The sequence below is a fragment of the Vombatus ursinus genome, unplaced genomic scaffold (genome assembly GCF_900497805.2).
Source record: "Vombatus ursinus unplaced genomic scaffold, bare-nosed wombat genome assembly UNPS02014832.1, whole genome shotgun sequence".
Taxonomy (NCBI): domain Eukaryota; kingdom Metazoa; phylum Chordata; class Mammalia; order Diprotodontia; family Vombatidae; genus Vombatus; species Vombatus ursinus.
The window spans coordinates 21,668,460-21,812,638 of NW_020954610.1; the positions used below are offsets into that span (position 1 = coordinate 21,668,460).

Here is a 144,179-nt window from a genome sequence, read left to right on the forward strand (position 1 = left end):
GCTTGTACTGGTGTGATCAGTCACAGTTGGACACACTGTATCTTAACTTTGACATAACAATGTCATTTTGGCCATCTTCGAGAATGAAGGACAATAACCAGAAATCACCCAAGCTCAATCTCTGATCATATCCTGTATATATTTCAATAGTCTTTTAATTGGTCCTGCCTCCCTCCAGTTTCTCACCACTTCACTTCATTCTCCACAGAGCTAAAATGTGATTTTTCCTAAGCATGTGTCTGACCATATTACTCTTTTATTCAACAAACTTCAGTGAGTTCCTATCACCTCTAGGGTCAAATCTGAGGTCCTAAACTCTTAAAAACCTTCACAATCTTATCCTAACATAAATTTCAAGCCTTATTATATATAATTTCCCTTCAATCATTCTACAATTCACTTAAACCAATCCTTGCTATTCCTCACATATGACACTTCATCCATACTCTCTGCATAAGCTGCTCCCTCAGACTGACATGCAGCCATTCAAAGCTCAGTTCAAATGCTGCTTGCTATATATGTCCTTCTCGATTTTTCCCAGCTGCTATTGCCTTTGCAACTTTTGCCCCTACATTACCTTGCAAACATGTTAAACTTTTAAAGCTTAAACCGGCAATAAGACTTTTGAAGAAATATGTGTGTATGTTTGTGCATGTGTGTGTGTCTATCTTGTATATATACTCTCTATAAAATGTAAACTCCTTGAGGATAGGAAATATTTTATTTTTGTCTTTGACTTCCCAGCATTTATCACAATGCCTGCTTCCCTTGGAGTTAATGATTAATTAATTCTTGGTTAATGATTAAGTCATTTATTTTATGTTTCTATATTTATTTATAAGATTCTGTGGTGGATGATATAAAGGATGAAACTTACAGGGCAGCTGGGTGGCGCAGTGGATAGAGCACAGGCCCTGAAGTCAGGAGGACCTGAGTTCAAATCCGGCCTCAGACCAAACACTTGACACTTACTAGCTGTGTGACCTTGAGCAAGTCACTTAACCCCAATTGCCTAAAAAAAAAAAAAAGAAAGTTACCTGATTACTCTATTATTCATTGAGCACTTATATAAGATTTGAGAACCCTGCTACTCACATTTGGGGACACCTAGACATGAGTTGCATCTTTTTTTTTTCAGGTTTTCTTAAAGTTTTATTACAAAGTAATATCAATCATTCAAAGAGATAATGATTATGACAACAACATTGAACTCAAAAATGTGTGATACCACAGAATGAGGGGTGGAGCTAAACTATGTGATACAATAATGTAAATTCTGTTTGTAAACATGGAGGAAAGTAGTGACAATTTTCTTCAGAATAAAAGCTCATGGAATATGTATACACATACACACACACACATATATATGTGTGTGTGTATATATATATATACATATATATGTATATATAAACATTGAATCTTTCTCCCCTTTTCCTTGTTGCATTGTTTATACTTAAAATTTAAATAAAACTTAGAAATTCAGAAAATTTACATTTAGAAAAACAAAGAAAATTATAGTACAGAAACTTGGTTAAGTGTATATTATGCTGTCACAAAGTTTCTTTTTTTGTTTTTATTTTTTGCACTTAATAGTATTTCATATTTTCCAATCAAATGTAAAGATCATTTTCAACTTCCATTTTTGTAAGATTTTGAATTCCAAATTTTTCTCCCTCCCTCTACTCCCTTCAACCTATCCAAGACATCAAGCAACCTGATGCAGGTTATACATGTACAATAATGTTAAACTTATTTCCAAATTAGTCATGGTATGAAAAAAGAATCAAAAGAAAAAAGAAAAACAGGAAAGAAAAAAAGAGCAACTATTTGCTTTATGCTTCAATTTGCATTCAGACTCCATATTCTTTCTCTGGAGGTCGAGAGCATATTCCATCACAAGTATTGAAATTGTCTTGGATTATTGAATTGCTGAAAAGAGCTAAGTCCATAGTTGATTTTAGCACAATGTTGCTGTACTGTGTAAAATATTCTCCTGTTTCTGCTCACTTCACTCAGCATCAGTTCTTGTAAGTCTTTCCTGAAATCTGCCTGCTCATCATTTTTTATAGAAAAATAGTATTACATTACATTCAAATACCACAACTTGTTCAGCCATTCCCCAATTGATGGGAATTCTCTCAATTTCCAATTCTTTGCCACCAAAAAAGAGCTGCTATAAATAATTTTTTTTTACATGTGGGTCCTTTCCCCTTTTTTATGATCTCTTTGGTATACAGACATAGTAGTGGTATTGCTGGATCAAAGGATATGCACAGTTTTATAGCCCTTTGGGCATAGTTTCAAATGGCTCCCCAACATGGTTAGTTCTCCAACAATGCATTAGTGTCCCAATTTTCCCATATGATCTCCAACATTTATCATTTTCCTTTCCTGTCATATTTGCCAATCTGACATGTGTGAGGTGGTAGCTCAGAGCTGTTTAAATTTGCATTCCTCTAACCAAAAGTGATTCAAAACATTTTTATATGACAAAGGTTCAATTTCTTCTTCTGAAAAGTGCTATTCATGTCCTTTGACCATTTACAATCATGGAATGACTTGTATTCTTATAAATTTGATTCAGTTTTCTATGTATTTTGGAAATGAGAATTTTATCAGAGACACTTGCTGTAAAGATTGCTCCCCAGCTTTTTGCTTCTCTTCTAATCTTGGGTTCATTGGTTTTGTTTGTGCAAAACCTTTTTTAATTTAATAAAATCAAAATTATCCATTTGGCATTTCATCATATTCTCTATCTCTTCTTTTGTCATAAATTCTTCCTTTCTTAATGAATCTCACAGAATGTTTTTGCTCTCCTAATTCACTTATGATATCTCCCTTTATTTATAAATCATGGACCCATTTTTACCTTATCTTGGTATGGAGTGTGAGATGTTGGTCCATGCCTATTTTTTGCCATGCTATTTTTTAATTTTCCCAGCAGTTTTTCTCAAATAATGAGTTTTTATCCCAGAAGCTAGAGTCTTTGGGTTTATCAAACAGTAGGTTTATTAACCTACTAGTTATTAACCTAGTAGCGATTTATTGAATCTTGTTTACCTAACCTAATCCATTGATCCACCACTCTATTTCTTAGTCAGTACCAAACAGTTTTGATGATTGCCACTTTAAAATATAGTTTTAGATCTAGTACAGCTAGGTGACCTTTCTTTGCTTTTTTTCCCCCATTTATTCCCTTGATACTCCTTACCCTTTGTTCTTCCAAATGAATTTTGTTATCATTTTTGCTAGCTCTATAAAATGTTTTTGGTAGTTTGATATGGTACTGAATAAGTAAATTAATTTAGGTAGAATTTTAATTTTTATTGTATTAGCTCAGCCTATCCATGAGCAATTGATGTTTTTTCTATTTTTTGGATATGACTTTATTTGTTTGAAAAGTGTTTAGTAATTATGTTCATATCGTTCCTGGGTTTGTTTTGGCAGGTGGACTCACAAATAGTTTATATTGTCTACATTTATTTTAAATGAAATTTCTTTTTCTATCTCTTGCTGCTGAGCTTTGTTGGTGATACGTAGAAATGCTGATGATTCTTGTGGTTTTATTTTACATCCTGCGACTTTGCTAAGGTTAATTGTTTAAGTAGTTTTTTAGTTGATTCTCTGGTATTCTCTAAATATACTATCATATCTTCTGAAAATAGTGATAGGTTTGAGACCCAGCATCTTAAGGAAGAAAACAACTCCTTGAAAATTAAAATTGAGGAAGGAGAAGCCAGAGAAGTTTGTGAGACCAAAAAATAATGAAACAAAATGTAAGGAATAAAAACAGAAGAGAATGTGAAACATCTCATAAGAAAAACAAATTATCTGGAGAACAGTTAAAGGAGAGAAAACGTAAGAATAGTGCCAGCTAGGTGGTGCAGCAGATAGAGCACCAGCCGTGAAGTCAAGAGGACCTGAGCTCAAACCCGGCCTCAGATCAAACACTTGACACTTACTAGCTGTGTGACCCTGGGCAAGTCACTTAACCCCAATTGCCTAAAAACAAAACAAAACAAAAAAAAAATAAGAATAATCAGACTACCTGAAAGCTATGATCAATAAAGAATCTTGAAACAATAATACAAGAAATAATTAAATTGTCCTGAAGTGTAAGAACAAAAGGGGAAAGTAGAAATAGAAAAAAATTCAACAATCACCACCTGAAAGAGATCCTATGAGGAAAACCTACAGAAATATCATAGCTAAATTCCAAAACCCCTAGCTGAAGGAGAAAGTATTATGAGAAACAAGAAAAGGAAAAAAAAAAAAACAACAAAACAATTCAATGGCGGCTCCATGATGAGAATCACACAAAACCTAGCAGTGGTTACACTAAAAGACCTCAGGTCTTGGAACATCATATATTGAAGAGCAAAAGAACTATGCTTATGATTGAAAACCAGAAAAGTTAACCATAATCCTGAATGAAAAATAAATGAAGCATTCAATGAATTGCCAGACTTTCTGGATTTTATTGCAAAAAGACCTCAACTTAATAGAAAATTTGACATACAAGATCCAAGAGAAATATAAGGTATACATCAAATACTAATTACAAGGGACTCAGTAAGAACAGACCATTTAACTTTTATATGAGGAAATATGTACTTTCTCTCCAAGATTGTAATTAAAAATTGAGTAGTTCAAAAGATAAACTGGGGTAGAACTGAGTGTGATGTGATTTTAAAGAGTAAAACCATCTAGGAAATGGTAAAAAAAAGTTTTTATCTTATATAAAGGAGATGCAAAAGGAAGAACTGATACAGAGGAATTAGATGGGGGAGGAGGGCTGGTAATTCCCGAACTCTACTCTCATTAGGAATGGGTTAAAGAGGGAACAGTATATCTATATCTATATCTATATCTATATCTATATCTATATCTATATCTATATATAATATAGATACACACACACACACACAGAGAAAGAGAGAGAGAGAGAGTTAGTTCTGTGAGGGGGAGGTTCATGCCCCCAATAGTATAGTTTTCTGTCTATTTCTTCCTGCAACTCCCTTAACTTCTCCTCTAAGAATTTGGATGCTATACTACTTGGTGCATATGTGTTTAGTATTGATGTTACTTCATTGTCTATGGTACCTTTTAGCAAGATATACTTCTTCCTTAACTCTTATGATTAGATCTTTCTTTGATTTTGTTTTGTCTGAGATAAGGATTGCTCTCCTGCTTTTTTATTTTTTTTTAACTTTAGCTGAAGCATAATATATTCTGCTCCGCCTTTTACCTTTACTCTGTGTGTATTTCTCTGATTCAAATGTGTTTCTTGTAAACAACATATTGCGGGATTCTGGTTTTTCTTCCACTTTGCTCTGCTTCTATTTTCTGATAGAGTTCCTCCCATTTACATTCAGTTATTATTACTATGTATTTATCTCCATCCTATTTCACCCCCACCCCATTTATACTTTTCTCTCTCCTTTCAAACTGTCCCTCTTCACTAGTGTTTTCCTTCTGACCATGACTTTTCTCAATCTTCTTTTAGCACTCTACTTTTTTCTTTCCCCTTTCCCCTCCTAGTTTCCTACAGGGTAATTTAAATTTCTATACCCAACTGAGTATGTATGTTATTCCCTCTTTGAGCCAAATCAGATGAGAGGAAAGTTTAAACAATGTTCACACTCTCCCTTCTTTCCCTCTACTCTAAAAGGTTTTTTGTGCCTCTTCACATGATACAATTTACCTTATTCTGCCCCTCTTCCTCTTCTCCCAGTACAAACTCTTTCACCTCATTTTTTATATCATCACATGAAATTCAATTTATTCCCACCTTCTCTGTCTATGTATACCCTTTCAAACTCTCCCAATATAAATATGGTTCTCAAGAGTTATAAATATCATTTTCCCATATAGGCCTATAAAGTTTATTTTTTTTGAATGATGTTTTTTTTTTCTTTTCCTGTTTTACTTTTTTATGTTTCTATTGAGCCTTATATTTGAAGATTGAATTTTCTGTTCACCTTTGGTCTTTTCATCAGGAAAGTTTGAAAGTCCCCTATTTAATTGAATGTTCATCTTTTACCCTGAAAGATTTTTCTCAATTTTTCTGGGTAGATAATTCTTGGTTTTAATCCAAGTTCTGTTGCCTTCCAGAATATCATATTCCAAACCCTCAGACCCTTTAACGTAAAAGTTGTTAAGCCCTGTGTAATCCTGCCTGTGGCTCCTTGATATTTGATTTTTTTTTCTTTCTGGCTGTTTGTAATATTTTCTCTTTGACCCAATAATTCTCAAATTTGGCCACATATTCCTTGGAGTTTTCATTTTGAAATCTCTTTCAGGAGGTGATTGATAGATTCTTTCAATCACTATTTGTATCTTTTCAATTTTGATGCTTTTCAATGACTAGCTGGTTCTAGGACCTCAGGTCATAATTTCTGGAAAGACTCTGTCCAGGATCTTTTTGTTGTTGTTGTTGCTGTTTTTGTTTTTGTTTTTGTTTTTTTACCATGGCTTTCATATAGTTCAATAACCCTTAAATTATTCCTCCTGGATCTATTTTCCAGGTTGGTTATCTTTCCAATGAGGTATTTTATATTTTCTTCTATTTTTTCATTCTTTTGATTTTGTTTGATTGATTCTTGATGTCTCAGAAAGTAATTAGGTTCCACTGGCCCAATTCCAATTTTAAGGACTTATTTTCTTCAGTTTGCCTTTTGTACCTCTTTTTCCATTTGACCAATTCTTCTTTTTGAAGAGCTGTTCTCTTCAGTGGGTTTTTTTCCTCATTTGGACAATTCTGTTATTTTAAAATTTAAATAAGATTTTATTTTTTCCCCAATTACAGGTCAAGCAAATGTTTAGCATTCATTTTTACAAGATTTTTAATGCTAAATTTTTCTCCCTCCCTCCCCTCTTCTGAAAATGGTAGACAGTTTGATATGGTTTATATACATGCTATCATGTAAAACATATTCCCATAATTGTCACAGTTGCAGAAGAAGGACCAGATCATAGGGAAATTAAACCATGAGAAAGAATAAAGTAAGTTAAGAAAACATACTTCACTCTGCTTTCTGTGTCCATCAGTTCTTCTTCTGGATATGGATACCATTTTCCTTCATGAGTCTTTTTTACTTGTCTTGGATCATTATGTTGCTAAGAAGGGCTGAGTCATTCATAGCTGTTAATCACTGTTTCTGATATTGTGTACAATGTTTTCCTGGTTCTGCTCATTTCGCTTTGCATCAGTTTGCACAAGTCTTTCCAGATTTTTATGAAATCTGCCCATTGATCATTTCTTATTGAACAATAGCATTCCATTCCATCTCTATACCACAGCTTGTTCAGTCATTCTTCAATTAATGGGCAACCCCTCAATTTCCAATGTTTTGTCACCACAAAAAGGTATGCTATAAATATTTTTGCACATGTAGGTCATTTTCCTTTTTTAATAATCTCTTTGGGATACAGAACTTGTAGTGGTATTTCTGGATTGAATGGCAAATACAGTTTGATACCCTTTGGGCATAGCTCCAAGTTGCTCTTCAGAGTGGCTATATCAATTCACACCTCCAAATACAGTGCATTAGTGTTCTTATTTTCACACATCCTCTTCAACATTTATTATTTTCCTTTTTATGTCAAATTTGTGTGAAGTGGTATTTCAGAGTTCTTTTAATTTGCATTTATCTAATTAAAAGTGATTTAGAGTACTTCTTCATATGCCTATAGATATCTTCGATTCATCTGAAATCTGCCTGTTCATATCCTTTGACCATTTATCAGACAATTCTATTTTTTTTAAGGAGTTGTTTTCTTCAGTTAATTTTTCTCTTTCTTTTTCCAAGCTGTTAACTCTCTCTTGCATAACTCTTTTCTTTTCCCAATTGTTCTTCTATGTCTCTTACTTGATTTTAAAATCCTTTTTGAGCTCATCCAAGAGGATTTTTTGTTCTTGAGACCTATTCATATTCCCCTTTGAGGCTTCACATGTAGGCATTTTGACTTTGTTATGTTCTTCTGAGTTTGTGTTTTGATCTTCACTGTCATCACAGTATCTTTCTATGGTCAGGGCAGTTTTCTGTTTTTTGTTCATTTTTAAAAGTTGGACTCTGCTTCTGGGGTGCTGGTGGTACTGTCCCAAGCTTCTTGAACTGGGGGCCATGGACCTGGTCACTGACTTTCCATTCTAGGGCCTCAGCTGCTTTTGGCTTGCCCACTGTCCTGGGGTGGCCAGGGCCTCAGTTTTCCTGTTGTGCCAGGGGTCCAGAACTGGCAATTTGCCCTCTGGCCTGGGACTTGGGGTTTCACAATTTGTCTGCTGTGCCACTAGCCTGCTGAGCCAAGACCAAGGGACCTCAGTTGCTGATTTGAGCTATGGCTAAGAGCTTTCCACTGGCTTGCCCAGATACTGTCTTCCTTGGGCTGCCCTTTTACCCAAGTGAGACAGACCTTTCCTGAAGTCCTTCTAAGTTATCTTAAACTTGAAAATTATTTCACTCTCCGTTTTTGTGTGTTCTGTCACTCCAGAATTTGTTTAGGGGTTTGATTTAACATTATTTTTCAAAGGAAACTGGGGAAAGCTCAGGAAACTTCCTGCCTTCTCTCTGTCATCTTGGCTCTGCCTTATCATAAAATTTCCTAAGTAAGTAAACATAAGTAAACAATTTCTGTTTAAAAATAAATATTCACTTTCCAAAACAATGACTTCCTAGGAGTTTAAAAATGTACTCCAGCAATGATGGGTCATAATATTTTTATAGTTTAATATTTTATAGAATTTGAATGCACTATGGGTTTCATAAATATTAATTCATGTATCAGAAGATCACAAAATCTTCATTTTCCTGAAATGATAGTTTTTTTTTAAATCTCTGCCCATGTGAACTAATTGGTAGTTAATCTCTTTACCTTTTTAGCTTTCAAAGCAAAAAAAAATTGTGACTTCTAAGTTTTATTGGACATCAAAGTTTCAGCATTCAATCAATTCTGAAAGCTAGTATGGATAAATTAGAAAAAAAAATGACATTCTGCCATTAACAGTGTCATAAAATGAAGTTGGAAAGGCTTTTTATATTTTATGTTTGCCTGTGTGTATTTGGTAGGATTTTAAATGATATGTTCCTTATTCTTCCAGGTTTCAAAAGAATCATATCATGTCATGTCCAGAATAACATGCTGTATAAATGTTTAGGATATATTGCCATGAAATTTGAATAAGGAATGATAAAAACTACCATGGAATATGAATGAGAGTCTATCAAATGTGTGTTAGTATTCAGACTGAGAACCATAAGACACTACAATAACCAAAGAATTAATGATCAGTATCATTAACAAGACAAAATAAAATGGTGGCTATTGCAAGGAATATACAACACTCCACAAGCAAGGGACTACAAGGAAAAACCAGACTAAAAGGATATCAGTAGGATGATATGGCAGTAGGAATTTTACTGGTAAATGCTTACCAATTTGCTTTCTTGGGGAAAAATGTACCTATGATACACTTTTATGTATAATTTGTGTTATTAACATTTTATCCATCTCTTTTCTCAAGTCTAACAATGATTAAATTATGCCCTAGTTTATAGTGTTTCTGATTTCTGTGATGTCACATTGAAAATTTAATAATAGGTTTCCTAGTAGGAATCATCTCTAGAACAACCCTGTATGGCATCCAAAAAAGATAGCATTTAAAAAAATCCATTAAAAAAGCTTAAATCTTAAAAGAAGAAATAGCCATGGTCAAGGAAGAGTGAAGTCCTCACTGCATTCTTGTCTGACCAGACCACTTTTAGAGTGGTCTTGGAACTTTCAGACTTAGGTTGATTTAGATTTAGGCCCCACTAATCAGGAAAAATTTGTCAAACTAGAGTGTTTCCAAAGGAGGATAACTTGGGTAGCTTCAAACAAGATTCTTGCCCAATGACTTCGTTCACTATAACCTGCTGGTTCTAAAAGCAATAGACCCATATGAGTCACCTAATACAGAGCAGTGAGTAGGTCCCTAAGGTCCTGGTTTTGGCCTGAAGTAAGAATTTTGGACAAGAACAGGAAATATATCAGGGTAGGAAAGCTAAAGTTTATTTGAAAGCTCTTCTACTCTTCTAAGGAAGATTGAGATTTTGTGGTAGAGCTGGTTGAGCTTTAGCCTGATCTGATACAATGGTAAGAAAACTGGAGAATATTCAATTATCTCTCAGTGTATCTAGAAGGAAGGGAAAGAGAAGGTAGAGGATGTGATTCTTAGAAGCTGAGGTATGGTTCTCTTAGGGGTGGGAAACAAAAACTATTTTAACTCTTAATATTTATTTCTTCAGGGCTGCATTTCTTGGCTCTTAGAGAGATGAATCAGGTCAGGGATCAGCAAACCCCACCCCCATATACACACAGAATGGGCTGGTGGGGGAAGTAGAACTTCACACGAGGCAAGATGAAGGAAGAGAGATAAAAGTTCAGCTTTTACTGGGAGATTGTTCTTTCTTGGACATGCTTATGATTCCTTACCATAAGAATTTCCACTTTTCCTCAAAGTTTTACACTCTCTGGTTCATCAAACTTTTCTTTGTGAGTAGTGCAAGAGGACAGAGGTGAGAAAGTGGTGGTGCAAGGTGAGAGATGGATCTAGGATAGGGAAGTTCCTACTCAAACATTAACTTTGGATCTCTGTTTTCTTCTCTGTAAAATGATTATATTGGACAAGGTAGTTTCAAAGGAACAGTCTGAGTTCAGTAGATATGGACTCCATTTGAGTATATCTTAGCATAGTTGCCATTTCAGCCTTCCTCTGTGACCATGGGTAAGTTATTGCTTTTTTCTGTGGTCTCAGATTCTTTTTCTATAAAGTGGAGTAGGACTAGATGATCTTTAAATTCTCTTCATTTTCATGATATCTTAGGGATACTTGGAGATGGAAAAGGCATATCTTTAAGCTCTCTTTTAGTCCCTTTCCCAAAACCATTTATCTTTATTCTGCAAGGTTTACCACTCCATATCCCACCTTCCATCAATAAGGCTTCTTGGATGACAAGTATAGGAAAATAACAGACTTTACTTATTCAGTAAATCCATTTCATAAGTAACTACCAAATGACCTATTTCCTGTGGGTATCTGCTAACTGAGAATGATTTATATGCTTCTTGCCCTGGGCATCTTGGTAGCAAAAGCATCCTAGGTTCTGACCCATTATTGGCTATGTGGGAGTACTCCTTATTCCCACAACTCATGGGATGAGTTGCCATCTCTGCCAGGTTCAAAGTACCCTGTGGATCTTCATTTCTTTAAAATCACAGTTTTTAAACCCTATAGATGTGTTTACCTTTAATAGTTGGCCATAGGACACAATTCAAAGCAAAGGTACTTAATGAAATGGCGTAATAAGAAAAATAACAAAACATTTCCCTCTGAAACTGAAGGTGCAATCAACCACAAATGCATGCATCATTAGGGAGGACAGAGGACACACATTTGGAATGCATGTGTAGAGAGACACACATAGAGAACACAGGTAGCCAGAACACATGAATGGGGTGGGTTACAAAAGTGGGGAATATGTACGAACATGTCACACAATTTGTAGGAGTGACTACTGTTCCCAGTACTGCAGAGCTGCTGATCTCTTCATATCATCTAACAACTGTAAATGAGAATTATATGTTTTTTAAGGGAAGGAATGTGGGGTGAGGGGTATCTTCTTTGAATATTATTGAAGGGGCAGCTAAGTGGTACAGTGGATAGAGCACCAGCCCTGGAGTCAGGAGGACCTGAGTTCAAATCTGGCCTCAGACAAATAACACTTACTAGCTGTGTGACCCTGGGCAAGTCACTTAACCTCCTTGCCTAACAAATACAAACAAACAAAAATAAATATTATTGAAAATGCCATTATCTCTTTCACTTGTCCTGTCTCAGTGGGAAAGAGTGCTTGGATTCTTTCTCATTCTAAGAAAAAATATATCATGGTATTCTTTTGTCAAGAGACCTAAAGCCTCCATAAAACTCAGAACGCTATTCACATCTGTGTTTTGTGTTCTATTTGTTTTCTATTTATTTCCTAATCCCTGTATCATACTGTGTAGCCACATGACCAGTAAAATAGTCCCTGTATAAACAACCACACTGTTGTTTCAGGTCACATTGCTTGGAGGACAGAATGCTTAAAGGGAACACATTCACATTATTTTTTTGGGAGAGACAAAGGAGGAGAGTCATCATGGATATTAGAAATCATTTCATCCAATACTTAGTCAGATTTTATAATGGAAACTCTAAGAAGAGAACTGGACTTACTAAATTCATTCAGTTAGTGGTATAGCCAGGATTGGAAACCACACTTGATTAATTAAAACCAAGATGAGGGATATTGACTCAATCTACTTCCTTTTCCAGGAAAAAAAATGCCTTTTAACAGATTCCTTTTATCCTTTAACCCAAAGGAGTGGCCACTATTACTCAGATAGATATTATGTCACTAGGGAAACATCTCCTCTACAGAACAAGTTCTCATTGCCCAAGATCCATCAGAGATGTTATATTTTTAAAAACAAAAAGAAAGATGGCATGAGAGACATTCATTAAAAATGGGCTACATTTAAGGACCTTAGGCATGGTAGTGGTATGCCTGTTTTGAAGATTTTTTTAATCTAACCTGAAATAATTTAAAAGACCTCATGAATAGGTCAGGATTTTTCAAAATCTTTTAAATTAGAGCATTCCATTAAGATCATTATAGAATTAAGGAAGGGATCTTAAGGAGCTTGTATTCAAACCAGCCCCCTCATTTTAAAGAAAAGGAAATTGCAGCTTAATGAAGTAAGCCCCACAAGACCAAAAATGCAAAAAGGTAAGGAGGCCAAGACTTGAAACCATATCCTCTAAGCTTTTCACTATTTTTCTACAATACAACATCATATATTCAAAACATGTGAAATTTTTGTCATGAATGAACAAAATATATTTTAAAAAGCAAATGTTTAATTTTCTTGTGAATTTTTTTTTTCAGTATTCCTTACCCTATTTGGCTAGATCCATCACCCAAAAATCAGACTAAAGTTTTCTATTGGTACTCTCATATCACTGTCACTTATTCCTCATTTGCCAAGATATAAGCCATAATATATAAGAAAGTTTTAAGGATTTTTTTTATTAAATACAAAATAAAATCATCAGATACATGTTTTGCAATAAAGCATATACACAATATCCTACATAGAGTTTTACCCCAGTTAACATAGTCCAATATGAGAAACACATTTGTAGGAAGACTACTGTAATGTCCAATGTAGCTGAGTTTTTTTTCTCTTAAAGAGCAATGCATCTTTTCTTAATTAGTACTTTCACATTATAGTAACTATTTTGCCTTTTAGAGCTTGAGATAATGATTTGGTAGGGGGTGAGGGAAAGATAGACTATGACCAATGTGATCTATGCTCTTTAAAGACCTGTTGTTTTTCTAAAGTAGCTTGGAATGAAGTGATATGTCCTTCCTTAAAACACATCAGAAATAGCCTAAAGTGGAATATCAGGCCTTCACATCTGAGCTTCAGTTTAGACTAGTGAGACATGAAATACATTATGCAAATAAATCATGTGAAGGTAGGAAAGAGTCGCCAGAGGTGATCACATGAATCACAAAGTAGTTCTTGAACAAAGGTCAGCTCAATGAATGTTACTCATGCCTGGAATGTACTTCTTTACCTTCACTTTATAGAGCTACTTTTGTCCCCTTTCCAATGCTTAGTGTCCTTCATCCTAAATTAACTTATATATAACTACATTGAATATAATTTGATTTGGTCATTTTATATTTTTACTGTATATAATTATATATGTCTTCCCTATTAAATATTCCACTAGTAGTAGTAATAATAATGATAATGATAATTTGTGTAATGCTTAAAAGTTTTCACAGAGAAAACTCTTTAATGGATATTATTTTGTTTTATCCACACATCAACCCCAGAAGGGAAGTGCCATTATTACACCCATTTTAAAGATACTAAAAAAAAATTGAGTCAGGAAAAAGGTTTAAATGACTTGCCCATGGTTAGACAGCCAAAAACTGAAGCTGTATCTGGACTCTGTTCCTCCTGATCTGATATCAAGCCCTCTCTTCACTGTGCCAGTCAGTCATGAGCTTTATTTATTAACTGTTACCACCTATCATAGTATGCTAACTAATAGGTACTTAATAAATACTTGTTTATTTATTGATTACTTAAGAAGAGAAAAAAATATTATTTAGTAGAAAGTAATTAACATTTCAAAAAATCAGATATTATAGGCAGTATGACACACTCATGATTTCCCATCTCTGCAATTAAAAACAAAAAAGTGTTTCTTATATATTTTTTGAATCCAGACTTGTTTATTATAATTTTCTAAACTTTAATTTCAATTATTTTATTTTTCTCCCATTTTGTTTTAAGTCATACGTATCTTATCTTCTTGCCTCTGTTTACTTGACATTGTATAAGTTCACTTAAATTGTTCCATGCTACTCTGTATTCACATATTCATAATTTCTTATAGTACATTATGTTCATAGATGAAAATGTGTTTAGCTATAGGATTGTACACTATTCATTGGGTATTAATTTCACAAAAAGTTTATTTATGTAAATATTTGTGTGTGTACGTAGATTTTTTTTTTTAGTTATTGATTTCCTTGGGGTATATGCATCTAGAAATGGGATCTCTCTCATTCAAAAAAAAATGGTGATATTTTGCTCACTTTCTTAACATGACTTCAAATGGTTTACCAGAAAAGAATGTCTCTACCAATTCATAGCTTCCCCTACAAGGAACCATTGTATTTACTTTTCCTTAATCCTTCAACATTGACTATTTTCATATTTATAATGTTTTTCAATTTTCTGGGTGTTTTCTGATTGCCAATTTTCAGGGTTCCTTATTTGTATTTCTCTTATTATTTGTGACCTGAAACATTCTTTCATGTAATAGTTAATAGTTTACAATTCATCTTACTGATAATCAATGAAGAACACACTAATGGGGGCTCATAAACCACATTCCTAGAAAACCTCAGAGTTAACTAAAACTAAAATTGGAAAAGTAGTTAACTGTCCTCTGGGGATCCAGCCCACAAATAAAAGTGAATGGTAAGGGAATTAGCTCTGAAAGTGGTATAATATTAAAATACTGTCAAGGCTTTTAAGGGAATACATATATATAGTAAGAAAAAGCAGAAGATACAAATATAGTTAGAAAGTCACAGGAAAGTGTAAACTTTTAGATTTGGCACTGCTCTACTTTCACTTTTAGCACCTAATATAAAAGAATCTGCTACAAAAATTTTTGAAAATCACTTTGCTTTCAAGGAATGGAAAATATTAAATGAAACAATTAAATTAATGAGACATCTGATTTTTCCCCTGTGTATGATGAAAATGTATTGGTACCTGGTTTACCAATATCAATTTGGTGGTTTTGAATTTGAAATAAAAATTATCAGAAAGGGAATAAACCACTCCCTGAATTTTGATTGCAATTCAACGTATTTTATTTTTTAAACATATTTTATTCCATTAAATATTTCCTAGTTACATTTTAAAAATTAGTTCAATGTAATTCTCAGGTCATTGAAAGCTTTAGGAGTTATTGTTACAGTTGGAATAAGAGTGAACTGGTCAAATTTAGTAAAAATAAGATTGCAAAATTTTACAATACTACGTATTTTTAATCTGAGAAGACTTTCAAAAAAACAAGTGAAAATTTTTCTCACTGGTATAGTGAGTCATCATTAGCAAGCTTAGAAAAACTAGGTCTCAGAGGGAGAATTGAGAAAATCAACAATTGCTGTCTGAACATATATATCTTTTTTTTTTCACAAATGATTTTGTACCAATGTTTCCATGATTCCTACTGCCACCATTAAACTGGTTTGAGCTATTTTTACCTTTTACCTAGATTTTTATAGTTACTGATGTCTTCAGTTGCTAAAGGATCTGGAATGAGTGGGATAGGCATGAATAAGAACTGACTCAGTTGAAATAACAGCTCTTTGGGGATAAAAATACAGATCCCCTGTCCTATTATCTTTGAGATAATATTAACCAGTTACTTAACCAGCAATCATTAAACTTAAAAGAAAACATTTTGAAAAAATGTATTTTAATAAAATGTGTTTCTCTTAATACTATATAATTGATTTTGTGCATTTACATTTTTCTGTAGTGTCCACAGACTTTGTCACACTGCCAAAGAGGTTCATGGCAAAACAAACAAACAAAAATTTCGAAACTCTATCTGAAAGGGACTGGAGGAAAAGGATTATAAACTGTACTTCACTGTCTGGATTCCACCAACCCCCAACCCCCAACCCCACCCTGGAAAAAAATCTGATCAAAAGGGACTAGACATTTCCTATAGCTTGATTATTAAAAGGGGTTGGAACACACCCACAGGAAAACTGAATGCATACCCCAGCTGTATTTTTAACTTCCAGACAGACCACGAAAAGCCTCCAAGGATAGTTGAAGGCTGTATCCAAAAGCAAGGTATACTTTATCATGATCTATACTGACCTGGGTCAAGGATGTGGGTGAGAAGAAAAGATTATAGAGCTAGAGATGGAAATATGTTCAGAGAATAGAAAAAAAGTAGTTACACATGGTGACTGTGGCTTTTCTGAAATAGTAGTATGAGAGAGACACCCTCTAGTTAAGAAAAAGGGGCTCCAGGATGGAAGTCTCTCTAGGTCTGCAAATCTTTTGGTGGGGAAGAGATTGGGAATCAGAAGTGAAGTGAAACAGAATGTTTGGAGCATTCCTAAAATAGTGGGAGAATAAAAAAGGCATAAGATACATAGAGAAGCCCAAATTATAAATTAATAAGTTACCATTCTAGTTTAAATTCAGTTTTCCATGAATATGAATGGCCTTAGCATTCATGAGCTGATGAAACTGAGAACTTGTACAAAGGAGGATGAAGACCAGACCTTAGAAATTTAACTATGTCAAAATGAACATCCACCATGAAATTACTCATATTGACTCATATTGATCGTCAACTAATATGCTCTTTGCAAATGTTAAAACCTTATATAATTGTAAGCTGCTATCATTATTATTGTTATTTCTTGTGTGGTTTTGGAAAAATCACCTGAAGTCCCTGGGTTTCACTTTCCTAATCTGTAAAATGAATAGATTGTCCTAGCTTGACTTGGTGATCCCTTTCAGCTCTATATCTATAAATTCATCTATATAAAACAGTGATTTCTTTTGTACTGTGGTTGCAAAAGCTAGGTTTTGGTTTTAAACATACACATTTACACAGCTGCTAGGCAAATGGATCAGTCACCAGATTCTCTGCCACTGAAAGCATTCAGAGCACTGAACTCAATTAAAAATAAACCTCCTGCTGGAGCTATGGAATTGCTGCTAGAATTAGAACTTAAGCAATTTAAACAGCACAGGTGTGTAAGTATAATTATGGTTCTACAGAATTTTTCTTCAATAATTATCTGGTATGAATGGGGAGAAAACAATTTCCACTGGTAAAGAAATTGACTTTTCCTTTGTTTTATAAAGTTTTAAAGTAAAAATGCCTTTCCAAGTTAACGTCCCTTCCCCAGAAGAATTTCTTATTGATGCCAATTTTTACCACGATCTATACTCCACAGAGTGTTATGATTTATGCACTTTGTCATAAATCATAATAAAAGAGCCATTGCATCTCCAATGGATTTATTCCTCTGATAAGGAGTAAAGTCAGCTTTAAATAAGAAAATTATACCCTGAAGATCCGATTAAAATCAATGGAAGCTGTGACTTGGGAAATACTTGTAAAGTTGAAATACATAATGTATTTTAAGTCTATAGCAAAAAATAATTTCCCTACAGATTTTGAGTGTACATCTTCAAAGGGTTATTTTAATTCAGTGTGTGTTGTTGAAATCTATTTTTGCCTTTGTAAAGAACTTTTATCTCCTTTACATTAAAAGTAATATTAAAATAGATTTTATAGATGGTTTTAGCTGAAAGGGACCTCAGAGGTTACCGAACTCACCTTCCTCTCCTTTTACAGATAAATAAACTGTGGTCCATAGGTGATAGAATTTATAGAATATTTGAATTTTACTGCTGATTCTAAATGCAGCCTCACAGAATGAACTAGGGGAAATTACTCAGTCTTTCAGGGACTCTACTTTCCCATATTCTGTTGCAAAGCTATGTTCTGAAAAATACATTAGAGGTCACCATGGCAATATTAAATCTTGTGGAAAACAATTCCTGTTATTATGCATTGAATTGTTTCCTGTGCCTGTTTTTATACTTGAATATACTTCACTGTAGAGAGAATTAAACAGAAATGGAGAGATAGGCAGACAGACTAGACTAGACAGACAGACAGACAGACAGACAGATAGATATATAGATAGATACATAGACATATGGACATAAATTTATATCACAAGCAGGCATAATTCTGTTGTCACAAAAATGATATTTTGTCTCCTTTGATATTTATATTTTAAAGTAAAATTTAGTTGTAAAGTTAAATATTACTTAATTTTCGTTTCCTTAGTTTGATGAATACACATAATTATCTTTTTTGATTAGATAGTCAATAAAAAGTTCATCTTTAAAATAAAAGATATTCCTTGAGTTCTTACCTTAATGAAATTCCCTACTACAAAGATGTAAAGATGTGTCCATTTCACCTTTTTTTGCAATTTTGTTAATTAAAATATTTGAAACCAGAGACTATATTGTAACCTGTATGTGGGGGAATGGTGTAGGATCACTAAGAAAGCAGATTACGGGGAAAAATGAAATTTGATTACTCAGAATAAATATGGCCATAACATCTTGTTTCCCCATATCTCATTTGAATATAGTCAGTATGAGAATTTGTTGAAGTCTGGAAAACTTAGGATTTTTGAAAAAAAAAATGTGTTGTCTAATGTTGGTTTGGGCAGCAGGAACAAGAGTTTGGTTAATCACCGTGAACTAAAAGTGAAATCACTTGCAGTATTGACATTGCTTTGGACCAGGAAAGAGGTCTAAATACAGGCTTCAAAAGGTATAGAAAGAATCTCTTTACTTTTCTCTCTGGATTGCTGACTGTTTCCTGGATGAGCTGACCATCAAAAGGAACAAATAACAAACAAAAACTTTCTTTGCTTCCTGGAAGAGGTGATGGATGAGACAATTTTTGATTTCCCTCTCTATTACCATCTGCTGCTTATGAAATGGAAACTCCTCAGGACTTAGTCAAGGAAGTAAAAGAGAAACATTCTGGAATCCCAAGGTAAGGATCTCTGACCTTACAGAAAGAATGTGGCTTCAGCAGGGAACAGCCCTTCAGTAGAACCACCTCTTCAACATCAATGCCATGTCCATCAATAAATTTATTTACATGGACTTTTCCTAAAAAAAAAAAAAAAATAGACTTTATTAGCCCAGAGTTCTGAGTTCCCCTGGGCACAGGTATTATGCACAAATATACCTCATTACCATGGTACTTTAATTTTGTAGCCATTTCTCCCACCAAGACACTGTTTATTGATGAGAAAGCATTATATTTGGAATATTACTTAAAATTATTCTTGTTTTATTTTATGTTTTGACTAAGAGTAAATGAAATTAGTTTTCTTTTTTGTTAAATGTAAAGTGTGATGCTGAGGTCTTAGTAGCTCCATTATAAAGTAATAGGAGAATATTCATTCATCAATATTGGCTTTAGAACTGTGAGTTAGTTATAGCAGCTGCCACACTGATTGGGAAGTCTGACCTGCTTTTTATTATGATTTCTGATATTGATTTTTTTATGAATAAGAAACTCTCTGAACCACTATTACTGAATACTGAATAACTTTGAAAATTAACTTCTGTTGAATACTTGACAATATTTCTTAATAAATTTATCCTCAAGTTATAAGGCAAAATATGGCCTTTTATATAAAAAAATTATACAGCAGTAAAGTCAATTTGATGCCAACTAATCCACATTTGAAACACAAATAATATCAAACTTCTTTATACACATCCTGTTATGTCAAAAGTTAAAATAGGAAGCAAAATCTCAATTCCCACAAAGAATTGCAATGGACATATTTTCTGAGTTCAAACTTCAGTTCTATTGTCATTTTTTGAATATTGATGCAAATGAAAAAGAAATGTACATATTTCAAAATCCATTTAATTGCATATTTGAGGAGTTTCTACATAACTGTCAATTGGAAGTGATTTATCTGCAATGTGATGTCATCCTAAAAGGCAAATATCAAGAGAAAAATCTAATATAATTCTATAAATGTCCTCCAAATGCTAAATATGTTCAATTAAAATCATATTTAGTAGCATTTTGCCATACCCATATTTATGAAAAGACATTGTCAAAGATCAAACAGACAAAATCTCATTACAGATCAGCCAACTGATAAACATTCACAATATTTTATGATGGAGAATATTTGCTTTGAACCCCAATTAAGGAAAACATACTCCCAAAATGAATTGTGTTCCACTTGTTGTATTACAAAAAAAATAAGTAATTATTATTTTATTTATAATTTCATTAATTAAAAACTGTGTATTTTTTTTCTCTTTTGTTACATAAGTACCTAGAAAATATTATAGATTTTGGCTTTTGGCATACAAAATTTAAAATATTTATTTTAGATGAAAGTAAAACATAGTAAATAGTAAAAGGAAAAGTTTGTCAACCTCTGGCCTATGATTTAGACAAAGGTGTGCTAGGAAAAGTTTGGCAAATGGCTCTCGGGGAGTAGGGGGGAGATGAATGGAGGACACACTTTTAAGTTTACTGTGCTTTATTAACATTTTTATCATTTTATTGTCTAGACAACTTTAAAATACATTAAGCATTAATTTGTAGCATTTGCTAATTTTGAAGGTATAAATGCTCCAAATGAAAATTTAACAATGGACTGTCTAATAAGAACTGGATCTTGTAAGAGCTAGCACACTTCTAGTATACCCAAGGTGTATGCTTGGAGTGGGTATTAGCTGAGGACATTGCACAGCAAGTTTATATTGGTGTTGTAAGAAATAAAAATGAGGAGCACCAATGGGAGTATTTTCCTTAGAACTTTCCCTGGGAAAGAAAGCTGCCTCTTGTACTGTGCTCAGGATACTGCTATAATGACTATAAAGAATCATGTATAATACAGAAAAGCAGAAGGGCAGAATCTCAGTTAGAAGAGAGGCCTAAAGTCATTTATTCCAACCCTTACCCTAGTAAGAATTCTACCAAATCAACTGGTGATCATCTAGGCTTCACTAGAAAATTTCTAGTGAAGGAAAAATTAAACTTATCCTAAGGCAGCTTAACTCACAGTTTACAAGATCTATACAGATAGGCCTTCCTCTCATTTTTGAACATTGTATTTATGGTATAATGGCATACTTAGTAACTAATAGTGGGAACACAGAGTCAAAGAGTATGAATATTTTTTGTTTTATTATGAATTTATTTTGATTTATCAGCAAAGACTTCCGTAAATTCTTGAGTGTAAAATTTTTCTCCCCCTCCCTCTCCCTTCCTTCCCTCCCCAAAATGTCCAGCAAACTGATAGAGGCTATACATATACATTCCTATTAAACATATTTTCACATTAGTGATGTTGTAAGGAAGAATTAGAACAAGTAGGAGGAACCATCAGAAAGAGGAAAAAAAACAAAGCAAAAGAAAAAAAATAGCAAATGGTATGCTTTGATCTGCATTGAAACTCCATAGTTCTTTCTCTGGATGTGGATAGTATTTTTCATCATGAGACCTTTGGAGATGTCTTAGATCTTTGCATTGCTGAGAAGGGATAAGTCTATCAACTTTAGTTATTGCACAATGTGGCTGTTATTGTGTACAATGTTCTCCTTGTTATGCTCACTTCACTCAGCATCAGAGCATACAAGTCTTTCCTGGTTTTTCTGAAGTCTGCCTACTCATCATTTCTTACAGCACAATAGTGCTCCATTACATTCATATACCACAACTTGTTCCAGTCATTCCCCAATTGATGGGCATTCTCTCAATTTCCAATTCTTTGCCACCACACAAAGAGCTACTATAAATATTCTTTGTACATGTGGATCCTATTCCCATTTTTTTGATCTCTTTGGGATATAGCCCTAGAAGTACTATTGCTGTGTAAAAGGGTATGCACATTTTTACAGCCCTTTGGGCATAGTTCCAAATTGCTCTCCAAAATGGTTGAATCATTTCACAACTCCACCAACAATGCATTAGTGTTCCAATTTTTCCACATCTTCTCCAACATGTATCATTTTCCTGTTTTGTCATGTTGGCCAATCTGATAGGTATGATATGGTACCTCAGAGTTATTTTGATTTACATTTCTCTAATCAATAATGATTTAGAACATATTTTTGTATGACTATATATGGCTTAAATTTCTTCATCTGAGAACTGCTTGTTCATATCCTTTGACCATTTGTCAGTTGGAGAATGACTTGTATTCTTATGAATTTGACTTAATTCTCTATATATTTTAGAAATGAGGCCCTTATCAGAGACACTGGTTGTAAAAATTCTTTCCCAATTTTCCACTCTCCTTCTAATCTTGGTTGTATTCATTTTTTTTTGTGCAAAAACTTCTCAATTTAATATAATCAAAATTATCCATTTTGTATTTTGTAATGTTCTCTATCTCCTGCTTGGTCATGAATTCTTCTGTTCTCCATAAATCTGATATGTAAACTATTCCTTGCTCATCCAGTTTGCTTATAGTTTCAACCTTTAGGTCCAAATCATGAACCCATTTCGACTTTGTTTTGGTATATGGTGTGAGATTTTGGTCTATGCCTAATTTCTGCCAAGTATGAATATTTTCATAACTACTATTGAATTCTGCATTTTGTTTCCCAGAAATATGATTTATAATAATGGAGGGTGGGACAAGATGGAAGGAAATATAGTTAGTCTTTCACAACATGATTATTATGGAAATGTTTTGAATGATTGCTTGCCTTCTCAATGAGGGTAGGTAGTGAGGGAGGAACGGAGAGAATTTGGAACTCAAAATTTTAAAAACAAATGTTAAAAAAAATGTTTTTGCATGAAGTTGGGAAATAAGGTACACATGCAATGGGGTATAGAAATACATCTTACCCTATAGGAAAATAGAAGAGGAAGTGGATAAGAGAAAGGTGGGGGGGTGATGGAAGGGCAGATTGGAGACAATGGGAACAAGCTAGAAGCCTTTTTAGTAAGATCAGAGTAAAACAATTATTATTGTTTATAGTATTATATATGTATATATTATTTACATTTTATAATCATATTACATATACACATATTATAACAATTATTATTATCACCATTCATTCAATCTTGCTCTAGAAATGCTAGGATAATAATAAAATAAGAAAAAGAAATTAAAGGGATTAGAATATGCAACGAGGAAACACAATTTTTGCTCTTTGCAGATGATATGATGGTATACTTAGAGAATTCTAGAAAATGAAATACAAAACTAGTTGAAATAATTAACAAACTTTCAGGATATAAAAAACCCACATAAATCATCAGCATTTTCATAAATTATGAACAAAATCCAGCAGTAAGAGATAGAGAAATTCCATTTAAAGTACCTGCAAATGACAATTCTGCTAAACTAATTTATTTATTCAGACCATATCAATCTGGCCATACCAGTCAAACTACCAAAAAATTATTTGATAGAACTAGAAAAAAATAACAACAAAATTCATCTGGAAGAACAAATGGTCAAGAATATCAAGGGAATCAATAAAAAAAATATAAAGGAAGGTGGCCTAGCAAGACCAAATCTGAACTATATTATAAAGCAGTAATCATCAAAACTATTTGGTATTGGCTAAGAAATAGAGTGGTGAATCAGTGGAATAGATTAGTTACATAAGACACAGTAGTCAATGACTAAACTGGTCTTTGATAAACCCATAGACCCCAGACTTTGGGATATAAACTCACTATTTGACAAAAGCTGGGAAAACTGGAAAACAATATGACACAAATTAGATATAGAGCAACATCTCACACCACGTAACAAGATAAGATCAAAATGGGTACATGATTTAGACATGAAAGGTGACACCATAAGCAAATTGGAAGAGCAAGGAATAGTCTCCCCATCAGCTCTTTGGACAAGTGAAGAATTCATGACCAAAAAGAGATAGAATAACAAAATGTAAAACAGGTATCTCTGATATTAAGTTAAAATGCTTTCACACAAATGAAACCAATACAACCAAGATTAGAATGAAAGCAGAAAGCTAGGAAACAATCTTTAAAGCAAGTGTCTGTGATAAAGACCTAATTTCTCAAATATATAGCGAATTGAAAAAAATTTCTAAGAATACAAGCCATTTCTCAATTGATAAATGGTCAAAGGAAGTGAACAGGCAGTTTTCAGATAAAAAAAATCAAAAGTGTCTATAGGTATATAAAGAAGTGCTCTAGATCAATTTTTTTTTAAATTTTTTGTTAGGCAATTGGGGATAAGTGACTTGCCCAGGGTCAAACAGCTAGTAAGTGTCAAGTGTTTGGTCTGAGGCCAGATTTGAGCTCAGGTCCTCCTGAATTCAGGGCCAGTGCTCTATCCATTGCACCACATACCTACCCTGCTAGATTACTTTTGATCTGAGGAATACAAATTAAAAAAAAAACAAAAAAACTTTGAGATACCATTTCACACCAATTAAATAGGCTATGACAAAAAAGGAAAATGATAAATGTTGTACAGTAGTTGGAAAATTAGGACACTAATACACCGTTAGTGCAGTTGTGAAATGATCATTCTGGAGACCAATTTGGAACCATACCCAAAGGGCAACCAAACTATGCATACCCTTTGATCCAAGAATACCACTATTATGTCTGTATCCCAAAGTGATCATAAAAAGGGAAAAGGACCTACATGTGTAAAAAATATTTATATCAGCCCTTGGAAATTGAGGGAATGTCCATCAATTGGGGAATGGCTGAACAACTATGTCACAGGAATGTAATGGAATATTATTGTACAATAACAAAAGAGTTTCTGATTTCAGAAAAACCTGAAAAGACTTGTATGAACTGATACAAAGTGAAATGAGAAGAACCAGAAAAACATTATACACAGTATCAGCAGAATTTTGTGATGACCAACTATGAATGAGTTAGCTCTTCTTAGCAACACAATGATCCAAGAAAAGTACAAAGGGGGACAGCTAGATGGTGCAGTGAATAGACTGGAGTCATGAGGACCTGAGTACAAATCTGTCCTCAGTCCAAACACTTGACACTTACTAGTTATGTGACCCTGGGCAAGTCACTTAACCCTAAATACCAAAAAAAAGAAAAGAAAGAAAGAAAAGTACAAAGGACTCATGAAGGAAAATGCTATCCACTTCCAGGGAAAGAACTGATGGAGTCTGCATGCACATTGAAACATACTCTTTTTAAACTTTATTTTTTTTGTATTTTTTTGTTGTTCAGAATTTTGTTTTGCAACATGGTTAATCTGGAAATGTTTTGCATATGGTTATGCTCCATTGCTTGCATTTTCAAGGAAATTGTAGGAAAATAAGGGAGGTAGGGAGGGAGAGGATTTGGAGCTCAGAATTTTAAAAAAAAGTTAGAAAATTTTGTTTACATGTAATTGAGAAAAAATAAAAATTAAATATAAAAAATTTCCCTTTTACATTTTTATCCATTCATTCCTCCATAGGTATCATAGCCATATTTATGTTGCATTTCATCTAATAATTAATTTGGTTAGTATTTTCATCTTTATTAAATTGGTCAGACTTAGTCATTTCCATGGAATATCTGTAATCAGTTTTTCTGTCTCAATTATTTTATTACTTTTATTTTTTACTGGTCTTAAGTAAGTTTGTCTTAGGAATTAAAATCCATGTATTTGATATGTTTTGTTATTGCTGTAAATAGCTAATTTTATATTAATTTCCCTTGTTTTTTGTTAACTATACTTACAAGTTTTTATATTCTGTCTGACTCTTAAAACAAATATTATATATCATAATGTATTTGTGAGTCATAAATGTTTCAATTTCCTACAGGTTTAATACGTGAAATTTAGTTGTCTAAGAATTAGAGACACATGCTGAAAATGGAAGAATAAGGTTGGTCCAAAATTTAAAAAAATAGAAAAATAGGGCTGGTTAGCATTTAGAGAATTGCAAAATAATTTTCCTGATCCCAATTTTTTCCCTTATACATAAACCCAAAACATATAAAGCAATATTTTTTTTGTTATGCTATGTGGATAGGAATCACATGGGATAAGAAGGGATGCATAGGTTGTAATCTGCGTCACTGGAGGATGAAACAGGTGAAAAAATTGATCTTTTCATTATTTAAATCTTTGTTCACATATGCGTATTGTTGCGAAATATTAAATAAAACTTTGCCAAAGAGAATATGTGTGTGTAATCTACACATATTCTCTTTGGTAACATTTTATTTATTATTTTGTATCAGCATCCAGTAATCCTATTAATGTAGTAACATTTTGGGTTTTTTTATTGTTTATATAACCCTCATATAAGCCAGTATGGGGATCACAACTATACTTTCCAAATTTTAAAAAAAATTAATTTCAGAAATACAACACAAAGAATTATTTGTTCTTTGGATGTTTAATACTACTCACTTCTAAATCCACCTGGTACAGGTGCTTAAGAAAAAGTCCAGATGTATGGTCTAAAACAACAATGAGGGTGAGAGGTAAGTGGATATGTGGGCAGACCAGGTGCAGATTATAGCTGAGATCATATAGAACTAATAGTTGCAGCTATCTGGCCATTGGTTAGAGTAAAAATTCAGTCAACAGTTTTTTTTTATTTGTCCTCCTTTCCTAGAGTACAAAAATGAAGAAATTTTCTTCTCATATTCTTCTTATAGCTTAAATCTCAATACCTTCTTCAGAAACCATCCTACAAGTTGGTTTGGAGTGGAGAACATAAATAGAAGGACCTCACTATGAGCCAAAATGCCCGTCTATGTCTTATTTGAATGTTTATCTGCCTTCATATTACTAATCAATTACATAGTGATAAACAGTATTTTTCCCCTAAAATTATAAAATGTATGATTTGAGACAGAGAAATGAAACTGGTCCAAGGGAAAAGATTTTTCTTTAGTTTCATTCCGGGATGAATAAATTTCTTTATGCTATTTTGGTAATATACTGAGATTTTTCCAAAACACACCCAGTAGACTTCTTTTGAATCTGAATGGAATAAGAAGTTATAAGGAGATAAACCAGTAGCAGAGAGAGATGGGAATTTTATGTGATTTTCTATGAGTGCATCTATATACCAATGCATCATGTATCCACATGCCATAAGAGCTAAGCTATAATAATAAATTAAAGCAAACTATTGATTTAAATGGAAACAATAGGTAAAGTGACAATCTAATCCTGGCAGAATGGTGGAAAAATAGATAGATGTTAGTGGTGTAATTAAAAATTGTGTAACATTTAGGAAAACAATTTGTAAGTATACTGTATGCATTAAAAAACACTTTTTTCTTCAATAATCCAATTATTGAGAATATGTGCAAATTGTATTGTTGAAAAGATTATATAGATATTAAGCTTTTTGTAGCAGTATTATGTACAGTTTAATAAAAACTGAAAATAATTGAAATGTTCAACAACTAGGGAACTGTTAGATAAAATAGAATGCTATAATCCAGTTAGGATAGTTAAATATGAAGGAAAATATCTTGAAAGACTTGTAATGAATGCAAAGCAAAGAAAAAATACAGACCCAGAAGAAAAGAATACTGACCTACCATGATGATATAGGATGTGCCCCAAATCTTAATGAGGTTTTATACAATTTGAATCCTATTTTAATGGGGAAAATATAAATAGATATATAAGGATAAATTGATAAACAAGTTAAATATGACACTGAGTGCAACTGAGAAATTGTTATGGACATTTTATATGTTGAAATATATTTATGCAAATGTGAATAGTTGTGAAGTATGAGTAACTGGTTTGTTGGTTAAAATCAAGCTTACAATATATCATTGACTTAAATAGGATAAAGCAATGCATAATATAATAAGATTTAATAAGGATTAATACAAGTCCACTATGTAGTTTAGAAAACCAATTGTACAAGCATAGTATATGGCACATCTTCAATCAACAATTTCTATGAAACTATTTGTACACTTTAGCAGATTGCTGTCTTGTGGTGCATTATGTTGTCGGAAGTAAGAGAAATGATGTTATATTTGTTACATTGGATGGAATAAATCCATTCTAAATATGTTCAATTCTGAGTGCCACATTTTAAAAACAATATGGATGAAGTTGAACATTTCCAAAGAAGAAAGACTAAGAAAGTAAGGGGCATGAAGACCATGCATGTCTTAAAAATCTCACTTGAGGTAGCTGTTGTCTTTATGTCTGAAGGTATATTTTATGGAGAGATATTAGACTTGTTCTGTTTGGTGCAGAGGTGAAAAGTAAGAGAAATGAGTGAAAGTTGCATAGAAACAGATTTTGGCTAGGTATAAGGATCATAGGATTTATAGCTATATCATTTAGTCCAGCACACTTACTTTTATGAAAATGATGGCTAGAGATGCTAAGTAATTTGCTTATTATCTCATAGTTAGTAAGGTGCATATTCAAGATTTGAACCAAGTTCCCCTAATTCCAAATTGAGTGCTCTAGATCTCTGAATTACAGTCAGAGATTATTCTATCCTGAAATATTGACTGCAGTTGTAGTTAAGATAAAATAAAGTGTCTGATAGATGAAATCAACACAGCCCAAGATTTGAACTGTTATGTTTTTCAACTTTAAGTCCTATAGAGGCAATCTATTCTAGGGGTGAGAAACTACTCAGCAGTATTTCTTCTAGGTACTAATTAGATAATGTTCATTACTGTTAAAATGTATTTTTATTCTCTGTTCACTTGCATAAACTCTATCAATCTGTGCTTTTGCCTATCAAAAAATAATTTGCAATTTACATAGGGAGTATGTATGTATTCTATGTAGTGAAATACGTAGAGGAAAGAGAATAGAAAGAAAAATGATGTTTTTTTGCCAAGTGCTACTTGTTTGAGCATTGGAAAAGGAAATGTGAATGATAATTAGATGTTTTGTGCTGGGGGTTGGAGTGTTTTCTCTTTTTCTCTTCGTGTCAAAGATTGAAATGCAAGTTACATACATACTTCTCATTTTCTGCATACCTATAGTGACTTTTCAAGGAGCAAGTTTATGATGTCAAAGACAGCATGAGTTAATGGTTTTAGGGGATTCAGTAATAAGCCTGAAAAATCTGCACTATCAAAGATTGACTCTGACATCTCTCTGAGACTGTCGTATAGAACTTGGCAAATTTTATTCCTGAAGCTGGCAATCCTTAAAGCAGAGAAACGAAGGATTTTACAGAACCAAGAGAACATTGTACACAGTAACACCAGCATTGTGTGATGACCAGCTTTGATAGACTTAGCTCTTATCAGCTAATGCAATTCCAAAAGTCTCATGATGGAAAATGTTATCCACATCCAGAGAAAGAACTATGGAGTCTGAATGCAGATCGAAACATAATAGTTTCTCTCTCTCTCTCTCTCTTTCTCTTTCTCTCTCTCTCTCTCTCTCTCTCTCTCTCTCTTTCTCTCTCTCTTTCTCTTCTCCCCTTCTCTCTTTCTCTTCTCCCCTTCTCTCTTTCTCTCTCTTTTATTTCTCATGGTCTTTCCCCTTTGTTCTGATTTCTTCCTTCACAACATGACTAATATGGAGATATGTTTTAAAAAAAAGAGAAAGGTCTTTAAATGTGGGTCATTGTCTTCTTTTGTATAATCAGAAAGAAGCAGCAGTAAAGTCTTTATGACACAGGGACCAGGAAAATAAAGCATCCATTGCTGAATACATCCTGTAATAGAAACAGAATAAGTCACCTCATTATCTAAATGTCAGCCTGTGATTAGGAACTTGAAAGATTTGGAGTTTCTACCCTTTATACAAATAACATTGTTATGGAAAACTGAGTTATGTAAGTGTCATCCTTAGATTTGGTTTCTCTATTCATTTTCAGTGGATTAGTAAAGGAGCTACAGAGAGAGAGATAGATAGAGATATAGCAGAACAAGCTAATGGTTGTGTCTGCTTGGATAGAGGAAATTGTGAAAATAACTTTTTCTCTAGTATTTGAGTACTTTCATACACCTCTGGAGCTTACTTTCACAGCCATGAGTGGAGACATAAAGATCTAGATAGAACAGAGGTTCCTTATCTGAGATCTACGAACAATTTGTGAGTATATTTCAGGGATCCAGGATCTTAGAAGAGGAAAAAATATTAACTGAAATTTATATTTCCCTTCAATTATGAAGGCAAGCAACTAATCAAAGTAGTATTAACGGTACCTGTGGCTTTGTTGCCAACAGAATTCACAGATATTTTCATACCACTTTAAAGTTATTGCAGATAATCTTGAAGTATCATTTATGCTCATCATCATTTTGAAATCTCCATAATTATTAGATCTGCCTTTACATTGCTGCTAATCCCAGGCTTCCTGTCTGCAAACTGTATTTCAATATATTTGGTTTCTGTTATAATTATACTATATTTTATCATATACATTTAAAAATACTCTTTTAAAAAAGATTACATTGACTTTGGCAGTCTACTAAAGAGGTTCATGACTTGAAACCAGTTAAGAATCTCTAATCTAGAGTGACTGTAAGAACAACATAATAAGATAAGATTCTAGGTCTAGTACTTTTGCATGTAGCTAGTAGAGAGTATAAGGAAAAAAGAGCAGGGAGAATTGCCTGAGGTGACCTGAGAAGGGTTTTTAACAATCCCAACTTCTTTTTCCCAACAATATTTTTTTTAATAATATGGTATGTTTACTAGTGATATATAAGCACCACTCCAAAGCACATTCTTTTCATCATGCTGAGTTCCTAGAGCTCAAGATTTTGGTGTAATCCTAAGAGTCATTGAGATTTCTGTTACTGTTAATTATGAGCCTTCATCTGTTTTTGTCCCTAACATCAATCAATCAGTTGATGTGATTAGCTTTTATAAAAATGATATTTACTAAGAAATTATAATAAAAATAGTAATGACTTCACCAAACTAGTGGCATACTCTCACATTTTGCACACAAGACTCCTGGTTGTTAGAAGTCCATTGCTTCCTTCATGGTATCCTCATGAGTTCCCTGTAGGTATAATTCCCTGTGGGGTCCTGAGGATTGATGCCCTATTAGAATCCTGAAGCTTCCTTTCCTCTGTATACCTAGTTTTTTTTTTTTTTTCTTGGTGTGTCTCTTTGCTCTAGACACACAAGTTTCCATCAACCACTACCTTTCTGGGACTACTATTGTTGCCAATGGGAACTCTCGCTCTCCTGACCTTTCAGAGTTCATGATTGTGACTTTGACACCTTGGTCAATAGAGTGAGGGGCAGTCAGGGAGACAGAAACTTGTTAATCACAACTTCCCATTCTTAGGGAAATTGTCTCCACCACTAGTGGAATGATCAGACTCTCAAATCATTTTACCATTTTGTTTATAGCTCTTTGATGTACAACTGATTCTCTTCAATAAATCAAACATGTTTCCTGTATATCATCATCTGTTTTCATTAATGATCAAATAACTTTGCTCTTCTCAAACTGACTAAGGCCTTGTCCAAATGGTTTATATTTGCACTGATTTTTTGAGTCATTTATGAAGTTTGGGCATCTGTGTTCACAGTTCGCATTAATTGGAGATGCCATAGGTTATCATAGCAAAATCAAAGATATGAATTGCCCAAAGGCAATAGAGAGGTGTGTGTGTTTGTGTGCATGTATGTGTGTGTAGCGGAAGATGGGGAGAGCACAGTCTGTAGCACATTATTAACCTTGTACTATACAAGAAGAATCATTTCAATGATAATATCAAAAAGGCATTTAACCAGATAAGTGGACTGGTCTTGCCCCTAAATGGAAGAATAAAAATTAATGGGAAACATGTTTTCCATCAATATCTATGAAAATTAAGAGCACTAGAGAAAGGCCACCAGCATTTGAGGTAGATTCCCTTTAGAAGATTTATGGGGAAATGTGGACAAAAATCACAAGAAATAATTAGGCAAGGATGGGTTGTGGTCTGCCTTGATAGGAAGAGTGTTTACCTTTAAGGACATAGTTTATGTGTTCTTAGATGAAAAGTCAGATGATGTTACCAGAATTAGCTCTTGTTAGTGTGCTGGTAGGCTTAGGATAAAGAGGTTAAGGCAGCTGTGCATTGCTGATTCCCAAATAATTGCTTTAAGTAACTTCTAAGAGAAAGCTTCTAAATGGAATATATATTTTGAATAACTATTGAAATGCCAGAAAACATGTCCACATATCCAGATATATTGCTATTTTATAGCAGGAATGGTGCAAGACAAAAATAATACAACATACCCTCCTTATTAACTGTTTTCCATGAATGTAAGGCAGTCAGAAGGAGCAGTGAAAGAGCTAAAGTGAAGAGGGTATAACAGTAATGTTCACCACAAGTTTTTAAAAGTCTACTCTCTTTATTAACCATGTCATGAATGTCTATTCATCTATTTTTAAAAAAGTAAATCAATTTGAAAATTAACCAACATAAAACCATTTTCTTTTGTACAAATCAGGCAAGTCAAATCCCTATGCTTAAGTTCTGTATATCCACATAAGGAATTCTGTGGCAGAATTTAATTTTGCCCTTGGACTGATAAAGGTTTCTAGTTATAACAACTTTGTTAGCAAAGACATTTAATAGTATTACAGGACAAAAGCTTTTCTGAGTTGAGAAGGCTCAGCAGAAAAAAATTTCCTGAGGATTTTCTAATATTGCAAGAACCATGTAAGTGTTGTCCCATTAGATAATTTTCTCTTAATCCTAAAAGTCCTATGAGTAAAGACTGATGGCTACAATTTGAACCCTTAACTGAAGGCAAGAGGAAGTGCTTACAAATTATTATCAATTTATATCTCATTCCAAGAGAAGTACTTCCAGATGCTCCATTCAGCCTGAAAGAACTTGAGCTCTTTTTTTTGTCTTAAATTTCTATTATTTTACTAATAATAGCCAGCATTTATAGGGCACTCTGAGGTATGCAAAGCACTTTATAGTTTTGATCCTTCCAACAACCCTGGGAAGTAGATGCTATTATTATTCTCATGTTAGGAAAAAAAAAAGGAAATGGATGGACAGAGTGTTAAGCGACTTTCCAAAGGTCACACAGCTAATAAGAGAAAGAGATTGAATTTGAACTCATTTTCTTGATTTTAGATGCAGAGCTCTATGTTCTACATCATCTATCTGCCTCACTAAAATATCTGTACCATGTATCTTAAGAGGTAGCTAGGTGGTGCAGTGGATAGAACACTGGGCCTGGAGTCAGGAAAACCTGACTTCAAATCCAATCTCATTTACTTTTTAGCTTTGTAAACCTGGACGAGTCACTTAACCTTGTTTACCCCCTTTTCTTAATCTGTAAAATGAACTAGAGAAGGAAATGGCAAACTACTCCAATATTTTTGCCAAGAAAACCCCAAATGGGGTCACAAAGAATCAGACACTACTGAAACAACTGAACCACATGTATTGTAAGCATATACTCTTTTCTCCACTGAAAACTTCTAATTTTCTTCTTGTTAGTTCTATCCCTACATTAAGGCACCATGGATAAAAGGCTTTGAAGTTAGGAAAAGCTGAGTTTGAGTCCAGCCTCTGATACTATGTCAAGATGGGCTAATCACTTAATCTCTGAGTGTTCCCACACAAATCGATTGTTATGTTATAGATCAGTTGCCTTGCTGATGTGAATTGGTGGAGGGACTTTCCACAATGGGAGTCCACTATGCTGATGACATCACAGATCTTATCTAATAAAAGGTATTCTCTCAGTTTGGAATATGATTGGCCTAGCTGCATGTTGTGTTTCAAATATCCAATTATCTCTTCATAGAATTAACATAGACCCACCTTTTTTATCATCATCATCAAAGAATATTTAACCACTTACTCTTTATTGCTCTCTGCCATAACTTCACTTACACCCTGGGTAACTATAATTTCTGTGAAAAATCTGTGAAAAATGCTTGGCACATAGTGGGCACTTAAAAGATATTGTTTGTTGATTAATCCTGGAAGTGAACTATTAGAAAACAGGAAACAAGTTTCTAGAAACAAATACTTTTAAAAATGAGTTTTTATCCTTCATGTTTTATTTGTTTCAGTTTCTGCCTTTACTGGATTCCACTCCCCCAACCCCAATCATCAGCTGTTTTCCAGCCTGGAATCAAATGAACTTAGAAAAACTAATTGGTCCTTATCTGCTTCATAAATGCAGTTATTTGAATGCCCGTGAAACCACCTAGGTTGCAGCCACTGGAGTCTGTGCCAAACCAACAAAAGTCAAGTACAAATAAGTAGGCCTAGAAAAATTATAGCAATTAAGGAAACCACAGGAAATGCCAGAATCATTTATGAAGACTATTAGCTCAACCTTGTGAAAGGGGAGATGGATTGTGCCAATCTGACCCCTTCGGCTGAGTCATGTGCAGGAATAACAAAAGATGATTTGAATGACATGTGATCTAAAGAATATTCCCAAAATTGTTTTCCTCCACCTCAATGTCTGAAGTTGTCACTACTAAAAACCTATCTCCACATAACCTTTACTAGAATGTGAATTTGTCTTTAGATTTTAGATGTTCACTTTATAGAAGAGGACATAGACCCAGAGAAAATGCATGTCAAGTGCTTTGCAAATCACAGAGCACCATTTAAATGTCATTTTTAAATTATCTGAATTCATTAGGGAATTCTTCTTGAGCAAACTCCCTCAATCAATACATATCAATCTCTGGGATCTGCTTTTGAATATAAAGACTACCTTCTCTAGGATCAAAAATAATTTTTCCTGGAAGGTTTTTCACCCTGTAAGGTCATGCTACTTATGCAACCCTTTGCTCAAATTGGCCAGTTCTTTCTAGAACTTTTATTTTAAGGAAGGTGTCAAGGTCAGCTATGTTTACTCCTTTATTCTTCTTTAAGTTCTGCTTCTGAATCTCCAAAACCTTACTTTCCTCCTCTTTCATACCACCTACATTTTCAGTTTCCTTTTTTTCTATTTTCCTCCTTCTTTAGATTGTAAGCTTCTTGGGGGCAGGGACTGTTTTTGTTTGTTTGTTTGTTTTTATATTCCCTGCACTTAGCACAATAACTGGCATGCCTGATAAGCACTTGATTAATCCTTATAAACTTAACTGATCTGTATCTACAGTACTAGATGCAGGGGTAGGTAATCTGAGTCCTAGAAGCCTCTAGGTCCTCAAGTATGGCCCTTTGACTGAATCCTAACTTTATGGAACAAATCCTCTTGACAAAAGGATTCATTCTGTAAAATTTGGACTTAGTCAAAAGGCTGCACCAGAGAAACTAGAAGGCCACATGTGGCCTCAAGGCTGCAGGTTTCTCTGCCCCTGACAGAGTGATAGAGAATTACCTGTAATTACTTTGAAGTTAAATGAATTGCCCAAATTCATACAACCAGTATATATCAGGTGGGGCTTGATTCCAAGGGTGTTTTTCTATGTATTACACATGCTACTTCTCACATTTATTATTAGCTGTTATTTTCATTGCACAATGTCACACAGGTAATGGCAGAGTCTGAACCCACGTCTTCAGACTACAAACTATTCATTCCAGCACATTACATTGGATTCTTGCTGCATTTGTCAGTGGTACACACTAACTCATTAACACTGATTATCATTTAATGTAGAATGATAGAAAAAATTCATAAGCTCTGTTAAATTCATGAATAACTTATAGAAAGTACGACACTGAAGGAAGTAGACATTTTGTTTAGCATAAATGAGAGGAAAGAAGATATTCAAATAGATTATTATGAATGGAATATCCTGGTCAGCAAGGGGTAAGTTTCAGGACACTGCATTCTTTGCTTGTTGGAGATTTGTAGGAAGTGTTTATAAGGCTATTGTGATATAAGGTGAAGGGAAGAATCCTAATGACAACTTTCCTTTAATAATCTCAAGTTGCCATGGAAACACTTCTGAAAATCTACTAGCCATACTTATCATGGAACTGAGAGTGCTCTGGGATTCTTCACAAGAGATTTAGAGAAGTAGGAGAGAGGAAGCAGACGTAAGAGGATGAGAATTAAGTTTGTTTCCACTTTTAAAAAGATGTGTGTAAATATATGCTGTCTGTATTTGTTGTTCTGGGAGTATAAAAACAAACAAAAAAGACAATGTTTGTCCTCAAGAAGCTTACATTCTAATGGAAGAAGAAAACATATAAAATGAAGCTGAAAATGTAGTGAGTGTGAAAGAGGGGGAAAGTATGTGTCCTGAGGGTCAGAAGTAGAACTCCAAGAGGAATAAAGGAATGAACATGGCAAGCTTTGGCACTTTCCTTAAAATGGAAGTTCTGGGGGGGAACTGACTAATCAGAAAAAAAAGGGGCTGCAGCAATTGAGTGATCTCAGGGTGAAAAGCCTTCTGGGGAGGAATGATTTTTTCTAAAATGAGGAGGCTACTGGGTGATGATAAAGAAGTCTGGATATTCAGAAGCAGAGGCCAGAGATTGAGCTATAATGATAGAGGAACTTTGCTCTACAAATACCCACACACACACACACACACACACACACACACACCCATACCCCAGAGTCTCTCAGTCTCTCTCTCTCTCTCTTTCTCTCTCTCTCCCTGTCTTTCTCCTCTCTCTTCTACAAATATATATGTGCACATGTGTGCTTGTATACACACATGCATACATATACACAAATATAATTTGCTTGAATGTATGTTATATTATACAGTATGTGAATAATAATGTATACCTAATGTATGTATAGTGTTTTTATATTCTGAATTAGACTCCAAAATCCTGATAATTTCCATAAGCAAAAACATAAAAATAATAATCTATATGAAATTGTAAATTTCTACATCATACTACTTACTACATTGGTACATATTATAATAATTTTGACATACAACCTTCCAAACTGTCTTGCTTATCTGTGCTTCCTTATAAACATTCTTCTGCTTTCTTCTGTGCATTTGCCAAAATATTTCAATGGCCTTTTTTTCTTGGAGGGAGAGTGTGCATTCTTATTGCTACCACCACCCCCTACCAACCCTTATGTCAAATTTTTTTTTAAGGGAAACAAAAAATGCTTAACATTTAAGTGTAATCAAGAAAAACAAATTCCCATGTGGCCATGTTCAAAAATGTATGAATCATTTTGGATTTTGGGTCTCCTACCTCTCAGGAAGGAAGGAAGGAAGGAAAGAAGGAAGCACTTAAGTCCCTCCAATGTTTCAGGTACTGTGCTAAGTTCTTTACAAATATTATCTCATTTGATTTCACTTAATTGGTCATTGCATTGATCAGAAGTCTTAAGTCCTTCAAAATTCTTTATTGAGGGATCAAAAGACCTCCAACAACTAACAAATCTCTCATGATTCATCCCCATTCCAATTCCCCCACCCCCATTTTGCTAAATGGATTAGTCATTTGCATGTAGATTAAATGGACATTTTGGCACAATGAAAGTGAAATTAAGAACGTCAGCTTTTAAACTTGAATGAAGTCTGAAATCTCAATCACTTCCCAATCCTTTATGTCAAGCTTCATTGCTCCCACAAAAAGGTGAGAAAGGCTGACACTCACAAAAGCCTTTATGCCAATCATGCCTGGTTTCAGAGCCATGAGATGATGGGGCTAGAGGTTTGAGTGTTGGGATGAAGATTATTTTCTTTCATTGTCCCATTCAACCTGCCTCATTGTAGAGACAATGATAATTATTAGATATAGCATTCACTTCTTGGCTGATTGCTAGTTAAAACCTTAGCATCCAATACTTCAACAAGCTGGTCACTTTCTAAAGTTAGATACTGGTTCATCATCTTTGAGGAGCCAATACCACATCTTCCCCCAGGAATAATTGTCCCTAGTGTAATGCACTGTCATAAATTTTTCTACCTTCTCCCTCTGGCCTTCAGTATTTCTGATGTCATCCCAATTTCATTTCCTTGTAAATCTAAGTAACACCTTCAAAAACATTCCCCATCTTTGTGCATTTTTGGAACAACTTGAGGATTCTATCTTTGTTAACTATCCAAAGGTCCTGGTGATTATTCATAGGGACGCAGTGCAGTGAAGAAGAAAAAATCCTCATTCTGGAGTCAGAGGATCTGGGTTCAAATCTCACCTCTGATGGTTTTAATAATAATAATTCTAGCTAGCTAATATAGTGTTTTAAGATACTCTACGTGTACTATCTCATTTGAGCCTGGCAACAATTGTCTGAGATAGGTGCTGTTAACACCCCTATTTTTACAGAGGAAGAAACTAAAGAAATGGCAAAGACTTAGCTAGGGTCCCCTGGGATTCAGTTTCCTCATCAGATAAAATAAAGAAGTTGGATTTGATGTCCTCAGGTTTCCCTTTTAGGTCTTAATCTCTGATCATATATCCTGATCTTTCTGGGACCTAAAAAAATGAGGAAGGAAGGAAACAGAAATTACTTCAAATATGGGTTGCATTAAGAGAAGTCTAAAACCTGGAAATATTAAATATATCTAATATTATTAGAAACCTAGCTATGATAGATGCTATAAAGACTTGAAATTAAAGTGTGTGCTGTGTATTGACAACTGATGATATATCATCTATCATAAGACATTGATAATTTAAAGTGACATTTATTAATTCAATGGTCTAATTTTATGAATTTTAATATGTTTGTAGCTTCCTATTGCTCCAAATTTCAATTACCTTGATTTGTTTCATCTTGAAACAGTCCAAGAAAAATTAATTAAAAATTAATGAAATTAAAAATATATTAGAAAAAAAAATTCTGCCTTACATCTCAGCTCTATAGGCATCATATAACAAGATTATCTAATTTATTGCTCATAGTACAAAAAAGAGTATGGTCAGTGACCAAGTGTCCCAATATTGTTAATTGGGTTTTTCTCACTAATTTGTCATGTCTTCTCCCTAAGATATCTTTCTTTTGTAACTGTGTCTCAATGAAGAAATAGCCTGCTATATATATACACATAATAGTTGCTTCAAAATTCCCTTTTATTTGTGTGCAACACTATGCAATACATTCTAAAAGTTGAATAAAACAAAAAATAAACACAAAAATGATCTTGAATAAATGTTTTGCAGAACTCAACCCATCAATGATAAAGAAAAAACCAGGTAATCTAATAAATGTATAGGTATTTAAAGAACAAGAGAATAAGGTTGCCTTGGAAACAGAAAACTTGAAAACTGACAATAACCGTTATCTGCTAATTTAAATTTAAAATATTAAAACATTAAGCAGGTCAGGTCAATGAAGAGACCTTGGTTGTACAAAGAGTATAATAAACTGGAAATCAGTCACTCAATGTGCAAGTTAAATAAGATCACTTAGAATGTCCCCAAAAGGATTTGTCTTTGTATTTACGGGTAAATACAACAGCAAAATAGGCGGAACAACAGCAAAATAATACCACCAACAGCAACATGTTATTTACTTTTCATTCAAATTTCATTTTCTAAAGAAATATTTTAATTTCTTTTTTTTTTTAAATGGGAGGCAGTGGGGGCAGGTAGGTGGTGCAGTGGATAGAGCACCGGCCCTGGAGTCAGGAGGACCTGAGTTCAAATCCGGCCTCAGACACTTAACACTCACTAGCTGTGTGACCCTGGATAAGTCACTTAACCCCATTGCCTAGCCAAAAACAAAAACAAAAAACAAAAAACTGAGAAAAAAAAAAAACGGGAGGCAGAGCCAAGATGGCATAGTAAAGACAGGTACTGGCCTTAGCTCTCCCTTAGCCACCTCCAAGTACCTTTAAAGATGACTTTAAACAAATTCTAGAATAGCAGAACCCATGGAAAGATGGAGTAAAACAAATTTATAGCTCAAGAAAACTTGGAGGACTGGCAGGAAAGGTCTGTTGTACCAGGGTGAGAATGGAGCACCATCCAGAGCAGGCTGGGTCACCAGAACCTCAAACCTCGGCCCCAGCAAACCTAGAGCAAGCCTTGGGAGTGACTGAATCAGCAGCAGCAGCAGCAGCAGCAGCAGCAATGGCAGTGGCTGCTTGCAGAGCTCTCATCCCACAGATGGTAAGGGCATCAAACAACTGGTTGGAAGGAGATTACAGGGTCTTTTTGCTAGCATTGACGTAAGATTCTGTTGGTTTGCCCATACTCAGATCTGGGTCACAGTCCTGGATGACAGTTCCAGGGCAAAGAGGAGTATTAGCATTGTAGAGTTTGTGGCCACTGTGGAGAAGGGACCCTCCTCATAGCTCCAGGGCAGAAAAGAGTGCTTGTGTTCACTCATACACCAGAACACAAGGCAGGAGAGTAGTAAATACCACAATAAAACAAAACCAAAAGAATGAAAAAAAATAGAAAACAATGTGAAATATCTTATTGGAAAAACAACTGACCTGGAAAATAGATCTGAGATATTTAAAAAAATTATATTGGACTACCTGAAAGCTATAATAATAATAAAAAAAAAAAGCTTAGACCTCATCTTTCAAGAAATTATCAAGGAAAATTGCTCTGATATTCTAGAACCAGGGGTAAAATAGAAATTGAAAAAACCCACCAATCACCTCCTAAAGAGATTGAAAAAAAAAAAGTTGAACCACTGTTCAGGAGTCAGATAATCTGGGTTCAAATCCCAGTTCTTCTATTTACTATTTGCGTGACCATGAGCAAGGTCATTGAATTTCTCTGATTTGTTTCCTCACCTATAAGATGTGGCTTTAAAATAAGTGACCTTTAATGAACCATCTGTCCTGCTTGAATGATACAGTCCGTGGTAGAAGCATTATAAATTTGAAGTAGTTTATTTAAAAAATATATATTTTTTTAAAAAAGTACATTATTTGAAAGTAGAAAATCATCATTGTGATATATAGCTCTGTTCCAAGTAATGGTAATTTTCTTCAGAGGATCTCAAAAGACGGCACTTCAAAACACATTATAATTAAAATAATTAGAAGAAAATTAAACTAATAATGTTCTTGACTTATCTGAATAAATGTGGATTTAAACAACATTTTCAGTGTCCTGTAATGGATTCTTGTTTAATTACTGACTCACTGTGTAACCTTAACAAAGTTACTTCATCTGTCTAGCCCTCAGTCTCCTCATCTTTAAAAAAGAGAGGTTTTTAGTAAATGGATTTAAAGGTATATTATACCTTTAAATTTTTTCTTGAGTCTGATTGTCAGACTTGCTGGACTTAAAAGTTTCCTCTTATCCAGGAGTGAAGTGAAGTCTTATGCTAGCTGGCTCAATCTATGGTCCCCAAATTAGCCAGACCCGGGCTGGAGGAAATAGGGTAATTCTCTATGAATGTGAGGCTAATTCAAATCTCTTTACATGATAATTTCAAAAGGGAGAGAAAAGGTAATGTTGAAAGCTCCAGAATATCCCCCCCACCTCCAAACAGGTCATTATTTCTACTTCTATTTATTTCATTATTTATAATATATTTATAATATTAACACTTTCTTGTAACACATTGGTAAAAACTTTCAAGGAACTTTTCTGTTGACAGCATTTTTCATGGGATTAAATGTTGTGTGGCATCATGATGAACCCAGTTGAAAGGAGAATAGTCTGCATGGCAATTGGAGAGCTACAAAGATATTAGATAGATAGATAGATAGATAGACAGACAGAGACAGATGGGTGGATGGATGGATGGATGGGTACAGATATAGACATATCACTTAGATTGAAATGACTGGTGACAGATCTGCTGTCAATTTAAATATATTTGGGTTAAGAACACATTTAGTGCAAATAAGAATTTATCTTAACATTTTAGTTGGCCCCCTAAAGGGATGATAGTAAATTCAGATAGGAAATTTTTAACTGTAAATGTCAAAGAAAAAAAAAAATCCTGATAGATGGATTTCAGATTATGGAACATCAGGCATCTGATGAGACAAAGCACTTTCCACTGGTGATTATAAAAATAAAATAAAATAAAACAAAAACAGACTGCAGAAAGCATAGGAAAATAGTTGAGGTCTGCAAAAAACAAGACTTTTTTATTTGTGATTTCCTGGTTCCATCATTAGGATGAAATTAAAAATAAACATATCCCTGATGATTTTTCTGAATATTTTTTAAACAACTATGGGGAGAGCAAAATCTTTCAGCAAGTGATTGTGTTGATACCTGTAGTATAATGAAGAAGAACTACAACATCAGATTGAGAAAAAGAAGTAAGTTTTATCCACAGCTCTACCACTAAGTACTTTTAAACTCTGGGAATGCCATTTAACCTTTTGGAGCCTCAGTTTCCTCATTTCTGGTGCTGTGGATAAAGTACTAGACTTGTATTAAGAAATTCTTGAGTTTGAATGCCCTGCAGATACCTATCAACTGTTTGACCCTGGGAATGTTGCTTAACATCTCTCAGCCTTAGTTATCTCGTCCATAAAGTGATTATAATAATAACATTTAAAACCATAAGATTATTGTGAAGATCAGCCAAGACACCATATATAATGTACTTTGTAAACCTTAAAGTGTTATATAAAAGCTGTAATTCTGATTAGTAGTAATAGTAGTAGAGTACTAAAGGTGATGGTGGTGGTGGTAGTAGTAGTAGTAGTAGTAGTAGTAGTAGTAGCAGTAGTAGTAGTAGTAGTTGTTGTTGTTGTAATAACTATAAAATAGTTGGACTTGGTAAAAGTTCCCCAAATCATTCAAATTCTACAATTCAAAAAATATTCAAAAATTTTGTTGCAGATTTTTAAATATCTGAAAATAAATTGATGAGAGAAGAATAAGCAAATATATAGACTCTGATAATTAATATCTTTTAAAAATCATTTATTAATTTTAATTTATGGACTAAAACAAGCATTTTCATAACATAGTATAATAAAATAGATGATTTCTCATGAAACTCTGTTAAAAATTTAAAATTAAATTTAAAATTAATGTCCATGTAAATAAGTCAGATGGGAGAGAAAGTAGAATACATTGCAATGAATTTGTGGGGTTATAATTTTATTTATACTTAACTACTTTGGTGTTATTGATATTTGGTCAGAAGCTAGATGGGCAACTAGGAACAGGACAACTAACATTAGGAAACAGTCTTTCCTGCTAGAGTGAATAATGAAAGCTTGTTTTTCATGTATACTAATCACTTGGAAAGAGCAATAAGGGAGATCCAATGAGAATCATCACATAGAAAATGCTGAGTTGTCCTTTCTGGTTGTTGTTTACTATATGGGAACTGTGGGGCCTACTTCTGACCATTGAGACTCAACATTGAAAGGCTTGCCTTTTGAGATGACAAAGAGGCCCGTTATTGACAAGTGAGCAGGAAGAGGTGATGTCTCAGTGGAAATTAAAAAATGGAGTATCCTGATAGTCAGGATTCTCTTCCATTCTATCCTTAAATCATGTCAAGACTTCTTAGATGTTGGGGATGGATCAGTTTCCCTGATTTCCATACCAGCAGCTATGTAAGGTTAGAGTAGCCATGAGCATATGTCATCTAAAGCAAACCGCATGTTATCTACAGCATTTCTAAATGCAACTTAAGCAGATTAAAATGTAATTTGGAAATATTTCACAAAATAAATAAAAAATATCATAAAATATGGCTAATGTTAATTTGTTGTTTTCCCAGTCAATGTGAAAACCACAGGGCTCCTTGTGTAGTTCAATGACCCTTCTTTCTTGTTTCTATTTGTTTTTACCCCGCTGATCTAAATCATATGTACTGCCTAGATAAGCTGTGACCTGGGTTTGTGTTGACTCTTTTGAATTTATTCTTTCCTGATTTTAGGCATATGAATATGTATCCTGAGATCCTTATGTCCAAACTCATGGGTGACCTTTTGAGTTTGGGAGACCTGTGGTTCTGGGTCCTTTCATTTGGGGCTGACTGGTGACCTAGGGTGCAGAAAAGAAGCCTAGGCTCTGGTCTCCTTATCTCAATCCCCCAATCTAATTAGAGGTCAAGTTCCTTCAGGAATGAACTTAATCCAGACTAAGCATATGGGTATAGAGCAGAGTGGCCTCTTAAGGAAGAAAGGTGCAATGTCACTTCCTGACTAGCCCCACCAGTGATCTCTTATTGCTACAGAAGTTTTATTAATTCAAGGCAAGTTCAGTCTCAAAGTTTCATGACTTGTGGAAGGTCACATTGAAGGATGCCAAAACAGTCAGGACTCAAGCTCTTGCTGTCTACAGGTAGAGATAAACAGAATTCTTTTGAAGGCTTGTCTAGAAGTAGTCAGGGGTTTTCTTTATCCCCAGAGGATTAAGTTAGTACCTGTAGTTAATCAGAAACAAAAGGGTAGCTTTGCAGATGACCACTGCAACCCCTGGTTACATTCATATTTAGATAGCTGTTATTGATTTTTACTTAAAATGTGTTGCTGGCCTCATTTCACTGGAATTGACAGAAAAGAACAGAAAAAAAGCAGTTCTGGTCTCTGAAACTGATCATCATAGGTAGAGAATAAGGTTAAAAACATCTAAAAGCATGACTACAAACATTGAGGAGTATATACATTTTTAATAAAAAATTATGACTTGAATGCCAAGATATTTAAGGTTTAAAACAAAAATCCCTGGAGGTGTGAAGAAAACATCAGACACTGGTGTTAATGGCTTATGTGGAGTTAAGCTAAAACTCTTTAACAGAAAGCAGAAGGTTCAAATCATGACCTTTGGAAAAGTACAAGAAATAACACCTGTGATTTACTGTCCATAAAATGTCATCATCACTTTGTATGACTACATGGTGGAATTATAAACAACAAAGGCATCTTTGAGGGGAAAGAGTTCATAAGTGAATGTTTTGGGTATTTAATTGACAAATTCCAAGGAACCTCCTGGCTGAATTGTATTTTAGCAGGCAAGAAGGGATGTACTCTCAGTCTATAATGTTGATGCACCTAAGTGGCATATGATGTCAGCTACGTAGTGCTTTGAATAGAAGACTGGGCCTAGAGTCAGAACAGACATGATTTCATATTTGACCTCAGACACTTATTGGGTCATCTTGGCCCAGTAACCTAACCTCGTTCTGCCTCAGTTTCCTCAACTGGGGATAATAATATCACCTGCTTTCCAGGGTTGTTGTGAGCATAAATCACAACATCTGACTCATGATAGACATTAAATAAATGTTGATTCCCTCTCTCCTCTATTATAGTGGAAAAATCAGTAAAGGGAGAAAATTTTGGTTTTGTGCCTTTACTACCATTTAAGTACACCAGTATACCTCTCATTCCTACATTTAAATGCAGGAGAGCATTGAAGAGAAAAAAAAAAACAACAAACGCACTTGAATAAAAGTTTTTTTAAGTAACATCATTTTTTAAAAATGCTGTCATTGTGCTTCTTTAAGTAGTGAATTGTTTTCTTTTTGTTTTTCTCCTAAACGAAAAACTAAGATCATTTATGTGTTTCTCCAAAAGTGGTGGTGAGGGGCTGGCTAGTGGGGAGAGTGGGGAGTATTAAAAATAAAATACAGGAAACTTTTTCTTGATGCCCTTTTATTTACATCACTGTCAATGCCTGCCTCCTGATGAAATCATTCCTTGTGACAAAGAAAAATACTGAAATAAAATAAACCATGTAAAACATTGACCCTAACTGAGATAATTTCTTCTATAGTATTTTTTTTAAATGAGAAATCAGCTTCTTATAACAAACATTCTTCCCACCCCACTCCCATAGATATTTAAATTCCTACATTAAATACATCCATTCACTGTTGGAGACAACTGTCATCAGTTTGTTAAATTCCAATGGGGGAAAAATTCTCTATGTAATCAGGACAGAAGCATTTCTTAGAAAGCTAACGAATGGAAAGAAGGTTGGACCTGGAGTTAAGAGGGGCCAAGTATAATGCTTATTAGCCATGTGGCACGAGTAACAAGTAACCTAGCTTCTTTGAGCCTCAGTTTACTCATTTGTAACATCCAGGTAACAATAATATTTATATAGTTTTAAGATATGCATGGTACTTTACAAATATTATCTCATCTTCACAATAATCCAGGCATAAAGGTGCTATTATTTTCCTCATTTTATAGATGAAGGAACTGAGGCAGGCAGCAAATTAAGTGACTTCCCTAGGGTAACTCATTTAGCAAATGTCTGAGGCATGATTTGAACTCAGGTGTTCCTAACTCCAGGTCTATAGCTCTGATCCAATACACCATCTAGCTCTCTGATCTCTAAAGCTTTTTGTAAATGTACGTGTCATCTACTACCATAATTACCTAGGTTGTCAGTACAGACCTTGGATGGAGGAAATGGTGGCAACATTTTATATAAACTGACTTAAAAAATAAAATGTTCTTTTTTAATTTTATTTTTATTTATATATGTGGAAATAGAGACTTTTTTCTGAATAAGTTACTGTACTTACCACTTACCAATAAGGTCTTTCAATGATGTCTCTCCATTTCTACTGCTACACGGCAAATGATATGGGGAAAGGTTGGTGCAATGAAATCAATTTTATGTCTATTATCTGAATAGGACTAGGAAAGCAATTTACACAGGGTCAACAACATCTTGGAGAAAACAACTTTGAAAGACTTTAGAACTCCGATTAATGCAATCATAATGCATAGTCCAGAGGACTGAAGATGAATTGTTTTCTACCTCCTGCAGAGAAGTGATGGACTCAAAAAATTCATCTGTCCATCCATATCATCCATCCAATGAGACCCATATTTTTGGAGATGGACATTTTGAGATTTTATTTTGCTTAAGTATACATGATTGTTTTCTTTTCTTTTAATTTTAGATGACCAATTGCAATAAAGAGTGGGAGGGAGAAATAATAAAAACTTAACAATAAATGTAATTTTGAAGCTAATTTAAGAACCATGATTATCAGCATTCTGTCATTTTCCTTGAGAATTACAGAATTTTATAAATAGATGGCATTACAGTTGCCAGTGGATCCAAAGCATATTTTAAAAGAATTTACAGAATGGCATATCTAATGAGTGCTTGCCTGGCCTTTGCTCTAATAAGGGGGAACCCACTATCTCCCAAGCAGACCTTTACTGTTATACATATCTAATTCTTAGGAGTACTTCTTGGGGGATAGAGATATACCACTTTGTCTGACACACTTTTCAGAAGAAGCATGGAACTGAGGTAGCCAGGAATTGCCTCCTACTAGGAGCTATAGTTCTGTGTCCACGCAGACCTTGATTTATCCTGAAGACCTAATGCCCAAAAGGGGAATTAGGTTTTTCTATCTACCATCTAGTATTCTAGATACTAGTTACAATACCAGCATCTAGATACAATACTAGTATCTAGTATTCTCCCCTAAGTAAAACTCCAAGTAGACTGTGAAAATAAAATTTAGGTATGGTTTATGTATAGGTGACTCCCCTAGTATCTTGTTGAGACAAGGTTCTCAGTTTACAATACAGATATCCGATGTAAGGCAACAGTTTATTTCCTCTACCACAGACATGTATTAAGACACAAAAGAGTCACAGACATACATTAAGAAATACAAAAGCATCATGGATGACAAATTGTTTAATTTTAATTACATAAAATTATTCTTCTTTTGGACAAGCAAAACCAATGCATCTAAAATTAAAATAAAAACAGGAAATTGGCAAAAATATATAGCAAGTTTATATGATAAAGATCTCATTTCTCAAATATGTAGAGAAATAAAGGAAATTTATAAAAATAGGAACCATCCCCCAAATGATAAATGGTCAAAGATATGATCAGGCAGTTTTCAGAGGAAGAAATCGAAGCTATCAATAGTCATATAAAAATGTTCTAAATCCCTAATAGTTAGAGAAATAAAAATTAGAACAAATCTGAAGTACCACCTCACACCTATCAGATTGGCTAACATGACAGAAAAGGAAAATGATAAATGCTGGAAGGGATTGTGGGTGAAAAAAATTACACTATTGCATTGTTAATGGAGCTGTGATCTAGTCCAACTATTCTGGAGGACAATTTGAAACTCTACCCAAAAGGCTATAAAACTGTAGGGCAAAAGACCTGCTGTTTGATCCAGAAATATAGCTATTAGGTCTATACACCAAGAGGACCAAAGGAAAAAGAAAAGAACTCATATGTGCAAAAATATTTTTAGCAACTTTTTTGAGTGACTTGCAAACTGAGGGGATGCCTATTAATTGGGGAATAGCAGAACAAGTAATGGTATATGAATGTGATGGAATACTGTTTAGCTGTAAGAAATGATGAAGGGTTGTTTTCCAACCTTAAGATCCTTATGAGCTTTCCATCTGCTTTCAACTAAAACTTTCTACATGTGTTGTCTTCTGCAATGTAACGTAAGCTCCTAGAGAGATGTTATCTTGCTTTTCTATATGTGTCACTAGCCCTTACCAGTGTTTTACACATAATCACAACTTTCCCATTCACTCACTCATTCATTCGCACATTCATTCTCTTGTGGCAGAGAGAAAGAGATTTCTAGCAAATGTCTAGATAATTTAAGACCCACAGCTCAACTGGATCATCTTGCTGTGACTGATTTATAATGTATTTTCTTAAATCCTCATTTACTACTCTATTGCTTCCTTCTGTGCAGGGTCTGTAGTATACTCTAAATACAAAATCCTTTATGTTTGTCCCTCCACATTTCTTCACCCAAATACTTCTCTCAAATATTTCTTTCTCTCCCAAACTTTGCTCTTAGATTTCCTTAAATCAAAGTATTTTCTTAATATGTAATGCTACTCTCTTTCTTTACCTTTTGAGCTTCTTTTGAAAAAGTTATACATACATACATATCCCAAAACATTGCAGTCATGAGTTATATACTACTAGGATACTACTAAGTTTCAATAACTATTAAATCAAACTTGCCTTTCTGTGTGAGGATTGATGTACAATGCCAAATTTTGACATAATTTCCCATAAGCCTTCATGACTGACAGTATCAAAGGCCTTGGTCAGATCTACAAACATCATGAACAGACCTTTATTCTGCTCCTGACATTTCTCCTGGAGTTGTTAGGCAGCAAACACCATATTGACCATTCCTTGGTCCTTTATGAAGGCAAACTGGCTCTCAGGTAAATGCCTATCTTCCAGATGAAGGATCAGCTTATTAAGTAGGACTTTAACAAGAATCTTGACAGTAGTGACTAAGAGAGAGAGAGAGACTCCCTCCTTTATAATTGGCACAGGATTTTCTACTTCCTTTACCTTTATAGAGATGGACAAAGGAGGCATCTTTGAATCCCCAGGGGATAACCTCCTCCTGCAATATAACCCGGAAAATTTCAACCAGCTTTTGTATGAGCAATGGATTGCCCACCTTATAAATCTCAGTTGGAATAGAATCAGTACCAGATGATTTGCCACATAATGGCATTCAAAACCTCTTCTTCAATTGGAACTTCAGCTAGGGAAGGATTGACTTCAACCTGAGGTAAATGGTCAATGGCTTCAGCATTGATTGATGATTGCCTATTGAGAACACTATGGAAGTGTTCAGGCCCATCTCTCTAGGATCTTATCCTTATCACTAATCAATATAACTCCATAGGCACTGAGTACTTGAGATGTATCATGGGTCTTTCTCCCATAAATATCCTTCAGGGCATCATAAAAGTGCTTTGAATTGTTACTATCAGCATAACACTGAATTTTATCTGCCTTCTTACTGAGCCAAAAATCCTGCATCTTTCTAAGCTTCTCTTGTATTTTACTTTTGATGGAATTATATGCTGCCTTCTTAGGGACAGATGAACTATCATGCTGGTAAAGCCTCATTTTTCATTTAGTAGGTTCTGAATTTCCCTATCATTTTCGTCAAAACAATCTTGATGTTTGTGAGTGTTCTGACCCAGATGAGCAAATGCAGTGCTGTACACCAAATCTCGGAAAGCTGCCCACTCCTTCTCTGCTCCACTGTTGCTAACTGTATGTTGGCTCTACTTTCCCTCCAAATTAGCAACAAACTGTTCCCTCTCAGAAAAGAGCTCTAATACGTTGACATTAATTCTTCTGGTTGTCATTTTGCCTTGGAGGTCTTTGCTTTTGTTGAACACAAATATTTAGCTTGGAGAGGATAAGTCTGTGATCAGTCCAGCACTGAAGCATACATAGCCATAGTTTCTCTCACATCTTGTTTGTCTTTTTTTTTAATCTTTTTTTGTTGTTTTAGACTTGAACACTAAAACTTAAATACATAATAAGAAAAGAAATAGAAACATTATAAATTTAAATATTAAAATAAATATAAAATAAAAAAAGAAAAAAGGAAACATGTCATGTGCACAGCAAAACATGAGAGAGGATTAAAAATATATAGTAATTGTAGAGGGTCAGCTCTGAGGAGTCCAATTTGGGATGAAGAATCCAGGACAGAGTTTAACTCTTGCCTGTTCTTGCCTTCAAAGGCTCACATTCTCAGGATGTTGGCTCACCATTCTCCCATGCAAGGGGAGGTTATCAAAACATTCTGACAGATCTTTGAACCCTGATAACAGGTAGGAATGAACAATAGCAGTCACGTAAGAGGGCTAGGGTATAGGGAGTGTCCCAAGGGAATGATTCTTTGAAACTATGTCATTTTGCCTGTATATGCTGCGACCCTCAGATGAATAAACGTCTCAGTCTTCACTGACCCACCTGGCCCACGTTTCTTCATTTCGCGCTCTCCTGTAAGGTGCCTTGCTTGTTGCAGGCAACAAGCAATAAATGTACATTTCAAGAAAGCCTATATATTAAATACTGTACATTGTGTTGAAAGTTTTCTAACTTTATCTCCTTGTAGGTTTTCTTCTGTTCTCTGCTGTACACTTTTTACTTTGTTCTTTTTCTCCCTTCCTCCCTCACCACTCCCTCAGGCTACAATTAAATATAGATGTATTTATATATGGATATACATGCATGTATACATATATACACACCCATATAAATATACATACACACATACACATATAAACCTATTCTTTCCCTAACAGATTCTACTATTAATCTTTGTTTTTATGTTTGTATCTCTTATTTCCTATCCTTCCTAAGTTCTCTACTTTACTTCTACCTGCTACCTTGTCCTCCAATTACTTAATCCACTCTCCAGATCCCTCACTTATCCTCCCATTCCTGTAATCTAAAGATCCTTTTATAGGCCTCTTTGACCTATTCCCTCACCCTCCCCTCTAAATATCCCTCCCTTATCCTCCCATTTCCATTGATCTAAACACCTTTCTATATCCCCCTTTAAACTATTCCCTCACCATTCCATCTAAAGAACCCTCCCTTATCCTTTCCCCCTTCCCTATCCCCTAAGTATTTTATTTCTTTCTAAATTTAGAAGACTTTTATACTCTTCTAGATATGTATGTACTGTTCCCTCTTGAGCTCATTCCCAATGAAAGTAGGTTTCCAGAACTACCAGCTTTCTAATTGCCCTGTGTCAATTCTCCCTCTCACACCTCATTTGTATAAGATAATTATCATTTTTAGTTGTTCCTGAATGGTTTTACTTTTAGAAATCATGTCATGCTCAGATCTACCCCAATTTTTCTTATGAACTATACAATTGCTAACAATAATTATAGACATATATTTTACATACATAAAAACAGTCTGTCCTTATTGAGTCTCTTGTAATTAGTTTTTAGTATGTACATTGTATTTCTCTTGGTTCTTACATATCAAATCTTCTATTAGGTTCAGTTTTGGTTTTTTTTTTTTAGCAAATATCTGAAACCCTGACAAGGCATTAAGTGTCCATTTTTTTTTTTAATTCAGGATTATGCTTAGATTTTCTGGGTATGATATTTTTGGCCACAACACTGGTTCTTTCACTCCTCGATATATAGTGTTTTAAGACCTGCTGTCTTTTAGTGTTGCCACAGCTAGGTCTTGTGTGATTCTAATTGCAGCACCTCCACATGCAAATTTTTTTTCTTGTTGCTTGTAATATTTTATCCTTGAGCTGGGGCTTTCAGAATTTGACTATAATATTTCTGTGGATTTTCCTAGTAGAATCTCTTTCAGTTGGTGATCAGTGGATTTTTTCTATTTCTACTTTCACTTCTTGTTCTAATGCTTTCAGGACAATTTTCTTTAATTATTTCTTGTATTATTGTATCAATTTTATTTTTGATCATAGCTTTCTGGTAGTCCAATTATTCTTGTATTTTCTCTTCTTGATCTATTCTCCAAATCAGTGGTTTTTCTTATTAGATGTTTCACATTCTTTTCTATTTTTTATTTTCATTGTGGATATTTTGTTTTATTTCTTGGTCTCTTACGACTTAGCTGGCTTCCCCTTGCCCAATTCTGATTTTCAAGGAGTCATTTTCATCCTTAAGATTCTGGATCTCCTTTTCTAATTGATTGACTTTCTTTTCATAATCTTCTTGTTTTTCTTCTTAGTTTTTTTTTTTTAAGTTTTTCCTCAATCTTTCTCATTTGATTTTTAAAGTCTTTCTTAAGTTCTTCAATGATTTTTTGGGGGGGCTGGTGAGCATTTGACATTACTCTTTGGGATAGAAGTGGGTTGCTTTGCTTCAGTCTCCTTCTCTGAAGATGAACCCTTGTCTTTTCTATTCCTGTAGTAGCTCTCTATGGTTGGTTTCTTTCTCCTTCACCTGTGCTTTTTTTTTTAATCATCACTTCTAGTCCTGAGGAATGGGGTATGGTGCCTCTGGCCTCAGATCCTCCTTCAGTTCTCCTCTCTGACATTGATCTCGATGGGGAGCTTGTGCTTGTACTTGGACCCCAATTTCTCCCTAGCCTCGGAAACACTGTCTCTGACAACCACTCCCCAGTCCAAGGACACTGTGCCTAGCAGTTATTCATGTGTGAGCCCCAGCATGACCCTTATCTCTCTCCCTGGTGCAGCTGCACAAAGCTGAGTGAGAGAGTGCTGGGCTGCTCAGGCCCCAGCCCTCAGATCATGTCTTTGGAAGCCTCCCAATTTCTTAGTAAATTCCTGTCTTGTGAGAAAACTTTCCCTTGTTGTAGAGCATTCTCCCATCAAGACAGAGGGAGAGGGGTGCCTTGCCCAGCCCAAGGAGTTATGTCCTTGGTCAGCCCAAGAACTCTTCCTTCTGCCAGACTCCAAAGATACATACTTCTGTCATCTCCCTCCCTGTCTGGTATATTCCCTGTGCTTTCTCATCCATAGCTTCCAAAGACACCCTGACCTTTATATTACCTCATCAGTGTCCCTGGCATTCCTTTCCCATGCCCTTTTCCATATAAACCCTAGCTCTAACCTCAGTCTCTCGCAGGTTCCTTAAGAATTCTTGCCCTCTGAAAAGCGTAATAATAAACTTTTTGCAACTTGACTTAAAGATTTCTTGAGTTTGTGAATTCATTCCAGACCACCCCATCTTGTACTTCAGTCTTTGAGGAGTCTTAACCTCTCAGACCGCAATAATCCCAAACTAAGACCTCCAGCCTTGTGTAAGCGCCCTCAGTCAGCAGCATTCCCCCTGCCCCACTGCTTCTTTACTCATGGTGTGTGTGCTGGTTCATTCTTACCTGGGCCCATCTCCATAGCTCAGCTGGATTTGGGCTTCCTTTTCAGCAGAGGTGGGCTCAGACACCCAACTCCTCTCACTGCCCAGGGGATAAAAGTTCTATTGCTTAGGCTGAGTCAGCCTCCCAACCTGTATAACTCTAGGCCTTGCTGTTTACTAGTTAAGTATTCTCTAGCCTGGAGGCGTTTACTCTGCACTGGAACCAAAACTCATTCAAGAAATAGCTGTTTGCCCTGAGGCCTGTTTAATTTTGTGGAGGAAAATCTTGAGAGCTTGGAATTTTCTGACTTACTGTGCCATCTTCCCAGAATCCTCTCCTGTCTCTTCTTCTTATAATTGCATAGTCTAATAAATACTAGTGTTTATTGTGAGAGTGCATCCATGAAATTTTATTGCATTTAGGTAAACAGAGTAATAGCGTTGGTGATGAGAAGGTCATGAATGCACAAGTCTTCAAGTAGTAAGTGACCATTGCTGTTGCAATGTTCGAACTCCATTCTTCCCTAGTACTCCTTGCCAAATTTGGTAGTCTGAGCCTACTCTAGCATTAAAGTCACCCAGAATTATAAACTGATAATATGGGTAATACACATTGATAATAAGTGCCTCTGGGTCTTCATAAAATTTTTCTTTAATGAGTCAGGGTTTGTCATGGTGGGAGCATAGGCACTGATGATGGTGTTGTGGCATTTTCCTGCAAGTGGTAATCACATTGTCATGAACCTGTCATTTTCTCTTTTAGGTAGGCACACAATCTTGATGACCAGATTAGTTTTGATTGCAAAACCTACACCATCTTCACTGCAGCCACCCTAGAAAAATACTTATCCAGCTCTGACTTCAGTAAGCTGGCCTCCATTTGCCAGCCTTGTTTCACTCAGGGCAGCAATTTGGATGAAATCCCTGCTGAATTCTCTCTCAACAAGAGCTGTTCATTTTTCAGTCCCACTGGATTTTGTGTTGTCTATAAGCATGTGCACATTCCATGTCCTGATAGTGAATGGAATCATCTTTGCAGAGGTTTTTGTATTTTTTTGTGTGTACTTCAACTGCAGGTAGGATGCAGTAGTGATCAGGCCAGGGTTGGGTAAGCAGACAATTTTTAGGGCACCTTTTCTATCCCCTTCCTCATACCAGAAGGTGAGCAGTGTTATCCTCAGAAGGCTGCTAAGACACCCAGAAAGCTGCTGAATGCCACTGCTGCTTCCAGTGAGAAGATGATCCTGTGGACTGGGCCACCAGTGTGTAGGGTTATTTAGTAGTTCCCAGTGTATCGTCATCTGCTGCTTGGTCACTTGCCTATTGCCACAGGCCTTCGAGATAGGTAAAAATGGTAAAATGGTATAGGTGATGTCTTTTGATTCATCGGTAAATTGGATTTAAGTGAGACAGAGTTGCATGAAGTCGTCGGCCTCGCTCTTTCCTCCAGTGTCATCAGAGTCCAGTGGCAGGATGGAGTCAAGATGACTGGCAATACCTCAAGATGGATGACCTTGGCATCTTTGATGTCTAACCAAGCTCTAAGCACTCCACAGCACCTGCTTCAGCTGCCTTCATGGCTGTTGGAATTTATTGTTCTCATCCACCTATTCCACCAGGGGAAATCTTCACATGTGTGGGGTAGACACCCCCCAACTCACTGATGGGTTTGAGACCCCTCTGTTACCCTCAACCTCGTTTATCCCATCTGCTGAAGTGGTTATTGGATGTGGCCACTGTGCATGCTACAACTTCTTGGAGCCACATATGAGAGTTGGTGAAACAGGGAGACACTAAAGGTGGAAAGTAGCCCTGAAAAGGGCTTAGCAGCCCTCACACCAGAGGTGCTGATCTTGCCTGAACACACCCAACACCCCATGTGTCAGGTACTATGCTAGATGATGGGGTGTAAGTAATTATAATAATAGCTAGCATTTATATAGCATTCTAAAGTTTGCAAAGTGCTTAACAAGTATTATTTCATTGTATACTCACAACAACGTTGAGGTAGGTGTAATTATTATCCCCATTTTACAGATGAGGAGACAGAGTCAGATAGAGGTTAGATGAATTGTGCAGGGTCACACAGCCAATAAGTGTCTGAGGCAGGATTTGAACTCATGTCTTGAAAACTACAAGTTCATCTCTCAAAGAATTCCACCCCATCCCCAATACACACTGCTTTTGGTGTAGTCTATTGAATTCTTTGATGCTTATATATGTTTGTGTGTTATATATAAATGAGAGATAGGAAGATAAAAACACACATATATGTAGTGTTAAAAAAAAATCAACTTGGTCTTTATAGAAAGCCAATCAATAATTTCCTTCGGGAATGCAGAATAAAATCAGTGATTTAGAACAGACTGTCCTTGTAGCAGTTTTGCACTTTACCTATATGAAGAATACTCCTCAGTTATTTAGGTTCAAGTGGACAAAGGAATTTAATATTAAAATAGGCCAAGAATACCAAGAATACTTTCATTAAACGTTTATTAAGTTAAAACAAAACAAACTAATAATGAGAGTAAACACATTGGAGGCTTGAGAGACATCAAAATGCCCTTGAATCTGAATGAGATTCTTCAGAAATCCAGTACAGATTATGCAGCCATTGAAACTGCAATCTTCTCAAAAAGAAAATGCTTGCATTTTTTCTTACACTATTTCTGTAAATGGAATGCATTTTGTACAACTGTCTTAGTATGGAAATACAAGGTAAACATGAAATCCATTTAGCATCTGTTGAGCTGTAAATATATTGTTGTCTACCCTTTTCAGGAGGCCTGAATGGATTTCATAATTGTCTCATTACCTACAATATGTGATACCACGGCGGTCCTTCTTTTAATAATCATAACACGTGTTTCCTTTACTGAAACCTGAACCAAAATGCAAAGAAAGGTGAAATCACCTGGTGAGCATCTGCGTAGTTTTTATATCAAGAAAAATGTAATGAAATGACAATAACCTCAAGTCTTTGTGAGGTTTGACCAATCTAGCTGGTATCATATAGTTATGAGTGTCACTTTCTGAGACTATACTTTCCTGTGTGTCAAATTGCATGCAAATCGAGTTTCATTAGCAAAAGATTGACCCATTGTGTCCTGCATCATGTTCTTTCCTTAAGCTCCTTGACACCTAGGCTTAATTCCATTTGCACGGTGTTAGAAATTATTATATACCTGAGTGGTACTGTATAATTTGAGTCATTTTGATGATCAGTTCCTTTCAGTTTAGCTGTATCCCATACCTTTATCTAAAATTTTCACATGTACATATGCTTGGCATATTTTACTGTTTTTATCATATTATGTTCTATAGAACTAGAAGGAATTTTAATTTCCATTTTGTCAAACCTTTTCTTTTTTTTGCATAGGGTAAGATGCATGCATGTGATCATAGGTGTTATGTAAATTACAAAAGTAATTATAATTACTCAATCTTGTATAGCATATTAGGATTTACAAAGCATTTCCCTCACAACAACTCTATGAGGCAACTATTACAAATAATAGTTCAATTTTACTGAAGAGGAGACTGAGGGTGTAATAGGCAAAATGACTTAGCCAGGGTCTCAAAGTTAAAAAGTCATTGGACTTCACAAAAAGTTCTTTTGTTTTCCTCTACATTCCAAAGATGGCTACAATTTAATTCACTTACATAACTCATTGACAAGCATGTCTTATTTTAATGATTAATGATTAATTTAATTTAATTTAATGATTAACCTCTGAAAGATCAGTAAAACCTTGCTAATGAATCACTGCACAATTTTTCCACCTACTGAGGTAGCTGCTGGGCCTAGGACACTTCAGCTTCAAATATTTTCTTGTTGTATAACCCTGAGCAAGTCACATAGCCTGTTTGCCTCAGTTTCCTCAACTGAAAAATGAAGATAACAATAGCACTTGCCTCACATGATTGTTGTAAGGATCAAATGAGGAAATATTTGTAAAAAAACAAAAACAAAAACTTAGCATGGTGTCTGGCACATAGTAGGTATATAAATGCTTTTCCTTTCCCTATTGCACTATGAGAGTTTGGTTAACACTAAAAGTCACTCTAGATGTCACTGTGATAACATTTACAATTTGAATGAATATACATAATATCTAGTATATGCCTGTATGAATGTTGCTTGCTTGAATACAGGTCTTAAATGATATCTGGCAGCAATATGAAAGAGAGACCCGAGGGAGTAATGAGAGGAGGTTAAAAAAGTCATGAGAAGAGATACTTGAGTCCAGACAAGTGGTGATAAGCACCTATACTGGATTTCTAGTTTTAGGAACAGAGAGGAGGGTATAAGACTTAGTAATTTATTATTATATAAATAATGGAAGATTAATGATGATGATAATAACAACAGCAACAACACTCATAGCATTTATATAGCACTTAAAGGTTTGCAAAGCACTTTACACATGTTATGCCATTCGATCTTTACAACAACACAGTGAAGTAGGCATTATTTTTTCATTTTTACAGATGAGGAAACTGAGAATGAGGAAAGTCAAGTGGTTTGCCCCAGGGACATACAGCTAGTAAATTTCTGAAGCAGGATTCAAATTCAGATCTTTCTAAGTCCAATACTCTATCCACTGCATCACTTAGAATAAAGGGTCCAAAATAACCCCAGGTTTAAGCTTAAGAAACTGGGTAAATTGTAGTACCACTGGTAAAAATAGCAAAGTTGGAAGGAGCAGGAAGATAATAATTTCATCTGTGAACATGTTGAGAGCCTTTAACCTGAGACATGTTGATCAAGATGTCCGCAAATATCCTTTGAGATGAATGAATGATTGAATGAAAGAAAGAATTAATGGGGGGAAAAAACCCATTTATTAAGCACTTACTAAGCAACAAGCACTGTGTTAAATGCTGGGGATACAAACCAAAAATGAAGACAATCCCTGAGCTAAAGCCACTTACATTCTAAATGGAGGAGGCAACACATAGAAGACAGTTGTGGCTGTGGAGGAGTATATTGCTTTGGAAAATTACAGGCATGAGTGGAGCCTTAAGGGTATAGATTGATATTCCCTTTCCAGGTACAAATTAATTGATTTGATTATGGTTCCAGAACTGGAAACTGGGGGTGGAGTTGGAGGACAGTATAACTTTAGATAGTGAAGAAATGTGAAGTAGATTATGACTGGAGGAAGACCTGCATATAGTGGAGGAAGGAGGCAACCACATTAAACAAGACAATGGAGGTTGGGGACGGGGGAAGGGGGAAGGGAGGGAATGAGCTCTGGGCATCAAAGGGTTACATCTTTGAGGCCTTGGTCTCTGGTCCAGGAGGCAGGGAGAGGAAATTTCTGGGGAATGAAGTCTGGACAGAGCTTAGATATAAAGAGATCTATATTGTAGTTATCTGCAGTGGGATGGGAGCTGAGACCATGAGAATGAGATTGCTAAATGTACAATTTTAGAGAGTAAGAAAAATGAGCCAATAACACTTATTTGGGTAACATCCACCTTAAAAGGCTTGAGGAAAGCAATGAGCTATCAGGAAAAGATAGAGAGAAGGAATCAGGAAGACAAGTTGACAATGAAGTGTCTGAAGCAAAAGCAAGAGAGAACATAAAAAAGGAGAAGATAGCCAGTAGTGTCAATCCACAACAAATTTGTCAATTGACAAGTTAGAGGTCACAGATTTTTTTCTTTCTTTCTTTTTCTTTCTTTCTTTCTTCTTTCCTCCCTTCCTTCTGTCTATGCAGTAAGGCAGTCCTAGAAAGTAAAGTCCAAGAGCCGTGTTGACCTGCCTGTTACAAATTCCTATTTTCTAAATTCAGTCAACTAGGCAATCAGCATCACTCAACAATACTATCAATCATGTGTTACTGATTCTCTATCTTGCTCTCCAGGATAGACTTTCCAAATATCCTCTATTCTCAAGACACCACTGTCTACTGGCCTGAAAATTTCCAATCACAGCAGATGACTTTTTTGGGCAGGAAGTCTTTCCTGATCCCCCAGTTTCTAACCTGTTTGTATTTAACTAAATTATATATATATATATTTGTGTTTATTCTCTTTAGAACTATTTCCTATCTGCTTATATAAGTACTTATTGTACCCTAAATTAGAATATATGTTCTTTGGGATTAGGATTGTATTCTTTGTATTTGTAATACTTCCCCCTCTCCCTGGAATACACTAGGTGCTTAATAAATACTTCTTGATTGATTGGTTGATTTAGTGTGTTAATAGGATTTTTACTGAGCCAGTCTCTAACCTGAGAATGCTCAGAGTCTCACAAAGCAGGCTTAGAGACAGTGCCAGTAATCAAGTAGTTTAATTAATAAATTGCAGAGTAAGGAATGTTCTCCTAGGTGAAGTAAAAGCAGAGGTTATATATATACTTAAATCACAATTGGGGAAAGAGGGGGGAAGGTGGATTACAAACGATCATTTAGTGGTTTCCTACAAGAAACCTGTAAGTCCCACAAAACAATAATTCTGGAGTCAACTCTTTGGGGGTTGTGACCATCTCCCTTGAAGTACAGAACCAGAGTTCTATGACAGGAACAGGTTCTATAATGTTTAATTCACTTCACTTAAGGTCCAGTGATTGTGAGCATTGTCAGAGTTTTGATTAATCAGTTTAAGCTGCATTGTGAGATCTGACTCCCAAGCCAGAGAGACAGCTCTTGAGAAAACTAAATTATTGGTGCGTATATTTATTACACGTATCATATCGATTAACATGAAAATTATAAATTTCCTCCTTTTGGCTAAAAAGGTCAGAATAACTCTTGAAGGCCAATGAGTAATATTCATTTGAAACATGATGTTGAAAAATTTCTTGATTATGAAAAATTGCTATAAAGGGGAAAAAAAGAAAAGGGACATAGTTATCATATAATAGGGGGAAAACTCCCTTAACTCTGTTTGATTCCAGGCATGAGTCGCATCTGATAGTCAATCATGTAGTTACAGAGTGTTAAAACAAGGCACAGGATTAACCAGGTGGGAATTTTCCTTTTCCAGAGAGGAAATAACACAATGGGGAAATAAAGTCAGGAGGATCTTATCTAGGCTGTGTCCTAAATTGTCCTCACAACCTTTCCCAAGAGTAGACATCCACCTTAGCAATCCTCAGACTGCCTCACATACCATTTTCTATTATTGGTTTTGTGGCAGTTCAGACAATTGCTGAAATCAAAGCTCAAAACAAATTACAGTCCAAGGAATTTTTTTTTACCTTAAATAGCAAAATTTTCATTAATCACAACTTAAATTACAACTTAAGGAGATAAGTACAACATAAAAGTGAAAGAAAAAAAGTGAAAAAAAAACCTGCTACTTCTATGAACATTAAGAGATTGAGGGAACAGTTGCAAGGAAAAAAAGGCTTAATTCTTAGAGGGAGTAACTGCAAACCTTAGCCCACATCTGTTTTCTTGGTTTGGTGGTCTACATCAGCTGCCCTCTTCTTCTGATCCTGGGGGTCTTGGGAACAGCTGTCCACCTCAGATGTAGGCTGCTTTGGACCCCTTTTAATCTTTAGGGTCAGGTCACCAGTGGGTTCTGAAATCAAAGTGGATGGTACTGCCATTTTGAAATGGGACAGGTGGATCCAGAACTCCAATCCCTGGAGTTTGGTTGCAGTGGGTATGGTGAGCAGGACTTCAAAGAGGCCTTTCCACCTTGGCTCCAAGGAGTGTTTTCAGAGATGGTGTTTCCAATAGACCCAGTCACTGGGTTGGATCAGGGGCTGAGTTTTGGTTGGAGTTTCTAAAGAATGGGACCATGACACAAACTGGTAAGTCTCTGATATCTTCTGAGCCAACATAATGCAATATTGTAGGATGCAGCCTTTGGCTTCTATGCTTCCCACTCACAGGTACAGTGGCATTGGTCATCCTGTTACTATCTCATAGGGATTGAGCTTATGGGAACCAAATGATCTAGATCTAAGGTTTAATAGGACTAAAAGAAGGGTTTTGGGCTAGGGGATACCTAGCTCCTCAGAGAATTTAGCAAGGGAGGTTTTAAGTATCTCATTAACTCTTTCAACCATTCCTAATGACTGGGGGTGATAGGCATAATGGAGGTGCTGAATAATTGGCCAAGATGAAAGTAGTTTAGCTAATGAAGCTCCTGTGAAATGGGTACCTCTATTACTATGTATCTCTTTGGGAACCTTCCTCTCCCATAATGGAATTATTTTTTCTAAAATAATTTTTTGCTGGCCCAGAGGCTATGGCAGTACAACAGGGAATACTTCCATTCACTGGGAAAACATACAGACCATAACCAAAGCATATTTGTTTCCAAGGGCAGGTGGCAATTGAATAAAGTCGATCTGCCAGGTTTTGAAAAGTGCATCTGGGAGAGGAAACTGGCCATGAGTAGACTGCAGGGGCTTGGGTGCCTTGTGCTTGGGGAAGGTGAGACATCTCAAAGGCAGTGACAGTGACTCTGTGAAAGCTCTCCCACCAATATTTTCAAGCTAGTTCAACTACCTTGTCAGGTCCCCAATGATTGAATGAATGAAGGTGTTCAATCATAGGCAAGGGGATAAGTTATTAGGGAGTACTGTAAATCCATTTGGGCTGACCAATAGTCCAGCAGTCTTATCAAATTTATAGCCCTTCTTTGGAAGTTTATCTTGCTTTGTGATAAGCAATCTTTTCTAAGTAGTGGCTATCTCTTCCTTTTGTTAGGCTAGTAGTCATAGGCAGGCCTTCTGAGCAAGATGAATGTGTTAAGGCTGTGCTTATAGGGACTTGTACCTTAGGAATTTGAGGAGTTAAAGCTGTGATTTTAGCTGCTTAGTCAGCCAAGTCATTTCCACAAGCATGAATGCTGTTTTCTGTACTGTGTCCTGGAATTTTAATTACTGTCTCAGCTTGGGGAAGCAGTAAAAAGTCTAATAGATGGGAAACCTGTTTCTGATTTTTAATGGGCTGTCTAGCATTCCAAAGTCATGTGCCACCACAAATGCATACCTGCTATCAATGTAGATATTAATCTTTTTATCTTTTACTAATTCACAAGCCCTGGCTTGTGAAGCTCAGCATGCAGTGCTGAATGGGCATCAGATTGTGATGAAGCTTCAACTACTTCTGTGGTGGTGATAGTGCCATAACCGGCAACCAAGTCTCCTTCCTCATTTCTGAGGCAAGATCTGTCAGTACACCAGTCAAAGTCTGCTCCCTGTAAGGGAATTCCCTCTTGTGTGAGGAAAGCAAGACATCCAAGTCAATTACACAGTCATGGTACAAAGTCTCATCCTCACTTTCCATCTCAAGTACATAGATGGCAGGATTAAGTGTATTTACACGTTTGATGGTCAGATTAGGTTTGGATAACAGAGTCACTTCAGGGTTGGCTAGCCTGCTAGAGAACAAATGCTGAGTAGGGTGTGAATTTAGGAGGCTTTCAACAGCGTGGGGAACATGTACTGTTAAGGGAGAGTCAAGACAAATGTCCTTAGTGCCAGAGACAAGTACAGCTGTGGCCATTACTGCCCAAAACTAGCCTGTGAGGCCTTTAGCAGCATTGTCCAAAGTTTTTACTATAGTATCCCATGGGATGAAAGTTTCTACCATGTTTTTGTGTCAGCACACGAACTGCATCCCCTCCTTTTTCAGAGATGAATAGATCAAATGGGTGGGTAGGCCTAAAGTTGGTGGTTGTTGGAGGGAAGACTTCAAAGAATCAAAGTAGTTTAAAGAGCCAAGGGCTCAGGTACAGAATCTTTCAGGAGGTCATAAAGGGAAAGGCAATACCTGAAAAGTCAGGAATCCAGAGGCAACAATAGACTGCCAAATCAAGGAAGGCATGGAACTGATACTTGGTGTGGGGTACAGGAAACTGAATGATAGCTTTAACATGGGATGAATCTAGGCAAAGGCCAGAGGCCAAGAGGTGATGTCCTAGGAACTTTACAGAGGGGAGAGCAAACTGGAGTTTGTCTCTAGATACCTCATGCCCTCTTGCTGCTAAACCATTAAGAAGATATGCAGAGTCCTGAACAGAAATATAATGGGATGGGGAACAAAGGAAAAGGTCATCAACATATTGGAGGACAGAATCTTTAAAATCTAATGAGGACAAGTCTTGTTTTAATATCTTTGAGAAATAGGACAGTGACTCAGTGAATTCCTGTGGAAATGGCATAGCTCCCAGGTAAATTGGCTTTCAGGGCAACTAGGATGGAAAAGAAGGCACTACAAAAAAGTGGCCCAGGGTGTTAATAGGTTAAATAAAATGTGGTGCTTTAGGTATTATAACATCATTAACTGCTATCATTAACTCTTTATTATCTCTGAGATGAAATGCAGACTCCTCTGTTTAATACTTAAATTCCATCACAATCTGTTTACAGTCTATCTTTGTAGATTGACTTCCCATGATTCCTCTTCACCTTCACTTATCCTACATTTCAGCCGAGCTAGACAACTCAATCTTTTCCTTACTTTTTCCCTTATTCTGTCTCCCACTTCCAAACTTCTGCATAGGATGTTCATCATGTCTGGAATAATTTCTTTCCCTGCCTTTGACTTTTGGAATACATAGCTCCATGTAAGGCTCAACTCAGGTGCCAACTCCTATATAAGCCCATTGCTAACCCCACCCAGTTGTTCTGTAATGCCCTATCCCGCTACCATTAATTTTTATTTACTTTGTGTATAATTTGCCATTAGTTTATATATAATTATTTGCTTATATTTTGTACTTTTTCTCCTCTGCCCTAGTAGAACATAAGCTACTCCAGGCAGGTACTGTTTTGCTTTTGTCATACAGGAGCATAGCACACTGCCTTATACATAGTAGGTGTTGAGTTAAATCATAATACTGAAGGCTCCCATGTTAACAAATGCTGCAGAAACAAGTAAATTGGTTTCTTTTGTTTCTATGGACAGCCATCTATTAACAGCCCTAATATGTTATTAAACAAGGTGGAAAAAATTATAAAAGTGAGAACTACTTGCTTTTTAAGAGTTTCTTTTTTTTTTATGCCAAAGGAATCAACAAAGTATTAGACAACACTATCCTTTACTTATCTGTGACTTTGGCTATTACTTTCTAATCAGTTATGTTGCATAATATTTTTGTATAGGAAACTTGGTAGAAAGAAATTATTAGTTGTATCAAATTTAGTGCCTGTAGAAAATAATCAGTCTGGATCTCCAATGTCTGAAAATTGGAAGCCTAGATATACAATTAACCTGAGCAAATTAAAATAAAATTAAAATACAATTTTAGAAAATAGATGTATTTTTCAGATTTTTTTTTCTTTTTCTTTTTGGTGGAGGTTGGGCATAGTGGAATTGTACTAAGAAGTTTTCTTGCAAAGCAGTGAAAGATTAAAGTGACTAAATTTGCTGATGCAACATAAAATTTTCTATAAAATATTGAAAACAAAATACATATTTCTCTAGAAGTATCTTATGAAGATGTAATGATGTAAGGATTTTGTGAAATCAATCCTATTAATTAAAGTGGCATATGATGCACAGGACAAAAGTTCCTTTTGTAAACAGAATTACCAGTGTCCTTTTGAAAGATGTATGTGTGTGTGTGTGTGTGTGTGTGTGTGTGTGTGTGTGTGTGTTTACAATCAGATGTTCTGAAGAGAAAAATGCAGGAATTACAGTCTACAGATTTTGAAACTGTTTACTCTTCATTTTATTTCGTTGTCCTGATAGAATCGCCACTACCCTATTGCTTTATCCTCTAGAGCTTAAACTGCTCTATCTAGAGCATTTGGGAGTGTATTAACTATACCAGCTTAACCCTCTTCCAATAACATCTAACTTAAATACTTGGATTCAAGAAAACAAGAATTAAAACTCCCATCACCACTGAGGGATTACATGTAAGGTACAGGATAAAACATGGATTGTAACATTAGAGGCTGCAGATCTGAAAGGGACTTCAGAGACCATCAAGTCCAATTCTTTCATTTGTAGTTGTAGAAACTGCAGCTCAGAGAGGTTAAATGATTTGTACAAAGTCACACAGGTAGCAGTAACCAGCAGAACCAGAATCTGAACTTAACTTCTCAGATTCTGAATTGAATATGCATTCTATCAATCAGACTAAAAAAAGGTTTGATAATACTTTCAAAAATAGAGACACACTAATCCTTTAATTATTCAACCTACTTAAAATGTCCTACTGCCTGATAAAGAAAAATATAGTATGAAAGCATGTCAAAGTTGCCTTGAATAAAATGGGAAGTGATTATTTATGAATCATCTGATTTTTATTTCTTTTTTCTGAGTACAAATCTGTGAGTGTATGTGTATATGTTTGTGTGTGTAGTTCATAGTCTAATCAATTAATTAATAAACACTATTAAAGCTCTTAGCATTAGCCACTGTGCTAAATGTTGGGGATTCAAAGGCAAAAATTAAGCAGTCTCAGCCCTCAAGAAGCTTACATTCTATCAGGGGGAACAATATGTACCCTTACATAGGTTCAGGGGTTCATTATCTAGCTTGTACTATGGGAGAGGGAGAGAACAATTGTTTATTAAGCATCGAATATGTGTCAGGCTAAGCATTTTACAAATATTTTCTCATTTGATAATAATCTGATACAAGATACATAATTTGAAAATTCAATAAACAGATTTTCTAAAAAATATTCCTTATAAACTCTTTCCAAATCTGTTTTCCCCAAGGAAAACAAACAAGAAATAGTAAAGAAAACAATAATAGAATTGTAGTTAATGAACAAATATAGTATAGTATACCTAGATAGGTTGTTGTGATGAGGTCTAGGTTAGGGGTCCTGGAATCCCAAAATCACAACATCCAGGTCTCGCCCGAAAGAATTCGACCCAAGCTTTCTTGCAGCCAAAAACAAGGTTTATTGAAGATTAGCCATATTAGTTAGACTCTTAAGGAATCTGAGCATCTATGGGCTATTGGCTAGATTCTAAGAATCAGAACCTTTTAATGGAGACAAGATGGATCTTACATACAGAAAGACTGTGGGAGGGATCTAGGAGTGGCCAAGTAGTCCATGAAGTAATAGATTTACCAAGGGTGGGAAGTGGCCTGGGGCCATAGGGAGGCAATGGAGGGGAGATTGGGTGTAGCCACAGTGAAAGGCCAGTTGAAGGGATTATAGCCTCAGGTGAACACCAGAGATTTGGCCACGTGGGAAAGTCCAGGGTTTTTTCTTTCTGGGACCCAGATCCCAACCCCATCAGTTGAATACACCAAATGTATTATGATGGGAAATAGCTTGTTACCATGTACATAAATGTATGAAAAAAAAAATTCAGGGATTCTTAAATCATTATAAAGTGATAATAAATCAATGCACTAATATAGAATTAATGTAATCTGTAGTCTCTCATTCTTAATATCAGCATTGATCATTTCTTCTAGAAATGTTTCCTTGAAGGTCTTTTATAACATTTATAACATTTCTCCCATGTAAACTATTGTTGATAATGTACAGCAGATTTCTGATACCTAATATTCCTTTTTACTTTTGGGGTTATGTTCATCTGAAATACTCCTAAGATCACACTGTGTTATGATTTTCAAGCACTTAACATTACTGGGAGAACATTGGTGTTTAAGAGATACTTTTCTTTCTTTCCTTTTTTTTTTATGCCAACATTTTGGTAAACCCCATTTCTCAAATGTGATCAAGCCTGTTCTCCTACTCAATTTTGCCTCTAGCTCAGAGAAACTCTAACATAAATAATAAAACATTTCATTATATCAGCAGGAAAAAAAAGTCACTTCATTCTTATGTGATTCACATCATAATCCTTTCAAATGAGGGTTATCCCTTAGTGCTTTAGCTACAGTGAATATTTAGAATTCCAGGTGAAGTATTGCCAGAAAGACTGGCTATATGAGTGGATCAAACCTTTTGATAGCAGATGTAGATAAACATTTAGATATGTGGCTAGACAGCTTAATTGGGCAAAGAGATGTTTAAAGCTGAAGAGCCAGTCATGCTGTTGTGTTCCGGGCTTTTGGTGTTTGCTGAAGAAAATATGAAGTGTTAGTTACAGTAGTCTGAAGAAGTCACATTCAACATTTTTAATTAGGGGAAGAAAGTGACTGAAGTCTGTATTACTATACTTTTCTCTCTAAAGAATGATGTCTATTTATGATGAGGTTTAGAGGTTTAGGGGTGCTGGAACCCCGAGATTGCAACGCGGGCCCTGCCTGAATGACTTCAACCCAAATCTTCTTCCAGCCAGAGAAAAAGTTTATTAGAGATAAATCATATAGGCCAGACTCTTAAGGAATCTGAACATTAGTGATTAGGGAGGAGCAGCCATGAGAGAGTCTCAGCCTCTTGGGCATGAGAAAGTCTCAGCATTTGAATGGGGGCCAGGGTGGATCTTATATACACTTAAGTAACTTTGGTGGCCAGAGGAGGGAGGGGAAAAGGGTCTAGATGAGAATTCTGATTGGAAGGTCTGAGAGATTGAATAGACAATGGGAACAGATAATGAAGGGAACTGGAAGGAATAATTTGAAAGGCATCTGCATAAAATCAAAAGGTGGGGCTAGGGCTTTCAAAGGGAGATAAGGGGAGTCCATAAGGAACCAAAGACCAGAGTAAAAAATATTTAAGAGTTTTCTGGGACCTGTAGACTGGCAAAAGGGGCAAAGGTCTCGGCTTCTGAAACTGAATGATGAGCCCATACCCCATTATTTACATGTGTGTTATCCAAGCAGGGAGCTGCCAAAGGTGAAAATAGAAATAGACACCAGAATAGAATAGAATTATTAGTGCAAGGTATATTAAAACCATTTAAGAGAAATCACCATTTTTCCTTGTTTTGGTCTGAATCTTTTGGGACATCTTTCTAGTGCTTAGACTCCAAACCCCTTAAGCAAAGCCATAGTTTCATTTTTGATTTGAAATCCCTAAAACTGAGTAAAACAAGTACTCAATAAATTTTTACATATTTGTTGAGTCATGGACTGAATATGAAAGCAGGTTCAACATCAAAAGCTCCGGAGATATAAGACTTTTGAGTACTTGGCCCCATGGTGTGGTGAATAGGTCATAGAGCTCAGTGCTGATTTCAATTTTATTGTTGAATGATCATTATGAATCATAGAGATCATTTTTCTTTTATTAAAACTTTAGCTCTCTGTTTAAAAATGTGAGTTTAAAGTTTTTTTTTTACAATGATTAAAGGCAAAAAGAAAGGTGATAGAAGTTGTAAAGGACATCTGTGAGTGTGTGTGCAAATGGGTGTGTGAAAATGTGGTGGAGAGTATTCCATTTCTATTGTTTTGTTTGCAAAATAGAATGATTTTACTAAAAAAAAAAAAAAAGGAATGACTGTCTGTGTATTTGATAAAGTGTTGTCCAAGGTAGCATTGAAGTTAGGTAATAGAAGACAGAAAAGCCCTTCTTCCAAGGCGCCCCTCAAGGCAAGAGTTTTTAATCTCTTGTTTTTGAAGTCTTCACTCAAACTAAGGAACTCATTTTCAATTATCAGAGAAATAACAATGGGAATCCCTAAACCTGTAGCTTTGGGTTAAGGTACTAAGGCATTGCTTTGTAATCCAGATCTCACAGAAAAATTCCTAAGATGCACTGAACCCTACTTCCCTTCCTTACCCCCAAACTATAATGTGTTTGCATGTGATTGGGATGGTGGGTGTAGAAAGTTATTATTTTTAAATAAATGTTGGGAACGTGGAACACAGAAGGCAGACCAGTTTAACTACTTTTTGGAAACTTTGTGAATTTATGTTGGGGAAAAGAGTGGGTAGGAAAGCTAATAATAATATTCTGGCATTGGTTGTTCAATTCTTAAGATTTCAAATGTTTCTTATGAGAGAGAGAGGGAGATTTAATTCAGGCTTCTTGAAATTCTTGGCTTGGGTGGGGGCACCCAGGCCCAGCATGCCACTGGTCCCCTATGTGCCCCTTCCCCTGTCGCTGGAGCCCCCTGCGGGGTCCTCCTCTCCACCTCTTGGCTCTCAGCCCAGTCAGGGCAGTGCCATGAGCAGGGGGCGGAGCTGACAACCCTGCCCAGGCCTGGCCTGCCTAGCCTTCCCTGCTTCCCACCCCTCACCCAGCCTTTCCATACAGATTTCAACACTAAACTCTTATGATGTCCCTGAATCCAAGAATAGTTGATTTTAATGAAACATGGAACAAACTCCTAATGACAATCAAAGTTGCTGTCATTTTGGATCATGTTGAAAGAGCAACTTGGAAAGAAAGTTTTTCAGACCACTATGCTTTATGTGTGGCCTATCCTGAACCTCTTAGTGAAAGACTTTACACAGAGACTAAAATTTTGTTTGGAAAATCACTTATACCATTTAAACAAGAGAGTTCTGGAGTCTGAAGAACAAGTATAGGTTATATATCATAGGTATTGGGAAGAATATAGCAAAGGGGCAAACCATATGTACTGTTTATACCGTTATCTCAACACAATTTATTAAGAAGAATAAATTGAAGGAAGCTGACCTTCAGTATGGTTATGGTGGTATAGATATGAATGAACCACTCATGGAAATAGGAGAGCTAGCCCTGGATATATGGAGAAAATTGATGGTTGAGCTACTTCAGGCAATCCTTATATGAATGCTCCTCCGAGAAATAAAAAACAATCACTGTGGGGAAGACCCAAATCAAAAAGTAATCCATGGGGTTATTAACTCCTTTGTTCATGTTGAACAGCATAAGAAAAAAAAAAACAACTCGCTTTAAAGTTTTATCAGGAAATTTCTGAGTTGTCTTTTCTGACTGAAATAGGGGAATATTATAAACAAGAAACTTCAAATTTGTTACAAGAAGTAAACAGTTCACAATATATGGAAAAGGTCCTAGGTAGATTAAAAGATGAAGAAATGAGGTGTAGAAAATATTTATATCTAAGTTCATATAGTAAAGTGATTCATGAATATCAGCAGCAAATGGTAGCAGACAATTTACAGTTCCTACGTGCAGAATGTCACAATATTATACAACAAAAGAAAAGAAGTGACATGGCAAATATGTACAACTTGCTTCGTGCTGTGTCAAATGGTTAACCTCATATGATTCAAGAATTACAGAACGATATTCGTGATGAGGGTCTTAGAGCAACTGGTAATCTTTCTCAGGAATATATGGCAACTGAATTTGTAGAATCAGTTTTGGAGGTGCATGGCAAATTTGCTCAACTTATCAACACTGTTTTGAATGGTGATCAACATTTCATGAATGCCCTGGATAAGGCTCTGACATCAGTAGTGAGTGGGATGCCCCTGTGAAGACTTCTCAGTGTAATTAAGGTTTGGGATAAGATTATCCTGAATTTGGAGATAAGTTCATGAGGCAGAATAGGGTAAGTACAGATTTCTATAGTTCCCCCAGTGTTGGGTCAGTAGTTAAAGATTGCCAAGCTGAAACTTTGAAACCCCAGTACATTCAGGTCACCGTGACCTTCCCACAGTGGTGTCTAGCTTGAATGCACATTCTAAATGTTTCATTTTGGTAGCAAACTAAGGTGATTGTTTCTTTGTTATATTGTTTCTTTGTTTTCTGGATATGTATATTGTTTCTTTGTTCTCTGTCTCTGGGAATAGATTCTCCAGCTTAGATTGTAAGCCAAATATTTGATGGTTGGTGGGAGGGGGAATTTTCTCCGTTAGGGTTATTTAAGCTGGCTTTTTGCTTCTGTAATTTGTCTTCTTTCATCTGAAGCACGCTGGTGAGAGAAACACCCAACTCTTGAGAATTGAAATAAACTTTCTGTTCCTATCTCTAAGAGGTTTTTTTTTTTTTTAAGTAGCATCCCACACAGTCATAAACTATAAAGAACCCAAAGCTATTTGTAAAGCACCTGAATTGCTGGCCAAGTGCTATAACACTTGCTTAAAAAATCAGCAAAAGGAATGACTGAAAATGAAGTAGAAGACAAGCTTACGAGCTTCATTACTGTTTTCAAATATATTGATGATTAAGATGTTTTTCAAAAGTTTTATGCCAGAATATTGGCCAACGTTTAGTTCATGGCCTATCTATGTCTATGGATTCTGAAGAAGCCATGATTAATAAATTAAAGCAAGTCTATGGATATGAGTTTACAAGCAAACTCATCTAATGTATACAGACATGAATGTCAGTGCTGATCTCAAGAAAAAATTCAACATTTTTATAAAATATCAGGACACTGTAATTGATTTAGGAATTAGTTTTCAAATATATGTCCTACAGGCTGGTGCATGACCTCTTACTCAGTTTCCTTCCTCTACATTTGCCATCCCTCAGGAACCGGAAAAAAAAAGTGTATAGATGTTTGAATTATTTTATAATCAGCATTTCAGTGGAATGAAGCTTAAATGGTTACATTATCTTTGTACAGGTGAAGTTAAAATGAGTTATTTGTCCAAACCCTATGTAGCCATGGTGATGACATACCAAATGGCAGTACTACTTGCTTTTAACAACAGCAAAACCATCCGTTTCAAAGGGCTTCATGACATCACACAGATGAATGAAAAAGTAATTGGCAAAAGCTATCAATTGGAAGGGAAATAGGGTTCAGTGCATTTTAGGAATTTTTCTGTGAGATCTGGATTATGAAGTGTCTAAGGCATCATTGTAACTCAAGTCCTCCTAAGTTCAAGTCCAGCTCACTAAACAATTAGCTGCCTTTACATGATAAATGCTTATCTCTCATTCATTTAAATTACATACATAAATTTCATACCTGAATTTGTAAAGGAATAGTTAGCTGAATTGCAAAAAGATAGATAAAGTAATGTGATAACTGTAGACTTTAATGTTTCTCTGACAGAAGAGGAATAATTTTAATAGAACTATGAACAAAAAGGAAAATATAGAATTGATCAGCCTAATGGAGAATATAGAGCTGAAAAAAGCTCATGGCATCTTCTGAATGGAATAATAAAGTATATGTGTGTATATGTATACATATGTATATATATATATATATATATATATATATTTCTAAGAAATGAGCAGAATATTAGATTATAAAGGAAACTTCCAACTTTCCTATATCTGAGGGAGCTTCACAATAGTAAAGTATGTATCATATTTGAATTTAGGAGGTTTTTATTCTAGTCATGGATCTGCTATTAAATAAACATTTAAACTTGGAGAGGTCACAGATAAATTGTACGGGCCTCAATTTTTTCATTTGTTAAGTGAAGTGTTGTAAAGTGTTGCACTGAAGGATATCTAAGTTTCTTTTGACCATTAGGTGTTTTTAAATTCCTAGACCAAAAGCCAGGTGTACACATGCTAAAGACAGCATAAAAATGATGTTTAGTGGCAATAAATTAATAAATCAATAAACATTTATTAAGCACTTACTATGTACCAGGTACTAAGAGTGGAGATACAAAAATGTTACAAAGGCAAAGACTGTTCCTGTCATCAAGGAGCTTGCAAATTAAGAACACACTGAATATTATGAGTAACCTTGTCATAAATACAAAAGTGTGTAGCACATATTTGATGTTCCCATCTTGCATAACTCATGATCCTTTTTTCATTTAATTGATGCAAACTTTTAAAATTCTTGTTCAATTGTTTTTCAGTTGTGTTGGACTCTCAGGGACCTTATTTTCTTGGCAAAGATACTAAAGTAGTTTGTCATTTCCTTCGCCAGCTCATTTTACAGATGAGGAAACTGAAGCAAACAGGGTTAAGTGACTTGCCAAGAGTTACACAGCTAATAAGTGTTTAAGGATGGAGTTGAACTTATGAAGTCTTTCTGACTCCAGGCCTGGAGTTCTGCCTGTTACGACACTTAGCTGTCCCCATGGTTCAGACAAACAGCTTTTAAATACTCAGATATTCATAGCAGGAATATCTTAAACATAAAAATTGCTTGAAAAAAACTCCTAAAAGTTATAAAGAGCTTAAATTATCACACCTTCTAGTCTACCTAAGCTGAAATCCAAATTAACTAATTTTATGATTGCAGAGTATCTATGCATTCCTCCTTTATAGAATCGCAATAGGTAATTTTCCAACAAACAAAGTTCGTCTTTACATTCACAAAACAAGTGCGATTTAAATCCAATTGATTATTTGTCCTCCGTATTTTACATAGAGTAATGCTGCTTTTTATAAAATGGGGAACTTGCATCTCCTTTAAAAACAGCAACATACCTCTGTTTCAGATATGAATAAGGAACAATCATTTCAATACCTTGTGTTATCAATCAGGAATGCCTTAAAACTATTTTTCTATCTCTGGAGTTTGATGGAGCTTGAAAATGAGAAACTAAAATATCTTTTCTTCTTCAGCAGAAAGAGATTTGATTATAGTGGAATGAACAGAAAAAGGAAAAAGTTGAGGTGAAAAAACTAAAAGGGGCTACATAGATAGCAAATATATTCATGGTAATCCTGAGTCATATATGTGTGTGTGTGTATAAATATATTATTTATATATATATATATAATATAGATCTATGTATATATAAATGTGTGTATGTGTGTGTGTGTGTGTGTGTGTGTGTATAAAGGTAGATAATAAGAAAGAATACTGGATTGTCCAATAAGAGAAAGAGAAAAATGTGGGATAATAATGAGGAATACTTATCTAGAACTTTCAAGGAAGCTGAAATTGGAGGAGAAAAAAAGATATATCTAAACAACAGACCTTAAAGAATAATAAACAGTATGGTTATTGAGATTCCATTTTATTAAATAGCTCAACTAAGAATATTAAGGATTCTAGCCAAAGGAAGGCAACTGCCAAGTTAAAAGAAAGCAAACAATACTCTAAAAATTTACAAGCTTAACTCCAACTAGAAAAACACACGAAAATTTGATGAATAAAAATGCTATTTTCACTCAAGCAAGCTTAATACTTCTTTATTATTATTGCTATAATGTGTTAAATTGAGCTTTGGTTACTCATCACACAAAACAAAAAAAAACATCTGGAGAAAAAGAGGATTGTGGAAACTATGAATCAAAAATGTCCATTGAATCAAAGATTAGCTATGCAAATGGCATGCCATTATCTTATCACTTCAATTTCATGATTTATACTTAAAATACACCTTTGAATAATCTTTTTTAGGTTTCTTATTGGCACACTGAGTAAAGGGACACTGAAGGTATATGAAAGGTTTATGTGGTATACATGACTATTGAAGTGATCCCAAGTGAATTTATAGAAGCAGTGGAAAAGACTGGAAAAGATACCACATGAAAGTGGTAGAAAGTCTAAACTGAAAAACCCACTGTTTTCATCCCTTGTAAGGGACAGGTCATCCCTCTCCGTATTTGCCTACATGACTGCAGGCCTTATGCACATATGTGTATATCTATATCTATCTATCTATCTACCTATCTATCTATCTATCTATCTGTCATCTATCTATTTCTGTCTTCTACTATATATTAATTCATCAATCTGTCCCTCATATATAATCTGTCTTTATGTATAGATATCTATATTTATCTCTGCTTGTATATATTATATACATATACACATATGTACACACAAATATATGCATACATTTACCAATGTGTCTATATAGTCAAACACACCATATGTTTAAAATTGGACTTGTGATTTCATATATGTAGGGAACTCCCTATATCAATGCAGACTGACTAATGCTCTGTGCTTTGTAGTTTATTTATTTATTATCAATATTATATATTATACATGTATTATTTATTTATTTATTACGATTTATTTATTTATGCTTTCCACCCAGGTTTAGCTTTTTGAGCCAAAAACTATTTCTTCCTTTTCTTTTCCCATCTGTGAGTTCTTCTCATAGCTGATGAATGTAATTCACACTCATTTGTCTGCATATGTTTTACAAGACCACTGATTTCCCATGGGAAACTCCCAATGAATGATCTCCTACTATTGATGGTTTCCTACACTACAATTTGTAATCTAAGAATGTTTCTTAGGAACACTAAAAGATAAAGAAATTTTGTAGTGTCACATAGACAATATGTGTCAAAGGCTTGATTAGTATTCTATCTTCCCGACTTTGAGACCAGCTCTCTTTATCATCTATGTAATGCTGTTTTGCTGCTGTTACGTCATCTCACACAATGATGTGAATAATCAATAGAGAAAGTTCACATATAAGAGTTTCATTTTGAAATGGAATGTTCTAATAATCCAGTTGAGCCTTTCGGTATTGGATAAAGCAGGGACATTTTTGAGCAAAGTTTATGTATTCAGACAACTAGGTGGCCTAGTGGAAAGAGTGCTGGATTTAAATTAAGGAAGATCTGAATTCAAATCCTCCCCCATACACTAACTAGCTTTGAGACCCTGGGCAAGTCATTTAACTTATATCTATCTCAGTTTCCTCATCTGTAGGATTGGAAAAATAACAGCACCTACCACAGATGGTTGATTTAAGGATCAGATAAGATAATATTCTTTAAGTGGTAAACTTTAAAATTCTATATTTGTTGTTATTTAGTTATTTCAGTCATGTCCTACTCTCAGTGCTTCCATTTGGAAGGTTTTTCTTTTTTTTTTGTCTAAGATGCTAGAGTGGTTTTCTAATTTCCTTCTTCAGCTCATTTTGTAGATGAAGAATTGAGCAAACAGGATTAAGTGACTTTCCCAGGGAGCTAGTAAGTGTCTGAGGCCAGATTTGAATGCATGAAATGAAGTTGAGTTTTCCTGACTCTAGGCTTGTCACTTTATCCTCTGTACCACCTAGCTGCTCCCCAAATGCTATACAAATGCTAGCTAATATTATTATTATCCAGGTACTGAGTTAAAATTCCTGTTATCAGTTTTGCAGAAATACATCATCTAAGATTTCCTATATGCTGTTCATCTCCCTTTTTTTCTCTGCAAGTAGATGAACAACTAACGGGGCTCAGTTTAACAGAATAATCACTTGGGACAGTGTGTGGGTCACCACAAAGCATGGCAAAAATTTGAAACTATACCTTGTTAATCCATTGATAAAAAGGTCCTCTTATCCTCAATAATTTTTTTTTTAGTTTTCAAGAAGAAATTTTAGTTTTTGTTTTGCATATAAACACTCAAAACACTAAACTGTTTATACAAAAAATTAAAATATTTTCCATTAGTACTTCTAATTATTTCAATAATTGCAGCTTGCTGTTCTACTGAAAAGTCTTTTCAAGGCAGTATCAGACACATTTTATCTTCTCTTAAGGATATATGAATCATAATATGCACAACCTTAATTAATATATAGTGTTATACATACAATAGTTGGTTAATGATCTTAGATTTGGAAATTAATATTCTGATTTTCCAAATATGCAGATGCAGCTTATTTTTTGCTAATTGTTTTCTGGGATTATAGATAAATTTATAGCTTTTTTTTTCACTTGAATAATGTTCTATAGTTTTAAAGCACTTTCACATGTTTTATCTCATTTGATCCTTAAAATGTTGGAAGCAGGCTCCATGCTTCATATATAAGAAGAGTGAGCTTTTGAGAAATCCTCACTTTTCCAGCATTATTCATCCAGAAAATGACTGATTATACAAGAAACCAAGTCTTCTCTGTCCTTCTTCATTCCCCTTTTCTTTTCTTCAATCTCGGAAAATGAGGTATCCCTGGTTTCATGTAGTATATGACAAAATAGAATAAAGGGTTATCCTGTTCCTACATTACTCACACAATAGATTTGTAAAGGTCATTGAAAAAGGAAGAAATGTTCCAAGAGCAAAATTTATCAGGGAAACTTTAATAATTCAATTCCCACTTGAGATATTGATTAGATGTGTGCCATGGGCAAGTTACTTTAACCTCTCAGTCTCAGTTTTCCCATCTATAAAATGAGAATAATAATATTTACTTTATGAAATCATTGAAAAGATCAAATGAGATAATTAATATGTCTAACATTTTTCAAGGGCAACTATATGGCACAGTGGATAGAGAACTTGGCTTGGAGTCAGGAAGACTCATCTTCCTGAGTTTAAACCTGGCCTCACACACTATTAATTGTGTCAATCTGGTCAAATCACTTGTTTACCTCAGTTTCTTCATCTGTAAAATGAGCTGGAGAAGGAAATAGGAAACCACTCCAGTATCTTTGTCGAGAAAACCCCAAATTAGGTCACAAAGCATCAGAAATGACTGAACACAACAATTTTTCAATCATTAAAGTGCTGTATGTATTAGCGATATTTTATATATATGAGCACATATGTATGCTCATGTATCATATGGACACATTCATGCACATATGTATATTTATTCTTCATTTAAATAAATCAGTGGAAAACTGAGCCACAAATCAATAAAACAACCAGATCAGTAAGGAGTCAATTGACTCAAACAATCTCTTAGTCATAATTCTCCTGTCAAAACAGTTGATGCCTAAATGCATGTGAACTACGACCCCACATACCAGGGAGTAATTTCTTAATTTTTAAAATGTGTAGCAGCACAAGAAAACCATAGTTACTTCTTGAAAGTGATTTGCAGGATATGACAATTCTCCAGAGTGTGCTGTAGAAAACACTGTTGTAAATTTCATTTAAGTTGTAACTAACTCCCCTTTAGAGACCATACCCAGCTGAATGATGGGTGACTAGAAGGATACTCCTGTGGTTTAGTACAAGACTTGTATATGGGAGGTTAACTGTGGAGAAAAATAAATGCAAATGCACAGCAATGCCTTCAGTAGTGAGACAGCTTGAGAGATGAATATAGATGCACAAAAATCAGAATTAGAACTAAATATATACAGTCTAGGAAAAAAAAGATTCAAAGGAAGATTCATGCTCAAATACAATCAATACTTTTGTGGTAGATCATCATTCGAAAAGAATAGGACTAGGAGGAATACTTTAATGGTAATAAACAAAAGCCTATTTACAAGCAGAGTAAAGTTGAAAAAATGTCATCTTTGCCTGGAGTCAAGAAAAGATTATACATCTCTTAATAGTGGTTGTAATGAGTAATATAAACTAATCAGACAACTTCATCCTTCTTGTGTGTTTCAGAATTGTACATTCTACCATAATGAGGACCAGATCAATAATTTCACATAGAAGTCAAGGTCTATGGATCTTTTCTTTTCTTTCTTTTTTTTTTTTTTTGAGAGGAAATTGAAGAAGATGACCCAGAACTAAAATTTGAACACTTTACTGAATACCCCATGAGCAAACTCCTGCAACCAATGCAGATCAGCAGCTGTTCTTCCACATAGACTTAGAGAATTGACGGGGCCACTGAGATGTTAATTATTTTTCCAAGGTAGTAGAGTTAGTAGGTTTCAGAGGCTGGACTTGTAACCAAGTCTTTCTGAATCTGAGGCTGGCACTTTAGCTATAAAATCAAACTGTCCCTCATGTATAAGAAATTTCACTTTTTTGTTTATTTTATTAGCTATTCATTTATTTATTTGTTCACTCATTCATTTTTGGAAGTTTCTCTTTTGTATTTATTTATTTTTCAATTACTTTTTCATTTAATAAGGAGACAGGTCAATGAGTGCTCAGTTCTTATGTATGGATTTGACATTCCTGGTAGGTTATACAAAGCATCTACAATATTCCCTGCTTGGTTTCAGTGGAGCCTTGATGATCCTTCTTTTGACCTTGAGTAACTGAGGGGCTAGTTTTGTGGGGACGAAGAGTCATATAATTGTGTGAAGAACTGGAAGTGAGGGTATTTTATTTTGTTTTGAAGGTAAAGAGAGGTGTTAAGAGTCCTGATCTTGTATTTCATTGGTATAGACAATTTTCAGTGTACAAACTTACTTTACCAGTGCAGTTTAGAAATGCCTCTGTAATCTACAATTTATAAAGATCCATAGAAAGTTTCCTGGGAGCAATGAAAGGTCAGTTGACTTGTGTATAGTCACAGCTCCTATGTCTAAGAGATATTACAAGAGCCCAGGTATTCCTAGCTCCAAGCCCTTCTCTCTATGTATTATTCTATCTTTCTCATTTATTTCTTATTTCTCATTTACAAAAAATCTAATTAACACTCTGTAATTCATATTATTCTGTTCTCCATTCATCCAGTTTACCTTTTCTTTTTTTACTTTTGTTTGTGCTGTTAGTCCATCCAAAAATGACCCTTCCCTTCCTCTACTATGATTATTCATGGTTTTCTTTATAGTTTTTTTTTTTTTTTGGTGTTTAAGGGCTTCAAAACCTTTATACTCACAACTCTGTGAGAGAGATATTATTCATAGGATTTTTTCCACCCTGAAAATTAGGAAATTGAAGCCTAGAGAAGTTAAATGAAGTGCCTGGGGATAACACAGCTAGTAGTGCTGGGATTCAAGTTGCAGGGGTGTTATGGTAAATGTTTAACAGGTAGGAGCTAGGGAGGGAACCAACAAAACAAACAGAAATGTACTTACAACTCTATTTTCGTTTAATCTGCATTAACAACATTTTCTCCACTTTCTTAAGTCTGGATAATCAACAAAGCCAAAAATCAAACATTTATTTTTATTTTGCTGGTTCCAGAGGTGTAAATGCTTACATTTAAAATTTAACAATCAGCTCTTCCAAAATGGTTAGAAGTGACTCCAGCACATCCAGCATAAATTCAGGTCTTTTTATTCCAAGACTAGTCCTCTTTCCATTATACCACACTGGCTTTTTTCACACCACCTCCTAAACTTTTTTCTTCAGGGATTAAATAATGATTCACTTTCTCTGACATATTGGTCTTTGTTGGCATTTATGTAAGTATTTATGCATAAATATTGAATAGGAATAGGCACTGGACTTATTTTATTAGTAGAGGGAACTATAGGTGAAGAAATTCCCTTTACAAATGTAGGTCAGCTTTTTATTTAAAATTTATAAACTTATAAAATTACGCCTAGAGCACTGAGAGGTTAAGTAACTTAGCTAGGGTCACACAGCCAATGTGTGACACAGGCAGAAATATTAACCCCTATCTTATTGGGTTCAATGTTATTCTCTAGCTGCTAGACTGTATAGTCTATTCCATTTTTTGGGGGGTGAGGCAATGGGGTGAAGTGGCTTGCCCAGGGTCACACAGCTAGTAAATGTCAAGTGCCTGAGGCCAGATTTGAACTCAGGTCTCCCTCAATCCAGGGCTGGTGCTCTATCCACTGAATCATCTAGCTGCCCCTATCCCATTATTTTTTTAAATTTGTTTTTGATTACTTACTAAATACCATAATATTTAAACTATATGTTACAAAATAGTAGAAGCAAACATAAGGCAAGGCAATCAGTAAATATTCTAGTTTAGGGTCTTGAATGAGCAGTCATTGAAAGGATTTCACTATAAAATAATAATCCAAAGATATTTTATTTTACTTTTTTAAACTATCCCCAAGGGTACATTTTTAAAAGAAGTCTAAATGTAGTTTAAATTTATTATTTAATAATCATCCCTAAATCCCCATTGGTTTCAATTCAATGGGCATTCATTCAATTAAATTCTACAGCCAATTATTATTATTAGTATAATAATAAGCATAATTATTAACATATCAATATTAATTAATAGCATGATAATAGTTAACATCTATAGATTAGGTTTGTAAAATATTTTACATGTATTATCTTATTTGATCCTCAGACAAACCCTGTGAAGTAGATGCTATTATCCCCATTTTACAGATGAGGAAAATGAGACTGAAGGAGATTATGTGACTTCCCAGGGTCACACAGCTAGTGTTTGAGACAGGATTTGAATCTAACATTGTAGTCACTGTGTAACATACTTCCACATTACTTTTTATTAATTTATTAAATATTATTATTAATTAGTTATAAGGGCCTATCTTTAAGCCCCAAGCACTAGTGGCACTGTCAATACAAAGACAAAAATTTAAAAAATAAAAAAAGACTCTGCCATTAGAAGTTGACATAGTTCTGGTTGAGCTCATACTCTGTTTGATGGTAGTGAAAATATGACCAGTTACAATAGGTAATAGGCAGGTAAAAATGATTATTGACACACCCTGGGGCTCTAACAAGTGAATGAAGTCTCTGGGAGATGATGGAATAAGATTGATGAATTTGCTTTGAATGAAAAAAAATGAGTTTCTCAAGCCCTAACAGCAAATGTTTATATGGGTTCTGATATTTCCAAAGAGGCCATTGTTGTGCATAGTGATATGTCTTAAGAATAAAATAATGGGTGAATCTTAGGCATGTCATTGTGGGTGTGAAGAGAACTGATTGCTATAAAGACTTGAAGAGCAGAAAACTATGGATTTTCAAAAGGGGAACATGCTGACAGAATACTCTTTTACTGAAATAGTAAATTCCTCTGCAGAAGTGGAAGGCAGAATATTATAACACACGTAGCACTTATGTTGAAATCAGAGGATCTGGCATTTTGACATTTTGTCTCAGACACTACTTGTATGATCAGCCTCCCTGTTAATTAACTCATTTGTAAAATTCAGAGCTGGAGTAGCTATCCTCTGAAGTCCCCTCCAGTTCTCAATCTATGTTCCAGTGCAAGTGCTTTACCTCCATGATACATGGGAGATGGTCTTGAATAGTAGAAAAAATTGAATCAGTAGTTCCATCTTGTCCAAACCTGTTTGGACTTCAAACACGTCATAACTTTTTGTGGCCTCAGTTGCCTCTTTGATAAAGGGAATTGGATTAAATAATCTCCAATGTTCTTTCCATTCATAAAGATCCTGTGGTTCTATGATGTGAGGTCAGTAGGACAGACACTCTATATATTGTGTGTGTCTGTATGTGTGTATATGTGTGTGCTTATGTATGTTGGGTGGAGAAGAGAGAGGAAACAGAAAGGCTTCTTGAGCAGTTCATTTGTTAGAGAGGAAGAATACTTACTGCATCACTTTTTGATTATTTCACGTAACATAATAGTTAAGAAAACTTTCATCCTTTACAGGCATTATCAGTCTTCTATATAGTCATGACAGACAAGTTATTTCAAAGGCAAATACAACTTATAATTGGTTATTATGGGCAGAATAAGAGTTAAAGGAATGGAGTCTTTTCATAGGGGGTAAAATAATTCAGTTCTCACGTGTTTTCATGATTATGCATCGGTTCTTTGAAATTATTTTTTCCCTTATAGTGTTAGAGTTAGTTATAGTGTAGGAATGATTAAGCATAGAAACAATGTAGAAAACACTGACAAGAATCAGTCTGTTTTGCTTATGCTTGCATTTCCTGGATCCATCAATTGGGCAATCATTCAATAAGTATTTATTAGGGACTTACATGCCCCATGTCTTGATGTAGTTGTATATAGGCTATTAGATAATGCTGGAGTCCTCTATTTTTTTTATTGAGTTTTCAATTTTTTTTTCAAACAAACAAAAGCCACTTTAACCACTAACCAATTTAATTCCTTTTAAAAATTAATTCACTTTGTAAATTTAGTATGGATGAAATTTTAGCTCAAAAACAATTAAAGGGATTAGAATAGTTTTAGTGATTTCGAATACTGCCCTAGGTAAGGAGCTAAAAGAAATTGGTTGAAGTTTGTTCTTCCACATCCATGAAGCCATTTAGTGTCCCTTTTTCAATATGTACATCATTTCCTAGTTCCCAACAATTTTCATTTCCTTCTGCTCTCAACAGGCATTACTACTCACTGATCATCACTATTCTCCATTACTGTTCTCCTCAGCTCTCCTTCCTGAAGCTCTCAGCAGCTGCTGCTCATTTGTCATTCAGTCCCATTCACTATCCTCCTCAGCCTCACTTCCTCACCTTGAGTGGTTGCTGTTTCCAGACTCATTTTTGTCATCTTGAGTTCATATTCTGCCAGCAAGAGTCTGTATTGTCAATCCATTTGTTTTTCAGAGTTTTGCACTTATTTATTTCTTCAAAGGACAAATTTCAAGTATGTTTGCAGCTCAAAAACAGGCCTCCATTATATTTAAGCTTTCTTCTGCACACGTTTCTCAAAGCCTAAGGCTTTATTTTTGAGAATTTTTCAGAATGATTTATAATTGCAAATGCAATCATCATTCAAACATTACATATATTTCTATTTCCCCCCTCTCTCCTCTAACACCTGTGTAGCATATCTTCTGCCTGACTCAACAGTTTCAGTGGATCCAAGAGAACTCCCAACTCTTCCTAATTGCTATTCAAATTTGGAGGCAGCATGAACTAGTGGGAAAGAGTACTGGATATGAGTCAGAGAACCTGAATCCAATCCTACCTTTTTCACTTTTTGCTACCCAGGCTTAGTTTCCTTCTCTGTAAAATGAGGAGTTTCTAATAGATGGTCTTGATAGGTCTTTCTATCTTTAAATCCATGTCCCTAGTCTCCCACAGGGCAATTTCATCAGGCTATTCAAATTACAGGGAATGATTCAGGGAACATGTCAAAATTGAAGGAGGGACAGAGATTGCTCCAGGCAGAAAGGGAAGTCAAGATTTGAAAGCTTGAATCAATTAATCATCATTTATTAAGAACTTGTTCTATGCTGGACACTGTACTAGGTACTTGTGATATAATTACAAAAAAAATGAAAGAATCCCTCAACTACTTCAAGAGTACTATGCTGGGCATTTGGAAGATATAAAGTTCATTTTATACATAATTCCTATCTTTTAAGTTCAATTTTGCCACTAGCTTACTATGTAACCTTTAGAAAGTCCCATCACCCCTTTAAGCAGTAGTTTCTTCATTTGTAAAATTAATGAGTTGAATGGACTAGGTGAGCTATGTCTAAAACAATTTATGATCACATCACACAAGAGTTAGGGAGACAAAACTTTAAAAAAAAAGTTGGACTTCAATATAATTAAGGATTTTGATCTTATAACCTCTGAGGCTTTTATGACTCCCAAGTCTAAATCTAAATAAATTATTTCAGATGCAAACTAAACTTGCATGCATATATTATTGATAGGCTTATATGAACACAAGGAAAAAGACTTTATACTTATTGTCAATCAAAAAGCCAAGAACATAAATTATATTGGTATTGATAAACAAGATCCATTTTAAATTCATCATGGTCTAATTGAAAAGCACAAGGTTGGTTGTCAGGAGTGGTTGAAAGCACAGTGTTGGAGTTTTAACCAAAGCTCTTCTGAGTACCTATGTTACACTGTGTAAGTGACATCACTTCCCTACTTCTTTGTTTCCTTTTCTGCAAAGTGAGATTTAGACTGCCGCATCTCTAAATGCCCCTTAAACTCTAACATTTATGACATTCACTATTTTACTTTATCTGGAATCTACTAGCTAAGTAGTGTGTGATATAGATGGAATGTCAGCTTTTTTTCCCCAAATTTTTTGACATTTTTATTTAAACTTTTGAGTTCCAAATTCCCTCTCTCTTTTCCTCCTTTGTCCCTCCCTGAGACAGTAAGCAGATATAGGTTATACATGTGCAATTATGTAAAACATCTCCATATTAGTCATTCTGTCCAAAAAGACACATAAAAAATGAAAGTGAAAAATAGTATTTTTCAGTCTGTATTCAATCAATATCAGTTCTTTCTCTGGAGGTGGATAGCATGCTTCAACATTAGTCCTTTGGGATTGTCTTTGATCATTGTATTGCTGGGAATAGCTAAGTCACTCACAGTTGATATAACAATATTGCTGTTGCTGTGTACAACATTCTCCCGGTTCTTCTCACTTCACTGTGCATTAGTTCATGTAAATCTTTCCAGGTTTTTGTGAAATCATCCTGCTTGTCATTTCTTATAACACAATAATATTCTATTACAATCATATACCACAGCTTGTTTAGCTATTCCCCAACTGATGGGCATCCCTTTGATTGCCAATACTTCCACTACAAAAAGGACTGCTATAAATATTTTTGTGCAGGTAGGACTTCTCCCTTTTTTTTGAATATTGTTGGTGTATAGAATTAGCAGTGGTATAGTTGGATCAAAGGGTATGCACAGAATCATAGTGCAGTGGGTATTGTTCCAAATTATTCTCCAAAATGTTTGGATGAGTTCACAACTCTACCGACAGTAGATTAATGTCCCAGTTTTCCCACGTCTTCTCCAATATCCCACATTTTCCTTTTTTGTCATATTAGCCACTTTGATATGTGTGAGGTTGTTTTAATTTGCATGTCTCCGATCAATAGTGATTTAGAGCATTTTTTATATGACTGTAGATACTTTGATTTCTTTTTCTGAAAATTGCCTTTTCCTATCTTTGACCATTTATCAATTGGAGAATGTATTGTATTTTTATAAATTTGATTCAGTTCTCTTTATGTTTGAGAAATGAGACTTTGATCAGAGATACTTATTACAAAAATTTTTTTACAAGTTTTATGCTTCCCTCCTAATATTGGTTGCACTGGTTTTGTTTCAGCAAAATACTTCATGGGAAAAAAGAGAACATTCAGTGAACTAGAGGACTTTCAAGAATTCTTGATGAAAAGATCAGAGCTGAATAGGAAATTTGACTTTTAAATACAAGACTCAAGAGAAGCATGAAGAGGTAAACAGGAAAGAAACATCATAAGGGACTTATTAAGGTTGAACTGTTTACATTCCTTCATTGAAAGATTATATTTGTAACTCATGAGACCTTTCTCGATACTAGGGTAGTTGGAGGGGGAAAATTATATGTATATAGAGATAGATAGATAGATGGCACAGGGTGAGCTGAAGATGAAAGGATGATATCTGGAGAATAAAATAAAGGGGTGAGAGGATTATACTGGGAGAAGGAGAAAGTGAGAGATAGAATGGGGTAAATTATCTCACATAAAAAAGAAAAGACTTTTACAATGGAGGGGAAGTGAGAGAAGGTGAGAAGGAATGAGTGAATCTTATTCTCATTAGATTTGGCTTAAGGAGAGAATACATACATATTCAATTGTGTATGGAAATCTATCTTACCCTACAGGAAAATAGGGAGGAAGGAAAAAAAAACAGCAGGGAGATGAAAGAGGGGAGGGCAGATTGGGGGAGGAGGTAATCAGAAACAAACACTTCTGAGAAGGGACGGGGTAAAAAGAAAAAATAGAATAAATGGGGGGTGGGATATGATGAAGGAAAATATTGTTAGTTTTTTACAATATGACTACTACGGAAGTGTTTTGCAAGACTACACATGTATAACCTGTATGGAGTTTCATTGAGAAAATGAAGGTGGGTGGGGAGGGAGGAAGGGAGAAAATTTGGAACCAAAAGATTTAAAAACAAATGTTAAAAATTGTTTTCACATGCAACTGGGAAATAAGATATACAGGCAATGGGGTATAGAAATTTATCCTGCCCTACAGAAAAATAGAAGGGGAAGGGGATAAGAGAAGGGGAGGACAGATAGAAGGGAGGGCAGACTAGGGGAAGGGGTTTCCAGAATGCATGCCATCTTGGGGTGGGAGGAAGGACAAGATGGGGAGAAAATTTAGAACTCAAAATGTGGAAGTGAATGTTGATAACTAAAAATAAATAAATTAATCACAATGTAAAAAAATAAAAAAATATTTTAATTGTTCATAATCAAAATAATCTGTTTTATATTTTGTAATACTCTTTATATCTTCTTTACTCTTAAATTATTCACTTATCCATATATCTGACAGATAAATCATTCTGTGCTCCCTTAATTTGCTTATGATATTACCATTTATGCATAAATCATGTACACATTTCATTCTATTCTTGGTATATAGTGTGAGATGTTGGTCTGTACCCAGTTTCTGCCATACTGTATCCCAATTTTTCTAGCAGTTTTTGCCAAATAATGAGTTTTTGTTCCAAAAACTTGTATTTTTGTGTTTATCCTTTACTGGACCACAACGATCATTTACTATAATGTAATTTGTACCTAATCTATTCTACTGATCCACTAGTCTATCACTTAGCCAGTACTAGATTGTTTTAATAATTATGCTTTATAATAATAAACATTTCTAATAAATGCTTTATAATAAAAGTAAATGAATATAATAAAATAATAAATTTTATTTATTATAAACACTTTATAATAGTTTTAGATCTGTGGCTAAACCACCTTCCTTTGAAATTTTTTACTGATTTCCTTGCTATCTCTGAACTTTTATTCTTCCAGATGAATATTGTTATTATTTTTCCTTGCTCTATAAAATAATTTTTGATATTCTGATTGGCATTGCACTGAATAAATAGTTTAATTTAGGTAGAACAGTCATTTCTCTTATATTGGCTCAACTACCCATGAGCAACTAATATTTTTCCAATTATTTAGATTTGATTTTATTTGTGTAAAGAGTGTTCTATAGTTATGTTCATATAGTTCCTGGGTTTGTATTGGCATCTGGTCTCCCAGGTATTTTCTATTGTCTGCAGTTATTTTAAAATGGAGTATCTCTTTCTATCTCTTGCTTCTGAGCTTTATTGGTAATGTATAGAAATAGTGATAATTTGTGTGGGTTTATTTTGTATCTCCAAAGGTCTCATGATGGAAAATGCTATCCACATCCAAAGAAAGAACTATGGAGTTTTAATGCAGATCAAAGCATACTATTTGCTATTTTTTTTCTTCTGTTGTGTTTTGTTTCCTCTTTCTGATGATTCCTCCCATTGGTTCTAATTCTTACTTACAACATGACTAATGTGAAAATATGTTTAATAGCAATGTATATGTATAGCCTACATCAGATTGCACACTGTCTTGTGGAGGGAGAGGGGAGGTAGGGGAAGAAAAATTCTAGCTGTAGGAATAACAGAAGAAAAAGAAATTAAATGAATTAGAATAGGCAATGAGTGAACAAAATTATCACTCTTTGCAGATGATATGATGTTATTCTTAGAAAATCCTAGAGAATCAAGGAAAAGTACTCAAAATTATTAACTATTTTAGCAAACTTATAGGATACAAAAAATGGACATCCCCTCAATTTCCAATTCTTTGCCACCACAAGAAAAGCTGCTATAAATATTTTTGTACATGTGGGTTTGAGTTCTTCTAAGAAGGCTTTTTGGGCTTGAGACCAGTTCATATTCCCCTCTGAGGTTTCAGATGTTGGTATATTCACAATGTTGTCATCTCCTGAATGTGTTTTGATCTTCCCTGTCACCAAGCTACTTTTCTATGCTCATTGGTTTTATTTTCTTAAATTTACTTAAATATTCATTTTTTCTAGTTTTCAATATTCACTTCCACAAGATTTTGAGTTCTAAATTTTCTCTCCTCGCCCCTCCCATCCCAAGACTGTGTGAATTCTCAATACCACTTCCCCGAATCTGCCTTCCCTTCTATAATCCCCTCTCTCTTATTCCCTTCCCCTTCTATTTTTCTGTAGGGCAAGATAGATTTCTATATGCCATTGCCTGTATATCTTATTTCCCAGTTGCATGTGAAAATGATTTTTAACATTTTTTTTTAAGTTTGGGTTCCAAGTTCTCTCCCTTCCTCCCTCTCTACCCACCTTCATTGAGAAGGCAAGCAACTCGATAGCAGGTTATACATGTGCAGCCATGCAAAACACTTCATAGTAGTCATGTTGTGAGAAACTAACTATATTTCCCTTCATCCTAATGCACCCCATGTTTATTCTATTCTCTCTTTTGACCCTGTTCCTCCTCAGAAATGTTTGCTTCTGATTACCCCCTCCTCCAATCTGCCCTCCCTTCTATCATCCCCCCTGCTCTCTTGTCCCCTTCCCCCCACCTATTTTCCTGTAGGGTAAGACAGAGTTCCATACCCAATTGAATGTGTATGTTATTCCCTCCTAAAGCAAATCTCATGAGAATAAGATTCATTCATTTCCTCTCACCTTCCTCCACTTCCCTTAGGAAACTGACTTAAGCATTTCATTATGGAGAACCACCACATTATTTTTTATGAAAACATGTATAGTTGGAATTTTTCTCAAAAGTATTTTTCTTGGATTTCCACTTCCAGGAGCCACGATGGCAGAGTAAGAAGTAAGTAGTTTTCACCCCCCTCCCCTTCTGGACCTCTGAAAGCCCACAAAACATTACCCCAGGAAAAACCTTGGAGCAGCTGACCTATCAGAAAGATAGGGTGCAAGCAGTCTTGTAGAACAGGAAGCTTGGAGGATTAACAGGAAATGCCCCTCTTGCTCTGGGGAGGAGAAGCAGTACAGGATGGGACATATTCCTCTAAGGCAGCAGCAAGTCCCACCACAGCATACCAGGGAGAGATCCTGAGCACCAGAGTAGTAGAGCAGACAAGTGCCAAGAACAGGAGTGCCCTGAGTGACTCAGTACAGGTTGGGGAAACTGTAGACACCAGCTCAGAAAACCACCATGTATGATGGCGTTCTCCAGCATGCACATCTCAGTGCCTCAGCACAACTCTGGGAAGCACAACTCCAAGAGGCAAAGCTCCAGGCTGACAGACATCCTCAAGCAGTCAAACATTCAAGTACAAGGCCCAGGTGAGCAGAAGTCAAACATTTCAGTGCAAGAACTGGGTGATCAGATGTCCCCCAGAGGCCAGACTCCCCACTCCTGCCCTGAGAGTTCGAGTGTTGATGATCCCAGCCATCACCAGGTAAGCTGACAGAACCCTACAGCCTCCAACTTCCAGCACCTGAGGCCCCAGCACACAAATCCAGTGACCAGGTCACAGGCTCCCAGCACAAGAAGCTTAGGTCAGTGCCACCAAAGCTCCAGCAGCAGAGCTTAACTTTTTTTTTTTTTAAGTCAGGAAATAAGCAAAGGCCATGAGCAAAAAGCAGAAATGGACCATGACCAAAGACTTATTATGGGCACAGGGAAAATCAATGTCAATATACCCACATCTGAAACCTCAAAGGGGAATGTGAACTGGTCTCAAGCTGAAAAAGCCTTCATGGAAGAGCTCAAGAAGGATTTTAACAGTCAAATAAGAGAGGTAGAAGAAAAATTGGGAAAAGAAATGAGAGGTATGCAAGAGAGAGTCAATAGCTTGGAAAAGGAAGGATAAAATTAGTTGTAGAAAACAAGTCCTGAAAAAATACAATTGGACAAATGGAAAAAAGTACACTGAAGAAAACAACTTCATAAAATGTAGAATTGGCCAACTGGAAAAGGAGACAGAAAACTCGCTGAGGAGAAGACCTCTCTAAAAAGTAAACTGGGCCAAATGGAAAAGAAGGTACAAAACCTAATAGAAGAAAACAATTAATTAAAAATTAGAATTGGGCAAATGCCAGCTGATGACACATAAAAATCACTCAAACAGAAACAAAAGAATGACAAAAATAGAAACAAAGGTAAAATACTTCATTGGTTTAAAAAAAAAAAGAAATTAACCTGGAAAATAGATCTAGAAGAGATGATTTAAAAATTATTGGTCTACCTGAAAGCCAAGATGAAAAAAAAAAAAAAGCCTGGACAATCTATTTCAGGAAATCATCAAGAAAAGCTGCCCTGATGTCCTAGATCCAGAGTTTAAAATAGCCATAGGAAAAATCCACTGATCATCTCCTGAAAGAGATTCCAAATTGAAAACACCAATGAACATAGCAGCCGCATTACAAAATTACCAGGTCAAAAAGAATACACTGCAAGCAGCCAGAAAGAAAGAATTTAAATATCATGGAACCACAGTCAGGTTTACCTAGGACCTTGCAGCTTCTACATTAAAAGATCTTAGGGCAGGGAATACAATATTCTGTAAGGCAAAGGAGATTGGATTACAACCAAGGATCAACTACACAGTGAAATTAAGCATAATCTTTCGGGGGAGGAAATAGACATTCAATGAAATAAGGAACTTTGAAACCTTCTGATAAAAAGACCAGAGTGCAACAGAAAATTTGGTCTTCAAATAGAAGACTCAAGAGAGACATTAAAAGGAAAACAGGAAAGAAAAAAATCAACAATATGATGTTAATAAGGCCAAACTGCTTACATCCTTACAAGGTAAGATGACACTTTAAACTCTTGAGAAAAGTATTGCTATTACACTATTTAAAAAGAGACAGAGGGAATGGGTATAAGTTGACTTTGATGTGATGATAAAAAATCTAAGTAAGCAATGAAAAGGTATTGTACTGGGAGAAGAGGAAAGGAGCAGGCAGACAAGGGTAAATTACATCACATGAAGAGGCACAAAAACCTACTACAGTAGGGGAAAGAAGGGAGGGAGATGAACATTATTTAAAACCTACTCTCATCAGATTTGGCACAAAGAGGGAATAACATAATCAGTTAGGTATAGAAATCTAACTCACCATCTAGGAAGTAGAAGTGGAAAGGGAAAAGGGAGTGGTGAATAGAAGGGAGGGAAGAAGTAGTAAGGGGAAAAAGAGAAGAAAAGGGAGGGGGCCGATAGAAAGGAGGGCAGACTGAGGGAGGCTGTGGATGAAAGCAAAACTCTAAGGAGTAGGAAAATGGAGAAAGGAAAATGAAAAGCATAAATAAGGAGGGAAATAGGATGTAGAAGAAAGACACTGATAGTAAACATAACTGAATGTGAATGGATAAACTCTCCTATAAAATGGAAGCAGATAGCAGAGTGGATTAAAAACAATAATCCTACAATATGTTGTTTACAAGAAACACTTCTGAAGCAGAGGGATACATTCTGACTGACTTAGCTCTTCTCAGCAGTGTAAAGATCTAAGACAACTCCAAAAGACTCATGATGCAAAATACTATGTACATCCAGAGAAAGAACTGTGGAGTCTGAATTCAGATTGAAGCATACTATTGACTCTCCTTTTTATTTCTCTTGTTTTCTTTTTTTATTCTTCTTTCTCATGGTTCCTCTCATTCATTCCAATTCCTCTTTATATCATGACTAATGTGAAAATATTCTTAATATAAATGTATATGTAGAGCCTATATCAGGTCATATGCTATCATGGGGCAGAGTGAGGAGATAGAAGGTGAGAAAATTTATAACTCAAAATCTTGCGCAAGTGGATGTTGAAAACTAAAAATAAACAAATAAAGTGTTTAATTAAAAAAAAAATCATTTCTCTTACCAGGCATTGAGACACAGCCTTACACAACCTGCAGCCAGGGCATTATGAGGGAAGAAAGACAGTATTCTAAATCTACCATGGAAATGACAGATTCAAATGAAAATCATATTTTTTACCAGGGTTTTTCCATCCTAATTATAAATTATTAGTGATTATGTTCTCTTGATCTATATTGAATTTCACCTCATATCTTTTTTAAGGATGAATACCTTGGCCATCTTGGAGCCAAGGAAATGGAGTAAGCAGTAGATTGCTGTCCCTCTCCAATTCTCATCCCCAAACACTCATAAAATAGTGCCCCAGAACAGATCCTGGAAACAGTGGAACCAGCAGAAAGATAGGGTGGAAGAGTGTTTTGATCCAGGAAACTTGAAGGATAAGCAATAAAGGTCTCTATCACTCAGGTGAAAAAGAGCACTAGGCAAGACAGGAGGAATCCCAGCAAGCCAGTAGCAAGCTCTACCTCAGAAAACTAGCAGTAGATCCTGAGTCCCAAAATGGTAGAGCAGGCAAATACCAACACCACGACCCTCCACATGCCATAGCACAACCAGGTGAACTGGTAGATTCTAGCTTGGTGAATCACTACATGTGACAGCACAACTCCAGGCAGACAGGTGTCTTCTGGTGGTGGACCCACCCTGTGGTTCAGTGCAGGTATGGGTCCTCCAGCAATAGACTTCCACATGCTTCATGTAACCTAGGAACACACACACACACACACATACAACTCCACCTGGCTTGAGCACATGACAAACACTACCACTAGGAACCTAGCTCAGCAACAAGTAGGCTGCCAGACACTTTCACCATCCAGTGGACAGCACCTGAGGCCCCAGGGCAAAAAGTTAATAACCAGGCCCTGGGCCCCAGCACAGGAAGCTTGGGACAGTGACCTCTGTATTCCATCAGGAAAGCACAACTTTAAAACCTAGAAAATAGGCATGAGAAAAAGCAGAAAGGAACCTTGACAATAGAGAACTTTTATGGTGATAGGAAAGATCAAAATACAAACCCAGAAGAGAACAGCACTATCAATATACATACATCTGAAACCACAAAGTGGAATACGAATTGGTCTCAAGCCCTAAAAGCCTGCATGAAAGAGCTCAAGAAGGATTTTAAAAGTGAAATAAGAGAAGTAGAAGAAAAATTAAGATGGGATATGATAGGTATGCAAGAGAAACAGTCAGTAGTTTAGAAAAGGAAGGACAAAAATTGACTAAAGTAAAGAACTCCTTAAGAAGTAAAATAGGCCAAATGGAGAAAATAATTTCTTAAAAGTTAGAATTGGGCAATTGAAAGCTAAGGACTCAATTAGACATCAAGAATCAGTTGAACAAAACCAAAAGAATGAAAAAATGAAAGGAAATGTAAAATACCTCATTGGCAAAACAACTGACCTAGAAAATACATGCAGGAGAGATAATTTAAGAATTATTGGATAACCTGAAAGCCAAAAAAAAAAATAGAGCTTGGACAGCATCTTTCAAGAAATTACCAAGGAGCTCAGATTCTTACAATGTAGCCACTGCTCAGATTCTTAAAATCAGGCACCCTTACATTAGTGATAGAAATGCTTAGATTCCTTAAGAGTCTGCCCAATATGGCGGATTTTTTTTCTTGAAGTTTTATTGATATCTTTTATTTTCACATCAGCCATTTTGAGATATGTCCTCTCCTCATCCTCCAATCTGTGAAACGTCCCATGTAACAAAGAAAAGCAATAAAGCAAAACCAAAACAGCTACATCTTCTAACATTTTATGCAACATTCATACCCACAGTACCCTAATCCAAGGAAAGAAGAGAAAGGCATTTATGACTTGTCCAATTTTACTTGATAAGCCTGAGTTGTTTAAGCTACCTATTTCTTATTATGTGAGGGTATCTGTTAACCTTTTTTATAGAAGAAGAGAGTTTCACCCTTTGATTTCACCCTCTCCCACCTGGTGAAAGGAAGGAGGGGGAGGGGCAGCATCTATACTGTGGGCTCCACTGGAAATGGCCTTGGGCCCTGGGCAACCTTTGCCTGGAAGTATCACTCAGGTTCAGCCCATCCTGCTCAAGGTAAAGAAGCTAGACTCTAAACTTGGGTAAGCATGCTCTTTTAAAGTTGTAGTTTTAACTGTTAATGATGAGATGTTGCTTCTCTGTGTAAAGTAATTTGGAAACGCATTTAACAAAACTGAAGTCACCTGATTGGTAATGGGGTTATTTTAAGTTTCAAATTGGTGAATGTATTGTATCAATTATGTCAAGCAACTTTTCATAATTTGATTACCACTGAAATCATTTGGCTATTGTCAGTTATTGTTTTAATGTGTAAACTTGCCAAAAACTTGTTTGGGTTTTGGTTTGCTGAGAATTTGAAAGTATATAAAAATACTTTCTAACTGGCTGTAATTGGTTTTTCACACCAGGACAAATTTAAATTTAAAATGTAAATCCTGGAAAAGTTTTTACTAAGCTGTGATTGGTGAAACTTGCAGTTTAAGGTAAAAAAAAAAGCTCATGATTTTATTTTGAGTTGTCCAATGGATCATAACAATCTATCGATAAATCAATAATCCACCATCTGAGTAATGCCACAAGCTACTCAGAGAGCATGTGATACTGGTGGGAAGTCAGCATTGGGAAAAACTGAGAGGACAATTTTAGCCTTAGTCATTGGGACCCCCTCGAGGTAGGGACAGCTCTATGCCCCTTGCCAGCAGGAGGCAGTTTCAGAAGCTGAGACCTTCATCCCTAACCCCAAAAGAATTTGGGTCCCATTTGTTTGAGGGGGGAATGATGAGGATCAGAGCTAAACCCCAAAAAGGAAAAACCCTGGACTTTCCCACACGGCCAAATCTCTGGTGTTATCCAGAGGCTATAATCCTATCAACTGGTCTTTCATTGTGGCTATGCCCAATCTCCCAATTCTTTGTTACCCTTAACCTACTGTAGTCCTCCATTGTCTTACCTCCCTATGGCCTCCTGCCACTTCCCACCCTTAATCCTAGCTGGGTTCCATTCTTCCTTGGACATGTGGTGCATGTCCCTGATGTTCTATTGCCTCATAGTCCCAACAGACTACTTGGCCACTCCTAGATCCCTCCCGTAGTCTTTCTGTATATAAGGTTCATCTTGTCTCCATTAAAGTGCTCAGATTCTTACAAACCAGCCACTGCTCAGATTCTTATAATCTTCCCCCCTTACATTAGTGATGCAAATGCTTACATTCCTTAAGTCTGCCCAATGTGGTGGATGTTCTAATAAACCTTGTCTTTGGCTGAAAAAAAAAAAAGAGATTATCAAGGAAAACTATAGTAAGTTCATAGAACCAGAGGGCGAAACTGTAATTGAAAGAATCCATCTATCACCTCCTGACAGAGATCCCAAAATGACAATTCCAAGTAATATTGCAGCCAAATTCAAGAATTATCAAGTCAAGGAGCAAATACTGCAAGCAGCCAGAAAGTAATAATTTAAATATTGTGAAACACAGTTAGGATTACATAGGCCTTAAATGTCTTTACATTAAAGGATCACAGGGCTTGAAAAATGTTATTCTGGAAGGCAATGGACCTTGGATTACAACCAAGAATCAACTATCCAGTAAAATTTAGTATAATCTTTCAGGGGAAAAGTTAGACATTCAATGAAATAGAGGATTTTAAATCATTCCTGATTTAAAAACAAAAACAAAAACAGCTGAGCAGAAAATTCAGTCGTCAAATACAAGATGCAAGAGAAACATAGAAAGGTAAACAGGAAAGGAAAAAATGTTATTCAATAAGGTTAAACTGTTTACATCATTACATGGGAATATGGTACTCATAACTCTTAAGAATTACATCTTTAGCATAGTATTTAGAAGAGGTATACATAGACAGAGTGGGTGGGTATAAGCAGACTTTAATGTGATGATAAAAGTTAATTAATTAAAGGATAAAAAAAGATTGTACTGGAAGAAGAGGAAAGGAAGAGGCAGAAAAGGGCAAATTGCTGCACAGAAAGAGGCAAAAGAACTATTACAGTAGAGTGAAAGAAAGGAAGGAGGAGAGCATTGTTCAAACCTTAATCTCATTGTATTTGGCACAAAGAATGAATAACATATACACTCTATTGGGTATAGAAATCTATCTTTCCAGATAGGAAGTAGTAGGGGAAAAGGGAAAGAAAAGGGAGGGGGGACTAGTAGAACTGAAGGAAGACTAAGAGAAACAGTGGTCAGAAGTAAAATACTTTTGAGGAGGCAAAGGAAGAAAGGAGAGACAAAAAACAAATGTGGTGGGGGACGGAAGAGGAGGAAAAGGTTTGAGAGAAAGATACAACTCATAGATATCAATATAAATGGGATGAACTGTCACAGAAAATGGAAGCAGATAGCGAGTGAATTAAAAACCAGAATCCTACAATATGTTGTTTAAAAGAAACACATGTGAAGGAGAAAGATAGGAACAGAGTAAAGGTAAAAGGGTGGAGCAAAATATATTGTTTCAGTTGAAGTAAAAAATGCAGGAGGTAGCAATCCCAATCTCAGACAAAGCAAAAGCAAAAAAAAAAAAAAAGATCTAATTAAAAGACATAAGGAAGGAAACTACATCCTGCTAAAAGTTGCCATAGACAATGATGTAATAGCAGTACTAAACATATTTGCACCAAATGTTAAGGCATCTCGATTCTTGGATGAGAAGTTAAGAGAGTTATAGGAAGAAATAGATAGCAAAACTAGACTAGTGGAGAACTTCAACCTCCTCCTCTCAGAACTAGACAAATTGAACCACAAAACAAATAAGAAAGAAGTTAAGGAAGTGAATAGAATTTTAGAAAAGTTAGATATGATGGAAGTCTGGAGAAAATTGAATGAGGATAGAAAGGAATATACCTTTTTCTCTGCAGTACATGGCACCTACACAAAAATTGACTGCATATTATGGCTTAAAACCTCACAATCAAATGCAGAGAGGCAGAAATATTAAATATCATTTCAGATCATAATGCAATAAAAATTACATGCAGTGAAAGGCTATGGAAAGATAGACTAAAAATTAAATGGAAAGCAATGAATCTAATCCTAAAGAATGAGTGGGTCAAACAACAAATCATAGAAAAAAATCAATAACTTCATCCAAGAGAATGACAATAATGAGACAACATACCAGAACCTATGTCATGCAGCAAAGAGGTTATTAGTGGAAAGTTCTTAGGGAAATCCTTATGTAAATAAAATACAGAAAGAGGAGATTAATGAATTGGGTATCCTTAAAAAAGTACCTAGAAAAAGAACAAATTAAAAATTTCTAATTAAATATTAAATTAGAAATTCTGAATGTCAAAGGAGAGATTAATAAAAATGAAATTCAGAAAACTATTGAACTAATAAATAAAACTAAGAGCTAGTTTTATGAAAAAACAAACAAGCAATAAAATAGATAAACCTTTGGTTAATTTGATTAAAAAAAGAAAGAAGAAAACCAAATTACCAGCATCAAAAATTAAAAAGGTGAATTCACCACCAATGATAAGGACATTAAAGCAAAAATTAGAAGCTATTTAGCCCAACTATATGCCAATAAATCTGAAAATCTAAGAGAAAAGGATAATACTTCCAAAAAGTATAAATTGTCTGCATTAACAGAAGAGGAAATAACCCCATTTCATAGAAAAAGAAAAATTAAAAAGAAATTGAACATGCCATTGATGGACTCCCTAAGAAAAAATCTCAAAGATCAGTTGAATTTACAAGTGAATTCTACCACCTAATTGATCCCCACTCCCCTTTTCTTTCCCCTTTTCCTTTCTACTGCCTATAGGGCAAGTTAGATTTGTTATTTTTTTATCATATTTTTTTTTTGTTTTCAAACCACTTCTCCTCATCCTGAACTTTTTTTTTAAAGATTAACTAATTAATTTATCTTTAGTTTTCAACATTCACTTCCATAAGATTTTGAGTTCCAAATTTTCTCCGCATCTCATCCCTTTCCCAATCCCAAGACAGCATGCATTCTGAATACCCTTTCCCCTAATATGCTCTCCCTTTTATCACCCCTCACTTCTCTTATCTGCTTCCTCTTCTATTTTCCTGCAGGACAGGATAGATTTGTATCCCCCCTTACCTGTATATCTTATTTCCCAGTTGCATGTGAAAAAAATTTTTAACATTTGCTTTTACAACTTTGGGTTCCAAATTTTCTCCCTTCCTATCTCCTCACCCACCCTCATTGAGAAGGCAAGCAACTCAATACAGATTATATTTGTGTACTCATGCAAAACATTTCCATCATAGACATACTGTGGAAAACCAACTATATTTCCCTCCATCCTATACCACCTCCTGTTTATTCTATTCTCTCTTTTGACCCTGTCCCTCCTCAGAAGTGTTTGCTTCTGATTATCTCCTCCCCTAATCTGCCCTCCTCTATCATCTCCCTGCTGTCTTTTCCCCTTCCCCCCTATTTTCCTGTAGGATAAGATAGCTTTCCATACCCAATTGAGTGTATATGTTATTCCCTCCTTAAGCCAAATCTGATGAGAATAAGGTTCACTCATTCCCTCTCACCTTCGCCCACTTCCCCTCCACTGTAAAAGCCTTTTCTTGTCTGTTTTATGTGGGATAATTTACCCCATTCTATCTCTCCCTTTCTCCTTCTCCCAGAGTAATCCTCTCTCACCACTTAATTTTATTCTCCAGATATCAACCATTAATCTTAAACTCACCCTGTGCCCTCTATCTATCAGTCTATCTATACATATATTTTTTCCCCTCAAAATACCCAATACTGACAAAGGTCTCATGCATTGCAAATATCATCTTTCCATGTAGTGATGTAAACAGTTAAATCCAATAAGTCCCTTATGGTTTCTCTTTCCTGTTTGCCTCTTCATGCTTCTCTTGAGTCTTATATTTGAAAGTCAAATTTTCTATTCAGCCCTGGTCTTTTCATCAAGAATGCTTGAAAGTTGGGAGCAGCTAGGTGGCACAGTGGATAGAGCACCAACCCTGGAGTCAGGAGGACCACAGTTCAAATTTGGCCTAAGATGCATAATACTTATTCCTAGCTGTGTGACTCTGGTCAAGCCACTTAACCCTAATTGCCACACCAAAAAAAAAATAAAAGTTTGAAAGTCCTCTATTTCACTGAATGTCAATTTTTCTGCTGAAAGATTATGTTCATTTTTGCTGGGTAGGTGATTCTTGGCTATAATTCTATCTCTTTTGCCCTCCAGAATATCATATTCCAAGACCTTTGTTCCCTTGATGTAGAAGCTGCTAAATTCTGTGTTATCCTGATTGTGTTTCCACAATACTTGAATTGTTTCTTTCCAGCTGCTTACAATATTTTCTTCTTAACTTGCAAACTCTGAAATTTAGCTACAATCTTTCTAAGAGTTTTCCTTTGGGGATCTCTTTCAGTAGGTGATCAGTGAATTCTTTCAATTTCTATTTTACCCACTTGTTCTAGAATATCAGGGCAGTTTTCCTTGATATTTTCTTGAAAGATGATGTCTAGGGTCTCTTTTTGTTCATGGCTTTCAGATAGTCCAATAATTTTTAAATTATCTCCCCTGCATCTATTTTCCAGGTTGGTGTTTTTCCAATGAGATATTTCACAATGTCTTCTATTTTTTCATTCTTTTCATTTTATTTTACAATGTCTTGATTTCTCGTAAAGTCACTAGTTTCCAATTGCTCTATTCTAATTTTTTTGTTTTTGTTTTTGGCTAGGCAATGGGGTTAAGTGACTTGCCCAGGGTCACACAGCTAGTAAGTGTTATGTGTCTGAGGACGGATTTGAACTTAGGTCCTCCTAAATCCAGGGCCAGTGCTCTATCCACTGCGCCACCTAGCTGCCCCTCTATTCTAATTTTTAAGGAAATATTTTCTTCAGTGAGCTTTTTGATTTCTTTTTCCATTTAAACAATTCTGTTTTTGAAGGCATTCTTTTCCTCATTGGCTTTTTGGATCACTTTTGCCATTTGGGTTAGGCTATTTTTTTAAGGTGTTATTTTCTTCAGTGTTTTTTGAGTCTCCTTTAGCAAGCTGTTGACTTGTTTTTCATGATTTTTTTTTGCATCATTCTTATTTCTCTTCCCAGTTTTCTCTACTTCTCTTACTTGCATCTCAAAATCCTTTTTTTGAGCTCTTCCATGGCCTGGGACTGAATCATATTTTTCTTGGAGGCAGTCTTCGTTAATGATTTCCTGAAAGATGCTGTCTAGGCTCTTTTTTTCATTGTGGTTTTCAGGTAGACTAATAATTTTTAAATTGTCTCTTCTGTATCTATTTTCAAAGTCAGTTGTTTTACCAATGAGGTATTTTATGTTTTCATCTATTTTTTTCATTCTGTTGTTTCTGTTTGACTCATTCTCACTCTCCCACAGAGTTATTAGCTTGCACTTGCCCAATTCTAATTTTTAACAAATTGTTTTCTTCTATTAGGTTGTGTACCTCCTTCTCCATTTGGCCAATTCTGTTCTTTAAGTAACTGTTTTCTTCAGTGTACTTTTTTCCAGTTGGTCAATTATATTTTTTAAGGACTTGTTTTCTACAGTTTATTTTTGTTCCTACTTTTCCAAGCTATTGACTCTCTCTTACATACTTCTCATTTCTTTTCCCAATTTTTCTTCTACCTCTCTTATTTGACTTTTAAAATCCTTCTTGAGCTTTTCCAAGAAGGCTCTTTGGGCTTCAGACCAGTTCATATTCCCTTTTGAGCTTCCAGATGTGGGTTTGTTGACAGTGTAATCCTCTTCAGAATTTCTGCCTTGATTTTCACTGTTCCAATAATAAGAATCTATAGTATGTTTCCTTTTGCTCATGATGTTTGCTTATTTCCTGAAGTTAAAGAGACTGAGCTCTCTTGCTGGGGAGTAGGGGGCACTGAGCCTGCTACCTGGTCACTGGTTTTGTGTTCTGGGGCCTCAATTTCTGGCATTTGGGGCTGTAGGGTTGTGGCATCTTATGTGGTATTAGGCTGGAATGAGCAAAACTGAAACTCTAGAGGTAGGATTGGGTGATCTGGCCCCTGGAGGATGCTTGCTCACCTAAGATTTTCCTTCTTTTTGCTTTCTTTGGCTCCTTTCAGACAGATGTTTAGCTGCTGCAGGATGCTTCTACACCTGGGGCTTTCCCCCTTGGAGTGCTTCCAGAGTTTTGCTGAGGTACTCCGAGACTTGGTTGCTGTAAAACCCTGAGGCAAGTTGTGGTTTTTTGAGCCACTTTCCACTATTTTCCCTGCCCTTACTGAAACACTTGGGGTCCTGGTGTTGGTGTTTGCCTGCTCCACCAGCTGGGCTTCAGGATCTCCCCGTGGTATGCTGAGATGGGGCTTTCCCCTAGTTTGCTGGGACACCTCCTGTTCTGTACTGCTCCCTTTCCCCCAGGACAAGAGGGGCCTTTCCCTTTAATCCCTGGAGTTAGCTGGTCTACCAGACTGCTGCACCCAGTCTTTTGGCTGGTTCAGCTATTCCAGGGTTTTTCCTGGGGTGATGTTTTCTGGGCTTTTAGAGGTTAGTAAGCAAGGGTGAGAGTGACTTATTTCTTACTCAGCCATCTTGGCTCCCAGGAGTGGAAATCCTCTGGAGTTTTCCTGAAAGTGATAAGTAGCATCTATCCAAAACCATAAGTAAGCATTATATGTAATGGGGATAAACTAGAAACCTTTCTAGCAATATCAGAGGTTAAACAAGGATTTCCATTATCACCAATTTTATTCAATATTGTACCAGGAATGTTAGCTTTGGCTACAAAGGAAGAAAAAGAAATTGAAGTAATTAGAATAGGCAACGATGAAACAAAGTTATCACTCTGAAGATGATATGATGCTATACTTAGAGAATCCTAGAAAATCAACTAAAAAAAGTACTTGAAATAATAAACAACTTTAGCAAAGTTGCAAAATATAAAATAAACCCACATAAATAATTGACACTTCTATATGTCACTAAAAAAATCCAGCAGTAAGAGATAGAAAGAGAAAAAAAATATTTGGGAGTCTATGTCCCAAGACAAATCCAAGAACTATACAAACACAATTACAAAGCACTTTTCATACAAGAAATGGTGAACATACAGATTTTAGAAAAGCCTGGAAAGACTTGCATGAACTGATGCCTAGAGAAGTGAGCAGAGCCAGGAGAACATTGTGTGCAATAACAGCAATTTTGTGTGATGACCAGTCTTGTTAGATTTATCTCTTCTGAGACATGAAATGATCCAAGATATGTGGGGAACCTGTGGCTTTCTAGATCCTTGTGTGTGACCTTTTGGCTGAGTCTAAGTTTTGCCAAAAAATCTTTTTATTAAGGGTATTTGTTACATGAAGTTTAGATTCAGTCAGAGGACTACACTTGAGGACCTACAGGGCTACATCTGGCCTCGAGCCCACAGTTTCCCCAGCCCGATTCCAAAAAATTATTGATAGAAAATGCTATCTCCATTCAGAGAAAAAAGCATGAAATCTGAATGCAGATTGATAAATACTATTTTTCCTCTCCCTTTTTTTCTTCCTCATATTTTTCTTTTGCTCTGATTCTTCTTTTGCAACATGACTAAGGTGCAAATTTGTGTAATATGATCATGCATCTTGGGGAGGGCAATGGCAAGGAGGAGTGGAAAAATTAGAACTCAAAATCTTATAAAAGTGAATGTTGAAAACTAAAAATAAATACATACATAAATTAAAAACAAAGAAAAATGAATACTTTTGTTAGTGACTTAAATTATTGAACCAAGTCTTTGAAATATTTGATTTTGACTTTTTAATCATACCTGACTGGAAAAATCAGAATACATGACAGGGACATATTTAGTATAGTCATTTGAGTGTATACTGTATTTAAGACCCTTGCACAGTTCCAGTGAAGGAGAATCCACTATCTCCAAAGCAGTCCATTTTACTTTTGGGTAGCTTTGATTGCTGGGTTCATCTAGGTGGCACAGTGGATATAGTGCCAGTCCTGGAGTTAGGAAGACTCATCTTCCTCTGTTCAAATCTGGGCTTAGATACTAACTAGCTGTGTGACCTTGAGCAAATTACTGAACCCTGTTTTGCCTCAGTGTCCTCATCTGTAAAATGAGCTGGAGAAGGAAAGGACAAACCACTCCATTATCTTTGCCAAATGTGGTCACAGAGTCAGACATAAATTACCTCTCATTTTAAATATTTAGTGACAACCATCTTGTCCTTTCTAAATATTTTTTTCCTTTGCACTAAATAATCTCCATTTCCTTTAAGTGTGGTGGCACATTCTCTAGTGTTCTCACTATCTTGCTGCCTTTTTTTTTTTTTTTGATACACTTCAACCTTTTGACTCATTCTCAAACTGTAACATTGATCTTACCAGTTTGGTAGTTTTCTCCAAAGATGCAACTCACAACCAATGGCCATCCTGTGTGCTTCTTGTTCACATCTGTATTTTGTTACTTCTTTCTTGTGGTTGCCCCTATTGGCTCTAATTCTTCTCAACAACATGACTAATGTGGAAATATGTTTAATAGGAATGCATATGTAGAGCCTAAATAAGATTGCATGCCATCTTGTGGATGGAAGAGGGTAGGGAAGAGGAGAAAATTTTAAAATCAAAAGTTTATGGAGGCAAATGTTGAAAAGTAAAAATAAATTAATTGACATAAAAATAAAAAGAACCAATAGGAAAAATTGCAAGAATGAAGAAACAAAACAAAAGAAAAATAAGATCAAATGGTATGCTTCAATCTGCATTCAGAATCCATAGTTCTTTCTCTGGATGTGAATAGAATTTTCCATTATGAGATGTTTGGAGATGTCTTAAATCCTTGCATTGCTGAAAGAAGCTAAATCTATCAAAGTTAGTCATCACACAATGTGGCTGTTACTGTGTACAGTGTTCACTGGGTTCTTCTCACTTCACTCAACATCAGTCCATACAAGTATTTCCAGTTTTCTTTCTGAAGTCCACTTGCTCATCATTGTAATAGCACAATAATATTCCATTACATTTATATACCACACCTTGTTCAGCCTTTCCCCAATTGAAGGGCATCTCCACAATTTTAAATTCTTTGCTAACACAGAAAGACCTGCTATAAATATTTTTGTACATTTGTGTCCTTTTCCCATTTTTATGATTTCTTTGGGATGTAGTCCTGGAAGTGGTATTGCTGGGTCAAAGGGTGTACACATTTTTATAGCCCTTTGGGCATAGTTCCAAATTGCTCTCCAAAATGGTTGGATCAGTTCACAGCTCCACCAGCAATGCAATAGTGTTCCAATTTTCCCACATCTTCTCCAACACTTATCATTTTCTTGTTTTGTCATGTTAGCCATTCTGATATTCATTACTGTCATTCTCTTGGATGAAGTTATTGATTGGTTCTATGATTTGCTTTTTGACCCACTAATTCTTTAGAGTTAGATTATTTAGTTTCCAATTAATATTTAGTCTATCCTTTTATTACATTACATATGACTTTTATTGCATCATGATCTGAAAAGGATAGATTTACTATTTTTGCCTTTCTGCATTGGATTGTGAGGTATTTATGCCCTAGTACATTGTCAATTTTTTTATAGGTGCCGTGTACCACTGAGAAAAAGTGTATTCTTTTCTATCCCCATTCAGTTTTCTCCCGAAGTCTACCATTTCTACTTTTTTTCTAAAATTCTATTCAATTCCCTAACTTCTTTCTTCTTTATTTTGTGGTTAGATTTATCTAGTTCAGAGAGGGGGAGGTTGAGGTCCCCCACTAGTATAGTTTTGCTGTCTATTTCTTCCTGTAACTCCCTGAACTTTTTTTTCTAAGAATTTGAATGCTATACCACTTGATACTTTTATGTTTAGCAATGATATTACTTCATTTTCTATGGTGCATTTTTAGCAGGATGTAGTTCCTTTCCTTATTTCTTTTAATAAGATCTATTTTTGCTTTTGCTTTGTCTGAGATCAGGATTCCTACCCTTGCTTTTTTTTTTTTTACTTCAGCTGAAGCATAATATATTCTACTCCAGCCCTTTCCTTTACCCTGTGTGTATCCCTCTGTTTCAGATATGTTTCTTGTAAGCAGTATATTGTAGGTTTATGGTTTTTAATCCATTCTGCTATCAGCTTCTGTTTTATGGGAGAATTCATCCCATTCACATTCACAATTATAAATTACTATCTGTGTCTTTCCCTCTATTCCAACCCCCCTCCTTTGTTTATGCTTTTCTTTTGCCTTGTCTCTCTTTCCTTCCTCATTAGACATTTGCTTTTGACCACTGCCTCCTTCAATCTGCCCTCCCTTCTACCTGCCCCTCCCTTTCCTTTCCCTTTTCCTTTACTACTTCTTCTCTCTCTTCCATCCCCTTCCCTTTTCTTTTCTCTTTCACCTCTTCCTGCCTATATGGTGAATTAGATTTCTATACCTAACTGAGTACATTATTCCATCCTTGAGCCAAATCTGATGAGAGTAAAGTTCAAACAATGCTCATATCCCTCTCTTCTTTCCTTCTACCATAATATGTCTTTGTACCTCTTCATGTGATAAAATTTACCTTTTCTGCTTTCTCCTTTCCTCTTCTCCCATTCCAGTTATTTTTTACCACTTCATTATTTTTTTTATCATCACATCAAAGTCACCTTAAACTCACCCCCTCTATCTATGTATATCCATTCTAAATGTGGTAATAAAGATACAGTTCTCAAAAGTTATAAATATTATCTTCCCATGTAGGGATGCAAACAACTTGCCCTCATTCAATAACATGTTTTTTTCCCTTTCCTGTTTAATTTTTTATGCCTTTTTTGATTATTTTATGTGAAGATCAATTTTTTCATTGAGTTCTGGCCTTTTCATCAAGAAAGTCTGGAAGTCCCCCTATTTCATTGAATGTCCATCTCCTCCCTTGAAGTATTATGCTCAATTTTGCTGAATAATTGATCCTTGGTTGTAATCCAAGCTCTTTTGCCTTATGGAATATCATATTCCAAGCCCTCAGATCTTTTAATGTATAAGCTGTAAGGTACTGCATAATCTTGATTGTGGTTCCATGATGTTTAAATTGTTTCTTTCTGACTACTTGCAGGATTTTCTCCTTGACCTGATAATTCTGGAATTTGGCTGCAATATTCCTTGGCATTTTCAACTTGGGATTTCTTTTAGGATGTGATCAGTGGATTCTTTTGATGACTATTTTACCCTCTGGTTCTAGGGCCTCATGGCAGTTTTCCTTGTGGATCTCCTGAAAGATGCTGTCCAGGCTCTTTCATCATGGCTTTCAGGTAGACCAATAATTCTTAAGTTATCTCTCCTAGAGCTATTATCCAGGTCAGTTGTTTTTCCAATGAGATATTTTACATTTCTTCTATTTTTTTCATTCTTTTGGTTTTGTTTGACTGATTTTTGATGTCTCAGTTTCATTAGCTTCCAATTTTCCAATTCTAAGTTTTAATGAATTGTTTTCTTCAGTTAGCTTTTGTACCTCTTTTTCCACTTGACCCATTTTACTTTTTATGTAGTTTTTTTTTGTGTACTTTTCCCCCCTTTTTCTCAACTGTATCTTTAAAGGAATTGTTTAATTTTCTTCTACCTCCTTCATTTACTTTTAAAATCCTTCTTGAACTCTTCTTAGAAGACTTTTTGGGCTTGAGAGCAGTTCATTTTCCCCTCTCATGTTTCAGATGTAAGTATATTAACAATGTTGTCCTCTCCTGCATTTGTATTTTGTTCTTCTCTGTCTCCAAGATACTTCTCTATGGTCATTATTTTTCTGTGTTGCTTTTGCCTTATGTTATTTGCCTTTTTCTGGCTTTTAGAGATGATCTCTGTTTCTGGGGCACAAGGAGCACTGTCTAAGGTTTCCTATGCTTGAAGCAATGGGACTGGTTACTGTTTTCCTGAGGTGGGGCCTGCCACTGGCTTGCTTGGATGCCTCCCTTCCTGTAGTGGTCCCCTTTAGCCACAGCAAGAGGGACCTTTTCCTTTATTCCCCCTACCCTCTTGAGGTAAAAGACTACTATATCTAGTCTTTCTGTTGACTCTACTATTTCAGGATTTTTCCGAGGGCAGTATTCTCTGTGTTTTTCAAGGTCAATAAGGGAGGTTTAGAGCAACTAACTGCTTACTCTCCCATCTTGGTTCCTGGAAGTTGAAATAGTTCACTTTCAAACATTTGGTCTGTGGGCTAATAGCTCCAAGAGCAGCAGCTACCACTGCAGCTCCTACTGATATTGATTCAGTCACTCCCAAAGGCTGTTCCTAGTTTGCTGGAGCCGGGGCTATATTGTCATGCCCTATAGCCCTGGGCTGGACTGTGATTCTCCCTCACCCAGTTTCAATAGATCCCTCCCACACCTACTAAGTTGTCTCTGGAATGTATAGGCTGAGAGGACTGGAAACTGCCACTGCTGCTGGTGATTCAGTCCTAGACTGGGACTTGCACTAGATGGCCCTCAGGCACTTGCAAAAGACCTTTCCTGTCAACCTTCCAGGTTGTCTTGGGCTGGAAATCTGCCTTACTCTGTCCCTTTGTGCATTCTGCCACTGTAGAATTTGTTCAGAGTCACTTCTTAGAGGTATTTGAAGAGATTTGGGGAAGCTCAGGTGAATATCTGCTTTCACTCTGCCATCTTGGCTCTGCCTCATGGAAGTTTTTTTTTAAAGGAAATGATTTTTCAGTATTTTCTAAGGTAAGAATTTTTTAGTAGAGATAACCAAGAAAGGGAACCATTTCCTTCAACAAATTTATATCTAACTAATTTTACTTTCCCTCTATAAATCCTGTGCATGTCTTTTGTGCCTAAACTTTACTTTGTAGTACTTTAATTTGTATGTTTTTGCCTTAGAATTACATGCATGCAGGGTCATGTAGCGTCTATTTAGAAGTTTGATGTAACTTAGCATGATGGCACACATTTGCAAATTTCCACTGAGGAGACTGAGGCTGGTACATTTTTGCAGTTTAGGAGTTCTCAGGTACAGTAGGACTAATGCTGAGCTGTTCACTCTGTGGGCCACTAATATGGTGAGGCACCATGAATGGAGATCTACTGGATTGTCTGAGAGGCAAACTTGCCCAGTATGGAAATGGAATTGAACAAAGCTTTTATGTTCATCAGCAGTGTGGCCAGGCTCATGATTGGTTATTATATTTCCATCCTGGAAGAGATGGAAGACTTAGTTTGAAAAAATTCAAATATAGGTATTGTGAATCCATTTCAATCAGCTAATAGAAAGGAATGTAAGTTACTTAACAACAGAGTTTATTTTTTGCTTTTCTTTTTATTGCTAGCATTTAGCACAGCACCCAACAAATAATGTGGTCTGAACAACTTATTGATTAATTGATTGAAGGAATAAATGAGTGAATTAAAAATATAACACATTATTAAATGCTTATTCTGTGCCAAGTGTGGTGCTAAATACAAATAAAAAAGTAACGAGGGTCTCTTTAAGAAACAATATACCTAAGGGTTTGGAGGACAGGGAAAGACACTTTGGCGATCCATTCACTAGCAGATAGTGAATGGATCTATAAGGTATGAGGGAGAAGATTAACATACCCCTGACAGGAAAAAAATGTCTAAGCAGATCAGGTAATTCTAAAATTGCGGAGTATATGGGAAGGAGAGAGAGAGAAAGAGAGAGAGAGAGAGCACATGGACTGTATAAGTACAGGTGCAAGGCAGCTGGAAAGGTTGTAGAGAATATGATTGCATCTTAGGGAGTGAAGTAAAGCATAACTAAGTACTGCAGGAAGTAAAGTCAAATGAGAAAGTCATCAATTAGGACAATGGTGTCCTATGCTATAAGTTCCAGGGATGAAAGGGTTAAAAAGGGTTAAAACTTATTGATGCTAGTAATATTGGTGAGAAAATAGTCTAAAATGCATCACTTAATAAATGAAATTGTCAATTTCACAGGTTATCCAGTGTTACCATAAAATCAAGTGGCAATAGAAATAACATTAATATATCATTGTTCAATCAAATTAGGACTAATATGATAATAAAGGAACAACAACAAATCATTATTTTGATCAATTTAAGTGATTTTAGTAGGTTGTGGTCTATGTGAATGTATTTCAATATTTTCTCAGGTGAATGATGTCTTTATAAAAATAGACAGACTGGTGGTATTCATAACAAATAGAGTACTTAATTTAATTTAATTTAGTGGAATGATTATTTAACCAAAGCAACAAATGAATCAGGATTACTTAATGGAACATACTATGCTGCCTGACATATACAGACTGCCCTCTTAAATCAGTGAATATGTCTGTTACATATAAGTCATGACTGCACAATGATAGTGCCTAAAATAAGCATTACACTAATTAGTAGCAATTACCAGTTCCTGCTTTATCTTTGAATTATTTAACTACCACCTTCAAGCCATCTCATTTTTATATCTTCATACTGATATCTTCTATGAGGCTACAACAATAACAACACAATTTTGAAATAAAGAAATTGAATTCTCTAATGAAAACCATCTCTTTTTAAATAAAATCCCAACTGAAACCTTGGACATAGACCAGGAGATTGGCCTGGCACAACTCTGCTATCTTTAAGCATCCTTATCATATATGAGCTCCAACGTTATGCTACAACTGGTCTAAGATCCAAGATCATGTTGTCAAGACCCTATAACCACCGGCTTCAAGAATCATTTAGCCTCTGACACAAGCCTCCTTCAGAGAATAAGGAAGCCTTCATAGATAGACATCAGCTCTTGCTAACCCTATGACAAAAAGTTGTCTCTCCCTAGCCCTTTGGTATATTCTATGACTTAGACATCAATAAGGTTACAATAGAACTCAAGGCACAAGACTTTATTCAGAGAACACAGGCCCAGAAGGGCAGAGAAAGGCATCCAGCTAATTATATTCCCTAGATTTGCACTCCTTTGCCACAGTGAAATCTCAGCTACCTGACTTCTCCCTATAAACATAGTCAAAGTTAAAGATCACCAAGAGTCATAGTTAGCATTTTTATACAGCAATGTGCCCAAGATATGATGGATCTATAGATGTTAACCATTATATATATTCTCGGATTTTTTCAATATATTAATTGGTTTTGCTGATGTTTTTCTCTTCTTTCTTTTTCCTTTTCAAATAAGTTCCTTATTTTATAAGTTAGTTCTCTGGAAGGGGATGGAACATAAGAGATCAATAAAATTTGTTTTTAATATTTTGACTTCCGGCAGTCCTTAGAGTACAAGAGAGATTGGTTTCTTTGAAAGAGAGGGGTGGCTACTGTAGGTAGCAATTATGGTCTTACTGATCTCACACACAGCCTGCCCCATCTCCTTGAATCTGGGAGCACATTACAAACCTGTGAAATACATCTCTTGAAAGTTTAGATGTATGGAGTGTAAGTGACAGCAGATGACTGAGCCTTTTGCCTACATGGAGGCAGAATCTGTTTCCATAGTCATGGGGCAGAGAAATTGATTCCTCCTTCTCCCCCAAACTCCCCATCCTCAGTGGTCTCCACAGACACTGAATACAGTGACATCTCCATTATCCCACTCCAATTCATGTCCTATGCTAGGCATGTACCATGTACAAGCCAGACAGCCTTGCATATATTCCAGGTGAACAAAAACCAAAAGAGGCCTAGCTCAGTTAGAAGGTAAATTTAAATGAATTTCCTCTCTAGAATGTGACCTAGCATCTCACTATTCACCATATCTTTAGCTAGCTTTGAGGCATAGCCTTTTCCTAACCACAATGACATGGGGGAAATGTAAATATGGTCTATCTGAGCACATGAAAAGAAGAATGGAATATTTTCTCTCTATACAACCCTGAGAGAGCACAGGGGTAAACATTTTTTGTGATGTAAAGAAAATTTATGAGTTAGGATAGTGCAGTAGAAAGAACACTGGTTTTAGAATCAGAGGACCTCAATTAAAATCCTCTCCTGTCAGTGTACCAGACTTGGATTCAGGAATACCTGAATTCAAATTTTGCCTCAGATACTTTTGTGACTGTGTGATGCTGGGTAAGAAATTTAGCCTTTATCAGTCTCAGATTTGTCATCTGTCCAATGAGGATAATAATACCCATCTCAGAGAGTTGTTGTGAGAATACTTGGAGGGGAACAAGGTATAAGTAGACTGAGAAAGTAAGAAGGGCTCAGACATTAAAGGATTTTAAAAGTCAAATAGAGGATTTAAATTTGATCTTGGAAGCACTCGGGAATCACTGTAGTTTTCAATAGGGAATGGACATGGTCAAACCTATGAGAGTGAAAAGTGAAAGATAACAACTAAGATTTCCAGCCTGGATGACTGGAAGGATAGTGGTATCTCTGACAGTACCACTATCTGTAAAATGAGTGAAATTGGACTGGATGGTCCCTAAGGCACCTCCCAGCTATAATTTGTCTATAAAATAAAGTCATCAGCTCTAAGAGAATTTTAATCCAAAGCATCATCTTCTAGGGTCAAGTATTTACTTCATCGAAATTTCCTTTATGCATTCTAGTTTACTCATACCACACAACATTAAATTGGATGATTAGATTTTTTTTAATAAAAATATTCTAGTTGTGTAAATGAAATTATCTGTTTTAAGAAAATGAAATTTCATAATTTTAAGCACTTATGAACTTGAATCAAGATGGTGGCGGTGTTTTAACTTGCTTGGCACTTGTTGCCTTTAATTTCTCCATAAGAATGATCTACTGCTTCACCAGGCTGACTTGAGTAAGTCAGTCAACAAGTATTTATTAAGAAGTTACTTTTAAGCATTTATTAAGTATACACTAACTTGATTTGACTTATTATGTGCCAGGTACTGCATCACTATCAGGGTAGCTTACATGTCACAGTTACTGAATCAAAATTTGCTGAATCATTTAATGAATTAGTGATAGAATATTGTGGATGAAGGTGATGGTGATGATAATAAGCATATTACTGATATTGTTATTATTAATGGTCAGATCCAAAAGTTTCTGCTTTTCACCTTCATTGAGAATTAATGCATTTATTCTCTGACTAATATAAATGAAAGAACTAGTAATGCATTTTATAGCTACCACAGCACATTTCCCTCCCAGGCTCAAATTCTACATAAATAAATTGTTTTAAATGCAAAGTAGCTTACATCTATATGACTGCCATGGAAATGAAAAAAATAATCAATAAATCTTTTCTAATGGCCTAACACATAGAAACTGGTAAAAAAAAAAGTAATAGTTTTCACATTCACCCCTGACTACAATGACTTTTAAAAATGACAAACAGGGTGATTGATATTTCCAGCTCTAAGACTCCATAGTATAATGTTATCAGGAAGTTCATAGCTAACTCCTGCTAAACGTGCTTTAAAATATATATATATATATAATATATATATAATTTATATACACACATGCACACATATACATACATATATATGTATGTATGCATAATTTCAAAAATAGTTTTGTGTGTGTAAATCACAAATAGATCAGAAAAGGAACTGAAATATAAAACATATTAATGCATTTTAACTTGATGACATGTTCAGTCAGTATTACAAGCTAAACTTAAAATACTCCAAAATATATCATATGAAAAAGGATCTTTGGAATTGTGGAAGAGAACTGGACTAGATCAGTAGACATGAGTCCTGCTCCTGTCTTTTAAAATCATATAATTATATGATCAATGATTTGGAAGGGACTTTAGAGTCTAATTCAACCTTTTACCATATCATTCATTCTCTCTAAGAACAGCAAGTCAACAAGCACAACTAGGTGCTTTATGAATACCTACTAAGACTCAAACATTATGGTAAGCTTTGGGGATACCAAGAAAGGATGAAATAGAATAATGCCCTCAAGGCATTCATATTCAAGAAGTAATTATCTAGCCTCTGCTAAAATATCTTCCATGGACAGAAAAGTCCTCATCCCCTGAGGCAAACCATTTCTTTTTCTTTCCACAACCTTAGATATTAGGAAAAGTCTTTTTAAGAAGGACCCAAATCACATTTTCTGTCAGTGTAGTCCTCCTCAGCCAAGGAGGACTCTACCCATCTAATCCCAAGAGAATATTTAAAATTTTCAAAACCAGCTATTATATCCTGCCAAGTCTTCCCCCCCCACCCCAATTAAGCTCTCTAGCTTCCTTATCAAACCATTATATATGACATGGTTTCTATTAACCATACAATTTTGTTTACCCTGTCCTGGGCCCTTTGGTCAAGATGATTAAATTAGTGCGGAAAAAGAAGGAATGGCAATCTTGCCATCCCAACTTCTCTTCTCTGAACTAATTTGAAAGAAAATTATTTCCTTTCTACATTTTGTTTAAACTCCCATGAGGCATGTATGTTTCAAAGCCCTTGAAAAGAGGCAAAGTCTAACATTAGCAGGAGTGTTTGAAAAGTAGAAGGAAAAATATAGACTAAAGAGATGGTCAGATTCAATTTTCCAACTTCTTTCTCTGGTAACCTATTCACCATTTTCCTTGTTGTATAAGAAATATTATAAATATATATTAAGAAAATTAAGAAATTATTAAGAAAAGTAATTAATAAAAGAGATTAATGAAAAAACATGGTATAGGTGATAAATGTATTCACTTAAAAATTAGAAAAATACTTCAATTAATTTATTTATTTTTAGTTTTCAACATCTGCTTTCATAAGCTCTTAAGTTTTAAATTTTCTCCCCTTCCCTCCCCCCTCCCCAATACAGTGTATAATCTGATATAGGCTCTACATATACATTCCTATTAAACATTTTTTCGCATTAGTCATGTTGTAAAGAAGAATTAGAACCAATAGGAGGAACCACAAGAAAGAATAAAGAAAAAAAAAACAGAAGAAAAAAAAGAGCAAATAGTATGCTTTCGTTTCCATTCAGACTCCATAGTTCTTCCTCTGGATGTGGACAGCATTTGCCATCATGAGGTTTTTTGAAAAGATTTAGATCATTGCATTGCAAAGAAGACCCAAGTCCATCAAAGTCAGTCATCACACAGTGTGGCTATTACTGTGTACAACATTCTCCTGGTTCTGCTCATTTCACTCACCATCAGTCTATACAAGTCTTCCCAGGTTTTGCTGAAGTCTGCTTGGTCATCATTTCTTTTAGCACAATAGTATTCCATTACATTCATATACCACAACTTGTTCAGCCATTCCCTGATTGATGGGCATCCTCTCAATTTCTAATTCTTTGCGACCACAGAAAAACCTGCTATAAATATTTTTGTACATGTAGGTCCTTTTCCCATTTTTATGATCTCTTTGGAATATAGCCCTAGAAGTGGTATTGTTAGGTCAAAGGGTATGTGCATTTTTATAGCCCTTTGGGCATAGCTCCAAATTACTCTTCATAATGGTTGGATCAGTTCACAACTCCATCAACAATGCATTAGTGTTCCAATTTTCCCACATCTTCTACAACATTTATCATTTTCCTGTTTTGTCATGTGAGCCAATCTGATAGGTGTGATGTGGTACCTCAGAGTTGTTTTGATTTACATTTCTCTAATCAATAGTGATTTAAAGCATTTTTTCATATAACTACAGATAGCTTTAATTTCTTTATCTGAAAATTGCCTATTCACATCCTTTGATGATTTATCAATTGGAGAATGACTTTTATTCTTTTAAATTTGACTTAGTTCTCTATATGTTTTAGAAATGAAGTCTATATCAGAGACACTGGTTGTAATTTTTTCCCCCAAGAATTTAGCTTTCCTCCTAATTTTGGTTGCATTGGCTTTGTTTGTGCAAAACCTTTTCAATTTAATGTAATCAAAATTATTCACTTTGCATTTTGTAATGTTCTCTCTCTCCTGTTTGGTCATGAATTCTTCTGTTCTCCATAAATCTGATAGGTAAACTATTCCTTATTCTCCCAGTTTGCTTGTAGTATTAACCTTCATATCTAAATCATGTACTCATTTTGACTTTATTTTCGTATTTAATGTAAGATGTTGGTCTATGCCTAGTTTTTGCTATACACTTTCCCAGTTTTTCCAGCAGTTTTTGTCAAATAGTGAGTTCTTATCCCATATGTTGGGGTCTTTGGGTTTATCAAATAGAAAATTACTGTAGTCATTGACTACTGTGTCTTGTGTACCTAACTTATTCCACTGATCCACCACTCTATTTCTTAGCCAGTACCAAGCAGTTTTGATGATTGCTGCTTTATAATACCATTTAAGATCTGGAATGTCTAGGCCACTTTCCCCTGCATTTCTTTTCATTAGTTCCCTTGATATACTGGACCTTTTGTTATTCCAATTGAATCTTCTTATTTTTTCTAGTTCTATAAAAATTAAGTTTTGGTAGTTTGATTGTTATGGCACTGAAAAAGCAAATTCATTCAGGCGGCATTGTCATTTTTATTATATCAACTGGTCCTACCCATGAGCAACTAATGTTTTTTTCAATAATTTTGATCTGACTTTATTCGTGTGATAAGTGTTTTGTAATTGTGTTCTTATAGTTCCTGGGTTTGTTTCGGTTGGTAGACTCTTAAATATTTTATGTCTATAGTAACTTTAAATGGAATTTCTCTTTCTATCTCTTGCTGTTGGACTTTGTTAGTAACACATAGAAATGCCAATGATTTATGTTTGTTGAAAAATTTTAAAAATATATGTTTCATAATCAGAAATGATATCTATTTTTCTGCACAGAGAAAACATGAGTAATGCAAAAGTCATTGTGATGGGCATTAACAACACTTTTAACTTACTTAATACCACACACAAATCACTGATGAATCAAGGCAGAGAAAGTGGGAATATTAGAAATTTCTGTTTATGGTTAATCTAAAATTCAGGTAACAAATTTCTGTCAGAATAGTTAAATAGCTACATGCATTTGCCATCCAGTTCACTAGATTGTACAGACTTCATGAGTAAAAATAGAACAAAACATTTGAGCTAACAATAGTTTTAACTGTATTTTAGAAAATTTCCAGAGCTTAAAAACATACTAAAACAAAATAAAACTAAAGATAGTCAGAAACAATTCATTGGATTACAGGATATAGTAGAAAATGAACTGAATTTTTAATCAGACAACTTTGGTTTAAAAACAGGAGTTCTAATCCTAACTATTTGTATGAACTAACTTAAGTTATTGAACCCCTTTTTTTAAGTAGTCAATTTCATCATCTATAAGATAAGGAAGTTTGACAGGAAGCCAACCTGTAAGATTCCTTCAAGCTCTAAAAATACATAATCCCATGAATTAGGATAACAGATCTCCCAAGATGTTGGGGATTTTGTTTTTGTTTAAGAATTTATTTTTTGTGGACGTCATTGATCTCTACAATAAGATTTTCACTTTTAGAATCATCTATCCATGATTTCTTCAATATGACTGAGTGTGATAAATTTGGTTAGCCAGTACTTAACAACCACCTCTTCTTTTTCATTCCTAGCTAATGTTGACTGCACTGACCTAGATTGTTAGGTATGAGTTATATGGAATGAGAGAAAAGGTGTGGATGGAAACAATGACTCTGAATTTCTCTTTAGCATTTGTGCTGATTTATTGAGGATGATAGACCCAGGAATAATCTCAGTATACTCACCTCTAATCACCTTTCTCTTGACTTGCTTCTGTACTGTAAGGTAAAAAAAATATATAAGCTGCATGGTAATTTCACATGTGCCTATAGAAAATAAACCACTATTAAAGGATTAGTATTTTTTAATGGACTTGTCTGAAATTAGAAGCTAAGTGAGAAAAAAAATAGCTGCATCAATTTTGTTTTTAGCTGCTGTGGCCCTTGAAGATATGCCTACATATCTGTACAAGATATGCCTGGTCTCTCAGGTTCATAACCTTGGTAATATACTCTACTACTTACTATCCCTCACCTCAAATATCGTCTCACTTACCTAATATTTCCATTTCTACCTTAACAAAATTTCTTGCATCTCTCTCATTGCTCACACAGCTCCCACCTTAGTTCAAACTTTATTATCTCTCTTTTGAACTACTGTAATAGCTTCCTAATTTGTCTTCTTACCTCAGATCTCACATGAATCCCATTCTCCACACAGCTGCTAAGCTGATTTTCCCTAAATGCAAGTAGGATCGTTTTATTCCCCTCCTCAGTAAATGCCACTACCATTCTTTTGTTTCTATCAACAAATATGGGATTCTGCTTTTTGTCTTTTTACAACTGTTTACAGCCTAACCCCAACCTACCTTTTTTGTCTCATTATGTGTTACCTCCCTTCCTATCCTCCATAGTCTTCTTGATGTTTCTCTCACAAAATACTTCATCTTCCATTGCCATGCCTTTGCTTCATCTTTTCCTCATAGCTAGAAAGCTCTCTCTCCTTACCTCTAACTCTTAAGTCATACTGAATGCCTAATATGCAGAAAAATCCTATTTTTCTTTAAGATTTAGTTCAAGTACTGCCTTTCACAAAATATTTGCTGATCCTTCTCAATGCTAGTGTAATCATTCCCTAAATCACTTCATATGCATTTTGTATTTATTCTTCATATATATATATATATGTATGTATGTACATGTTGTCTCCTTTAGAAGAATATAAGCTGCTTGAGACCAGAGTTTTGTTGTTATTGTCATTGCATTTCCATTGCCTAGAATAGTGCACGTCACATGATAAGTGCTTAGTTGATTCATATTGACCCCTGGAAAAGAGGTTTAAGGCTATTCTTTCTCTATGCATTAGTTATTAAAATTATTTTTATAAACAATAACAACAATATCAACTACCCTTTAAGAAACAAAGTATAATTAGATATTCTGTATACTTTTTAGGCAAGTGTGTGTTGTAAAGATGAGTCATTCTGTAGAAATTTATTTTACTACTTGAAATAAATCATGTAGATGCATAGATGAAGAAAATTGGACAGGAATACAAAACATAAGTTAAAGAAATAATTTAATACTAAAATGTAAGTGCATATTGCACTATGTGACAATGTTTAATTTTATTCCATATGAGTTTGAAGAACTTTTAGATATTAAAATATTTTATTGATGGGTTTTTTATTTTAAGGAGAAGTTTTAGGTTATCAAAACACTTAGCAATTTCATAATATCTGCTTCAGATATATGTAATGATAAACCAGTTCTATAAGTTTTTCATTCAATCTCATTTCATAATTCAAGATATGTTTATAGACTGAGCAATCCTGTAAGTTATCCATTTAATTGCCAGTTATAATTCAAAACAATATCCACTCTTTATCCTCTAGTTTCATTTTGTCTAGATAGATCAAACTCTTCTGAGCTTGTTCCTGAAACAGAAATTCACTTAAAAAAACAAAAGCACAATTTTATTTTTTTTCCTGATGACAATAATTAATTAAAGTTGCAGTTTATCTAAATGGTGAGGGATATGAACATGTTGAACATGTACAGGCTACAATATATAACCTGTTTATTACCTGCTCTTATTGTTGTTATCACTGTTTATCCTTCCTTTTCAAAGAGGACAATGACATTAGGAAGGTGATGCCATGACTTGCAAGTGAATTGGTTTAAGAGAGGCAGGGTTGTGCAAAGTCACCAGCCTCACTTTCTCCTCTGGAGTCATCTGGGTCCACTGGAAAGATATTGATCAGAATGACTGGAAATGGCTCTCAATGCAATGGGAGGCCTTGGCTTCTTTAAGGTAAGATCTTTCAAAGGTCTCAGTATGACTGAGACAATACCCATTATGTGATTAAGGCTAGGTAAAGAATGAGGCCTCTTTTAAGAATGATCTGTTTTACCTACTTAAAACAAAACAATACAAAATAATCTGGGAGGGGAAGATCCTCAGGATTTCTTGCCAATACAGAAACAATTGCTATTTACATTAACCCTGAACCATCAGGGTCCAACCAATGACAAGTGAAGCTTGGGCTGGGACCTACTATTGGCCAACAAATGAGAGCCAGAGTGATTTGGTTCTAAGGCATGGTTTTGAAGAAAGAAATCTACCTGCAAACTCCAACATATCTTGCCATCAAAGATAGCCATCAGCTATCAAAATTTACATTCCTTTGGGCAGAGCACCCACAGGTAAGGGTAAGATGCCCTATGTAGTCAGGAGAGGAGTGAAAGAGAAGAGGGAATAAAAGAAGGAAGGAATTAAAGAAGGAAGGAAAGAAGGAAAGAATTTAAAAAAGAAAGAAGGAAGGAAGAAAAGAAGGAAGGAAGGAAGGAAGGAAGGAAGGAAGGAAAGAAGGAAAGAAGGAAGTAGTTGCATTGTACAACTGGAACTGGCTAGTTGGTTCCCCAGTAGGGCAGCTCCTACTACTCACAGGTTGTTGTTTTTCCTTCATTCTTGAAGAAGATCATGACATCAGGAAGGTGATACCATGACTTTCAAGTAAATTGGATTTAAGTAAGGGAATGGTGTACAAAGTCACCAGCCTCACTTTCTCCTCTGGAATCATCTGGGTCCAGTGGCAAGACATAGATCAGGATGACTGGAGATGGCTCAGCATATTAACAGTAAAGAATTATGCAAGAGAAGCAGGACAAAGGATGTCATCAGAGAGAAGAATGATCAGAAAAATAAAAGAATGATGGACTGGGTATGTAGCACAGCTAAGGGGAACTGATGGATATCCCTCTTGCTTCACTTCTATCTCTGCAATATCTCATTAGACATTTGTTGGGCAATGTGGACAAGAGCTGAACAGGCTAAATAGTCATGGATGAGTTGCAGTCTCTATCAGAAGAGATCACTTTAACAACATTACATCAAAATACTGAAGATGTTAGAGTCCTGTAGTTTGATTTTGATATACAACATCCATTTGAATAGAACAAAGTGTAATGTTTCAAAACTGTTTTTTTATATTGCCCATAATATTAGTTTTGATTTTATAATCCTGAAACATTGACATAGAGCTAAACGACATGTATATGATACCACTTAAGTGAAAAAAATTAGTTTAATTCAACTAAGTTCAAATCAATAACTATTTATTAAATATGCCCTATGTACCAAGTATCATACTAGGTACTATGCATAAAAAGACACTCTTGAGTCTCTGAACTCAAGGAGCTTACATTCTATTGAAGAAAACAAAACATGTGCAGGTAAGTGAATACAAAATATTTACAAAATAATTTCAAGGGAAGGAATACACTAGGAAATAGTATGATGAGGGAAAGCCTTGTGAAATAGATTAAATTTAAGTTGAATATTGAAGGAAGCAAAGGCTCCTAATAGCTTGTGGAAAGGAGGACAGACAAATTGTGAAGGGACACAGAGATAGGTGATTACATTCCAGGTAACAAAAAATAGACAAATTTGTCTGGAATACAGGTTGACTGAAAGTGAAAAAAAAGAACAGTTAGCCTGGAAAAGTATATGGCAGTCATTATAGATTATGAAGGACTTCATATTTCAAACATAGTAATTATCATTGAATTCTGCAGCCATTAGGGAGCAATTGGAGCTCCTTGAGCAGAGGGGTGCTGTGAACAAAACTGTGTTTTAAGAATATAAATTTGGTATCTATGTGGAGGATAGATTGGAGACAGGAAAGCCATGAGACAATGCAGCCAGTTAGGAGGGTATTAGTAGTTCTCTATGGAAAAGAAAATGATAATCTGAAGGAGGGCCAAATTGGCACCTATTAATCCAAAGTCTGCCTAAATACATAGAATTAAAATAGATATTTTCTATATTTATATTTACCATCCAATTGTAGTAATCATTTATGTCACTTATCTCAATATTTACATATAATCTTTTTCCAGATTGTAAAATAGTTACTATGTTAAATCATAAAAAGCTGATTTCTACTCCACTCTGAGATTACACAAACATTTTATATCAATACAAATACCAACATGTGAAATGTAATTTATATTTTATGAACAATTTTTTTCTTTAAACCTTCAAAACTTAGCTTTTGATAACCTATACATTGTAATTCTCCAATTAAGCAATCAAAAATTTTTTAATTGAATTAACTTTCTTTTTTAAAAAATTAATTTATTTTTATTTTTCAGCATTCATGTCCACAAAATTTTGAGTACCAGATTTTCTCCTCATCTCTCCCCTCTGCACACCCCTAGATGACATACATTCTAAGTACTCCTCCCTCCAATCTGCCTACCTTCTATCACCCCCCCTTTCTCTTATTCCCTTCCCCTTCTACTTTCCTGCAGGACAGGATAGATTTCTATACCCTTTGCCTGTATATCTTATTTCTCATTTCCATGAAAAAACAATTTTTAACATATATTTTCAAAATTTTTAGTTCCAAATTCTCTCCCTTCCTCTCACACCCTCAGAAGGTGAGAAGACAAGGAACTTAGTACAGGTTATACTTCCACAGTACTCATTTTGTGAAAAACTAACTATATTTCCATTCATCCTATCCCACCCCCAATTTTTTTCTGTTCTCTTTGACCTTGTTCCTCCTCAAAAGTGTTTGCTTTTGATTACTCCCTCCCCCAATCTGCCCTCCCTTCTATCCTCTCTCCCTCGCCTATCCTGTTTTGCTCTCCCCCTATTTGCCTGTAGGTAAGATAGATTTCCATACCCAATTGAGTGTGTGTGTCATTCCCTCCTTAAGCCAAATCCAATGAGAATAAGATTCATTCATTCATTCATTCACTCCCTCTGACCTCTACCCTCTTACCCTGCACTGTAAAATCTTTTTCCCCTCTTTTATGTGAGATAATTTACCCCATTCTACCTCTCCCTTTCTCCTTCTCCCAGAATAATCCTTGCTCACCCCTTAATTTTATTTTTATATATCATCTCTTCATATTCAATTCAACCCTGTGCCATATATATATATATGTATGTATGTATGTATATAACTTTAATAAGTCCCTTATGAATTCTCTTTCCTGTTTGCCTTTTCATGCTTCTCTTGAGTCTTGTATTTGAAAGTCAAATTTTCTATTCAGCTCTGGTCTTTTCATCAAGAATGCTTGAAAGTCCTCTACTTCACAGAATGTCCATGTAACCTCCAAAGGATTATTATACTCAGTTTTGCTGGGTAGGTGATTCTTGATTTTAATCCTAGCTCCTTTCACCTCTGGAATGTCATATTAGAAGACCTCTGATACATTAATGTAGCAGCTGCTAAATCTTGTGTTATCCTGGTTGTGTTTCCACAATACTTGAATTATTTCTCTCTGGGTGCTTGCAATATTTTCTCCTTGACCCGGAAACTCTGGAATTTGGCTGTAATATTCCTATGAGTTTCCATTTAGGGATCTCTTTCAGGAGGTGATTGGTGGATTCCCTCAATTTCTATTTTACCCTCTGGTTCTAGAATATCAGAACAGTTTTCCTTGATAATTACTTTTTTGTTGGTTTTTTAAAAATTTTTTTATTATTTTATTTATTTTTAGTTTTCAACATTCACATCCACAAGATTTTGAGTTCCAAATTTTCTCCCTATCTTGTCACTCCCCACACCCCAAGATGGCATGCATTCTGAATATCTTTTCCCCCTCTATCTCTCCCCACCTTCTCTTATTCCCTTCCACTTCAATTTTCCTGTAGGGCAGGATAGATTTCTGTACCTCATTTCCTGGACATCTTATTTCTCAGTTTCATGTGAAAATGATTTTTTTAAACATTTGTTTTTAAAATTTTGGGTTCCAAATTTTCTCCCTTTCTCCCTCCCCACCCATCCTCACTGAGAAGACAAGCCAATCTGCCCTCCCCTCTATCATCCACCTGTTCTTTTGTCCCCTTCCTCCCTATTTTCCTGTAGGTAAGATAGATTTCCCTACCCAATTGAGTGGGCTTGTTATTCCCTCCTTAAGCCAAATATGATGAGAATAAAATTCACTCATTCCCTGTCACATTCCCTTGCTTCCCCTCCACTGCAAAAGCTTTTTCTTGTCTGTTTTCTGTGAGATAATTTACCCCATTCTACCACTCACTTTATCCTTCTCTCTATACAATCCTCTCTCTCTCCCCTTAATTTTATTTTCCAGATATCACCCTTTCTACTTCAACTCACCCTGTGCCCTCTATCTATCTATCTATCTATCTATCTATCTATCTATCTATCTATCTATCTATCTATCTACACATACATATATTTTTTCCCTCCCACTACCCTAATACTGACAAAGGACTCATGAGTTACAAATATCATCTTTCCATGCAGGAATGTAAACAGTTCAACCTAAATAAGTTTCTTATAATCTCTCTTTCTTGTTTACCTCTTCCATGTTTCACTTGAATCTTATATTTGAAAGTCAAATTTTATATTCAGCTCTGGTCTTTTCCTTAGGAATACTTTTTCAATGAATGACCATTTTTTTTTTCCCTGAAGGATTATACTCCGTTTTGCTGGGTAGGTGATTCTTGGTTGTAATCCTATCTCCTTTGCCCTGTGGAATAACATACTCCATGCCTTGCAGTCCCTTAATGTAGAAGCTGCTAAATCTTGTGTTTATCCTGATTGTATTTCCACAATATTTGCCTGAAATATTTTCTCCTTGACCTGGGAATTGTGGAATTTGGCTACAATATTCCTAGGAGTTTTCCTTTAGGAATCTCTTTCAGGAGGTGATTGGTGGATTCTTTCAATTTCTATTTTGCCCTCTGGTTCTAAAATATTAGGGCAGTTTTCCTTGAAAATTTCTTGAAAGATGATGTCTAGGCTCTTTTTTTTGATCATGGCTTTCAGATAGTCCAACAATTTTAAAGTTCTCTCTCCTGGATCTATTTTCCAGGTCAGTTGTTTTTCCAATGAGATATTTCACATTCTCTTCTATTTTTTCATTCTTTTGGATTGATTTTACAGTACCTTGATTTCTCTATAGTCACTAGCTTCCAATTGCTCTATTCTAATTTTTAAGGAAGTATTTTCTTCAGTAAGCTTTTAGACTTCCTTTTTCATTTGGTCAATTTTGCTTTTTAGGGCACTCTTCTCTTCATTGACTTTTTAGACCTCTTTTGCCATTTGTGTTAGGCTATTTTTTAAGGTGTTATTTTCTTCAATATTTTTTTGGGGTCTTCTTTAGCATTACTCTCAGTTTTTCCTCTACTTCTCTTATTTGCTTCTCAAAATCCTTTTTGAGCTCTTCCATGACCCGGGACCAATTCATATTTTTCTTGGAAGCTTTGGATGTAGGAGCTTTGGCTTCATTGTCTTCTTCTGGTTGTATGTTTTGATCTTCATTGTCACCAAACTAAGATAATATAGTCTGACTCTTTTTGCTCTGCTTACTCATGATCCCAGCCAATTATTTAAGTTATAAACTCTTTGTTAAGGTAGGGGTCTGTTTCCAGTCTGGAGAATGTACTGTCCCAAGCTTCAGGGGTTTTGTGCAACTGTTTTCAGAGATACTTCTAGGGACCTGTACATTTTCAGTTCTTCCAAGGTGCTATGATCAAAGGCGAGGTGTTTACTCCTTTCTTGTCCTGTGCTCTGCTCTATGAGTGACCATAAGCACTCTTTTCCATCTTGGAACTGTGAGGAGGATTTCCTCTCCATAGCCACTACAAGCTCCACCAAGCCAGCACTCCTCCTTGCCACGTGATTGTCACCCAGAACTGTGACCTAGGTCCAAGCATGGGCAAAGTAAGAGAATCCTGCACCAGCAGAGAGATCCCTGCTATCCTCCTCTGAACCGTCACTCTATTTCCCCTCAGTCTGTGGGCTGGAAGCTCAGGAGGCAGCTGCCACCCAGGGGCTAAGCTATGGGAATGGGGCTGGGACCCCGTACTTCTTTCTCACTGCAGAAACAGATTTTTCCCAAGGATCTTCTAAGTCACCTTTGGCGTTTGTGGTTTGAGAAGTCTGGAAACCACCCCAGCTGCCTGTGATTGAGTCGTCTGAGGCCTGCTCCAGGTTCACTGCAGCCTGCGTGCCCACGCCACACTGCATTCCTCTCCCAGCTTAGCACAATATTCCTTTTTGATCAACCATCTAGATTGTTTGGGGCTGGAAATTTGTTTTACTTTGTCTTTTTGTGGGTTCTGCTGCTTTAGAATTTGTTTAGAGCCACTTTTATAGGTATTTGGAGAGGTTTGGGAGAGAGCTCAAGCAGGTCACTACTTTTACTCTGCCATCTTGGCTCTGTCCCCTAGAGTCCAGTTCTGCTTTTGAAGGCATTCTTCTCCTCATTGGCTTTTTGGACCTCATTTGCTATTTTTGTTAGGCTATTTTTTAAGGTGTTATTTTCTTCAGTATTTTTTGGGGGTCTAACAAGCTGTTGATTTGTTTTTCATGATTTTATTGTATTTTTCTCATTTCTCTCCCCCGTTTTCCTTCTATTTCTCTTACTTGATTTTCAAAATCCTTTTTGAGATCCTCAGTGGCATAAGACCAAATTATATTTTTCTTGGAGACTTTGGAAATAGGATATTTGACTTTGTTGTCTTCTGGTTGTACGTTTTTATCTTTGTCACCAAGAGAAGATTCTATAGTCTGAGTCTTTTACCTCTCTTTGCTCATGTTCCCAACAAAGTACTTAACTTTTCAACTCTTTGTTAAGGTAAGACTTTGCTTCCAGTGTGAAGGGTGTACTCTCCCAAGCTTCAGAGGTATGGTGCAACAGTTTTCAAAGATACTTCTAGGGACCTGTAAATTTTCAGTTCTTTCAAGGTGGTATGATGAAAGGAGAGGTGTTTACTCTTCTCCTGGCCTGTGCTCTGATCTATGAATGACTTTTTTCTTCCTTGGAACTCTGAGAATTCCTTCTCCACCACCACCACAAACTCTACCACACTAGTGCTCCTTCTTGCCCCAGGACTGCCACCCAAGACTGGAACCCAGATCCAAACATGGGCAATGAAAGAGAATCCTGCATCAGCACCAGCAAAGAGATCCTTGCAATCCCCCTCTGATCAGCCACTCAATTCCCCCTCAGTCTGTGGCCTGAGAGCTCAGGAAGCAACCACTGCCCCAGGGCTGGCACAGCCCTGGGCCTAGACCATGCTCCTTACTCATCCAAGTCCAATAGACCTTTCCCACTCATCTTCTAAGTTGTCTTTGGAATTTTTGGGTTGAGAACTTTGGAGACCATAATAGCTTCCTGTGATTTAGTCCCCTGAGGCCTGCTCTTGACTTCCTTTGGCCCAGTCATTGCCTGAGTGGCCCATGCTGAACTGAGCTCCTCTCCCAGCCCAGCACAACTGACCTTTACTATCAACCATCCAGGTTGTCTTTGAATGGAAATTTGTTTCACGCTGTCCTTTTGTGTGTTCTGCTGCTCTAGAATTTGTTTAGAGTCAATTTTTATAGGCATTTGGAGGGGATTGGAGGAGAGATCAAGCAAGTCATTGCTTTTACAGTACCATTGTGGCTCCATCCATAGGGTAAATTTTGAACAATCATCTGAGCTCAGCCCAGTTTAATGTACTTATCTGATATATTTGGCTTATTCTCTCCTAAGGTACTGCTTGTACATTTTGTTATTCTAACAACTCCTGTATTCAGTCTTTTCTACCCACCTCTTCTCCTCTACCCTTTTCCTTCACACCTAGGGAAAAACAAACCCAATTCTAGAAATGAGTTGTAGAAAAAGAAAACAAAAAAGAAAACCTTCAAAGCTATGGGGATAACAGTGAACTAAGTTTCTTTCCCTTGTTATTGTGTGAATATATAATTATGGATTCCTGAAGGCTGTGGCAAAACAATATGAGTCCTAGAACAATGAAAAGTATTCATTCAGGCTTTCAAGGCTGTCTATATGTTTATCATTCCAGGACCAGACTCATTGAGTTGGAAAAACAGATAGCAAGATTGGCTACAGTTATAAAGTTTTTGGTTATAGCAACTCCCAAAGACCAGGTGCTGAATCATAGAGGAGTTCTAATATCTACTATTTAATGACTTCAAGTATAGTGAATATTATTTTTCAGAATTTCATCAGGCGGTCATGTGTATAAAAACTGCAGGGATTTGGAAGGATTTGGCAATCTCTGTAGGGGATCATATTAATATATATGAATATTCATTTATATTTTACAACTTTTTGCATAAAAAGTAAATGTAAAAGAAGAAGATGGAATTTCTGATCTATATTCCTGGTAATCTTCTGAAAGAACCATGTTCTTCTTGGATTGACAAGGAAATATAAGAGATACTTTTTTCCCTAAGTAACTAATTTCTGTATTTGATTTGCTCCAACAATTATGCCATACATGAATGTAGGTATCTTTTACTGATTTGTGTATTTTTATTGAACATTTATTTGTTTCTTTGGTTTTAAAATCATGGTCATAAGGAATTCACAGATGAAAGTAGAGATGAGAAAGTATTAAGATTCCGGTTTTTTTAGATGAGATGCAAACTATTTCAAACACTACAAACTAGCAATTAAGGTGATATTTTATCCTTTTTCTTTAATCCCAAGACAACTCAAGGAGCTTTGTTTATTGTTTATTGTGCTTTGTTTATTGTGCTTTTAATGGCTCCCATTCCTGTTGACTTTTAATTATGACTTTACCAACCTTGAGTTTTCAGAAAAGAGTTTCTTTTTGAAGAGGTAATTTGAGTGTTTTCTTCTCATTTAGGAATCATGAAGGAGAGTACTACATCCTCTGACAGGTGATTCTAATTGGTCTGTATGGCACGGTTATTAAATTGAAATGTGGAATTTATTATTTGAAAACATTTGAATTGCAGTGGACCAGATGTTCAAGTGTGATGAAATACTGGTACAATTTAATCACCAACTGTATCATTATGAACCTGCTCTATTAATACCATCCTTTTCAGTTTCCATCTGGTTTTAGCATCTGGTCAGTCCTATCTTTGGTGTCACCATCTTCAATGTATTTAATGTTAATCTATACATGTAGGGACTTAAACTGTATTTGTGTGAATGATACTTAAGGTCAAATTCCTGAATTTGAGGATATTATGTTCACCCTTAATATTGTAACACATTCATATAGAATCATTCTTTACATTCCTACGAATCTGTTAACACATTACAAGTACATTGCTATGAAATAAACTTTATAATAAAATCATCCTTCAAATTGCAGAATTCATTATTAAAAACAAAACAAAATATACCTTTGTAAAGGGGACTTACTACTAGAAAAACCTTCCTAGTATTTACCTATTGTTTAGTTGTTTTTCACTCTTGTTCAATTCTTTCTGACCCTTTGGACCATAGCATGTCAATACCATCCATGAGCTTTCCTGGCAAAGATACCAGAGTGGTTTGCTATTTCTTTCTCCAGTATTTACCTACAGTAGTGTCTTATTAGTGTAGACTTGGAAGACAATATTGAGGAAAGTGCCATCATTTATTCAGATTTTAGTGAATGTGTTTGTGCATAAGAAATTATTGAATAACTGCAGTTCACAAGCTGTAAAAATGAAATGCATTACAATTTTGTGGATTCCATGCTTCCATCCAGTTCTGTAATGCCACTGGACTCCACTTATTCCAAGGTATAATCAAGTTTCAAGTATCTCCGCAAGTCTGAATTATCCATACTCTGAAGGAATGGGCTTCAGTGTATGGACTTTTGCTATAAGAAATGAACAGTTTTCACTTCTTGGAAAAATGTATGGTGGCACAGCCAAAATGACAAAGTAAAAGCAGTGACTTGCTTGAGCTATCCACCAAACTCCTCCAGAAAACCTTTAAAAATGGCTCTAAACAAATTCTAGAGCAGCAAAACCCACAAAAAGACAGAGTGAAGCAAATTTCCAGTCCAAGAAAACCTGGATGGTTGATTGGAAAGATCTATTGCACCAAGCTAGGAGAGGAATGCAGTTCAGTGTGGGATCACAGGCAAAAACCAGGCCTCAGTAAACCTAGAGTAGTCCTCAGGGGACTGAATAAAGAAGAACTGTGGTGGTTTCCAGACTTCTAAACCCACAAAAGCCAAAAACAACTTAGAAGGTCAGTAGGAAAAGCCTGTCTAAATGCAATGAGAGAAGAGCTCTGTCTGACCCCAGTCTTAGTGCAACCTCAGGTCATCAGCTGCTTCCAGAGCTCTCAGCCCAGATGAAGGGGAACTGAGTGGTTGATCAGAGGGGTATTGCAAGGATCTCATTGCTGGTGGTGAGACAGGATTCTCTTGCGTGGAACTGGGTCACAGTTCTGGGTGGTAGTCCAGGGGAGAGGAGGAGTGCTGGCATGGTAGAGCTTGTGGTGGTGGTGGAGATGGAATCCTCCTCACAGTTCCAAGGCAGAAAACAGTGCTTATGGTCCCTCATAGACCAGAGCCCAAGCCAGGACAGAAATAAACAGCTTACCTTTGATCATATCAACTTAGAACAGCTGAAAATTTACAGATCCCTAGAAGTATCTCTGAAAACAGCTGCACAAAACCCCCAAAACTTGGGACAGTACATTTTCAACACTGGAATCAGACCCTTACCTTAAGAAAGAGCTTAAAACTCAAGTAATTTGCTAGGATCATGAACAAACAGTGCAAAAAAAGTCAGACCATAGAATCTTACTTTGGTGACAAAGAAAATGAAAACATGCAACCAGAAGAAGACAATAAAGTCAAAGCACCTAAATCCAAAGCCTCCAAGAAAAATATGAATTGGTCCCAGGCCATGGAAGAACTCAAAAATGATTTTGAGAAGCAAGTAAGAGAAGTAGAGGAAAAACTGAGAGTGATGCAAGAAAATCATGAAAAACAAATCAACAGCTTGCTAAAGAGATCCAAAAAATACTGAAGAAAATAATACCTTAAAAATAGCCTAACAAAAATAGCAAATGAGGTCCAAAAAGCCAATGAGGCGAAGAATGCATTTAAAAGTAGAATGGGCCAAATGGAAAAGGAAGTCCAAATGCTCACTGAAGAAAATATTTCCTTAAAAATTAGAATGGAGCAAATGGAAGCTAGTGACTTAATGAGAAATCAAGACATTTTAAAACAAAACCCAAAGAATGAAAAAAATAGAAGACAACATGAAACATTTCACTGCAAAAAAAAAAAAAAAACTGACTTGGAAAATATATCCAGGAGGAATAATTTAAATTTAAAGGGAATGAGTGAATCTTATTCTCATTGGATTTGGCTTAAGGAGGGAATAACATACACATGCAATTGGGTATGGAAATCTATGTTACCCTGCAGAAAAAAAAATGAGAAGGGGAAACAGAGTGGGTGGATGATAGAGGGGAGGGCAGATTGGGTTAGGGGGTGATCAGAGGCAGACACTTCTGAAGAGGGACAGGGTCAAAAGAGAAAATAGAATAAATGGGGGGCAGAATAGGATGAAGGGAAATATAGTTAGTTTTCCACAACATGACTGCTATGGACATGTTTTGCATGACTACACAAGTATAACCTGTATGGAGTTGCTTGCCTTCTAAATGAGGGTGGGTGGGGAGGAAGGAAGGGAGAAAATTTGGAGCCCAAAGTTTTAAAAACAAATGTTAAAAAATTGTTTTCACATGCAACTGGGAAATCAGATATACAGGCAATGGGGTATAGAAATCTATCATGCCCTGTAGAAAAATAGAAGGGGAAGTGGATAAGAGTTTGGGGAGGGATAGAAAAGAGGGTAGATTAGGGGAAAGGGTATTCACAATGCACATTGCCTTCGGGGTGGGGGAGGGATGAGATGGGGAGAAAATTTGAAACTCAGAATCTTGTGGATGTGAATGTTGAAAACTAAAAAATAAATACATTAATGAATCTTAAGAAAAATAATTGAAATTTAAAAAAATCAACTATTCTTACTATACTACCTTAGCAAATATCTCAAACTAAAAGCCAGTTAACTCTAGCTAATTAGTGGATATCAATTAATCAATGGAGGGAGCACACAAAAAATAGCTTTTGAAAGATAGCACTCAACTCTTAAAGTTATCCTTAGAATGTGAGTTTTCCAGTATAAATAAGATTTTGGGACAGTAATCCCACAGGCGCTATGATAAATATTTCAATTTCAATTATAAATATTCATTTTAAAAATGGAAATATTTATGCATGTTGATATTTTTTAAGTTCATAATAAAAAACAAAGTAAAAGAAGAGTAATATTCACATATGTTTCTTTCAGCAATGTGTAAATCTTAAGGGGAAAACAACCTTCTACAACAATGATTCCCATTCAATTAGCTATGAACCTCTGGGGATCCTTGGAGTTATTACACAAGAGAAAAGGAGTCACTGAGGAAATCTATAATATGTCAATAAAGCTTCTGTAATATGAATAAACAATATATTGCTCATAAAAATTAGAATGGAGCAAATGGAAGGTAACGACTTTGTGAGAAATCAAGATATTTTAAATCCAAACCAAAACAATGAAAAAATAGAAGACAATGTGAAACATTTCACTTGCAAAAACAACTGACCAAAAAAATAGATCCAGGAGAGATAATTTAAAAATTTATGGGCTATCTGAAAGCCATGATCAAAACAAAGGCCTAGACAACAACTTGCAAGAAATTATCAATGAAAACTTCTGTTATATCATAGATCCAGAGGGCAAAATAGAAATTGAAAGACTCCACTGATCACCTGCTGAAAGAGATCCCCAGAGAAAAACTCCTAGGAATATTATAGCCAAATTCCAGATTTCCCAAGTCAAGGAGAAAATATTGCATGAAGCCAGAAAGAAACAATTCAATCAAGAAACAATCAGGATAACACAACATTTAGGAGCTCCTATATTATTGAACTGCAGAGCTTGGAATATAATATTCTGGAGGGCAAAGGAGATAGGATTACAACCAAGAATCACCTACCCAGCAAAACTGAACATAATTATTCAGGGGGAAAATGGACATTCAGTGAAATAGAGGACTTTCAAGTATTCTTGATGAAAAGACCAGAGCTGAATAGAAAATTTGACTTTCAGATACAAGACTCAAGAGAAACTTGAACAGGTAAGCAGGAAAGAAAAATTATAAGAGACTTATTAAGGTTGAACTGTTTACATTCTGCATGGAAAGATAATATTCGTAACATACAAGTCATTTGTCAGTATTAGAGTAGTTGGAGACAAAAAATTATATGTGTGTATATAGATAGATAAATAGATAGATAAAGAAAACAGGGTGAGTTGAAGATGAAGGGATGATAATCGGGAGAATAAAACTAAGGGGTGAGAGAGGATTATATGGAGAGAAGGAGAAAAGGAGAGGTAGAATGGAGTAAATTGTCTCACATAAAACAGACAAGAAAAGACTTACAATTGAGGGGAAATGGGAGAAGGTGAGAGGGAATGAGTGAATCTTATTCTCATCAGATTTGGCTTAAAGAGAGAATAACATACACACTTAACTGGGTATGGAAATCTATCTTACCCTACAGGAAAATAGCGTGGGGGAGGGCAGATCGGGGAGGGAGTAATCAGAAGCAAACACTTCTAAGGAGGGACAGGGTCAAAAGAGAGAATAGAATTTATGGGTGGCAGGATAGGATGAAGGGAAATATACTTAGTTTTTCACAACCTGACTACTATGGAAGTGTTTTGCATGACTACACATATATAACCTGTTTTCAGTTGCTTGCTTTCTCAATGAGGGTGGGTGGGAAGATAAGGGAGAAATTTTGGAATCCAAAATTTTAAAAACAAAAGTTAAAAATATTGTTTTCACATGGGAAATAAGATATACAGGAAATGGGTATAGAAACCTACCCTGCCCTACAGGAAAATTGAAGGGGAAGAGGATAAGAGAAGGGTGGAAGAGATAGAAAGGAGGGCAGATTAGGAGAAGGGGTACTCAGAATGCATGCCGTCTTAGGGTGAGGGGAGGGATGAGATGGGGAGAAAATTTGGAACTCAAAATCTTGTGGAAGTAAATGTTGAAAACTAAAATTAAATTAATTAATTAAAAAAATAGTCTACCCTCCACACCATACTACTGCTTACAAAGAACTGCTGACTTAAGCTGAACAAATAATACAATTTGCTAGTAAAACCCATAGCATCACCATAAAAAAAATAATTTTTGGTAGTTTGATTGGTATGGCACTGAATAAGTAAAGTAGCTTAGGTAGAATTGCCATTTTTATAACATTAGCTCAGCCTACCCATGAGGAACTGATGTTTTACAATTATTTAAATCTGATTTTGTGTGAAAGGTGTTTTGTAATTGTGTTCATATAGTTCCTGGGGTTTTTTCTACAGGTAGATGCCTAAATATTTTACAATGTCTACAGTAACTTTAAATGGAATTTCTTTTTCTATCTCTTGCTGTTGGGTTTTGTTGGTAATATATAGAAATGCCGGTGATTTATGTCAGTTTATTTTAGAGCCTGCAACTTTGCTAAATTTGTTTTTTTAACTGGATTCTCTAGGATTCTCTGAGTATATCACCCTGTCATCTGCAAAGAGTGATAGCTTTGTTTCTTCTTTGTCTATTGTAATGTCTTCAATTTCTTTTTCCTCTCTTATTTCTAAAGCTAACATTTCCAGGATGATATTGAACAACAGTGTTTATAATGGACGTCCTTGTTTAACCCCTGATCTTATTGGAAATGCTTCTAGCTTGTCCCCATTACATATGATGCTTGCTGAAGGTTTTATGTAGATGCTACTTACTGTTTTAAGGAAGACTCCATTTATTTCTATGATGTCTAGTGTTTTTAACAGGAATGAGTGTTGTCTATTGTCAAAAGCTTTTTCTGCATCTATTGAGATGATCATGTGGTTTCTGTTAGCTTTGTTGTTGATATGACCAATTGTGCTGATAGTTTTCCTAATATTGAACCAGCCCTGTGTTCCTGGTATAAATTCTACCTGGTCATAGTGTATTATTCTTGTGAGAAGTTGCTGTAATCTATTTGCTAATATTTTATTTAAAACGTTTGCATCTATATTCATTAGAGAAATTGGTCTATAATTTTCTTTCTCTGTTTTGAATCTTCCTGGTTTAGGTATCAGCACCATATTTATATCGTGAAAAGAATTTGGTAACACTCCTTCTTCACCTATTTTCTCAAATAATCTATGTAGCACTGGGATTAATTATTATTTAAATGTTTGATAGAATTTGCTTGTAAATCCATCTGGCCCTGGAGATTTTTTCCTAAGGAGTTCATCAATTGCTTGTTCAATTTCTTTTTCTCAGATGGAGTTGTTTAAGTATTTTACTTTCTCTTCTGTTAAACTGGGCAATTTATATATATTTTTTGTAAATATTCCTCCATTTCACTAAGATTGTCAATTGAATTGGCATGCAGTTGGGCAAAATAATTCCTAATTATTCATTTAATTTCCTCTTCCTTGGTGGTGGATTCACACTTTTCATTTTTGATACTGGCAATTTGGTCTTCTTCTTTCTTTTTTTAAATTAAATTAACCAAGGATTTATATATTTTATTGTTTTTTTTTTTCATAAGACCAGGTCTTAGTTTTATTTGTTAGTTCAACCGTTTTCTTAATTTCAATTTTATTAATTACTCTTCTGGTTTTCAATATTTCTAATTTGGTATTTAATTGAGGATTTTTAATTTGTTCTTTTTCTAGTTTTTTTTAGTTGTATGTCCAATTCATTAATCTCCTCTTTCTCTATTTTATTCATGTAAGCATTGAGTGACATAAAACTTCCCCTAAGAACTGCTTTCATTGCATCCCTTAAGTTTTGGTATATTGTCTCATTATTGTCATTCTCTTGAATGAAGTTATTGATTGTTTCTATGATTTGTGGTTTGACTTATTCCTTTTTTTAGGATTAGATTATTGAGTTTCCAGTTATTTTTAGTCTATTTTTATGTGGCACTTTATTACATATAATTTTTATTGCATCATGATCTGAAAATGATGTATTTAATATTTCTGCCTTTCTGCATGGGATTGTTAGGTTTTTATGCCCTAGTACATGGTAATATTTTTGTGTATGTGCCATGGATCACTGAGAAAAAAGTATAGTCCTTTTTATCCCCATTCAATTTTCTCCATAGTTCTACCATATCTTACTTTTCTATGATTCTATTCAAATTCTTAACTTCTTTCTTGTTTATTTTGTGGTTAGATATATCTAGTTCAGAGAAGGGGAGGTAGAGATCCCCCACTAGAATAATTTTGCTGTCTATTTCTTCCTGTAACTCCCTGAACTTCTTTAAGAATTTGGATGCTATACCATTTGGTTCATATATGTTTAGTAATGATGTAATGAATTAATACTTCATTCTCTATAATACCTTTTAGCAGGATGTAGTTTCCTTACTTATCTCTTTTGATAAGATCTATTTTTTTTTCTTTTGCTTTGTTTGAGATTAGGATTACTACCCCTGCTTTTTTTTAAAATTAATTTTTTTTATTTTAGCTGAAGCATAATATATTCTACTCCAGTCTTTTAACTTTACCCTGTGTGTGTTTAGCTGTTTCAAATGTGTTCCCTGTAAACAACGTATTGGAGGATTATGGTTTTTAATCCCTTCTGCTATCTTCTTCCTTTTTATGGGAGAGTTTATCCCATTCACATTCACAGTTATGATTGCTCTTTGTGTCTTTCTCTTCATCTTGTTCCCACCTGCTCATGCTTTTCTTTCTCCTTTCTTCCTCTCCCTCCTCACTAGTTTTTTGCTTTAGAGTCTGCCTCTCTCAGTCCACCCTCCCTTTTTTTAGCCCCCTATTTTTCTTCCCCTTTACCCCTACTACTTCTTCCCTCCCTTCTAGCTGTGTCATAGAGTAATTATCTTCCATTTGCCCAATTCTAATTTTTAAGAAATTGTTTTCTTCTATTAGATTTTGTACCTCCTTTTCCATTTGGCCCATTTTATTTTTTAAGGAGTTCTTCTCCTCAGTGAGTTTTTGTGTCTCCTTTTCTGTTTGGCCCATTCTGCTTTTTAAGGAATTGTTTTCTTCAGTGTACTTTTTTCCCAGTTGGCCAATTGTATTTTTACAGACTTGTTTTCTATGGTTAATTTTTGTCCTTCTTTTTCCAAGCTATTGACTCTCTCTTGTATACCTCTCATTTCTTTCCCCAATTTTTCTTCTACCTCTCATTTGACTTTTAAAATCCTTCTTGAGTTCTTCCAAGAAGGCTTTTTGGACTTCAGATCAGTTCATGTTCCCTTTTGAGGTTCCAGATGTGGTTTTGTTGACAATGTTGTCCTCTTCAGAATTTCCATCTTGATCTTCACTGTCCCCATAATAAGAATCAATGGTATGTTTCCTTTTCCTGATGGTGTTTGCATATTTTCTGGCCTTTAAAAAGATTGAGCTCTCCTGCTGGGGAACAAGTGGCACTGACCCAAGCTTCTTGTGATGGAAGTCCAGGGCCTGGTCAATGGCTTGTGTGCTGGGGCCTCAACTTCTGGCAGTTGGAGGCTATACGATTCTGGCAGGTTACCTAGTGTTGGGCTAGAATCAGTAACATTGGAACTCTAGGGGTAGGATTGGGTAGTCTGGCTCCTGGAGGTTGCCTGCTCACCTGGGCCTTTCCTTTTCCTTCTTTTGATTTCTTAGGCTGCTTTCAGATGGATGTTTTGCTGTTGAGGGATCTTTCTCTACCTGGGGCCCTTGGAGTACTTCCCAGAATTTTGCTGAGGCACTGGGAAACTTGACTGCTGTAGAACACGAGGCAAGTGGTGATTTTTTGATCTGATTTCCACTTGTTCTCCTACTGGTACTGAAGCACTTGGGGTCCTGGTGTTGGTGTTTGCCTGATCCACCACCTGGCATTTAAAATCTCCCCCTGGTATCCTGAATTGGGGCTTTCTGCTAGCTTGCTGGGATGCCTCTTTTTCTGTACTGCTCCTCTTCCCCCAGGCCAAGAGGGGCCTTTCCCATTAATTCCTCAAGTTATCTGGGCTATAGGACTGCTGCACCCTGTCTTTCTTCTGGTTCAGCTCTTCCAGGGTTTTTCTTGGGGTGATATTTTTTGGGCTTTCAAAGGTTAATAAGGGATGGTAAGAGCAACTTACTTCTTACTCCACCATCTTTGTTTCAGGAAGTGGAACTCCTGTCTGTAGTTTTATTTAAAAAAATAATAAATAAAATAAAATAAAACATATCCTTAAAAAAAGATCCCAGACAATTTCAAGACTTCTAATGGAAAATGCTAGCCACATCTAGATAAAGAACTATGGAATCTGAATGCAGATCGAAGCATGCTATTTTCACATTTTTTTTCTTTTTCTTCCTCATAGTTTTTCCCTTTTGCTCTGATTTTTCTTTTGCAATTGACTAATATGGAAGTACATTTAAACTGTACATGTATAACTTCTATCTGATTGCTTAATGCCTTTAGGAGGAAAGGGAAGTAGAAAAATTTGGAACTCAAAATCTTAGACAAATGAATATAAAAAACTATCTTTATGTGTAATTGGAAAAAATAAAATACTATTAAGTACAAAAAAAATCCTCTATATGCTAGGGGGGGAAAGAACATAAAGAACTTGTACATGATAACATAACCAGTGTGTGTCAAAGGTGGGATTTGACCTCAGATCTTCTGGGTTCCCAAACTTACTCTCTAAGGACTATGTTAGGCTCTCTCTTAGAGACATATATTTTATAATAATGATTAAGATACTATACTTTTGTGATATTAGCTACAGAATATTTCTAAAAATATTTTAATGCAATGTACTATAAATATTTATGCAAGATCTTTCACTCTCTAATGATACAAAACAATTATAGTATTTTGATTTTTTTGACATAATAGTAATCTTCCTCTTTCCTTAATATCTTTGTAATATTTTTTAAATTAATTTTTATTCCAAAGATCAATTTCAAATAAGATGAGATAACTTGGTAATTGAAAAAAAAATGATTTACATCTTGGAGTAATTGTTGTGCTGTTACTTTCATGAGTATTGAGTAAAATGCTATGGAAATTAAAAAAAAGTTAATCTTTATGTGTCTTACTTTTTTTTTTTTTTTTGGCTAGGCAATGGGGTTAAGTGACTTGCCCTTGGTCACACAGCTAGTAAGTGTTATGTGTCTGAGGCCGGATTTGAACTCAGGTCCTCCTGACTCCAGGGCTGGTGCTCTATCCACTGAGCCACTTAGCTGCCCCTATGTGTCTTACTTTTCAAATCCATTACCTAAGTCATAGTTGAATTTTTACACATACACACACACACACATACATATATACATACATATGTATATATACACATATATACATATACATATATACATATATGTTACATACATATATATGTTACAGAAACATCTTTTGCCAAATAGATTCATTTTTTTAATTGTAACTCTTCTCATTTAAAACTTCAGTTATGCTTCCTTTATTGCTATACTCAATAGTATAATTCACTGAATTCTGGAGTGTTGCCAATGCTTCCTCATAAGCTGAAGATATAATGTGGAAACATTTTTTTTCCCCTTGCTGATGAGCATTTCATTCTTCACCAGGATCTGTAACTTCCTTTGGTAAAAACTTGTGCAGTAATAGGTGAGTTCAATCTTAATTCCACCTTAAGTTCTATATATACTTTTCAATCATTTCCAGTTGCATTATGGGGGTCTGTGGCAGGTTCATATATTTCCTGCAAATTTTTAATGGTCTTGAATTCCAATTACATACACACTTTAAAAATCTTTCCTTGATCTTAATATTTAATTTTAAAATTCTCCACTTGGATTTCAAGAAGGTTGTTTCCTGTTTGAAAAGGGCTTCAGATCTTTCCTCCTTTCAAAGAAGCAATTAATCCAGATGAACAAATTTGAATAGAATACTTACTTGCATCATCAGACATTGGGAGGGGAGTGTGCCGAGTTCTCTTTTAAATAGAAATGTCTTTCTCACAATATATTACTTTGGATTTGAAATTTGCTGCGTTTCTGGAAGGCAACTAATGATCAAGGAACAGAGAGTACAGATAGCAGGCATAAATCATAGAAAAAGAACAGATTTGATACTTAAAACTTTTTTTTCTTATCTCTATAGCCCACATCACTCTAGTCTGTAGAATGAAGGAGGGGATAGAATACAGAAGATATGGTGGCTGAATTTTGGAAGAAAAGGCAGCTAATGACTCAATAAACAGAACCTGTAGTCAAGAATACCTAAATTTAAATCCAGCCTCAGTCACACACTAGCTATGTGACCCTTGGCGAGTCACTTAACTTTTGTTTGCCTCCATTTCTTCAACTGTATCTTTACAATAGTGATAGCAACTACCTTACACATTTGTTGTGGTGATCATATGTAGATAATATTTGTAAAGTACCTAGGACAGTGGCTGACACATAGTAGATTCTATACAAATGCTTATTCCCTCCCTCCCTGTCAAAGGTAACACCTATTTATATTAAAAGCATCACTCTTTTAATAGTGTTTCAGGTTTGTAACATCAACATTATTATTAATCCCCCACTCTGATGCCACATACTTGAACTTGCTCTATCCTTAACATATCTCTAGCATCCCCCCCTCTTATTTCCAATCACACAATTACCACATACCTAGATTACTGTTATAGTTTCCTAATTCATCTTCCTATGTCAGGTCTTCCTGACTCTAGTCCATCCTGTACCCTATTGTCAATGTGACTTTCCTCATGCACATCTTTTCCAATGTCATTTATCTATTCAATAAATACTAGTGGTTCCCCATTTTCTCCAGTATCAAATATAAACTCCTTTGTTTATCTCGTAAAGTCTTTCACAACTTAATCTCTTCTTCAGGATTCATTGAATATTTTTCCCCTTTCCTGCCCACTGTGCTTCAGTTAAATTGTCTTTCTTTCTATTTCTCATATATCCCATATCAATTCTCTATGCATTTGCTCTGAAATCCCTCTATGACTGAATTTAATTCTCTTCTCTCTTCTGTTTCATAGAAGTTTTCTATTCCAAGAAGATACAGCTCTAGCACCACTTTATGAAGCCTTGCCTGACCACCACAAATGCTAGTACACTTCCTCTCAAACCATCTTGTAGTTAACTATTTTGCATTTATTTGTGCTTATTTGTTTTATATTTATTCTGTTTATTATTTTTGTACTTTTGTTTCCTTCATTAAAACATCAGTTCCTCAAGTGTAGACATTGTTTAATTCTTTTTATTTGTATTCTTAACACTTTGGACAGTGCCTGGCATCTAGTAGGAGTTTCTTAATACTATGATAGTATCGTGTATATAAAAATAATATATGCTGATTTTGGATTTTGTAGAGAGGAAGGGGAAAAAAAACACATATAAAGTACAGTGTTTGCAGTACTGTGAATGCACCTTGGAGTACAATGAATGTCACTAGCCTGTTTCCTCATATCAAGTAAAAAATACTTAGCTGAGACTAAGCTACTGTGATAGTTTTTCCTACTCCCAGCTTTTCCAGCACTGTTGTTCCCAAAGGGAGTCTGGTATTTGTGGGTTCTATAGCCTTTGTTCTTCTGATCTTTTTTGTGGTTGGAAGAAATACTAAATAATCACATACTGAGGAAAATGGGAATATATTACTATGCTAGACAGCCACTTGTGAGGCTAGAATTATGATTTGCAGTAAAATTCATATAACCTAGAAGGTTGTTATTCTATTTTAGCCTCATTTTCTCCCTAAACTTCCTAAATGTATTATATAAAAGTTGTAAGAAAGACATTAAAGTCCAAAATACTTGTCAAATTCTCCTCAGCTTTCCTGTCACTTCCCCACTTCCACGACAAAATTTTGTTGTTTTTTTAAAGAAATAAATACTTTTTTTCTCTATTCGCCATAATCTGTTGTTCTGAATATTTGTATATATTTCTTTTATCAGGTTATTTAGACATCAGATATTTGGGGTAATTGACATTCTTGTATAAATAATTAATATGCTCCAGGGAGAAAAGGGATTGAAGTGAATACAACTCCAAGAAAGCATTCCATGATAGCAAATTTAGTTTATTGAAGCATTATAGATAGTGAGAGAGATTATCAAATATTTGTAAACCATCCAAAGAATCTAACAAGTAAGTGTGATGACTTCTCTGCTCTATTACAAGGAAAGACTTCATTCCATTTGCTAAATACATAGACATTTTCTTCTAAGTAGTGATATAATTATTTTACCCTTCAGGATCATAATGCTGTGAGGAAACTTTTGCTTCAAATCTAATAATAGAAGGTTTTGACAGGAACATAAAATTTATATTTATTTGAGGTTTTCAAAGAAATGTATATTCTTATTTGGTTCTCACAGGGACCCTGTGATATGGTTATTGTTAGTGTCCTTATTTTACAGATGAGGCAGCTGATACTGAAAAAGATTAATGATGTGCACAGGGTCACACAGTTTGCAAGTGTTTGGGATAGGATTTCAACTTAAGTCTATATAATTATAAATACAACACTATCAATTGTGCCACCTAGGAATTGGGCTAATTATCTTGCAGGTTTCCCTCTACCCCTTTCATTTATTTTTTAAGATACTAGTGTGAAATTTAAAACAATAAAAAAAAAATAAAGCCTTAAGATCCACAAAAGAAACTTGGGCTTGGATAGCATTGTGGAAATATAGAAACTTCTCTATCACAGAAATTATTTTGCCTAGTAAGAGGGAAAAACCTACTTATATATAGACAGTTATCTCTCAGAAAATGGGATCCGTGAGTTTTACACAAATATGTATAAATACATATATGCATAAGTCTGCATACACATATATGTATTTAAAAGCTGCAATATAACTTGTCCAATTCTTAGGTGCCCAGTGAATAGAGAGTTGGAATTAAAAATAAAGAAAAATAAAACCTTAATAAACATGTGTAGTCCATGTACCATTCTATATACTATAGAAATACTATATATCATATATGTGTACATGTTATATAAACCTACATAATATATATATATATATATATATATATATAACATCATATATGTATATATGTATGCAAACACAGAGACATATGATGGGAGTTTGTTTTGTTTAGACATCTTTGTAACAGTTTTATTTTTCTTTCTTTCTCAAAGCAAAGAGCTGGGAGATGGAAAGGAGAGAATTACAGCTGAAAATAAAAATAAAGTTGAATTAAAAAATATAATGTTAGATTAACTTAAATCACGATTTCCCAAGGGAAATGGGATTCATCCATTTTCAGACAGAGAGTAAAGTAAAAGCAAACTTTTCCAATTGAAATGTATGAGTGAATAATAGCTCTATGGTATAACAAAGAAGAGTGGTGCAATGGAATATGTAAAGGACCAGGTGTCAGGAGGCCTGCAGATTGGGGAAGACCAAATCACTAGATCTGCCCTTGTTGTGCAGATGTTTTCAATGACTCTGTGGAGCTTTAAAATTCTATGGTCTAAGTAGGATCAATTAAAAGGAAGTAAAGACAGGCAAGTGCTGGAAAAAGCTGTTTAATCTTAGGAGATGTGAGTATTCAACTGCATTCAAGCTTGTGAAATGCTTGCAAATTTGAGCCAAACTGGGATTCCCCACGAAGCTATATGGATTATAGAAGATAATTTGCACCCTGAAATTTCCTCCCACTATTGTAGAGTTATGAACCATATCTGTTTTGGGGATTAAAATAGAACAGTGTCTACAAAGTGAAAAGCATAATGGAGAAGGTACAGAATAGAAACAGACAGCTAAGCAGCTCTGTGGATAAAATACTTGGCCTGGAATTAGGAAGAACTGAGTTCAAGTATGAACCAAAACCACTCCAATATCTCTCTGGGGTGGGGGAAGGGGGAACCTCCCATGGTTAGTAAGGTCCAGCAGGTCACGAATAGTCAGACACAATTGAACAACAGACCAAATGTGAGTTAGCCACCCTTTCGTCTTCCTATGATTATGCCCAAGAAGAGAAACAAACAGATCACTGAGTCAATTTCAACCATATACTTGTAAGAAAAGCTTGAGACAAGTGGCATCAAAAGCAGCAATCATGTTGACTAGCATAGTAAGTTTAATAAATGATGACTACCTTCCTACTTCATTCTCAAAATTTACAGACAGATAAAAGCAGAATATCCCCAAAATTGTCTAATTTGCCAGAATCTTCACAGACAGGTCTAATTCATTGGTTTCTAAATCACACTGAAAGAACTTAGAGGGAGTCACACAAATTCACAAAGTAGAAAGTCAAATAATGATGATTCAGATACAGAATTATTCTGAGCCCTGAACTAGTGGGCATTTTTCAGTTCAGAAATAAGAATGTATTGTTACTGGAAACTGTTTTGGCTTTCCTATAACAACGTGTCTGGCCTAAATGATCCTCAATTCCAGTGAATTTCCAATACTATCTTTTATATGCTCCCATCATATCGGAGAACCAAGGCCATAGTTGAAGGTAGCTCACTCCACACTGTCAGCAAGTTATGTTTCATATATGTGTGTAAGCACATTTCCAACATTGATAGCTCTTTTTGTGAGAGAGTCATTGCCACTTTTGCCTTTATAGAGTTCTGTTTTCCTACATGCCTAAACAGAACTTCTTATTCCTTGGTTACAATCTCACCTCCCCCCCACACACACTTTTTTGGTAACCTCATGGTGACAGTGGAGAAAGAAATTTAAGATGAGAACGGCATCAAACTATATAGGGAATCAGTAAACCCTGATTCATCTAGAGCTGCTGGAAAAATGTTTTTAATCAGAATATTTAGTCATTAACATAAATTACCAGTCCAGTGAAAGGATTTCCAAGATGACCAGGAGGCTGTTGTAACAGGATATGCCCTGAACTTCACATAACAAAAAGAAAATAAAGAATACATTTTTTGCAACTAATTTTCTCATGTTATTTTGGAGTTAAAAAAAAAAACAACTCCATTTATTTTTCTGTAGAAGCTCTGCAATGCCATGGTTAGTGATAGAGGCTGGGTTGCCTGGATCATCTAAAAGCTCCTCTTATATGAAACATGAAATCAAACAAAATATTCTATGTGGTTATTGAGAATCACTGACATAAAAAATGGGCTCATCACTTGACACTAGAAACACTGAAAATCAGTCAATCAAGTGTTTGATAGAATTAATGTTAGAGCTTTAAAGGGCTTCCAACTTTTTAGATAGAAGGAAGATGCCATATCAAGCAGTAAATCACCATAACTTATCCACTTCCAAACAACCATAAATAACATCCCAAAACAATTCCTGAAACAGAACCAGCAAAAAGGTGGGATAAA

At 35.4% G+C, this 144,179-nt stretch overlaps 1 pseudogene; it reads left to right on the top strand.

Moving 5' to 3' along the window:
- The first annotated feature begins 69,610 nt into the window (after positions 1 to 69,610).
- On the top strand, positions 69,611 to 72,033 carry LOC114025709 (annotated as a pseudogene).
- The last annotated feature ends 72,146 nt before the right edge of the window (positions 72,034 to 144,179 follow it).